We start from the raw sequence: 144,179 nt of genomic DNA, 5'->3' as shown, positions 1-144,179 counted from the left end.
CGCGTTTTTGTTCAGAACAGTGTGGGCTGTTGAAAAGGTAACACGTCTCCCTCTCTCTTTACCCAAATCTGGATCCCATGATGATCTTAAGAAGAATTCTTTAAGAATTTCTTACGATTCCTGAACCTTAGACAAGCTGAATGTTTCTTTTTCGTATTTCGAAGCTATTGATGGATCAAAGAAGATTTCAATGGAATGACTTCATCGTTCTAGGATAGAATATTTTTCGAAATCTCTTCCTACTTTCGTCTACACAGAAATGCTTTTCACGAAAGTTAGGTCCTCTTTTACATTTACTTTTTAAATAGTTGTTCAAAGGGATTTTCGTCCTGCTGATTCAGGTTTCCCGCGCTTCACGCTACCCATCCTCACCCATTTCTAAAGGATCTCAGAGAAAATTAAAAGGGAAAGAAATAGCCTCCAGTGAACGCAACTCCAACAACGACAGTGGATAGTTTTTTTTTGTCCTTCCAGAGATATCACCGGTGACCGATAGGTTGTTAAGCCAAACGGGTGTCGTGAAAAGGCACACCATGCCTGTTTCCCTCCCAAAAATGTTTCTTCGGAAAAGGGAAAGTTTTTTTCCCACCCCTTTGGAGATTCCTTTTCCGCATCGATACCCAAACCCATCGGCCAGAAAAATAAATTTTTTTTAAGAACATGAGGTTTCTGAAATATATTACAAACATACGTATTCATTTTAATATTTTACCTTCATTGGATGAAATAGTCTGTAAACTCTAAATTTCTTAAATGATTCCAACAACATGAGATTTTAGTGTTATTTCATCAATCTTTTAAGTATATTGTGTCTCGTCAAATCCTTTTTATTTGAGATGGATGATTGCTAAACAAAATGGTTGAAATAGCATGATAAGAAGGAAAATATGTTATGTTAGCAAATAATTTACGTGACATAAATATTATCTAACTATTTACACGGATCCAGCTAACTCGAACTGACTGTATATAAATTGTTTTGAGGGGGGAGGAATTAAATTCATCTTGTCACAGGTTTTAGCTAAATTGTATATACAATGTATTAGAAATTCCTTAGAAACTTTAAAGAATATAGTTGTAAGAGGTTAGAAGAAAGGAATAATAATACGGTTCTTCCAAGCTACTTTACGTAAGATTGACGAAGCATTGTAAGAAATAATAGATAAGCTCGTAAAATACATGTATGCGTGATTTATTAAAAATATTAGACTGAATACGTATCTTATATTGAGTTTCAAGAATAAAAATGTTCTTAAAAAATTATATTTTTCTGGCCGATGGGTTTGGGTATCGATGCGGAAAAGGAATCTCCAAAGGGGTGGGAAAAAAACTTTCCCTTTTCCGAAGAAACATTTTTGGGAGGGAAACAGGCATGGTGTGCCTTTTCACGACACCCGTGTGGCTGAACAACCTATCGGTCACCGGTGATATCTCTGGAAGGACAGAAAAAAACTATCCACTGTCGTTGTTGGAGTTGTGTTCACTGGAGGCTATTTCTTTCCCTTTTAATTTTCTCTGAGATCCTTTAGAAATGGGTGAGGATGGGTAGCGTGAAGCGCGGGAAACCTGAATCAGCAGGACGAAAATCCCTTTGAACAACTATTTAAAAAGTAAATGTAAAAGAGGACCTAACTTTCGTGAAAAGCATTTCTGTGTAGACGAAAGTAGGAAGAGATTTCGAAAAATATTCTATCCTAGAACGATGAAGTCATTCCATTGAAATCTTCTTTGATCCATCAATAGCTTCGAAATACGAAAAAGAAACATTCAGCTTGTCTAAGGTTCAGGAATCGTAAGAAATTCTTAAAGAATTCTTCTTAAGATCATCATGGGATCCAGATTTGGGTAAAGAGAGAGGGAGACGTGTTACCTTTTCAACAGCCCACACTGTTCTGAACAAAAACGCGGAATACTTTTATAGAAAAGAGAAGAATTGAAAGTGAAAGTCAAAAAACGAAATGGGATCGGCTGGGAAAAAATTTTTCAGAGCTGAGGAAAAATTATGAAATTGAAAAAAAAAAAAAAAAAAAAAAGAACCTCTTCCTTTTTCTTTATTAATTTCATGTCTTCACTCTTTTGACCTTGTACTTTGAAGTCAAAAAGTGAAGACATCAAATTAAAAAAGAAAAAAGGAAGGGTTATTATTATTATTATTATTATTATTTTTCTGACTCAGAATATTTTCTCGGCTCAGAAATTTTCCCAGCCGATCCGATTTCGTTTTTTTACTTTCGCTTTCAATTCTTCTTTTATCTATAAAAGCATTCTACGTTTCTGTTCAGAACAGTGTGGGCTGTTGGAAAAGCAACACGTCAATGTTTTCCCCCTCGACTCGATGAGTCAAACGAGACCTATCTAAAGGGTTATTAGAACGAATTCATACTTGTGTATTGAAATCACTCCAGTTTCGACTTAACATCAGTCTGTGCTGTGTATTCTGCTTGGATACATACTTTTCCCTCCTAGAAAGAGCTTTTGTGAAGGTAGGCCATCCATTCTTCACAGCTCTTAGACATTTATTTACAGCTGATTTGATCGACGAGACATCACCTTATTTTTAAGCATCCACTCTCTGGGATCTATGAAAGTTTTTATCGTTTTGTTTCTGTTGAGTCTGTGCTGTAGAGCCCCCAAATGTCTACAAGGGTTCTTATTCTAGAACGTGTGCACTGTTTTGACGTTTCATTTCATAGCTGGGGGGATGGGTGGGTCACCTTCCTTTCAAACTGCACCGTGGAGGTAGAGATGTTAGAAAGTTTCGAGCCTACGTGTTTAATTCATGGGTTAACCACGGGTCGTGAACAAAACAAGAACCTTCGTGGATCGTCCCTAGGAAAAAGCACAGAACGGAAATGGCTACTCGTGTTTTGTCTATTCGACATTATTCAAAAGGATCTCTACTCTCTTTTTGGTTCGAAGTATGTCTCTACCTGTTGTCTTAGGTGTCTAAAGAAATTAGCTTTTCAGGAAAAGAGTTGTCTTAGGTTTCTAAAGAAATTAGCTTTTCAGGAAAGGAATGTTACTTGAGAAACAGGACGAGATAGGTTGAAAGAGGTTTCAAAGAGAAAAGAGAGATGTCGTTCATTTTTATCATGTCTGAAGACATGATAAAAATGAACAAAAAGTATTTATAATATATATTATATAATATATATATTATATAATATATATTTTTTTATTTTTAAAAATTTTTTTCAAATCTCTCAGAAAATATTTTCCAGCTCATCTCAAAATGACCCTCCTACTCAGTTTCGAAAAAAGAGACTGTGTCTCTATTTTTTTTTCAAATTTCTAAGAAAGAAAACATTTTACAGCAACATCTCTCACCATGAGCCTGCTTCATCCTTTCCGAAAAAACGACACGTTGCTATTGTCTTCATGGGTGTTTCTCTGAGATCCTTTAAAAATGGTTTCAGAATCCACTCGACAGGATTTGTCAAAGTATTCCGAGCTTCACTTCAGAGGGCTTGTTAAACATACCTGATTTCAGGGAAAAGAGTTCCACGAGTCGTTGGAGGAGATATCCAAAAAAATATAACGTGGTTGTGAGTCAAAATAAACGAACCCTTTTCACTTGAGCCATCACGAGATTTCAGTGACCACGAGAGGGTGGAGAAGATATCCAAAACACATCTCGTGAAGATGACTATCTCGTAAGAAAGAAAGCTAACCGTCCCACCACACCTACACAAACACACATGTTTTTTTAAAAGGATCAAGCTTTTGGAAAATCATTTCAACTTTGAATAGGAAAATCATGTTTTTAAGAGAGGGTCTCATCTAAAACGTAGAGTAAAACATATGAATCATGTTGGGTATAGGTAGCCCTAAAACTAGGCATTGAAATTTTTTAATAGAATAATGATCAACAGAAATGATACAACGTCTTACTTGCAACTATTTAAAAGAATCCTTTGAACCCATACTTGAAAAAGAAATGAAGAAATATCCAGCTAGCTCGTCTAAAGTTCAGAAAGGTTAAGAGATTCTCAAAGAATTCTTCTTTAGAACATCTTGGATTCCCAATTAATGTAGAGAGGGAGACGTGTTGCCTTTTCAACAGCCCACAGTGTTTTGAACAGAAACTCGAAATACTTTTATAGAAAAGAGAAGAGTTGAAAGTGAAAGTCGAAAAACGGAATGAGATCGGCTGGGAAAATATTTTCAGAGCTCAGAAAAAAATTCTGAAATGTAAAAAAGAAAAAAAAAAACTTTTTGTTAATTTTTATCATGCCTTCTAGACATGATAAAGATTAACTCATCCCCCTTTTATCTGGGAATGTTGTCTTACCGTTTCTAAAAATAGACCAGAACCCAATCTTTTCTTGGAATTCTATTCTTTAGAAAGAATAAGTCATGGTCTATTTTTAAAAAGTGGGAGACAACATTCCCAGACAAAAAGAGAAGGGAGTTAATTTTTATCATGTCTAGAAGACATGATAAAAATTAACAAAAAGTTTTTTTTTTTTTTTCACATCTCAAAATTTTTTTTTCTGAGCTCTGAGAAATTTTTCCTAGCCGATCCCATTTCGTTTTTCGACTTTCACTTTCAACTCTTCACTTTTCTATAAAAGCATTCCGCGTTTCTGTTCAGAACAATGCGGGCTGTTGATGAGGCAACATGTCTCTCTCTACCCAAATCTAGAACCCTAGTCACGAGAGAATATGAGACTAGAAAAATAGTTTAGCTTATTGATCTAAAAAATGTCCCATGCTAGAAATCAAAATTATAATCAGAGCGGGACTTTCCAGTATCCAGTTCCAAGATTTTAGATTTGCCATGGTGACATGTTCCCAAATTCATAAATTCTTCAATTATAGTCCCCTTCTTTGACAAATGGCTAAGAAATTCTTAAAGAATATCATGAGATTGGGTAAAGAGAGAGACGTGTTGCCTCTTCCACAGCCCACACGGATCTGAAGTGAAACGCGGAATGCTTTTATAGATAACTGGGGAATTGAAACAAAGTCAAAACCCAATCGAAAGTAAAAGCCCAACAGAATTCCACAAGAATGAGTCATAGTCTATTTTTAGAAAGAGTGAGACAACATTCCCAGACAAAAAGAGAAGGGAGTTAATTTTTATCATGTCTAGAAGACATGATAAAAATTAACCAAAAGTTTTTTTTTTTTTTTTCCCAACTCAAAATTTTTTTCTGAGCTCTGAGAATTTTTTTCCCAGTCGGCTTGATTCACAAAACCAGATATATTCAAATTATTTCTATAGAGGGTTCTCATCTATTTAAACCACTCGCGTTTCAGCTTTAAATCAGTCTGTGCTGTGCACTGGAGCTGAATACACGCTTCTTCCTCCTGGAAAGAGGTTTTGTGAAGGTGTGTGGAGATATTGTTTTCAGATGTCAAACATTTTTTTCCAATAGCCGACTCGATTGATGAGACACCCTTCTATTTTTTCAGACTGAACTTTCGGTTATCTTTGGAAGCATTTCTTGTTTCACTTCGGCTCAGTCTGTGCTGTGGACTCCCCACGTTTCCTTATTCGGGAAAGTGGCCACAGATTTTGTGTGTGTGTGTGTTTCGTTTCATACTGGTCTTGATGGGTTGGTTCAATGGATTTCAAATGACACCGTGGAAGTTGGAGAAAGGTTAAGTCGATTCGGATGACGGCAAAGTATTTGAGGGTTATTTGCCTTGAGAAATGCCTTCGTGGAGGACTTTGGAAGGGAAACTGGCTCGTATTCACGTTACACATGGGGAAAAACCACGAAAAAAAACATCCATGCAGCCAGCTTGAAAGTCAGTCGTTCACGTTTAACAAAATATGAAATGGATTTTATAAAAACATATTGGGATCGTATTCAAAATTGGATCATTCTGTTGTTTTATCAGAATATGCCAGGTATACGATTGAACAATTCTATTGAATCACATGATCTTGCCTTCTTGAAAGTCATTTGTTAACGTTTCACAAAATATATATCAGTATACGATGGAACCATCATGATCCGTTATTCTGACTGATGGAATCAGCTGTGGATCATGGGATCTTTTGCCTTGGTGAAAGCAATTTGTTAAAGTTCCACAAAATATATCAGTATACAATGGAACAATCGTGATCCGTTAATCCTGACTGATTGAGTCAGCTCTGGATCACGAGATCTTGCCGTCTTGAAAGTCATTTGTTAAAGAAGTTCCACAAAATATATCAGTATACAATGGAACAATCGTGATCCGTTAATCCTGACTGATTGAGTCAGCTCTGGATCATGAGATCTTGCCTTCTTGAAAGTCATTTGTTAAAATTTCACAAAATATATCAGTATACGAGGGAACAGTCGTGATCCGATTATACTGACTGCTCTAGCCAGCTGTGGATCACGAGATCTTGCCTTCTTGAAAAGGATTTGTAAAAGAAGTTTCATAAAATATATCAGTATACGATTGATAAAATCGTGATCCGTTAATCCTGACTAGTCTAGCCAGCTTTGGATCACGAGAGCTTGCCTTGTTAAAGTTTCACAAAATATATCAGTATACGATGGAATCATCGTGATCCGTTGATCCTGACTGCTCTAGCCAGCTATGGATCACGAGATCTTGCCCTGTTGAAAGGGATTTGTTAAAGTTTCACAAAATATATCAGTATACGATTGATAAAATCGTGATCCGTTTTTCCTGACTAATGGAGTCAGCTGTGGATCACGAGATCTTGGCTTCTTGAAAGGAATTTGTTAAAGTTTCACAAAATATATCAGTATATGATGGAACAATCGTGATCCGATTACACTGACGGTTCTAGCCAGCTGTGGATCACGAGATCTTGGCTTCTTGAAAGGAATTTGTTAAAGTTTCACAAAAAATATCAGTATATGATGGAACAATCGTGATCCGATTACACTGACGGGTCTAGCCAGCTGTGGATCACGAGATCTTGGCTTCTTGAAAGGAATTTGTTAAAGTTTCACAAAATATATCAGTATATGATGGAACAATCGTGATCCGATTACACTGACGTGTCTAGCCAGCTGTGGCTCACATGATGTTGCCTTGTTGAAAAGGATTTGTTAAAGTTTCACAAAATATATCAGTATACGAAATAATAGCATGTTTTCTATAAAAACAGCTATTGAGTAAAATATTTCTACCCTTGAAAAACAAAAACAGTAGCAGGGGGAAAAATATTACCCTACCTCAAAGTATTGAAAAGAAATAAGAATACATTTCTAGAAAATGGGTGACTCAATAAATATTTGTAGTCTATGAAATACAAAAGAGTAAGAAAAAATGTTCACATACCTTCACAGAAGCTCTTCCCAGGAGAGTGAGAAGCGTGTATCCACGTTGAGTGCACAGCACAGACTGATCTGAAGCCGAAACGCGAGTGGTTTAAATACATTAACGAGTTGCTTCTAGAAACCGACTGGGAAAAATTCTCAGAGCTCTGGAAAAATTTCCACACATTAAAAAAAAAAAAAAAAAAAAAAAAAACCTTCTTTTTTTCTTTCTTAATTTGATGTCTTCACTTTTTTAATTTCGACAAGGTCAAAAGAATGAAGACATCAAATTAAGAAAAAAAAAAGGAAGGATTTTTTTTTTTTTTCAAAATCTTTTTTTAGCTTTGAAAATTTTCTTCCCAGTCGTTAACATTTCGTTTTTGGACTTTCAGTTTCAATTCTTGGACCCATGATGTTCTTTTCTTGATGTTCTTGTAGTATATTTCTATACAAATTCACTCCTTATCCCCAAAAAAGATATCTTTTTTTTATTTTTTTTACCTTCCAATTTGTATAGCTATATACTGAAAACAGGCATTAAAGTCAGTTTATAGTATATTCCTATACAAATTCACTTAATTTCCCAGCAAAAAGATGTCTTTTTTATTTTTTTACCTTCCAATTTGTATAGCTATATACTGAAAACAGGCATTAAAGTCAGTTTATAGTATATTCCTATACAAATTCACTTAATTTCCCAGCAAAAAGATGTCTTTTTTATTTTTTTACCTTCCAATTTGTATAGCTATATACTGAAAACAGGCATTAAAGTCAGTTTATAGTATATTCCTATACAAATTCACTTAATTTCCCAGCAAAAAGATGTCTTTTTTATTTTTTTACCTTCCAATTTGTATAGCTATATGCTGAAAACAGGCTTTAAAGTCCGTTTGTAGTATATTCCTATACAAATTCACTGCCTTCCCCCCCGAAAAAAAAAGATGTCTTTTTTTATTTTTTTTACCTTCCAATTTGTATAGCTATATGCTGAAAACAGGCCTTAAATTCCGTTTGTAGTATATTCCTATACAAATTTACTCCCTTTTCCCGAAAAAGATGTCTTTTTTTTTAATTTTACCTTCAAATTTGTATAGCTACATACTGAGAACAGGCGTTCAAGTCCGTTTGTAGTATATTGGTATACATGGTCTATTTTTAGAAAGGGTGAGACAACATTCCCAGACAAAAGGGGGTAGAGTTAATTTTTATCATGTCTAGAAAACATGATAAAAATTAACAAAAAGATTTTTTTTTTTTTTTTTCATCTCAGAATTTTTTTCTGAGCTCTGAGAATTTTTTTCCCAGTCGACAGCCAACAGAAATGTTTCCAGCCAACGCGATTTACTTTCACTTTCAACTCTTTTCTATATAAGTATTCCACGTTTTCTGTTCAGAACCGTGCGGGCTGTCCAAGGTGCAACTTGCTCTTTCTCTCTCTCTCTCTCTCTACCTCCTCTAGACCTAGGATGTTCTTTCTCAAGAAGAGGAATTCTTTTAGTCAATCGCGAGGGAGGAAGATGGATTTTATCCTGTGCGTCTTTGAGAAACAACACACAGAAATAGAATTCAATACCCACGAGCCTCCTTCACGGAACTCTGTAAGGGAAGCTGGGTGCACTGGATGCTGGAAAGCCACTCCTTTCGTGATTTGTGAGTCGGTAAAAAAGGATTGAATGTGATATCCCTTCCGACAACACCATAGACGAGCGGTCCAATAGTTCCATGAGGAAATATCGCTTTAATCTTTTCAGCAACATTATTAAGGATACTTTTCTTGTAAAAAAGAAAAAAAGTATTGTTTTCTTTCATCTAGGGAAACAATCATACCTTGGATGTTTAGAAGAAGATCCGTTTAAGTAAAAAAGATTAGCCTCATCGCACAACATCATCATGGGTTCTCAATCTTATCCCAACAGCCCTGTGATCATTGTTTTTTTTTCAAACGTCAGGCCAAAGTATTCCTTTTAAAACATTTTCTGTTCTTCCTGGGTGGGGGATTACGTACCGAGAATGTATTTTCCACAAACCCCACGGATTAGAACAGAAATATATTATAATCATCACGCCATCGTGGTTTTCGAAAGCCAAAACAATTCCTCATGAAACAACATCTTTTCTTCCTGGTTGTGGGATGAGGTAGAGATGTTGCATCGTCAACAACCCACACTGATCTGAACAGAAATGTGGAATGTTTTTATAGATATAAGAAATTAACTGAAAGTGAAAGTAAAAATGAAATCGTGTTGGCTGGAAATATTTCTTGGTTGTCGAATGGGAAAAAATTTCCAAAGCTTAAAAAAAAAAAAAAAAAAAAAAAAAAAAAACCTCTTCCTTTTTTTTCTATTAATTTGATGTCTTCACTTTGTTTACTTTGGAATGGAGAAACCCAAAGACCATGACTCATCCTTTCTAAAAAATATAATTCCTAGAATGAGTCATGGTCTATTTCTAGAAACAGCGAGACGACATTCCCACACAAAAGGGGGGTAGGGTTAATTTTTTTTTTTTTTTTTAAATCTACTTTGGAATTTTTTCTGAGCTCTGGCTAGAAAGAACTCTGGCTAGAAAGAACTATTTAAGACGTGCGAAACGAATTTCACTTTAAATCATTCTGTGCCGTGAATTCAACATTATATAGGAACAGACTTTATGAAGGTAAAAGTGCTCAGTTTATCTATTCTTTAGAGGAGCACGTGGAGATTTTATAGGATATTTACTTACAAAGCATTGCTTGTATTTTTTTAAGAAATAATAATCAAGTTAAAGATATATAATCATGTCGCAGAGCCTCCATTATTTAACAAGGATTAATTCGGTTGGAGATGCGCCCAACGATGCTTACATTTTCTACCAGATGTCGAGAGGAATCTTTTACTGTAACCGAAAAGACTACGCACAATTTTCTCGATTTTATACTCGAACGTCTGCCGAAAATCTTTTTTTAACAATGGATCTTTGCTCGACGACCCATCATTCCCTTATCCTAGATATTGATATTAAAACCGAATGCGATGCATCCCTTCCTTCATCTATGCTCTACGATTATGTAGATTCTGTTATTCTCTCAACCTTAAAATTTTACTTTTTATCCCTTAAGCATTTTACTTTTATTGTGGCTGTTCGTCCAGGAGGTGGTATTCATGTCCATTTGCCGGAAATCTCGATCGCTCATGATGATTATATTCAATTCTGCAGCCAACTTCAACCCCGGTTCTATCACGAAACTATAACGTTGCGCGCCTACAACTTGCACGCAACGAAGGGTGACTGTGAAAGCTTGTATAAACCACAGAGTCTTGTAAAGGGTTTAAGTCCCTTTTTATTCAACGTAATGAATTACAATTGCGTTCTCTTGACGCTTACAAACGGTGCCAACTCGGCAGTCAAAATAAAAATAAGAACCTGAAAAGAAAGTAAAGACAATATTCTAACTACGAGGCTCTCTAAAATAACTAACTCACCGCGTTTTACAAAAGCCGCAGCTAATTCAGCAGACTTGAAGCTCACTGGAACAATTGCAACTACTTCCCGCCAAGCACATAGGCCGCAACGCGGGGTTCTTCAATTCTCGATTCTACCACCGCGCTCGCTAAGTAAGAATAACTCTCTCACCGAACTCGTTTCTTTCTATTTAAATCATACTACTTCCGCTGATAATTTGAATGCTTGCGCGTTCTACTCAAATTTACATATTCTGGCATTGGCAGTTCCAGGGGAAAGTAAGGCTTGACAGGAAAGATAGTTTAAACTTAAAATAAATGTTAGTTAAAATAAATATAAACCCTACATTTGCCGCTGCCAGAATTTGGAAAACTTGGAAGCAGGTCCTACAAACGACCTGTTGTAAGTTTATCTAATTCTGAACTAACTGGCGAAAGCCTCGTTTACACAAAAAAAATCTTATGTAACAATTATATACTAAAATTCTTTTGCTCGTTACAAAGCTTTCTTCTTACAGCAACTTTTCCTGGACTTCATCAATCAATCTTGGTCTTTCCTTCCAGCATCTGGAAGGAATAAGTATCAGTATCTTTCTACATACATTATAATTTACACTTTCTTGACACAATAAATTTTTGTTTTTAAGCGATTCGTTTTTCTTAGTTATTGCTTACTTCACATTCATTCAATTTTTCAAGCATTAATTTAACTTTACCCTGGCTCTCCACCGTGTGTGGTGTCAAACGGGAATATTCGTGTTTTAGTCTTACAACACTTCCCCTAACCACCATGATTTGTTAGAATTCAACACCCAAATAGACACACCTTACTCGACATTCTACAACTCAATGAGCTACTTTAATAGTCTTAAAAATTCAAATGTAGGTGGAGAACCCTACAAAACACATTCATTCTAACTTCCCCCTCATTCATCTTTAAACATGCAGGCTTTCGCTCTAAAGCATGACTTTATCTACAATTTACTACTTAAATTTTGACTTCATTGCTTTTAAGCATTCACTTTTAGCATCTACAATTTTATGCTTCTAGACTAAATTCTACTTTTACATAACATGCAAGTATTTACATACATTTACAAAAGTTTAATACATATGATTTTTACAATTTACCATAAAATGAATAAGAGAAAATAAATTTTTACTTTACTCATTCTTCGCCAAGCTGGCGGCACTGAAACTAAAATTCTTATTAGTATAAGAATACGAAGTTATTTTTATCTCCAGCCAAATTTTGGCTTTAACATAACAGAATTAGTCTTTCGACCAACAGAAAATGCTTTTTTTTAGCTTTTACACTTAAAGAAAATAATACTTTTGCCTTAGCTAAATAAAGTAAAACAAAACTAAGTCTCCACCGAGACATATTGACTTTCGTCAAAACATAGAACTTCGTACTTATGCATAACATTTCGGAACAAAAGAGAAAAAAAATTTATAGAAGGTTTTAACTTATCTTTGAGTTTTCGATGCTTGAAACTCCGTCATCCGTTTTTGACAAAATTGATCCCAAGTTAGAGGTGTCATGGATGTCAATCTTCTCCTTATTGATCGCCGAGTGTCGTCCCCGTTGCTCTTTCTTTTGCGTCCTCTACATGCTGGCCTCTTGACGGAGTAATCGTCTGGTTGTTGGCCTTTGCGTTTCTGCCTGGGACGGCTGGTCGTGACGTCCTCCGGTCTGGAGTCCTTCTTGAATTTCTTCTGTTCATCGTATTTTTGTGCCTCCTGTTGGCGTTTCAGTTTCCGGAACGGCGGCCTTGCTGGCACCTGACTCTGTGGCCGTGTGCGCGTTCTCCTTGATGTGTAATTTCTCCTGCCATCTTTTGTAGGTGGTGGTTTCGTCTTTACCACGGTTTCTTTACCCGGTTCATGTGTATTTTTGTTTTTCTTAAACGCCGGAGTTTGAAAATCCTTTTTTCTGTTTGATGCCGACGTCCGGGTTGTAGAAGTGCTAGGTCTCTCTTCAGTTCTCCGTTTCTTGGGTGGTGGAATAGATGTTGCAGTCTCTGGCCCTTCTATTTCGTTTAGACTTGAGTCCTGCAAGAAACTTTTAAGGATTTCGAAATCATTTGGATTATAGTATTTTTTCACCTGGTCGGGACTTGCTTTACAGATTTCCCCTCTCTCGTTTTTAAGATATAAGACTACTCCTTTGATTTCCTGAATTACATAGGGGCCTTCAAACTTTGGAGCTAGTTTTCCCATAAAATTGTCTGGGGCACTTGATAAAGAAAATTTCCGTTTCAATACTTTATCCCCAACTTTAAAATCTGCTTCACGGCGTTTTCTATCATAATAAATTTTCTGCCTATTTCTTGCCGTATCCGAGGTTTTAAGCGCCTGATCAATTAGCTTTTGCACGTCCTTTTGTCTAAATTCCTGCTCTCTTTGTTGCACAAAGAATAATTTATCTAAAGGCGTAATTAACTTTCTGCCTAAAAATAATTCTGCTGGAGTTTTTCCCGTAGTATCATGATGTGCCGTTCTTAAAGCATAAGCTAATTCATTTATGTAGCCATCCCAGCGCTTGTGATGTGTGCTAACGTAACTGCGAATTATTTTTACAATGTTTTTATTAACTCTTTCTGCTATGTTAGCCTGTGGTCTATACGGAACCATTTTGATATGGCGTATATCAAGTCCATTGCATATGTTTTCAAATATTTGACTAATGAATTGTTTTCCGTTATCGCTAATGACTTTTATCGGTGCACCGTATTTTAAAATGTATCTGTGTAAGAATGCATCTGCGACTGTTTTGGCTGACGCGCGTTTAAGTGGAACAATTTCTATCCATTTTGAAAAATGATCTACTATTACTAAAAGAAAACGATTTTTATTTAACTCGCTCTGGGGGAAGGGACCAAGGAGATCTATGCCTAAAATTTCATTCGGAAATGTAGCGCGAATGCTATTTAAGTACCCGGCCGGGCTGTAATTAATATCATTTATTAACTGACATTGATTGCAGGACCTGACATACGCCGTTACTATTTTGTATAATTGCGGGAAATATACCGCCTCGCGTACCCTTTTTAAAGTCTTTCTGACCCCGAGGTGGCCCGCTGTTTTTTTTTTTCGTGCAACTCCTTCAAAATGCTTAATCGAAGCGAGGCTGGGATGACTGGCTTATACTCAAGATTTTCGTTTGTTGTTTTCGTATAGAATAATAAATTATCTATTATTTCATAGTTTTGTGCTCTATTTCTTATCGCATCGATATCTGTGTGCTCAAAGCTTTCGGGGTCTTTCAAATAAGCATAGATATTTCCAAATTCAGGATCAGCTTTCAGTTCAGTAATAACCGTATCTCTAGAATCTAAAATTTTTGAAGTCAACACAGCGCATTTAAGTTCATTACCTTCATCGTCCAGTTTTATATGAGAAAGTGCGTCAGCTACATTGTTTTCCTTACCCGGTTTATATTTTATTGTGATATTATATTCTTGGAGTTTTAAAGCCCATCTTATTAACCTGGGCGTTAGGATTTTTCCCGAGTAAAGTCTACCAACAGCCGCATGATCCGAAAAGACTGTTACTGGCGATTTGTCGAAATAAACTCGAAATTTCTGTACAGCCATGAATACGGCTAATGTTTCTCTTTCTGTAGCTGTATAATTCCTTTGTGTCTGATTCAATGTTTTACTAAAAAATGCCAGCGGATGGTTATTTTGCATAAGAACCGCACCCACCGCATAGTCTGATGCATCTGCCGCAATTTCCAGGTTTTCGTCCCCCTCAAGGAATTTTAAAACAGGGGCATTAATAAGCGCTTCTTTTAATCTTTCAAAAGCTGTGTTAGCTTCAGCTGTCCACGTAAATTTACTCTTTTTTCTTTTGATTACTAAGAGTGGTTCAACAATATTAGCGAAATCTTTTATGAAAGATCGATAGTAAGAACATAGTCCAAGGAAAGACGAAAGTTTCTTGGCGGTGTTGGGCGGTGGGAAATTCTTAATAGCTTTTATTTTTGAATCTTGCGTTTCTATACCCTTTTGCGAAATTTTATAACCGAGATATTTAAGTTCTTTAGTTGCGAACTTGCATTTTGAGGCGTTAATTGTAAGACCGGCCTCTTTTAATAATTTAAAAACTTGTTCGAGGTCATTAATGTGTTGTTCCAACGTATTACTCGTTATAATTATATCATCTAGATAAATTAAAGTTGATTTTCCTAGGACAGGCTTTAGAACAATGTCCATAGCTCTCTGGAATGTTGATGGGGCCACACACAACCCAAAAGGCATGCGTAAAAATGCATATGTGCCCGATTTTGTTATAAACGCGGTTTTATGTATATCTTCGGGTCTCATAGCTATTTGATAGTAGCCAGACGTTAAGTCCAAAGTAGACATATATCTTGTCGATTTGATCTGTCTAATGATCTCGTCTATAACCGGCAAAGGGTAAACTGGGAATTTAGTTATGCTATTTAGTTTTCTATAATCGATAGCAAACCTCCAAGCCCTTTTATCCGAAGGAGGAAACTCGTTCTTTTTCCTACATAGTACGACTGGACTCGCGTATTCACTATTTATGGGCGTTATTATTTTATTCTTTAACATCTCCTGAATATGTTCTTCGATGATTAAGTCTTTTTGTTTATCATAGCGATACGGTTTAGTCCTACAAGGTTTTTCGGCATTTAATTGAATCTTGTGAGTCACGATCTGACAGTTTCCCGGTTTTTCTGAAAACAAATGAGAAAAATTACTCACCACTTGCTGTATTGCTTTACTTTCCTGGTCATTCAAATGGCTAAGGTCCAATTCAGGTGTCTCCGCAGGTTCCACCACCCTCTGGTCCATCTCCAGCACCACGGAACTATCTTGAAAATTTAATTTGGCCCTCGCGGCCCTTAAAAAGTCCATACCTAAAATAAGAGAGTGTTGGAGGTGTTTCACCACAAAAATTAATACTTTGAGATTTTCCTCTTTTATCTGTAAGTTTAATGATACTTTCCCGATGCAGTGACATGTTTTTCCTTGCGCCGCTATAATTTGCGTATTTCTGGTTTTGAATAGTCGTATCCTATAAAAATTCTTTTTGAAGAACTTTTCACTCATGAAATTTCCTTCTGCCCCTGTATCGATGAGGGCTTCTACTGGTACATCACCAACCAGGACTTGTATAATTGGTAGCTGTGAGTTTTTTACGATGACTGTATTTAGATGTCTATTTGAGGGTTTTTCTAAAACTTCCGGGGTCTGGACCCTCCCTTTCACAGGCCCCTCTAGTCGTTTAAAGCTTTCCTTTCAATCTGTGTCTTCTGGGTACGCGGATGCTTATTTTCAAATTTTCTTTTTGGGCCTTGACCTTCGAGTTTCGATGCGTTAGCTTGATAGTTCTTTCCCCCATATGAGCGATTTCCATTTCTGGTTTCCTCCTTCCTTCTGGTACTTTGAGAATATGTTTCCCCTCTCGCTCTTTCCGCTATTCTGCGATTTTGAAATTTCACCGCCAATTCGAAACGTTCCTGCAATGTGGTTGGGTTTCTAATTTCAAAGTAGTCTTGGACAGCGGGTAACAATCTTGGTAATATTATTTCAATAATCTCCGCATCGGGTTTCTTGCCATACAGCATATCCGTTAGCTTGATTTTTCGTAAAATAAAGTCCGTCAATTCTGCTGTATCCCGTTGATAGAAACTATATAGCTCGGCTTCCAGCCGTGCGCGATCTTTCACTATGGGGAAGGCCTTTACTAACGATTTTTTGAAATTTTCAAATGTATACGTCGGGCTTCCAAATTCACCTAGAAGAAATTTGCCTATATTTTTCCACCATAGCGCGGCCTGTCCTCTTAGTGCTGATGTGGCAATAGCAACTTTTTGTCTTTCAGGCACAGGATAGAGCTGAAAGTGGTTTTCTATACCTTCTAAAAATACGGACACCGAATTTTTTCCGTCGAAATAGACGTTTGGCTTGATTGATGCTCTCAAAGTCTGGACCAGGTATCCAAATCCTTCTAACTGAGTTGTCATTTCTTGGTGTTGTCCAGCGGCTTCCATCCAGTTTTCGGCCATTTCAGTTCGATAAGTGTTCGGGCGCCAATATAACGTTGCGCGCCTACAACTTGCACGCAACCAAGGGTGATTGTGAAAGCTTGTATAAACCACAGAGTCTTGTAAAGGGTTTAAGTCCCTTTTTATTCAACGTAATGAATTACAATTGCGTTCTCTTGACGCTTACAAACGGTGCCAACTCGGCAGTCAAAATAAAAATAAGAACCTGAAAAGAAAGTAAAGACAATATTCTAACTACGAGGCTCTCTAAAATAACTAACTCACCGCGTTTTACAAAAGCCGCAGCTAATTCAGCGGACTTGAAGCTCACTGGAACAATTGCAACTACTTCCCGCCAAGCACATAGGCCGCAACGCGGGGTTCTTCAATTCTCGATTCTACCACCGCGCTCGCTAAGTAAGAATAACTCTCTCACCGAACTCGTTTCCTTCTATTTAAATCATACTACTTCCGCTGATAATTTGAATGCTTGCGCGTTCTACTCAAATTTACATATTCTGGCATTGGCAGTTCCAGGGGAAAGTAAGGCTTGACAGGAAAGATAGTTTAAACTTAAAATAAATGTTAGTTAAAATAAATATAAACCCTACAAAACATCTGAATTTATTTTCCAGTTGGACGTTTTAGCGAATGCTACACTTGTGAATTCCTCCAAGCCCTATACGAATAAATACGAACTCATGCTGATTATTTATGTAGACGAACAAACCACCTGGCGTTTAGATTTGACCAATCGTAATGCTTTCAGCATGCGATTGTTAGGCATTCAATCAAAATTTAAACGTCGCAAGGATTTACATCTCAAAATTTTTTTCTGAGCTCTGAAAAATTTTCCCAGTCGGCAACCAAGTGAAAAATTTCCAATCGGCTTTTACTTTCACTTTCAACTCTTTTCTATAAAAGCATTCCACGTTTTCTGTTCAGAACCGTGCGGGCTCTACATAGTGCAACATGCTTTTTCTCTCTCTACCTCATCTGCAGCTAGGATGTTTTTCCTTCTTCAAGAAGTGGAATTCTTTGGGAATACCTTACAATTTCACGAGCTAGCTGTTTCTTATATTTCGAGGAGATTTCAATGAAATTGTTTATAGATGTCACCTATTGCAGATGGGGAAAAAGTCTATACTGGATCGCTGGAGACATCTCATCCAGATAGGTCACGTTATATTTTTTCCCACACCTAAATAAATTGGACATGAGCCATCCTTTTGTTTTCTCATCCAACAAAGATAGACACTGCAGACCGTTTTGGGTTTTCACTCTTCGCGAAACGAGACGAGCCGCAGCGACACTTTGCGTTTTCTATGAGCGCAATAATGGATTACGTGAGCAGCCATTTTGTTTCCCATCTCACCCAGATAGGTCATGTTGTATTTTGTTTCATGCACCTAGCCAATTTTGGACATGAGCCATCCTTTTGTTTTTTTTTCCATCGAACCAAGATGGACTCTGGAGACAATTTTGTTTCTCAACGGAAACGTAAATTTTCTGAATGGGTGCCGGTGTTCGAATACTTTTGTGACCGACTGTCTGATTATACTATTACAACCACGAAATCTCGAAATGGATGGGTTTTACAGTTGACTACGGTAAGACGCAGGGAGACCTGTCATCCCTAGCTCCTCCTAGGAATTCTGAAGATACTATTACAACCCCAAAATCTCAAAAATGATAGGATTTACAATTGACATCGAGTCCCGAAACCAATCGAGCTGACCCTAGAGAGATTGGAAAGGAAGATGGATTCGATGGGAGGGAGATTATTCTTCTTTCGGAATGGAAACAATATTCGTACTACTTTTCTTTCAAGAGGGAAAGGGGCATCCAATCCCACAACCTGTCGAGCGGACCCTAGAGAGGTTGAAAAGGCAGACAGATTCGACTGGGGTCGGTTTCGGGTTAAAAAGAAGAGCCGTTCCGCTTTTCTTCCAACATGGAAAAGGGTATCTAGTCTCACAACTTACAAACGCATCTTCTTTCAAAAAGTTAGAAAGGATTTTAAAATAGGTTGGAAACTATTTTCTTCTTAAAAATTCGGGAAAACAACAACATACGCTTGGGTTCCAAAAATAGTTAAAGAAGGCTAAATGAACAGCCCGTCTAAAGTGAAATTCCGAAGAGAATAAATGGGTAAGGACTCATCCATCGAGTCGGCTGGGTAATGGTTTTCTTAGAAATTAAAACGGTCCACAAATGAACAACGTGGTAAACAATATCAACAAAATGGTAAAGCAAATCTATTGAGCTGGTCTCTCAAATCTCACCCCGCAAAATATTTTAAACGTAAACAAGTCAACATCATAGTAAATACCATCAATAAAATAGGATAATAACATCGGCTAGAAGGGGAAAAACCTGTCAGAGAAGCAAAAACACAAAAGAGTGGAAGAAAAAATGTTAACATACCTTCACAGAAGCTTTTTTCAGGAGAGAGAGAAGCGTGTATCCACGTTGAGTGCCCCGCACAGACTGATTGGAAGCTGAAACACGAGTGGTTTAAATAGCTAAGTGAGAGTTCTTTCTAGAAACAATTTGGAAGTCTTATTTTGATCATCGAGTCGACTGGGAAAAAATTCTCAGAGCTCAGAAAAAAATTCTGAGATGACAAAAAAAAAAAAAAAAAGAACTTTTTGTTAATTTTTATCATGTCTTCTAGACATGATAAAAATTAACTACCCTCTTTTGTCTGGGAATGTTGTCTCCCACTTTCTAAAAATAGACCATGACTCATCCTTTCTTAAGAATACAATTCCAAGAAAAGAATGGGTTGGGATCTATTTTTAGAAACGGTGAGACAACATTCCCAGACAAAAAAGGGGGGTAGTTAATTTTTATCATGTCTAGAAGACATGATAAAAATTAACAAAAAGTGTTTTTTTTTTTTTTTTTTCATCTCAGAATTTTTTTTCTCAGCTCTGAGAATTTTTTCCCAGTCGACTCGATGATTAAAACAAGACTTCAAATTGTTTCTAGAAAGAACTCTCACCTAGCTATTTAAACCACTCCAGTTTCAGTTTCAGATCAGTCTGTGCTGGGCAGTCCACCTGGATATAGGCTTTTGAATAGAAGAATGGTTTTTCTCAACTCGCAGAAATTTGTTTCCAGCCGACTCGTTTTCACTTTCCCATTCAACTCGTCTCTTATCTATAAAAACATTCCGAGTTTCAGTTCAGTTCGGAACGGGCTGTTGGAGATGCAACACAACATCTTTCTCCTCCAAACCTGGAAAATACTTACCTATTAGGAAGATAAAGATACGTAAAAGAATAAGCTGTTACGTTATTATTGATTCCATCTCCTTTTTAGCTTCTTCTCGCATGTGTTTCCGATACTTTGCAATTTTCATAGAACGTTTAATGATGGTATAGGAAGGATTAAAGAGTTGATACGGGAAATACTTTCGGAAGAATCGTTTTAACTTTCTTGAGCAACTATCTAATGATCGAGGGAAAAGTGGGCCGGCAATAACCCAAGCCAAAAATTCATACAAATATCGATTACGTTGATCCCATATATTGGACGATGCCATTTTCTTTTCTGCATAATGTCGTCGAAGATCTGTTTCGTTCAGAAGTTTTAAAATTTCGTTTGCTTTTAAGTCAGTTTCAAGAATGACAAGAATAAATAAAGGCATCTCTTCATATTCATAACGATCTATAACTATTTTTCTAAGTTTTTTTAGGTCATTTAATGTAAGAAGAGGACCTTGACACCTTTTAATATGAATTTGTTTCGGGCGCTCCCTTTTTTCACCGAGCAAACGATATAAAAACACGATTTTATTTTTTATTTTATTATACGATTTCCTCTTTTCCTCAGTCAGATACTTTTCATATTGGTCTAATGCTGTTTTATAATAATACTTTATACCGTCACCATGTTTTCGATACCATTCATAGAATTCATTAAAATAAAATTCATACTTAGCTCGTGTACGTTCCGAAACATTCATACGTTTAATAATGTTTTGACATTCCTCCATTGTCGGACATTGTTTGAATACTGTGTTGTCAGGCTTATGTCTATGTTTAGGAAGACCGTTATCCCAACATTTCCATCGTCTCATTCGTTGGTATTCATTTTCTTTGAATCGGACGTTTGGATCTTTTCGCCTTTCTCGTTTTCTCCATCGATTTGCTTCTTTTACTCGTTCCAGTGACCAATAATGTTTCAAATATGCTTTTCTTTTCCTTTTCCTTTCAGATAATGTTGTAGATTCCTCAGTATTCATCTTAATTCCTACCCTTCATTATTAATAATTATCTATTATTTTTCACTTCGTCTTATATTTTTTAATCTAATCCTATTTTGGTACCTAAAAATTAAATTGATTAAAAAAATATAAGGATTCCATAAAACTTTTAAAATTTCCTTGACCGTAAAATAAAAGAAATCTTAAACTCCTTACCTTTTAAATCTAGTGTGTCTCATAGGACAAACCGGTTTGTCCTATGAGACACACCATATTCAAAAGGTAAGGACTTTAGGATCTTTTTTATTTTACTAAAAATTGATAAAAAGGTTTATACTAGAAGGTTTCAAAATTGTATTAATGATATTAAATTATTATTAATGATTTTTTGAATGGGTGCCAGGATCAGGAGATATTGATAAAGAAATAACTTAATCAATAATATATATGTCTGAAAGATAAATACCATGAAGGGGGGGCATAGTTTTCATAATGGCTAGCTTGCTATGTTTAATAATAAATCATGTAAATGGTCAAGCAAATCACTTATGTAATGACAGATAAATAGTAAAGCTGGACAGTATGAAGGAAAGGCATAAACTTACCCCACTTGTAATCAAAGATTTGAAAAGGATGGAATACGTCATCTTCTTTAAGTCGAAGAGATTCAAACCGTTATGTTCCACCTTGAACAGCACGCATAGATTGGAAATCTGAATATTGTTATCAATAACAAGGATCTTGTGTTGCATCTCCAACTGCCCGTTCCGAACTGAGCTGAAACTCGGAATGTTTTTATAGATAAGAGACGACTTGAATGGGAAAGTGAAAACGAGTCGGCTGGAAACCAATTTCTGCGAGTTGAGAAAAACCATGCTTGTATCCAAAAGCCTGTATCCAGGTGGACTGCCCAGCACAGACTGATCTGAAGCTGAAACTGGAGTGGTTTAAATAGCTAAGTAAGAGTTCTTTCTAGAAACAATTTGAAGTCTTGTTTTAATCATCGAGTCGACTGGGAAAAAATTCTCAGAGCTGAGAAAAAAAATTCTGAGATGAAAAAAAAAAAAAAAAAACACTTTTTGTTAATTTTTATCATGTCTTCTAGACATGATAAAAATTAACTACCCCCCTTTTTTGTCTGGGAATGTTGTCTCACCGTTTCTAAAAATAGATCCCAACCCATTCTTTTCTTGGAATTGTATTCTTAAGAAAGGATGAGTCATGGTCTATTTTTAGAAAGTGGGAGACAACATTCCCAGACAAAAGAGGGTAGTTAATTTTTATCATGTCTAGAAGACATGATAAAAATTAACAAAAAGTTCTTTTTTTTTTTTTTTTTTTTTTTTTTCATCTCAGAATTTTTTTCTGAGCTCTGAGAATTTTTTCCCAGTCGACTCGATGATCAAAATAAGACTTCCAAATTGTTTCTAGAAAGAACTCTCACTTAGCTATTTAAACCACTCGTGTTTCAGCTTCCAATCAGTCTGTGCGGGGCACTCAACGTGGATACACGCTTCTCTCTCTCCTGGAAAAAGCTTCTGTGAAGGTATGTTAACATTTTTTCTTCCACTCTTTTGTGTTTTTGCTTCTCTGACAGGTTTTTTCCCTTCTAGCCGATGTTATTATCCTATTTTATTGATGGTATTTACTATGTTGTTGACTTGTTTACGTTTAAAATATTTTGCGGGGTGAGATTTGAGAGACCAGCTCAATAGATTTGCTTTACCATTTTGTTGATATTGTTTACCACGTTGTTTATTTGTGGACCGTTTTAATTTCTAAGAAAACCATTACCCAGCCGTCTCGATGGATGAGTCCTTACCCATTTATTCTCTTCGGAATTTCACTTTAGACGGGCTGTTCATTTAGCCTTCTTTAACTATTTTTGGAACCCAAGCGTATGTTGTTGTTTTCCCGAATTTTTAAGAAGAAAATAGTTTCCAACCTATTTTAAAATCCTTTCTAACATTTTGAAAGAAGATGCGTTTGTAAGTTGTGAGACTAGATACCCTTTTCCATGTTGGAAGAAAAGCGGAACGGCTCTTCTTTTTAACCCGAAACCGACCCCAGTCGAATCTGTCTGCCTTTTCAACCTCTCTAGGGTCCGCTCGACAGGTTGTGGGATTGGATGCCCCTTTCCCTCTTGAAAGAAAAGTAGTACGAATATTGTTTCCATTCCGAAAGAAGAATAATCTCCCTCCCATCGAATCCATCTTCCTTTCCAATCTCTCTAGGGTCAGCTCGATTGGTTTCGGGACTCGATGTCAATTGTAAATCCTATCATTTTTGAGATTTTGGGGTTGTAATAGTATCTTCAGAATTCCTAGGAGGAGCTAGGGATGACAGGTCTCCCTGCGTCTTACCGTAGTCAACTGTAAAACCCATCCATTTCGAGATTTCGTGGTTGTAATAGTATAATCAGACAGTCGGTCACAAAAGTATTCGAACACCGGCACCCATTCAGAAAATTTACGTTTCCGTTGAGAAACAAAATTGTCTCCAGAGTCCATCTTGGTTCGATGGAAAAGAAAACAAAAGGATGGCTCATGTCCAAAATTGGCTAGGTGCATGAAACAAAATACAACATGACCTATCTGGGTGAGATGGGAAACAAAATGGCTGCTCACGTAATCCATTATTGCGCTCATAGAAAACGCAAAGTGTCGCTGCGGCTCGTCTCGTTTCGCGAAGAGTGAAAACCCAAAACGGTCTGCAGTGTCTATCTTTGTTGGATGAGAAAACAAAAGGATGGCTCATGTCCAATTTATTTAGGTGTGGGAAAAAATATAACGTGACCTATCTGGATGAGATGTCTCCAGCGATCCAGTATAGACTTTTTCCCCATCTGCAATAGGTGACATCTATAAACAATTTCATTGAAATCTCCTCGAAATATAAGAAACAGCTAGCTCGTGAAATTGTAAGGTATTCCCAAAGAATTCCACTTCTTGAAGAAGGAAAAACATCCTAGCTGCAGATGAGGTAGAGAGAGAAAAAGCATGTTGCACTATGGAGAGCCCGCACGGTTCTGAACAGAAAACGTGGAATGCTTTTATAGAAAAGAGTTGAAAGTGAAAGTAAAAGCCGATTAGAAATTTTTCACTTGGTTGCCGACTGGGAAAATTTTTCAGAGCTCAGAAAAAAATTTTGAGATGTAAATCCTTGCGACGTTTAAATTTTGATTGAATGCCTAACAATCGCATGCTGAAAGCATTAGGATTGGTCAAATCTAAACGCCAGGTGGTTTGTTCGTCTACATAAATAATCAGCATGGGTTCGTATTTATTCGTATAGGGCTTGGAGGAATTCACAAGTGTCGCATTCGCTAAAACGTCCAACTGGAAAATAAATTCAGATGTTTCGTGATAGAACCGGGGTTGAAGTTGGCTGCAGAATTGAATATAATCATCATGAGTGATCGAGATTTCCGGCAAATGGACATGAATACCACCTCCTGGACGAACAGCCACAATAAAAGTAAAATGCTTAAGGGATAAAAAGTAAAATTTTAAGGTTGAGAGAATAACAGAATCTACATAATCGTAGAGCATAGATGAAGGAAGGGATGCATCGCATTCGGTTTTAATATCAATTTCTAGGATAAGGGAATGATGGGTCGTCGAGCAAAGATCCATTGTTAAAAAAAGATTTTCGGCAGACGTTCGAGTATAAAATCGAGAAAATTGTGCGTAGTCTTTTCGGTTACAGTAAAAGATTCCTCCCGACATCTTAAACTTGATTATTATTTCTTAAAAAAATACAAGCAATGCTTTGTAAGTAAATATCCTATAAAATCTCCACGTGCTCCTCTAAAGAATAAATAAACTGAGCACTTTTACCTTCATAAAGTCTGTTCCTATATAATGTTGAATTCACGGCACCGAATGATTTAAAGTGAAATTCGTTTCGCACGTCTTAAATAGTTCTTTCTAGCCAGAGCTCAGAAAAAATTCCAAAGTAGATTTAAAAAAAAAAAAAAAAATTTTTGTTAACTTTTATCATGTTTTCTAGACATGATAAAAATTAACCCTACCCCCCTTTTGTGTGGGAATGTTGTCTCACTGTTTCTAGAAATAGACCATGACTCATTCTAGGAATTATATGTTTTAGAAAGGATGAGTCATGGTCTTTGGGTTTCTCCATTCCAAAGTAAACAAAGTGAAGACATCAAATTAATAGAAAAAAAGGAAGATTTTTTTTATTTTATTTTATTTTATTTTATTTTATTTTTTTTTTTTTAAGCTTTGGAAATTTTTTCCCATTCGACAGCCAAGAAATGTTTTCAGCCAACACGATTTCATTTTTACTTTCACTTTCAGTTAATTTCTTATATCTATAAAAACATTCCACATTTCTGTTCAGATCAGTGTGGGTTGTTGACGATGCAACATCTCTACCTCATCCCACAACCAGGAAGAAAAGATGTTGTTTCATGAGGAATTGTTTTGGCTTTCGAAAACCACGATGGCGTGATGATTATAATATATTTCTGTTCTAATCCGTGGGGTTTGTGGAAAATACATTCTCGGTACGTAATCCCCCACCCAGGAAGAACAGAAAATATTTTAAAAGGAATACTTTGGCCTGACGTTTGAAAAAAACAATGATCACAGGGCTGTTGGGATAAGATTGAGAACCCATGATGATGTTGTGCGATGAGGCTAATCTTTTTTACTTAAACGGATCTTCTTCTAAACATCCAAGGTATGATTGTTTCCCTAGATGAAAGAAAACAATACTTTTTTTCTTTTTTACAAGAAAAGTATCCTCAATAATGTTGCTGAAAAGATTAAAGCGATATTTCCTCATGGAACTATTGGACCGCTCGTCTATGGTGTTGTCGGAAGGGATATCACATTCAATCCTTTTTTACCGACTCACAAATCACAAAAGGATTGGCTTTCCAGCATCCAGTGCACCCAGCTTCCCTTACAGAGTTCCGTGAAGGAGGCTCGTGGGTATTGAATTCTATTTCTGTGTGTTGTTTCTCAAAGACGCACAGGATGAAATCCATCTTCCTCCCTCGCGATTGACTAAAAGAATTCCTCTTCTTGAGAAAGAACATCCTATGTCTAGAGGAGGTAGAGAGAGAGAGAGAGAGAAAGAGCATGTTGCACCTTGGACAGCCCGCACGGTTCTGAACAGAAAACGTGGAATACTTATATAGAAAAGAGTTGAAAGTGAAAGTAAATCGCGTTGGCTGGAAACATTTCTGTTGGCTGTCGACTGAGAAAAAAATTCTCAGAGCTCAGAAAAAAATTCTGAGATGAAAAAAAAAAAAAAATCTTTTTGTTAATTTTTATCATGTTTTCTAGACATGATAAAAATTAACTCTACCCCCTTTTGTCTGGGAATGTTGTCTCACCCTTTCTAAAAATAGACCATGTATACCAATATACTACAAACGGACTGGAACGCCTGTTCTCAGTATGTAGCTATACAAATTTGAAGGTAAAATTAAAAAAAAAAAGACATCTTTTTGGGGAAAAGGGAGTAAATTTGTATAGGAATATACTACAAACGGAATTTAAGGCCTGTTTTCAGTATATAGCTATACAAATTGGAAGGTAAAAAAAATAAAAAAAAGACATCTTTTTTTTCGGGGGGGGGGAGGCAGTGAATTTGTATAGGAATATACTACAAACGGACTTTAAAGCCTGTTTTCAGCATATAGCTATACAAATTGGAAGGTAAAAAAAATAAAAAAGACATCTTTTTGCTGGGAAATTAAGTGAATTTGTATAGGAATATACTATAAACTGACTTTAATGCCTGTTTTCAGTATATAGCTATACAAATTGGAAGGTAAAAAAAATAAAAAAAAGATATCTTTTTTGGGGAAAAGGAGTGAATTTGTATAGAAATGTACTACAAGAACATCAAGAAAAGAACATCATGGGTCCAAGAATTGAAACTGAAAGTCCAAAAACGAAATGTTAACGACTGGGAAGAAAATTTTCAAAGCTGAAAAAAGATTTTGAAAAAAAAAAAAAAAAATCCTTCCTTTTTTTTCTTAATTTGATGTCTTCATTCTTTTGACCTTTTCGAAATTAAAAAAGTGAAGACATCAAATTAAGAAAGAAAAAAAGAAGGTTTTTTTTTTTTTTTTTTTTTTTTTTTTTTTTTTTTTTTTTAATGTGTGGAAATTTTTCCAGAGCTCTGAGAATTTTTCCCAGTCGGTTTCTAGAAGCAACTCGTTAATGTATTTAAACCACTCGCGTTTCGGCTTCAGATCAGTCTGTGCTGTGCACTCAACGTGGATACACGCTTCTCACTCTCCTGGGAAGAGCTTCTGTGAAGGTATGTGAACATTTTTTCTTACTCTTTTGTATTTCATAGACTACAAATATTTATTGAGTCACCCATTTTCTAGAAATGTATTCTTATTTCTTTTCAATACTTTGAGGTAGGGTAATATTTTTCCCCCTGCTACTGTTTTTGTTTTTCAAGGGTAGAAATATTTTACTCAATAGCTGTTTTTATAGAAAACATGCTATTATTTCGTATACTGATATATTTTGTGAAACTTTAACAAATCCTTTTCAACAAGGCAACATCATGTGAGCCACAGCTGGCTAGACACGTCAGTGTAATCGGATCACGATTGTTCCATCATATACTGATATATTTTGTGAAACTTTAACAAATTCCTTTCAAGAAGCCAAGATCTCGTGATCCACAGCTGGCTAGACCCGTCAGTGTAATCGGATCACGATTGTTCCATCATATACTGATATTTTTTGTGAAACTTTAACAAATTCCTTTCAAGAAGCCAAGATCTCGTGATCCACAGCTGGCTAGAACCGTCAGTGTAATCGGATCACGATTGTTCCATCATATACTGATATATTTTGTGAAACTTTAACAAATTCCTTTCAAGAAGCCAAGATCTCGTGATCCACAGCTGACTCCATTAGTCAGGAAAAACGGATCACGATTTTATCAATCGTATACTGATATATTTTGTGAAACTTTAACAAATCCCTTTCAACAGGGCAAGATCTCGTGATCCATAGCTGGCTAGAGCAGTCAGGATCAACGGATCACGATGATTCCATCGTATACTGATATATTTTGTGAAACTTTAACAAGGCAAGCTCTCGTGATCCAAAGCTGGCTAGACTAGTCAGGATTAACGGATCACGATTTTATCAATCGTATACTGATATATTTTATGAAACTTCTTTTACAAATCCTTCTCAAGAAGGCAAGATCTCGTGATCCACAGCTGGCTAGAGCAGTCAGTATAATCGGATCACGACTGTTCCCTCGTATACTGATATATTTTGTGAAATTTTAACAAATGACTTTCAAGAAGGCAAGATCTCATGATCCAGAGCTGACTCAATCAGTCAGGATTAACGGATCACGATTGTTCCATTGTATACTGATATATTTTGTGGAACTTCTTTAACAAATGACTTTCAAGACGGCAAGATCTCGTGATCCAGAGCTGACTCAATCAGTCAGGATTAACGGATCACGATTGTTCCATTGTATACTGATATGTTTTGTGAAACTTCTTTAACAAATGACTTTCAAGAAGGCAAGATCTCGTGATCCACAGCTGACTAGACACATCAGAATTAACGGATCACGATAGTTCCATTGTATACTGATATATTTTGTGGAACTTTAACAAATTGCTTTCAACAAGGCAAAAGATCCCATGATCCACAGCTGACTCCATCAGTCAGAATAACGGAATGATGATGGTTCGTATACTGATATATATTTTGTGAAACGTTAACAAATGACTTTCAAGAAGGCAAGATCATGTGATTCAATAGAATTGTTCAATCGTATACCTGGCATATTCTGATAAAACAACAGAATGATCCAATTTTAAATACGATCCCAATATGTTTTTATAAAATCCTTTTCATATTTTGTTAAACGTGAACGACTGACTTTCAAGCTGGCTGCATGGGTGTTCTTTTTCGTGGCTTTTCCCCATGTGTAACGTGAATACGAGCCAGTTTCCCTTCCAAAGTCCTCCACGAAGGCATTTCTCAAGGCAAATAACCCTCAAATACTTTGCCGTCATCCGAATCGACTTAACCTTTCTCCAACTTCCACGGTGTCATTTGAAATCCATTGAACCAACCCATCAAGACCAGTATGAAACGAAACACACACACACACACACACACACACAAAATCTGTGACCACTTTCCCGAATAAGGAAACGTGGGGAGTCCACAGCACAGACTGAGCCGAAGTGAAACAAGAAATGCTTCCAAAGATAACCGAAAGTTCAGTCTGAAAAAATAGAAGGTTGTCTCATCGATCGAGTCGGCTATTGGAAAAAAATTTTTGACATCTGAAAACAATATCTCCACATACCTTCACAAAACCTCTTTCCAGGAGGAAGAAGCGTGTATTCAGCTCCAGTGCACAGCACAGACTGATTTAAAGCTGAAACGCGAGTGGTTTAAATAGATGAGAACCCTCTATAGAAATAATTTGAATATATCTGGTTTTGTGAATCAAGCCGACTGGGAAAAAAATTCTCAGAGCTCAGAAAAAAATTTTGAGTTGGGAAAAAAAAAAAAAAACTTTTGGTTAATTTTTATCATGTCTTCTAGACATGATAAAAATTAACTCCCTTCTCTTTTTGTCTGGGAATGTTGTCTCACTCTTTCTAAAAATAGACTATGACTCATTCTTGTGGAATTCTGTTGGGCTTTTACTTTCGATTGGGTTTTGACTTTGTTTCAATTCCCCAGTTATCTATAAAAGCATTCCGCGTTTCACTTCAGATCCGTGTGGGCTGTGGAAGAGGCAACACGTCTCTCTCTTTACCCAATCTCATGATATTCTTTAAGAATTTCTTAGCCATTTGTCAAAGAAGGGGACTATAATTGAAGAATTTATGAATTTGGGAACATGTCACCATGGCAAATCTAAAATCTTGGAACTGGATACTGGAAAGCCCCGCTCTGATTATAATTTTGAGTTCTAGCATGGGACATTTTTTAGATCAATAAGCTAAACTATTTTTCTAGTCTCATATTCTCTCGTGTCTAGGGTTCTAGATTTGGGTAGAGAGAGACATGTTGCCTCATCAACCGCACTGTTCTGAACAGAAACGCGGAATGCTTTTATAGAAAAGTGAAGAGTTGAAAGTGAAAGTCGAAAAACGAAATGGGATCGGCTAGGAAAAATTTCTCAGAGCTCAGAAAAAAAATTTTGAGATGTAAAAAAAAAAAAAAAAAAAAAAAAAAAAAAAAAAAAATTGTTAATTTTTATCATGTCTTCTAGACATGATAAAAATTAACTCCCTTCTCTTTTTGTCTGGGAATGTTGTCTCCCACTTTCTCAAAATAGACCATGACTTATCCTTTCTAAAGAATAGAATTCCAAGAAAAGATTGGGTTCTGGTCTATTTTTAGAAACGGTAAGACAACATTCCCAGATAAAAGGGGGATTAGATAATTTTTATCATGTCTAGAAGACATGATAAAAATTTACAAAAGGTTTTTTTTTTTTTTTTTTTTACATTTCAGAATTTTTTTCTGAGCTCTGAAAATATTTTCTCAGGCGATCTCATTTCGTTTTTCGACTTTCACTTTCAACTCTTCTCTTTTCTATAAAAGTATTTCGAGTTTCTGTTCAAAACACTGTGGGCTGTTGAAAAGGCAACACGTCTCCCTCTCTACATTAATTGGGAATCCAAGATGTTCTAAAGAAGAATTCTTTGAGAATCTCTTAACCTTTCTGAACTTTAGAGGAGCTAGCTGGATATTTCTTCATTTCTTTTTCAAGTATGGGTTCAAAGGATTCTTTTAAATAGTTGCAAGTAAGACGTTGTATCATTTTCTGTTGATCATTATTCTATTAAAAAATTTCAATGCCTAGTTTTAGGGCTACCTATACCCAACATGATTCATATGTTTTACTCTACGTTTTAGATGAGACCCTCTTTTAAAAACAGGATTTTCCTATTCAAAGTTCAAATGATTTTCCAAAAGCTTGATCCTTTTAAAAAAACATGTGTGTTTGTGTAGGTGTGGTGGGACGGTTAGCTTTCTTTCTTACGAGATAGTCATCTTCACGAGATGTGTTTTGGATATCTTCTCCACCGTCTCGTGGTCACTGAAATCTCGTGATGGCTCAAGTGAAAAGGGTTCGTTTATTTTGACTCACAACCACGTTATATTTTTTTGGATATCTCCTCCAACGACTCGTGGAACTCTTTTCCCTGAAATCAGGTATGTTTAGCAAGCCCTCTGAAGTGAAGCTCGGAATACTTTGACAAATCCTGTCGAGTGGATTCTGAAACCATTTTTAAAGGATCTCAGAGAAACACCCATGAAGACAATAGCAACGTGTCGTTTTTTCGGAAAGGATGAAGCAGGCTCATGGTGAGAGATGTTGCTGTAAAATGTTATTTTTTTCTTAGAAATTTGAAAAAAAAAATAGAGAGTAGTAAGACACAGTCTCTTTTTTCGAAACTGAGTAGGAGGGTCATTTTGAGATGAGCTGGAAAATATTTTCTGAGAGATTTGAAAAAAATTTTAAAAATAAAAAAATATATATTATATAATATATATATTATATAATATATATTATAAATACTTTTTGTTCATTTTTATCATGTCTTCAGACATGATAAAAATGAACGACATCTCTCTTTTCTCTTTGAAACCTCTTTCAACCTATCTCGTCCTGTTTCTCAAGTAACATTCCTTTCCTGAAAAGCTAATTTCTTTAGAAACCTAAGACAACTCTTTTCCTGAAAAGCTAATTTCTTTAGACACCTAAGACAACATGTAGAGACATACTTCGAACCAAAAAGAGAGTAGAGATCCTTTTGAATAATGTCGAATAGACAAAACACGAGTAGCCATTTCCGTTCTGTGCTTTTTCCTAGGGACGATCCACGAAGGTTCCTGTTTTGTTCACGACCCGTGGTTAACCCATGAATTAAACACGTAGGCTCGAAACTTTCTAACATCTCTACCTCCACGGTGCAGTTTGAAAGGAAGGTGACCCACCCATCACCCCAGCTATGAAATGAAACGTCAAAACAGTGCACACGTTCTAGAATAAGAACCCTTGTAGACATTTGGGGGCTCTACAGCACAGACTCAGCAGAAACAAAACGATAAAAACTTTCATAGATCCCAGAGAGTGGATGCTTAAAAATAAGGTGATGTCTCGTCGATCAAATCAGCTGTAAATAAATGTCTAAGAGCTGTGAAGAATGGATGGCCTACCTTCACAAAAGCTCTTTCTAGGAGGGAAAAGTATGTATCCAAGCAGAATACACAGCACAGACTGATGTTAAGTCGAAACTGGAGTGATTTCAATACACAAGTATGAATTCGTTCTAATAACCCTTTAGATAGGTCTCGTTTGACTCATCGAGTCGAGGGGGAAAACATTGACGTGTTGCTTTTCCAACAGCCCACACTGTTCTGAACAGAAACGTAGAATGCTTTTATAGATAAAAGAAGAATTGAAAGTGAAAGTAAAAAAACGAAATCGGATCGGCTGGGAAAATTTCTGAGCCGAGAAAATATTCTGAGTCAGAAAAAAATAATAATAATAATAATAATAACCCTTCCTTTTTTCTTTTTTAATTTGATGTCTTCACTTTTTGACTTCAAGGTACAAGGTCAAAAGAGTGAAGACATGAAATTAATAAAGAAAAAGGAAGAGGTCCTTTTTTTTTTTTTTTTTTTTTTTTCAATTTCATAATTTTTCCTCAGCTCTGAAAAATTTTTTCCCAGCCGATCCCATTTCGTTTTTTGACTTTCACTTTCAATTCTTCTCTTTTCTATAAAAGTATTCCGCGTTTTTGTTCAGAACAGTGTGGGCTGTTGAAAAGGTAACACGTCTCCCTCTCTCTTTACCCAAATCTGGATCCCATGATGATCTTAAGAAGAATTCTTTAAGAATTTCTTACGATTCCTGAACCTTAGACAAGCTGAATGTTTCTTTTTCGTATTTCGAAGCTATTGATGGATCAAAGAAGATTTCAATGGAATGACTTCATCGTTCTAGCACAGAATATTTTTCGAAATCTCTTCCTACTTTCGTCTACACAGAAATGCTTTTCACGAAAGTTAGGTCCTCTTTTACATTTACTTTTTAAATAGTTGTTCAAAGGGATTTTCGTCCTGCTGATTCAGGTTTCCCGCGCTTCACGCTACCCATCCTCACCCATTTCTAAAGGATCTCAGAGAAAATTAAAAGGGAAAGAAATAGCCTCCAGTGAACACAACTCCAACAAAGACAGTGGATAGTTTTTTTTCTGTCCTTCCAGAGATATCACCGGTGACCGATAGGTTGTTAAGCCAAACGGGTGTCGTGAAAAGGCACACCATGCCTGTTTCCCTCCCAAAAATGTTTCTTCGGAAAAGGGAAAGTTTTTTTCCCACCCCTTTGGAGATTCCTTTTCCGCATCGATACCCAAACCCATCGGCCAGAAAAATAAATTTTTTTTAAGAACATTTCCATTCTTGAAACTCAATATAAGATACGTATTCAGTCTAATATTTTTAATAAATCACGCATACATGTATTTTACGAGCTTATCTATTATTTCTTACAATGCTTCGTCAATCTTACGTAAAGTAGCTTGGAAGAACCGTATTATTATTTCTTTCTTCTAACCTCTTACAACTATATTGTTTAAAGTTTCTAAGGAATTTCTAATACATTGTATCAGGTTCAATGTTTCTTCTAACCTTCTTCGGAAACATACAATGACCTGACTAGAACAGAGAGCTTACTAAAGCTATGTTCACTAATTGTAGTAAGTAGACAGGATACAGACGAAGGGTATACAAAACCCTTTATTTTTTTCTTTATATACAATGACTTCCGTACTTCGGAATACAATGACCCTCCACTCGGGGTCTAACTTAAAAGATATCAAAATAAAACTAAACTCTAATTTAACTTTAGAATAAGATTGGCCTTATAATAACAGGAAGCGTATGTAGCACAGAGACTGTGAACACTACAATACGTTTAATTTATCAAGAGGATTAAAACCTCTGGCCTGGAAGGCAAAGTAGCAACTGCGTAACTTCTAAGGTAAGCGGCCTGCTTCGAACTCACGGCTTCCTCTCTTCTGCTTGGCAAAAAGGCCACACTTAAATACTTGGCGTTCGCCAGACAACTTTGCATAAACTCCTTCACGCTTATAATTCTGGCCGGAAGTAGAAAATAAGAAGTGATAGTAAAGATTTAAAATAAAATAAACGTTAGTAAAACTTAAGATCGTTACATACTTCCCGCCAGAGTTAATTAGTTTGAAACTGAGGTCTAAAACGACCTTGTTGAAAACTTTTAGCTCTAGAAACTAACGCGAGGCCAACCTTTTACAATCATAACTTAGCTAGAAACTAGAAAATTTTAAAATAAAGAAATTTGTTACAATAGCAGCTCCCGGAATATACAACAATCTTTTTTCTTTTTCATCTGTACTGCATCAAAACAGGAGCTTTATTCAATTCTGGTTCCTTCCAGAGATCTGGAAGGAAAACTAGTTTAATGAAATGTTACAGAATGACATTGCAAATAACATATAGAATATACTTTTCTTAACATTCTTATTTCATTCATGACTATTTTAATTATCTCTCCCTGTGCTCTCTGACATGTGTTGTAAAAACACCAAACACGAATGTGTTTCTGTCTATGTGTTCAACACTTCCTCCTACAATCAAAACACTAACGTGTTAAAATTCAACATACGAGACCTCTTAACACACCCTAATTTCAACTCTAGACCCTGAGGTACTATTCTGAAAGTGGCTAACTCTAAAGTGTAGCGTCAGAGAGCCTAACTACATCATTCAACCTTTAACACATATTCACCATGATTTAATCTTTACAGTCACACGAATAACAAATTTTTAACATTACTTTCACTTTTACCATATCCCGGTATTTCTAAACATTCAAAATAACAGTTCACATGTATACAAGAACATATCAAGATGCCGTTAATTTTACACATTTGAAAACATACATTAGTAGTACATTGTTAACTTCTATTCTTTTCAAAGCAAGTGCCAATTCTTTCTACATTGAAATAAAACTACATTTCAAAAAGTCTTTCAGACTAAAACTTCTTTCTTGTTAGAATGTTTTAAATAAAATTTATACAATAACTTTTTACAATATTTAAGTCTTTATACAACGCTATTATACATCAACTTTAGTTTTACGCGCGAGTAATTGAAAAACATAATAAGAAAATCGGTCACAACTCATTTCTCGCCCTTTTGGCGATAAAGGTAGACCTCGCATGAGGTAAAACTTCTTGAAATCTGCCACTTGCAGTAAGAATGAAAGATTAACTTAAGTTTGTAAAGTAACATAAAATTTTACTTATCTTTGTAATATTCAGACATCCTTTTCTGGGCCCAGTCTTTAAAGGTGCTGCAGACCGTAGCTTGGTTGATCCTCCTTCTTGTACGGGCTCGCCCTTCAGTGCTTTCCTCTGGAAGCTTCCGTTTTTCACCACTACGGCCACCCTTGAACATCTTCCTTCTGTCCTCTGCTTGTGGTCTTGGCCGTTTGAAGGCAGCTGGTCTTGGTGGAACCGGGAAACTTCTGTCGTGATCCTGCTTGGACCTCGTTGTTGGCCGTTCAAATTTTTCTTGTACTTTTTCCTCCGCCGCTGATGGCCCTTCCGCAGTTCGGCGACTTTTGCTGCGGAGAGTTCTGTCGGATGAGTCAATCTTCCGTTTCACAGCCGGGTTATAGTTGCCGTCCTTTCTCCCGGTCTTTTCCACATACGTCGTCCTTCTCCCTTCTTCATTCTGGGGGTGTTCGTGAACTCTGTTTTTTGGACGGTGGAACGGCTTCTTTTTCTTTGTACCTTCAATTTTTCCGCGGGGCAATTTTCTTTTCACTTGCTTCTGTCTCTCATTGGCTTGCCCTTGTACTTGTCGTTTTCCCACCTCTGGAACTTGTACCTGCGTTTTCTGCCGTACCGGATCCTGCAAAAGATCTGAAAAGATTTGCATTTTATTACGATCGAAGTAGGGCTTGATTTGATCCATATTTGCGGAACAGGTTTCACCATTTCTTGCCTTTAACACTACAACAGCGTGAGTTATTTTTTCTATAACATGTGGTCCTTCAAAGCGTGGAAAAAATTTGGCAGTTTTATCTTCTGGTGCTGAAGAAAGTGAATGCTTAATTTTTAGTACTTCATCCCCTACTTTATAAGTTACTCCCCGTCGTTTCAAGTCATAATACAATTTTTGTTTTCTTTGTGCTACTTCCGTATTCTTTTTTGCTTCTTTTATTAGTTTTTCTATATCACCCATTTTAAATTCTGGGGCTCTTTGTTGCACATAAAATAGTTTATCTAACGGTGTTATAACCTTTCTGCCTAGAAATAACTCAGCAGGAGTTTTGCCCGTTGTATCATGTTTTGCGGTCCTAAGGGCGAAAGCAAATTCATTGACATAGTTATCCCAGCTTTTATGAAAATTTTTAACATAACTACGGATAATTTTCACTATATTTCTGTTGACCCGTTCCGCTATATTTGATTGCGGCCGATACGGGACCATTTTTAAATGACGTATGCCCAGTTTTTGGCACATGTCTTCAAATATATTACTTACAAATTGAGGACCATTATCCGATATAACTTTTAGGGGCGCCCCGTATTTTAAAATATATTTATTTAAAATAGAATCGGTAACTAATTTCGCGGAGGCTCGTTTTAAGGGAACAATTTCGGTCCATTTACTAAAATGATCAACTATAACAAGGAGATAGCAACTTTTGTTTAACTGACTTTTTGGGAAAGGGCCCAATAAATCGATGCCGATTATTTCATTTGGAAATTCGGATTTAATACTATTTAGAAACCCGGCCGGGCGGAAATTAATATAATTAACGGCTTGACATGTTGGGCAGGACTGGACATACGCCCTTGTTAACTTTTGCAGTTCAGGAAAGTAGACTGCCTCGCGTACGCGTTGAGTAGTTTTTCGAATACCAGCATGAGAAGCTAAAGGGCTGTCATGGAGCTCTTGCAGGATATTTAATCTAAGACTAGCTGGGATAACAGGTCGAAATTCGTTGTTGGAATTCGTAGTTTTTGTATAAAATAATAGACCATCTATTAGTTCGTAATGGGCCGCCCTATTTCTTATCGCCACAATATCTTGGTGGCTAAAATTTTCAGGATCCTTCAAATACTCATAAATACTTCCAAACTCAGGATCCTTACCCAGTTCGGTTATTACAGTTTCTCGGGAATTTATTGTACACGCTGTCAGCATTGCAACTTTTACGGTATTACCCTGTTCGTCTAATTTAATTCGTGACAGGGCATCTGCTACGATATTTTCCTTTCCGGGGGTATGCTTGATTACCAGATTATATTCTTGCAGCTTGAGTGCCCATCTTATTAACCTTGGGGATAAATTTTTTCCAGAGTACAATCTAGTTACCGCCGCATGATCAGAATATACTGTTATCGGCGCCTTTCCAAAATAGACTCGGAACTTTTGCACTGCTAACAGAACTGCAAGTGCCTCTCTCTCGGTCGCGGAATAGTTTCTTTGTGTTTGATTTAAAGTTCGGCTAAAAAATGCCACTGGCTGCTGATTTTGCGAAAGTACCGCTCCTACCGCATAATCCGAAGCATCCGCTGAAATTTCTAAATTTTCATCCTTTTCAGGAAATTTCAACACAGGGGCTTGCGTTAATGCTTGTTTTAATTTTTCGAAAGCACTATTGGCTTCGGCCGTCCACGAGAATCTTGCCTTTTTCCTTTTTAATTTTGACAATGGCTCAGCGATAGCCGCAAAATCTTTTATAAAGGACCTATAATATGAACAAAGTCCTAGAAAAGAAGAGAGCTTCTTTGCTGTGTTTGGAGTCGGATACTTTTGTACAGCGATTATTTTTGATTCATCTGTCTCGATCCCTTTTTGCGATATTTTGTAACCTAAATATTTTAATTCAGGGGCTGCAAATTTGCATTTTTCGACATTAACTTTTAGACCGGCCTCATTTAATAAAGAAAACACCTGTCTTAAATCCTGTACATGTTGGTCGAGATTATCACTAGTAATAATGATATCGTCTAAATAGATAAATGTGGACTTTCCGAGAACAGGTCTTAACACAATGTCCATGCATCGCTGAAATGTTGCTGGGGCGCCTGAAAGGCCAAACGGCATTCGCAAAAATGCATAAGTGCCAGACTTGGTTATAAAAGCAGTCTTAGGCACGTCCTCAGGCCTGATCCCTATTTGAAAATAACCATTCGTTAAGTCTAAAGTTGTCATAAATTTGGTTGATTTTATGTTCCTTAAAATTTCTTCTATAATCGGTAACGGATATACCGGATATTTCGTTATGGAATTTAATTTACGGTAATCAATAGCGAATCTCCACCTTTTTGGATGCTCCAAAGGATAATCATTATTTTTCTTACATAAAACCACCGGACTAGCATAACTACTTGAGATAGGCGTTACGATCTTTTTACGTAGCATATCGGTAATATGCCATTCTATAATTTTTTCCTTATTCTTATCATACCGGTATGGTTTTTAACGAACCGGCAATGCATCTCCGGTGTCAATACTATGGTTACTAACCTGGGTAAATCCTGGAATATCACTAAATAAGGAAGCAAATTCACTTACCACTTGTCGGATTCTATCTTGCTCGTCATTAGGCAGGTGGTCAAGATTTAACCTCGGCGGTTCAACCTTTTCTACACGCACTGGTTTCATCGTCAGCTTAAGAGACGCTTCATTAAAATCCAGTGTAGCTTGTGCGTCTGAAAGAAAGTCTATTCCTAGTATTAAGTGTGCTTGCAAATTCTTTACTATAAAAAACATCACCTTTACTTGTTCGTCCTTGATACGGATGTACAAAGGTACTTTACCTACGCACTTACATTGTTCTCCTTGCGCCGCTAATACTGTTGTATTATCCGCATTATATATGCGGTATTTGCGAAAATACTTTCTAAAAAAGACTTCTGCCACACAGGAACACTGCGCGCCGGTATCCAGGAGTGCGGTGGCCGGGATATTATTTACCAAGACTTCAATCTTCGGAAGAGTTAAATTTTTCACCATTACTGTATTTAACTTGTAGGAAGAGGGGTTTTCGTGGCCTTCGGATTTCCGCACCCTCTCGTCAGCAGAAATCCGTTTTAGTTTAAATTATTTTTTCTTTCGGTGCTTTCCTTCTTTCTCCACTGGCCTTGAGACTTTTTTCCTGGGTTGCTATTGAACTGTCGACGTTCGCCGGCTGTTTTTGAATGCTCGGGTTTCCTTGCCCACTGATTCGCTTTTTCTCCGTAGCCATGTGCTTGAGTTTGCTGTAGTCTTGGCGTACCAAATTGGTTTCGCTGTTGATATTGGCGTCTTCTTTCGACGTCCGCCGTTCTTCTACTTTCAAACTGGATTGCTAGCTCAAATAATTTTTCCAGTGTAGTCGGATTTCTCAATTCAAAAAAGTCTTGCACTTGGGGTATTAACCTCGGCAAAATCACTTGAATTATTTCAGGATCCGGACGGTTTCCATACAAGAGCTTGAAAACGTGAATTTTTCTTAAACTAAAACTCGAGAGGTTTTCCATTCTTTGTTGATATATACTGAAAAGTTCTGTTTCTAATTTCGCACGATCCCTTACAACAGGGAAGGCTTTTAGTAGGGCAGTCTTGAAATTTTCGTAGGTATAGGTGGGACTTCCTGCTTGACCCAAGAGACTTCTGCCGATACATTTGAACCAGTTAAGCGCTTGGCCCCTCAAAGCGCTGGTAGCTAAGGTAACTTTTTGAAACTCGTGCACGGGGTAGAGCATGAAGTGGTCATCCAATTTTTCCAAAAAACTGGTTACCTGTGAGTTTCCATTAAACGTTGCTTCTGGTTTCATCGAAGCGCGCATGGTCTGGACAATGTACCCAAATCCTTCCAGGGCGGCAGCTGGCATTTCTGGATTCTGAGCTGTTTCTGCAGGCAGCACAGGTTCTTCTTGAAACTCGGCCATAGTTATTCTTCGTCGGGCGCCACTATCAGGTTCAATGTTTCTTCTAACCTTCTTCGGAAACATACAATGACCTGACTAGAACAGAGAGCTTACTAAAGCTATGTTCACTAATTGTAGTAAGTAGACAGGATACAGACGAAGGGTATACAAAACCCTTTATTTTTTTCTTTATATACAATGACTTCCGTACTTCGGAATACAATGACCCTCCACTCGGGGTCTAACTTAAAAGATATCAAAATAAAACTAAACTCTAATTTAACTTTAGAATAAGATTGGCCTTATAATAACAGGAAGCGTATGTAGCACAGAGACTGTGAACACTACAATACGTTTAATTTATCAAGAGGATTAAAACCTCTGGCCTGGAAGGCAAAGTAGCAACTGTGTAACTTCTAAGGTAAGCGGCCTGCTTCGAACTCACGGCTTCCTCTCTTCTGCTTGGCAAAAAGGCCACACTTAAATACTTGGCGTTCGCCAGACAACTTTGCATAAACTCCTTCACGCTTATAATTCTGGCCGGAAGTAGAAAATAAGAAGTGATAGTAAAGATTTAAAATAAAATAAACGTTAGTAAAGCTTAAGATCCTTACAATTGTATATACAATTTAGCTAAAACCTGTGACAAGATGAATTTAATTCCTCCCCCCTCAAAACAATTTATATACAGTCAGTTTGAGTTAGCTGGATCCGTGTAAATAGTTAGATAATATTTATGTCACGTAAATTATTTGCTAACATAACATATTTTCCTTCTTATCATGCTATTTCAACCATTTTGTTTAGCAATCATCCATCTCAAATAAAAAGGATTTGACGAGACACAATATACTTAAAAGATTGATGAAATAACACTAAAATCTCATGTTGTTGGAATCATTTAAGAAATTTAGAGTTTACAGACTATTTCATCCAATGAAGGTAAAATATTAAAATGAATACGTATGTTTGTAATATATTTCAGAAACCTCATGTTCTTAAAAAAATTTATTTTTCTGGCCGATGGGTTTGGGTATCGATGCGGAAAAGGAATCTCCAAAGGGGTGGGAAAAAAACTTTCCCTTTTCCGAAGAAACATTTTTGGGAGGGAAACAGGCATGGTGTGCCTTTTCACGACACCCGTTTGGCTTAACAACCTATCGGTCACCGGTGATATCTCTGGAAGGACAGAAAAAAAACTATCCACTGTCGTTGTTGGAGTTGTGTTCACTGGAGGCTATTTCTTTCCCTTTTAATTTTCTCTGAGATCCTTTAGAAATGGGTGAGGATGGGTAGCGTGAAGCGCGGGAAACCTGAATCAGCAGGACGAAAATCCCTTTGAACAACTATTTAAAAAGTAAATGTAAAAGAGGACCTAACTTTCGTGAAAAGCATTTCTGTGTAGACGAAAGTAGGAAGAGATTTCGAAAAATATTCTATCCTAGAACGATGAAGTCATTCCATTGAAATCTTCTTTGATCCATCAATAGCTTCGAAATACGAAAAAGAAACATTCAGCTTGTCTAAGGTTCAGGAATCGTAAGAAATTCTTAAAGAATTCTTCTTAAGATCATCATGGGATCCAGATTTGGGTAAAGAGAGAGGGAGACGTGTTACCTTTTCAACAGCCCACACTGTTCTGAACAAAAACGCGGAATACTTTTATAGAAAAGAGAAGAATTGAAAGTGAAAGTCAAAAAACGAAATGGGATCGGCTGGGAAAAAATTTTTCAGAGCTGAGGAAAAATTATGAAATTGAAAAAAAAAAAAAAAAAAAAAGAACCTCTTCCTTTTTCTTTATTAATTTCATGTCTTCACTCTTTTGACCTTGTACTTTGAAGTCAAAAAGTGAAGACATCAAATTAAAAAAGAAAAAAGGAAGGGTTATTATTATTATTATTATTATTATTTTTCTGACTCAGAATATTTTCTCGGCTCAGAAATTTTCCCAGCCGATCCGATTTCGTTTTTTTACTTTCACTTTCAATTCTTCTTTTATCTATAAAAGCATTCTACGTTTCTGTTCAGAACAGTGTGGGCTGTTGGAAAAGCAACACGTCAATGTTTTCCCCCTCGACTCGATGAGTCAAACGAGACCTATCTAAAGGGTTATTAGAACGAATTCATACTTGTGTATTGAAATCACTCCAGTTTCGACTAACATCAGTCTGTGCTGTGTATTCTGCTTGGATACATACTTTTCCCTCCTAGAAAGAGCTTTTGTGAAGGTAGGCCATCCATTCTTCACAGCTCTTAGACATTTATTTACAGCTGATTTGATCGACGAGACATCACCTTATTTTTAAGCATCCACTCTCTGGGATCTATGAAAGTTTTTATCGTTTTGTTTCTGTTGAGTCTGTGCTGTAGAGCCCCCAAATGTCTACAAGGGTTCTTATTCTAGAACGTGTGCACTGTTTTGACGTTTCATTTCATAGCTGGGGGGATGGGTGGGTCACCTTCCTTTCAAACTGCACCGTAGAGGTAGAGATGTTAGAAAGTTTCGAGCCTACGTGTTTAATTCATGGGTTAACCACGGGTCGTGAACAAAACAAGAACCTTCGTGGATCGTCCCTAGGAAAAATCACAGAACGGAAATGGCTACTCGTGTTTTGTCTATTCGACATTATTCAAAAGGATCTCTACTCTCTTTTTGGTTCGAAGTATGTCTCTACCTGTTGTCTTAGGTGTCTAAAGAAATTAGCTTTTCAGGAAAAGAGTTGTCTTAGGTTTCTAAAGAAATTAGCTTTTCAGGAAAGGAATGTTACTTGAGAAACAGGACGAGATAGGTTGAAAGAGGTTTCAAAGAGAAAAGAGAGATGTCGTTCATTTTTATCATGTCTGAAGACATGATAAAAATGAACAAAAAGTATTTATAATATATATTATATAATATATATATTATATAATATATATTTTTTTATTTTTAAAAATTTTTTTCAAATCTCTCAGAAAATATTTTCCAGCTCATCTCAAAATGACCCTCCTACTCAGTTTCGAAAAAAGAGACTGTGTCTCTATTTTTTTTTCAAATTTCTAAGAAAAAAAAACATTTTACAGCAACATCTCTCACCATGAGCCTGCTTCATCCTTTCCGAAAAAACGACACGTTGCTATTGTCTTCATGGGTGTTTCTCTGAGATCCTTTAAAAATGGTTTCAGAATCCACTCGACAGGATTTGTCAAAGTATTCCGAGCTTCACTTCAGAGGGCTTGTTAAACATACCTGATTTCAGGGAAAAGAGTTCCACGAGTCGTTGGAGGAGATATCCAAAAAAATATAACGTGGTTGTGAGTCAAAATAAACGAACCCTTTTCACTTGAGCCATCACGAGATTTCAGTGACCACGAGAGGGTGGAGAAGATATCCAAAACACATCTCGTGGAGATGACTATCTCGTAAGAAAGAAAGCTAACCGTCCCACCACACCTACACAAACACACATGTTTTTTTAAAAGGATCAAGCTTTTGGAAAATCATTTCAACTTTGAATAGGAAAATCATGTTTTTAAGAGAGGGTCTCATCTAAAACGTAGAGTAAAACATATGAACCATGTTGGGTATAGGTAGCCTTAAAACTAGGCATTGAAATTTTTTAATAGAATAATGATCAACAGAAAATGATACAACGTCTTACTTGCAACTATTTAAAAGAATCCTTTGAACCCATACTTGAAAAAGAAATGAAGAAATATCCAGCTAGCTCGTCTAAAGTTCAGAAAAGTTAAGAGATTCTCAAAGAATTCTTCTTTAGAACATCTTGGATTCCCAATTAATGTAGAGAGGGAGACGTGTTGCCTTTTCAACAGCCCACAGTGTTTTGAACAGAAACTCGAAATACTTTTATAGAAAAGAGAAGAGTTGAAAGTGAAAGTCGAAAAACGAAATGAGATCGGCTGAGAAAATATTTTCAGAGCTCAGAAAAAAATTCTGAAATGTAAAAAAAAAAAAAAAAAAAAAAAAAAACCTTTTGTAAATTTTTATCATGTCTTCTAGACATGATAAAAATTATCTAATCCCCCTTTTATCTGGGAATGTTGTCTTACCGTTTCTAAAAATAGACCAGAACCCAATCTTTTCTTGGAATTCTTTTCTTTAGAAAGGATAAGTCATGGTCTATTTTTAAAAAGTGGGAGACAACATTCCCAGACAAAAAGAGAAGGGAGTTAATTAAAAATTAACAAAAAGTTTTTTTTTTTTTTTTTTTTCACATCTCAAAATTTTTTTTTCTGAGCTCTAAGAAATTTTTCCTAGCCAATCCCATTTCCTTTTTCGACTTTCACTTTCAACTCTTCACTTTTCTATAAAAGCATTCCGCGTTTCTGTTCAGAACAGTGCGGGCTGTTGATGAGGCAACATGTCTCTCTCTACCCAAATCTAGAACCCTAGTCACGAGAGAATATGAGACTAGAAAAATAGTTTAGCTTATTGATCTAAAAAATGTCCCATGCTAGAACTCAAAATTATAATCAGAGCGGGGCTTTCCAGTATCCAGTTCCAAGATTTTAGATTTGCCATTGTGACATGTTCCCAAATTCATAAATTCTTCAATTATAGTCCCCTTCTTTGAAAAATGGCTAAGAAATTCTTAAAGAATATCATGAGAGTGGGTAAAGAGAGAGACGTGTTGCCTCTTCCACAGCCCACACGGATCTGAAGTGAAACGCGGAATGCTTTTATAGATAACTGGGGAATTGAAACAAAGTCAAAACCCAATCGAAAGTAAAAGCCCAACAGAATTCCACAAGAATGAGTCATAGTCTATTTTTAGAAAGAGTGAGATAACATTCCCAGACAAAAAGAGAAGGGAGTTAATTTTTATCATGTCTAGAAGACATGATAAAAATTAACCAAAAGTTTTTTTTTTTTCCACAACTCAAAATTTTTTTCTGAGCGCTGAGAATATTTTCCCCAGTCGGCTTGATTCACAAAACCAGATATATTCAAATTATTTCTATAGAGGGTTCTCATCTATTTAAACCACTCGCGTTTCAGCTTTAAATCAGTCTGAGCTGTGCACTGGAGCTGAATACACGCTTCTTCCTCCTGGAAAGAGGTTTTGTGAAGGTGTGTGGAGATATTGTTTTCAGATGTCAAAAATTTTTTTCCAATAGCCGACTCGATCGATGAGACACCCTTCTATTTTTTCAGACTGAACTTTCGGTTATCTTTGGAAGCATTTCTTGTTTCACTTCGGCTCAGTCTGTGCTGTGGACTCCCCACGTTTCCTTATTCGGGAAAGTGGCCACAGATTTTGTGTGTTTGTGTGTGTGTGTGTTTCGTTTCATACTGGTCTTGATGGGTTGGTTCAATGGATTTCAAATGACACCGTGGAAGTTGGAGAAAGGTTAAGTCGATTCGGATGACGGCAAAGTATTTGAGGGTTATTTGCCTTGAGAAATGCCTTCGTGGAGGACTTTGGAAGGGAAACTGGCTCGTATTCACGTTACACATGGGGAAAAACCACGAAAAAAAAACACCCATGCAGCCAGCTTGAAAGTCAGTCGTTCACGTTTAACAAAATATGAAATGGATTTTATAAAAACATATTGGGATCGTATTCAAAATTGGATCATTCTGTTGTTTTATCAGAATATGCCAGGTATACGATTGAACAATTCTATTGAATCACATGATCTTGCCTTCTTGAAAGTCATTTGTTAACATTTCACAAAATATATATCAGTATACGATGGAACCATCATGATCCGTTATTCTGACTGATGGAGTCAGCTGTGGATCATGGGATCTTTTGCCTTGTTGAAAGCAATTTGTTAAAGTTCCACAAAATATATCAGTATACAATGGAACTATCGTGATCCGTTAATTCTGACTGATTGAGTCAGCTCTGGATCACGAGATCTTGCCGTCTTGAAAGTCATTTGTTAAAGAAGTTTCACAAAATATATCAGTATACAATGGAACAATCGGGATCCGTTAATCCTGACTGATTGAGTCAGCTCTGGATCATGAGATCTTGCCTTCTTGAAAGTCATTTGTTAAAATTTCACAAAATATATCAGTATACGAGGGAACAGTCGTGATCCGATTATACTGACTGCTCTAGCCAGCTGTGGATCACGAGATCTTGCCTTCTTGAAAAGGATTTGTTAAAGAAGTTTCACAAAATATATCAGTATACGATTGATAAAATCGTGATCCGTTAATCCTGACTAGTCTAGCCAGCTGTGGATCACGAGATCTTGCCTTGTTAAAGTTTCACAAAATATATCAGTATACGATGGAAACATCGTGATCCGTTGATCCTGACTGTTCTAGCCAGCTATGGATCACGAGATCTTGCCCTGTTGAAAGGGATTTGTTAAAGTTTCACAAAATATATCAGTATACGATTGATAAAATCGTGATCCGTTTTTCCTGACTAATGGAGTCAGCTGTGGATCACGAGATCTTGGCTTCTTGAAAGGAATTTGTTAAAGTTTCACAAAATATATCAGTATATGATGGAACAATCGTGATCCGATTACATTGACGTGTCTAGCCAGCTGTGGCTCACATGATCTTGCCTTGTTGAAAAGGATTTGTTAAAATTTCACAAAATATATCAGTATACGAAATAATAGCATGTTTTCTATAAAAACAGCTATTGAGTAAAATATTTCCATCCTTGAAAAACAAAAACAGTAGCAGGGGGGGAAATATTACCCTACCTCAAAGTATTGAAAAGAAATAAGAATACATTTCTATAAAATGGGTGACTCAATAAATATTTGTAGTCTATGAAATACAAAAGAGTAAGAAAAAAATTTTCACATACCTTCACAGAAGCTCTTCCCAGGAGAGTGAGAAGCGTGTATCCACGTTGAGTGCACAGCACAGACTGATCTGAAGCCGAAACGCGAGTGGTTTAAATACATTAACGAGTTGCTTCTAGAAACCGACTGGGAAAAATTCTCAGAGCTCTGGAAAAATTTCCACAAAAAAAAAAAAAAAAAAAAAAAAAAAAAAAAAAAAACACCTTCCTTTTTTCTTTCTTAATTTGATGTCTTCACTTTTTTAATTTCGACAAGGTCAAAAGAATGAAGACATCAAATTAAGAAAAAAAAAAAGGAAGGATTTTTTTTTTTTTCAAAATCTTTTTTCAGCTTTGAAAATTTTCTTACCAGTTGTTAACATTTCGTTTTTGGACTTTCAGTTTCAATTCTTGGACCCATGATGTTCTTTTCTTGATGTTCTTGTAGTATATTTCTATACAAATTCACTCCTTTTCCCCAAAAAAGATATCTTTTTTTTATTTTTTTTACCTTCCAATTTGTATAGCTATATACTGAAAACAGGCATTAAAGTCAGTTTATAGTATATTCCTATACAAATTCACTTAATTTCCCAGCAAATAGATGTCTTTTTTATATTTTTACCTTCCAATTTGTATAGCTATATGCTGAAAACAGGCTTTAAAGTCCGTTTGTAGTATATTCCTATACAAATTCACTGCCTTCCCCCCCGAAAAAAAAAGATGTCTTTTTTTAATTTTTTTTACCTTCCAATTTGTATAGCTATATACTGAAAACAGGCCTTAAATTCCGTTTCTAGTATATTCCTATACAAATTTACTCCCTTTTCCCCCAAAAGATGTCTTTTTTTTTAATTTTTCCTTCAAATTTGTATAGCTACATACTGAGAACAGGCGTTCAAGTCCGTTTGTAGTATATTGGTATACATGGTCTATTTTTAGAAAGGGTGAGACAACATTTCCAGACAAAAGGGGGTAGAGTTAATTTTTATCATGTCTAGAAGACATGATAAAAATTAACAAAAAGATTTTTTTTTTTTTTTCATCTCAGAATTTTTTTCTGAGCTCTGAGAATTTTTTTCCCAGTCGACAGCCAACAGAAATGTTTCCAGCCAACGCGATTTACTTTCACTTTCAACTCTTTTCTATATAAGTATTCCACGTTTTCTGTTCAGAACCGTGCGGGCTGTCCAAGGTGCAACATGCTCTTTCTCTCTCTCTCTCTCTCTACCTCCTCTAGACCTAGGATGTTCTTTCTCAAGAAGAGGAATTCTTTTAGTCAATCGCGAGGGAGGAAGATGGATTTCATCCTGTGCGTCTTTGAGAAACAACACACAGAAATAGAATTCAATACCCACGAGCCTCCTTCACGGAACTCTGTAAGGGAAGCTGGGTGCACTGGATGCTGGAAAGCCACTCCTTTCGTGATTTGTGAGTCGGTAAAAAAGGATTGAATGTGATATCCCTTCCGACAACAACATAGACGAGCGGTCCAATAGTTCCATGAGGAAATATCGCTTTAATCTTTTCAGCAACATTATTGAGGATACTTTTCTTGTAAAAAAGAAAAAAAGTATTGTTTTCTTTCATCTAGGGAAACAATCATACCTTGGATGTTTAGAAGAAGATCCGTTTAAGTAAAAAAGATTAGCCTCATCGCACAACATCATCATGGGTTCTCAATCTTATCCCAACAGCCCTGTGATCATTGTTTTTTTTCAAACGTCAGGCCAAAGTATTCCTTTTAAAACATTTTCTGTTCTTCCTGGGTGGGGGATTACGTACCGAGAATGTATTTTCCACAAACCCCACGGATTAGAACAGAAATATATTATAATCATCACGCCATCGTGGTTTTCGAAAGCCAAAACAATTCCTCATGAAACAACATCTTTTCTTCCTGGTTGTGGGATGAGGTAGAGATGTTGCATCGTCAACAACCCACACTGATCTGAACAGAAATGTGGATTGTTTTTATAGATATAAGAAATTAACTGAAAGTGAAAGTAAAAATGAAGTCGTGTTGGCTGGAAATATTTCTTGGCTGTCGAATGGGAAAAAATTTCCAAAGCTTAAAAAAAAAAAAAAAAAAACTGTTCCTTTTTTTCTATTAATTTGATGTCTTCACTTTGTTTACTTTGGAATGGAGAAACCCAAAGACCATGACTCATCCTTTCTAAAACATATAATTCCTAGAATGAGTCATGGTCTATTTCTAGAAACAGTGAGACAACATTCCCACACAAAAGGGGGGTAGGGTTAATTTTTATCATGTCTAGAAGACATGATAAAAATTAACAAAAAGTTTTTTTTTTTTTTTTTTAATCTACTTTGGAATTTTTTCTGAGCTCTGGCTAGAAAGAACTCTGGCTAGAAAGAACTATTTAAGACGTGCGAAACGAATTTCACTTTAAATCATTCGGTGCCGTGAATTCAACATTATATAGGAACAGACTTTATGAAGGTAAAAGTGCTCAGTTTATCTATTCTTTAGAGGAGCACGTGGAGATTTTATAGGATATTTACTTACAAAGCATTGCTTGTATTTTTTTAAGAAATAATAATCAAGTTAAAGATATATAATCATGTCGCAGAGCCTCCATTATTTAACAAGGATTAATTCGGTTGCAGATGCGCCCAACGATGCTTACATTTTCTACCAGATGTCGGGAGGATTCTTTTACTGTAACCGAAAAGACTACGCACAATTTTCTCGATTTTATACTCGAACGTCTGCCGAAAATCTTTTTTTAACAATGGATCTTTGCTCGACGACCCATCATTCCCTTATCCTAGATATTGATATTGAAACCGAATGCGATGCATCCCTTCCTTCATCTATGCTCTACGATTATGTAGATTCTGTTATTCTCTCAACCTTAAAATTTTACTTTTTATCCCTTAAGCATTTTACTTTTATTGTGGCTGTTCGTCCAGGAGGTGGTATTCATGTCCATTTGCCGGAAATCTCGATCGCTCATGATGATTATATTCAATTCTGCAGCCAACTTCAACCCCGGTTCTATCACGAAACATCTGAATTTATTTTCCAGTTGGACGTTTTAGCGAATGCGACACTTGTGAATTCCTCCAAGCCCTATACGAATAAATACGAACCCATGCTGATTATTTATGTAGACGAACAAACCACCTGGCGTTTAGATTTGACCAATCCTAATGCTTTCAGCATGCGATTGTTAGGCATTCAATCAAAATTTAAACGTCGCAAGGATTTACATCTCAAAATTTTTTTCTGAGCTCTGAAAAATTTTCCCAGTCGGCAACCAAGTGAAAAATTTCCAATCGGCTTTTACTTTCACTTTCAACTCTTTTCTCTAAAAGCATTCAACGTTTTCTGTTCAGAACCGTGCGGGCTCTCCATAGTGCAACATGCTTTTTCTCTCTCTACCTCATCTGCAGCTAGGATGTTTTTCCTTCTTCAAGAAGTGGAATTCTTTGGGAACACCTTACAATTTCACGAGCTAGCTGTTTCTTATATTTCGAGGAGATTTCAATGAAATTGTTTATAGATGTCACCTATTGCAGATGGGGAAAAAGTCTATACTGGATCGCTGGAGACATCTCATCCAGATAGGTCACGTTATATTTTTTCCCACACCTAAATAAATTGGACATGAACCATCCTTTTGTTTTCTCATCCAACAAAGATAGACACTGCAGACCGTTTTGGGTTTTCACTCTTCGCGAAACGAGACGAGCCGCAGCGACACTTTGCGTTTTCTATGAGCGCAATAATGGATTACGTGAGCAGCCATTTTGTTTCCCATCTCACCCAGATAGGTCATGTTGTATTTTGTTTCATGCACCTAGCCAATTTTGGACATGAGCCATCCTTTTGTTTTCTTTTCCATCGAACCAAGATGGACTCTGGAGACAATTTTGTTTCTCAACGGAAAAGTAAATTTTCTGAATGGTTGCCGGTGTTCGAATACTTTTGTGACCGACTGTACGTGTGTTTAATATTCCTAATGAATTTGAATCAAAAAAATTTTAATTTTTAGCAACCCATGATTATATCAATAATTTTATTTATTCAGAAATTATACCTATCACGTAGCTACAAATATACTATGTATCGTAGATACCAATAAGCAATGAGTAAAAATATAACAAACTTTTAACAAAAGTAACAGGAAGAAAAATAATAAAAATTAAATAACTATAGGTTAAATCATAAGATATATTATCTTGCACACACACACACATATATGTATTTTAACATATGCAGTGAAAGGAAGTTGCAATACATATTCCTTTTTATACCCTTTTTAAATCGATCCCACCAATGACCGTGTGTTAAAATCGCTGAACACTGGTAGTTCGGTCCGAGGTCCAAATACTGTGAACGGGTTTGTTGCATTACCAATATATCTGTCATTACCAACATATTTGTGTAATTTCCAAAAGCATAAAAAATTAAGGCATACAAAACCTGTTTTAAATAAATAACTATATGTATATATAAATGTATTATAAATATATTAATATATGCAGTGAAAGGAAATTGCAGTACATATTCCTATTTATCCCCTTTTCAAGTCGGTCCCACTAGTGGCCCAGCTTAAAATCTCCGAATACTGGTAGTGCGGTCCGAGGTTCGAATCCCGCGAACGGGCTGGACGCATGGGCGTCATTACCAATGTATCTGTCATTACCAATATATCATTGGTAACTTTCAGAAGCATAGAAGTTTAAGGCACAGAAAATCTGTTTTAAATATATATATATATATATATATATATATATATATATATAACTGTATAAATATATTAACAGATGCAGTGAAAGAAATTGCAGTACATATATATTTATACCCTTTTTAAATCGATCCCACCAGCGGCCGGTAAAATCGCTGAACACTAGAAGTTCGGTCCAAGGTTGGAATCCCGCGAACGGGCTGGTTGCATAGACGTTTTCGTGGTTTTCCCCATGTGTTACGAGTATACGAGCTAGTAACCCTTAGAATGTCCTCCACGAAGGCAACTCTCGCTTTAGGCAGATAGCCCTCGAGGCTTTGCCGTAATTACATAAAACCAAAACTAAACACTTTTTGATCTGAATAAATATACACAAAACTGATGTAATATCTAAAAGTAGCCCACATTAAAAAATCTGATAACTAATTATAAATTTTGCATTATAATATTGACAAGAATTTAACCGAAAATTATACAGGAATTTAACTTGTTTTATACAGGAGATTCTAGAAACTATTGGAAATTGACACTGATATCGGTACAGTTAAAACTACTTAAATTTTTTAACTCAAAGCAATTTAATGTAAATGTTGAATTTAGGATGTGCATAGTTTGAATTATATACTGCATATTCTTTAATGCATGTCTAATGTATTACATTTTTATGCACTACAAATTCAAATAAAAGTAGAGGGAAATACATTATAATTTAAAACATAAAATATCAAAATTTATAAATTACTCATCAAAACATGAAATTAAGTACATTGATATATACATTTGTTTAAAAATTACAATTTTAAATTAAAAGTATGCGCCCCTTCTTTATATGTGAAATAGGAAAACACCAAATACATTATTTTCACTAAAATTTAATTAAGGAATTGGTAATGTAGAATAAATAAATAATGTAGAATCGTCAACATCAAATGCGTTATTTCTATAGCGAAATACTCAAGTTTTTCACAAATCTTAAGAAATTAAAATATCTATTACGTACACTTTCAAAAACAATCCGTGACCTTCGCCGTCCTCAGTTTAGCTCTAAAACGACAGTCGGAAACTTAAACGGCAGCTGTCCAGCTGACGGATAAATTTCCGACGCGTCGATCTCTGTAATGATCTGGTCTGGTCTCGACAGAAAGCGAGTCTGGTGATGACACCAGACTCGCTTTCTGTCGAGTAGATCGCAAAAAGCGACCCGTTCTTCTATCTCGACGGTGTCCAGGTTAGGGCCCTTGTTTATGTTGAAAGAATAGGCAGACATTTGTCAACAAACCGCCTGAACGGGCTGACTGTTTGAGCATTTTCGTGGTTTTCCCCATGTCTAAAACACGGATACAAACCAGTGCCTTTAGGGAGTCCTCCACGAAAGCATCCCTTCCCTGGGCAGATAGCCCTTGAATACTTTGCCATAACCAAGTAAATCTATTCTAATTTTATGTTGTAATGGGCGACGCTGTTTAATTCTTTTATTGCGATATTATTTTTTGCCAAGCTGTGGGGGCGCAGTAGTCAGTTCAGCTTACGTTGAGGTTGCGAAGAGTTTCTTTCTTGGAAGTTACTCTGTTTCTATTTGATACAAAAGTCGTTCTAGGAGTCTGAGTGTCGGCTTCTGTTAAAATGGCTGCGACTAGGCGACTGCAGAAGGTAATAGAGATTTATTTGAAAAATTTAATGTAATTAACAGCTTTGATTTGTAAAATACTATTTTTTTAAGTGTATTGTTTTCCTCTTTTTCATAGTGGTTGCATTACAGACAAATCAATATGAAAATTCCATGTGTTTGAATAAGTATATCATTAATTCCTGAAAATAAAATTAATATGAAATAAAACTGTATTATTTGAGTTTTAACCCAAGCCTTCATGAAAGTTATCTGTGTTATTTCATCTTAAATTGTTACTTAACTGTGCTTTAATAAAGTCATATGGGCACGCTGAAATTTATCCCTTTCGTTAACAGTTTTTCATTATCATGTAAAAAGAACTGAACTATTTTCGCCTCCTACTGACTTAGTAAGCATTTTTCTTTTAACGTTTATTCATTTTATTGTACAGCAGAATCGAGCTTCGAAGTTCAAAACGTTTTGAGATCAGTCTGGAAGAGTGTTACTCCAGTGCTTCAAAACCGTGTTCTGAGCATGGAATGAATGTATTGGTTTGGGAATTTGGTTAAATGAAATTTGTTAATGACTTGTCAGGTCTTAACAGCTTTGGGAAAAAGAATATAATGATAGTTTTCTGGATGGTGCCTCAAAATGACTTCTGTAAGTAAGAGCAAATATAATAATCAACTTGTAAAGAGAAGTACAGTTGTATTGCTCAAATTTAAATTATGCTAGGTTAAAAGTCAAGAATCTGGTTTAAGTGAGTTGTAGGCTTGTTATGTATATTGATTTGAGTAATACAAAATCGTAGAGTACATATGAGAAAATTTTTGTTTACTTGGTAACCAAATATAGGTAATTGTGTCTTTGAAGCATTCATAGAAGAATTACTGAAGAAGAAATAGGGAGGGGGGACTTCTTGTCATGTATAAATAATGTGCTTATAACTCGTATATAATCTATAATTTATCATGTGTTGGGAAAAAGATACTTGTGTGTTTTTTTATGAATGGTTGAAGGTTTAAAAAATGTAGCCATAGTGTTTCCTAAATTTCGTTTATAAAATACTGAAACCTTGAAGAATCCATAACTTTGAAAAGAATCACAATAATTAAATTGAAGACATGACTAATAGCTAATTTTTAGAAGTGAGAGTAATGTCTAAATTTTCTTGAATTTGAGTACTTAGAGGCTTTGGAATTCTTCATGTAAAAATAATAAACAAAAAGAAAACACATTTTTGCTTAAACGTATTTTTTTTTTTTTTTTTTTTTTAAATCAAAGGGTAGTATTAATCTGTGCATAATGGAAAAAGAAACTTAAGATTAGTTTTTAAAATATACACCTATATTTATTAATGTAAAAAATAAATTTTATAAATGAAATGTAATATTTAAACTCTGAGATTTACTTCTTGGACATAATTTCACAAAATATATTTGGTTTGTAGTTTTATTTATTTTGACATTTTTTGAGTCCTTTTTTAATCAAAGCAAGAAGGAGGAAGATGATTTTAGATGTTAACGTAGATGAACACTAAATAAGGAACTGCAAATCTAAACTGGAAAGTAAAGAATATTGTGCTGAAAGATGCAACACAGTGATCCAAGTACCAATAAAATAGTAACATTTGTACTTTTTATAATAAATGCCCTTTCTAGATGTTAAAAAGAATATATTTTTTAATCCAGTTAAAACATCTGACATAATTTTAGGTTAGAATTTGGAGGATGGGGAAAAAGCATGAAAATCCATATTTTAAATCTCTTTTAACATTTTATTGATTCATTTATGTTAATTTCATCTTTTTAGAAATATACTATAAACAGGTTATTTATTAATCAAAATAAAAGCTGGCAGCCAGTAGCAATGAATAGTTAGTGTTGAAGTAAATAACTTAATAGAGGGTAGATATCCTCAATTTCTTTTCCTTTGGGTACTGTAAAAGAAAAGTAAGTGAAAATGCACTGTGTTTCAAAGGAAAGATGCTGTTTTACATTGCGGTAGGAAATATATATCAATAGGTGAATAATTTTTATTTTCATGTGATTATAAAGTAACGCTTCAAGTTTCAGTATATGGAGTTTAAGACCAATATTATGATCTCTTAATTTTGAGATTTGTTATCTGAATTCCCTTTATCTTACTTGGGAGAGCATATCTGTTATCTCTTCAGTAATGGTGGCAGTAATTCCTAGAAAGCATTTTGATAAGCATAAGTTGATAAAAGTAGTACAATACTCAATATTTTGCAAAAAAAAAAAAAAAAAAAAGGACAAATAATACCTTCTAAGTTTTTTTATGCAGTAAAAAGTGAATGTGTTTCATCAAGTTATTTCGCTATATTATAACTCTTACTGCATTTTAATTTTTATATATTTAGTAAATCGTTCTGCTTTCCACAGCAATGTTCTCTATACCTTCTAATAAACAGAAGTATACTTTATAATTTTTCTTCCCTCTGAATTGTAATCACTACAATACTGAAAACAATTTTAGCATTATTATATTTCTGCTCTTTATTGTTATGGGGAAAATGCTCTAATTGTTTGGAAAATCTTATATTTTTAATACTTAAGACTTAAATGTATGTGTACAGAAATCCTTGGAAGTATCTTAAATTACTTAGTTTTGGTTTATTTTAACTTGTTTCTGATTAGTGCTATTAACCCGGCATTACATGCGAGAGAAAAACGAGCGGCATTACATGCGCTGGGTGTGTCATGCCCAGGGTGGTTTCTTCCTATTTTCTACTATAAAATTTACACAAAACATAAAACAGAAGAAAAAGATAAAAGTCGAAAAAGTTTTAAACATATATTTAAAATATTACTTACAATTATTCTGTACATTTTGTGCAAATACATGCCATATGTTCCATACATACATGTTTTTGACATTTTTCATAAATATATTTTGTTTTTCTGTCCCTTTTAGATCCACATTCAGCACATCTTTTAATTATTACTTTTGCCTTCTTAGCAGATGGTTGAGAGTCCTCATTCTTTACCAGTTTTACTTTCAAACTTTGCGGGAGCATTGTTTGCTGGCTTCTGATCTTTTTGTAGACTTCGATTAGTTTAAATCCCAAACTTTTCAGAAAAGAACGTTGTGTTCGATTCTGAGTCGGTGGTTCCTTAGTGGATAGCAAAATAATGCGTGCATTTATAGCAGCTACATTCAACATTGCATAAAATATCGTCATAGACCATCAATTTGTTTTTTTTTTTAGTTGTTGAATATGTTGCAGCCATTTCGTCGACAACATCGACAGCTCCTTTCGTTATATTATAGAAAGTTAGGTTGATCTTTGGATTATGGTAACTTGCCGATTTTTTGGCGAAAATTTGGCAACCAACTCTGATACAGCAACCCTCTACTTTTTTTTTCGCCGCCATTTTGTTTTCACGAAGTAAAGACATATTTCTTTTCTTTTTATTTACTCGACACTTTTTTCCAACAATCTACTAGCCGAATTACACTTATGCTAGAAATTTTATGTAACAAAACTGCTTAATCATGACAAATATTAACTGAAAAATTCGGAAATAGTGCACAATCGCAAACTCTTTGCGCGTTTTTCAGAATAGCACATACACATAAACCATTTACACGTCGACTTATTTTTACTTAAAAAAACATCCCAGAATTGCACAAAAATGGCATTGCACACACTCTTAACTTTATCCATCTACACTGCTATTTTCTCATAAATTACAAAACATTGCACGAAAATGCAGGAAAATTTTCTTAATCTTTAAACTTGGTATAAAGCACATATATGAAATTACCTGATCGTGAAAAAGTATATACCCTTTCCAAGGATCAACATTTCCATGTATAAAATAAATAAAATATCCAAAAGCTTTTACCTCTAAATTATCGGTTGATCTTTACAATATGGTAACTGGTAGTTTGGCGATATTTTGGAGGCGATAAAGGTTACTACCTGGGACTTTGGTAATAATGTGAGCAGTACTCAGTTCCGATTACGCATTATTTTGCGTGAGGGAAATGAGAGATCATGGGATATGTCATGTGATATTAATGGACGAATTACGGTTCTTTAATCGGAAAAGGTGGGAAATCGGGAAATTTTGTATTTAGCTTTATTCTGTGTTGTGTGAAACAGTGTTTGTTAATTTTTGGATCCCATGGCCCTAACTAAAATGAATTCGAAATGGGTATTTAGGCATTGTGATAAAGAGAAGTTTGCTTTTTATTTAGCAGAGGAAGTATGGAGGAAAAATTCGCAGAAAAAATCTTTCAATAATTTTATTGAATGAATTAGAAAAGTGTATCCGCCACGTAATCAAGATTCTGAAGAAGATTAGGTAAGTTAGTATTTTTAATTATTTGAGGATATTATTTTTATGCATTGTTCTAAATGTAAGGTGGAAAGGAATTTGGTATTATTGGGAAAATTATTATTAGCAATGATTTAGTTTAAAGTAATTAGGATTGTAAGGTAATTTTTATTAATTTAATGTATGTGCTCATTTATATTTTAAGTAGTGTTTTTGAATTTAATTATATTTTAATGAAATGATAGTTATTTTGTGAATTTTATGTTTGTAGGAATTTGGTATACGTTTTAGTTGAAGTAAACGTGCATGGAAATAATTTAAATATCTGACACTAAGTATTTGTAATGGTTGCGGTATGAATTCGTTGGTGACGTTTATAATATAATAGATGAATTAGAGGTAAAAGTTTTTGGATATTTTATTTATTTTATATGTGGAAATGTTCATATTTGGAAAAGGTAAATACTTTTTCGCGATCAGGTAATTTCATATATGTTCTTTTTACCGGGTTTAAAGATTGAGAAAATTGTCGTGTATTTTCGTGAAATTTTTCTAATTTATGAGAAAAAAGCAGTGTACATGGATATAGTGAAGAGTGTGCGCAATGCTATTTTTGTGCAATTCTGGGATGTTTTTTTAAGTAAAAATAAGTCGACGTGTACATGGTTTAGTGATATTTTAATTAAATGATAGTTATTTTGTGAATTTTATGTTTGTAGGAATTTGGTATATGTTTAAGTTGAAGTAAATGTGCATGGAAATAATTTAAATATTTGATACTAAGTATTTGTAATGCTTGCGGTATGAATTCGTTGGTGACTTGTATAATGTAATAGATGATTTAGAGGTAAAAGTTTTTGGATATTTTATTTATTTTATATGTGGAAATGTTCATATTTGTAAAGGGTAAATACTTTTTCGCGATCAGGTAATTTCATATATGTTCTTTTTACCAGGTTTAAAGATTGAGAAAATTGTCATGTATTTTTGTGAAATTTTTCTAATTTATGAGAAAAAAGCAGTGTACATGGATATAATGAAGAGTGTACACAATGCCATTTTTGTTGTTTTTTTAAGTAAAAATAAGTCGGCGTGTACATGGTTTATGTGTATGTGTTATTTTGAAAAACGCATAAGGAGTATGGTATTGTGCACTTTTTCCCAATTTTGCAGTGAATATTTGTCATGATTAAGCAGTTTTGTTTGATAAAATTTCTGGCATAAGTGTAATTCGGCTAGTAGATTGTTGGAAGAAGTGTTCAGTAGATAAAAAGAAAAGAAACATGTCTTTACTTCGTGAAGACAAAATGGCGGCGGGGGAAAAAAAATAGAGGGTTGCTGTAAGAGAGTTGGTTGCCAAATTTTTGCCAAAAAATCGCCAAGTTACCATAATGTAAAGATCAACCAAATTATCTATTATATTATAAACGTCACCAACGAATTTATATGCAAACATTAAAAATAGTTTACAAATACTTAGTGTTAAATATTTAAATTATTTCCATACACGTTTACTTCAACTGAAACGTATACCAAATTCCTACAAACATAAAATTCACAAAATAACTATCATTTAATTTAAATATCACTAAACCATGTACACGTCGACTTATTTTTACTTAAAAAAAAATCCCAGAATTGCACAAAAATGGCATTGCGCACAGTCTTCACCTTATCCATGTACACTGCTTTTTTCTTATAAATTAGAAAAATTTCACGAAAATGCATGACAATTTTATAAATCTTTAAACCCATTAAAAAGAACATATATGAAATTACCTAATAACGAAAAAGTATATACCCTTTCCAAATATGAACATTTCCACGTATAAAATAAATAAAATATCCAAAAACTTTTACCTCTAAATTATCTATTATATTATAAACATCACCAACGAATTTATACTGCAAACATTACAAATACTTAGTGTCAAATATTTAAATTATTTCCATGCACGTTTACTTCAACTAAAACGTATACCAAATTCCTACAAACATAAAATTCACAAAATAACTATCATTTAATTAAAATATCGCTAATCCATGTACACGTCGAATTATTTTTACTTAAAAAAACATCCCAGAATTGCACAAAAACGGCATTGCGCACACCCTTCACTATATCCATGTACACTGCTTTTTTCTCATAAATTAGAAAAATTTCACGAAAATGCATGAAAATACTCAACGTATACTACTCAAACGTATTCCAAAATACTAAAAACATATCTCACAAAATCACAATCATTAAATTAAAATATAATTAAATTAAAAAACACTACTTAAAATATAAATAAGCACATACATTAAATTAATAAAAATTAAATTACAATCCTAATTACTTTAAACTAAATCATTGTTAATAACAGTTTTCCAATAATACCATTTTAATTTATTTACTCCTTACATTTAGAACAATGCATAAAAATAATATCATCAAATGATTAAAAATACTAACTTACCTAATCTTCTTCAGAATCCTCATTACGTGGCACGCACACTTCCCTACAGAAAGAGTTCCAATCGGCTGCAGTACTACTGCTAATTTCTAAATCCAAAATCCAGTAGTCAACTTATTATTAATTATTACGTATTAAAAATTTAGAATTCACTTTACATAGCGCCATGCAATCCGAAAATTAATCAACACTATTTCACACAACACACAATGAAGCTTAATACAAAATAATTTTTCCAAATTTACCCCCTTTGCCGATTAAAGAACTGTAATTCGTCCATTAATGTCACGTGACATATCTCATGATCTGTCATTTCCCTCACACAAAATAATGCGTAATTGGAACTGAGTGCTTCTCACATTATTACCAAAGTCTTAGGTAGTAACCTTTATCGCCTCCAAAATGTCGCTAAACTACCTGTTACCATATTCCAAAGATCAGCCGAAAGGGTTTATTTCGGGTTTCTTTAATTCTCCAGTAGTGATGTCTATTGCATTATCGTTATGCATTGTTGAGAGCAGAAGAACATTTCTACTCTTCTTTGGTACATACGAAACAATAGTCGTTTCTTTCTGAAATCCAAACATGGAAGAGTAAACGTCCCTTTTTCTTGTACTCAAGAATATTGGAGGAATTTCTTTATTTTTTCTCAATGTTCTAACAATTGTAATAGTTTTTTCAAAAGTTCTTGTGAAAGTGGATAAGAAGTGTACAGTCAAAAGTCGTTAATTCACCTGTAATCTGGAATGATCTATAATCCGGACCTCAAAGGTATAAACTTTCTGTGCATGCGTCTTAGTGACACATGCGCGTAAGACCTTTACGGCTGCGAATATGCGTGTGCACGTGCGCAAAATACGTTTATGAATGCGTGTTTAATGTATAACGGACGGTATAAGCTAAGCTAAAATTATCTAATTCAGTTAATGTTGCAGATTGCGTTGTTCCTTAATCTTCGAATTGGATTCGTCTTATTATTTTTCGCAGACTGTTAGAGCAATTTTATAAAAGTAAGCTTGAACGTTCGATTATGTCAAATAGAATTTCTGATATATATTTACTAATATGGAAAGGATCTACAAAGCGAAAGTATGTTTCGAAGTCCATTAAACAAAAAGTGGAATTGCTGCAAAAAATGGATAAAGGCATATCCTTTGTTTATGTAAACTTTAACGTTTGTTTATCTAAACTTTATCTTTAACACGGTGGCACGCAATGAATTGGAAGTTGATCTGTCAGCACTATCCTTATTTTCAGGGCAGATGTTTTTATTTTATTTGGCTTATAATTCCTTACTAAATGTAGTATTTCATCTCGATGTACTCCGTCTTTGATATGATTTAAATCAAATTCCTCGTCATTATAATTCGCTTCCGATAGCAAAGTGACAGAGGTTACTGAAAACGAAAAAACTTCGATAGACAAATTAGTCGGTATTCTCGACATAGCAATTATAGGACTTGAACAGCGGAACTTTGTAACTGAACAAGAAATTATGTCTTTATAGAATTAAAGAGAATGTATTATCACATAAAAAACGAAGCAACTTAAACAACTTACATTGAAAGAAATGTTTAATAAAGTAAAGAAATAAATATTAAGCTTTTTTTTTTTTGTAATTTTGATACCCTTTAGATCATAATTGTTCTTTATTTCATAAATTACAGTTTCATATTTTTAATTTTATAATTTCTGCATGCCATCTTACCAGATTTAAACTGATGATCTATAATCCGGAATCGCTGAATTCCCGACGAGTCCGGATTAACAACTTTTGACTGTACCAGTTATCCACTGTTAGATTTCTTCCTGAATTATACAGAGGTTCCATGAATATTTTTATGACACTACTGAGAGAATTATCTACTTGAAATGGACCTTTCGGCTGTTTACCAGCATATATTTCCATTTTCCAAGTACAGAACACTCTCAAATCGACGAGCGGAAAAACTTTTATTTTATACTTCGATGGTTTCTTTGGCATGTATTGGCAAAATGGACATCACCCTCTAAAAGATTCTAATTTCTCATCTATGGTTACATATTCTCCAATGTTGTACGATTTTTGGCAGTTTTCTACAAAATTTTCGAAGAATTCACGTATTTGGGCCAGTTTGTCTAATTCTTTTCTGCTCTGGCGAGTTTGTATATCATCGAATTGGATGCATATCAATAAAAAATAAAAACGTGTTGATGACATGGTTGTATGGAATATTTCTATTCCAGTGCCGTCTGTTGCCCAAAGATCTCGTATATACACATGTGATGATTTATGCAAACCAATGAGATAAAGCAATCCAATAAATGCTTTAATTTCAGCCTCATTAGTTTCTTTTGCATCTCTTTTCCGTGAAAAACGCTCTCGAATCAATTCTGTAAAGCTGTTAGTCCAATGCACTAACTTCTTTATCATATCAGAAGATGTAAAGAGATTCCAAGCATCCACAGGAGAAGTTACATTCTTTGAAACGGGTGTATTTCCTGGGAGTTTTGATATTATATTTTTCGCAGAAATTCTAACATTAGCTTTGAATTTCTTTTTATTCCACTTCGTTATGTTATCTATTCCGATAAAATAATTATCTTCACTTGAATCTGAAACATCGTTTTCAGAATCAGATTCAATTTCTGTTGAAGAATCATGATCACTACAATATTCTTAGTCATCTGGCTCTTCATTACCTTAAAAACCACTATCTTCCTCTGTATTTTCTTCATTAGAAGAAACAGTATCCAGTAAATTTTTCAAATACCGCATTTCTTCGTCCGGTAACGTGTCATAACGAAAGAATGATTTAGACGTCTGCCTGTACTGAGAACAGTTACAGAAATGCTCGCTCAGGGTGTGAGATACCCAAGCCCCACAATTTAAGTAGATCTATTTTTAGAATTCTTTCTCCGATTCTCTCCTTCCACGGGTCCCCTGACCTTTGAAGCAGCTACTCGAAGACTTGTCCATTTTTGAAAAAAGGTTGGGAAGAAAAAGTGCGAAAAAGCAGTCACTGGGTTTGAGACACCCAGCGCGATCAAACCCGGGTTAATAATTGTTTTGCATTCAGAGACACATTTATGAGAGTGCAGCTACAATCCGAACGGATCCAATTTAGTAATTTTAAAAAACTCAAAAGTTGAGATGAGCCTCCCTCTTCATAAAATTTGCCTTTGCTTGTATTAATACTGTATATTTTTAAATTAAATGTATAACTTTATACAGACATAATAAATTTTTAAGGGGAAAATATGAGGTGTCATGCTTTCTGCTCATTTGATTTAGCAGCCGAGGCAGAATGTGCATATGTATCGCATACCTCTATCTGTGGAAAGTTGTAGCCTAACTTTGAAATAGGAACTTTAAGGTTATTTTCAAGGAACTTCAAGGTTATTTTCTGTTGCTTGACTGAACAGTGACAACTATAAGATACCCCCCCCCAAAATTTCAATTGCTTAATTTCCCCCCCCCCACTTCATTTACATTTAATGTGTTTTGCTTCATAAAAACCATGGGGATAAAGGCTGACTTAAACCGCAAGTCACTAATAAGGTGGAGAAAACATGTACACTGCTCAAAAAAAAAATGGGACAGTCCTATATCTCCCGATCTACTGGGCCGATTGACAAAATTCAAATTGCGTTCTTCATGTCTCGAAAGCGCGACTTATGATATATATTAGATTTATATATAGCACTATTCTAACATAGGTATTTTGACACAAAATCAGACTTTTTCTGAAATAACATACCAATTTTTTTACATATTTCGATTCTACGACTCAAATTACGCCTAAATATGGAATTTTGTAAAATTTGGAGCGAAATTTACGGAGAAATTCACAAATTTATGTTGGCACTTTTTTGTCAGTTTGCGCCACGAATACTTCACTTGGCGAACTTCTTAATATATGGCAACCTAGTTTCCTTAGGAAAAAAAGTCACCATCGTTCCTTTTTTCCAAATAATATTCTTTATATTATATTTTTAATTATAACTTATTATTTTAAGTAATTTTTCTTTTCGAATTTCATTTTAATTGTTTAAGTTGCACGTTTTTTTTTTTTTTTTTTTTCGAATAACTGTTTTAAAAATTTCAGTTTACCTATTCGAACTGCGTAAATAAAGGTGCAGCGTTTATTTATTTTTTTTTTTTTTGTTCAAATATGTTTCTTTATATATATTTTTCATCATAGCTATTATTTTAGGTCATTTTTAAATTTTTATACTTTTATTTTAATTGTTTGTGTTGCATTGTCTCTTCAGATAATTGTTTTAAAATTTTCTATTTATTCCTTCGAACTGAGCATTTTAAATATATTTATTAATATCAATTTTCCAGAATTTGATTTTATTTATTTGAACTGTGTTTTTTTCGGAAGAATACTTTGTAACCCAGACTACGATGCGTTTGAAAACTGCATACTATATTAAAAGAGAAAATACAGTAAAGCACAGTTTTACACGCCTTTCAATGTTCCGTTCAGAAAAAATATATATAAATAAGAGAGATGTATAACCGATATTTTAACTTAAAATGACTTGCATACACTGTTTTAAGCAGTTTTGTCATTGTGCCCATTGCTTTACACAATTTTATCCTACATTTGGTTTCTTAAAATGTTATTCATATTTTAGTCAAATATTTTATTTTTGAAATCGCAAGAATCAAATATCATAAGATTGAAAAGTTTTAAATTTAAAAAATACGAATATTAAATTTTACGAAAAAATTTATTTTTCTTCTCTGTTTCTTTAAGCATTCTGAAAGTATATTGAAAAGTATCCAACTTTTTGAAACATTTTGGTATTTCTGACAATCATTTTAAATAAAGTTATCGCCTTCCATTTCATAAAGGCCCGCAAACGGCCGAGCGGTAAAGTTGCTGAACACTGGTAGTTCACTCCGGGGTTCGAACCCCGGTAAACAGGCTGGTTGCATGGGCGTTTTCGTGGATTTTCTCATGTGTACCGCGTACGACAGCTGGTTTCCCTTAGAAAGTTCTTCACGAAGTATTTCGTCAGAGCCTTTATCAGTCTTTAGAGGCTAAACATTTTGAAGCTATGAGATGAAAGGAAAGACTGGTTTCATCAAAAGGTTTTGGTTTATTTTATTATGACAAAGCACACTACGGCTATCTGCCTAAGGGGAGGGATGCCTTCCTGGAGGACTTTCTAAGGGAAACTGGCTCGCATACACGTTACACATGGGGAAAACCACAAAAACGCCCATGCAGCCAGCCCGTTCGCGGGATTCGAACCTCGGACCGAACTACCAGTGTTCAGCTACTTTACCGCTCGGCCGCTGTTTCATCAGGAAGGGAAAAAACATCTTTAAGTGACATCCACATATATCACTGGATAAACTCCTGAATCTTCAAATAATTCGACTGAGGAAATCATGGGATTCACCATTTATGATACGATATGATGTTCTATAACGTAATTTACACAACCATATAGTTTAAAACCTGTCGCTCTTCACTTTAATCTGCAATGATATCGTTTTGTCTTTTCTGTTAACACAAGCTCAATTGATGGTATTTGCTGGTGTACTCGTCCAAGTGAGTACACCAGCAAATACCATCAATTCCTTTTGAACACCTAAATTCCTCTTTGAACCTCTTTGAACACCTCTTTGAACACCTCTTTGTCCTCTTTGAACACCTAAATTCTTTGAAGTATCCTGAAAGTATATTCGAAAGCGTCCAACTTTTTGAACATCTTGGTACGTCTGACAGCCAAATTTCCCCGCAAATTTTTGCTTACATTTCTCCCTAATTTTCTTCTTTCCTTCTACAGTTATTTTCAGTGCTCACACAAGAAAATTAAGATTTTTCGACTGCTAGACTTCCATACATTTTACATTCTTGTCAATTTTTTAAAATATCAATTATATAAATTGCGTTTCAGCTAAAGACAGCTTTTCATTTTCTAGTCATTTTAGCTATAAATAAAGTTTAAAGCGAAGTCCAAAGGATAAATATTTTAATTAAAAGATTTTTGCTAAATGACAAAGAAATAAAACAGTCCAGCAGGGTTTATTCTGTACCACAGAATAACCCGATTCTTATATCGGCTGAAACACTCTAAATCATATTAAAGATCATGTTTTTTTATGCAATCTATAACGCGAGAGAAAAATTAGCTTCTTAAAACATGCTTTCTAAGAGAATTAATATAAAAATTTATATTTATATATATATTTTTTAAAGTTGGGACTTGAACCAAACTGTCAGACTTTTAAAGCTTATTTTACATGGTGGTTATTATTAAAGTTCCACTTTGAAATGGTCATAAAAGGAAAACTACCAGACCAAATGTTATCAAACTTGGGAATCGTGTAAAGGAGGTTATGAGAATTTATTTTCGGCGGAAAAAAAAGAGTTCAAAAACTCACCATCAGGGGAAAAATGGCGCTGTATACAATATTGTTAAATGAAATAAGACACGAAAACATCTGTTTAAAATGTGTTTAATATTTTCCGAAACGTGTTACAAAGCATGTTCAATGTAGCGTCCAGCTTTTTCCGAAAGCAAGTTAAATCATGTTACTGCATTCTCAACAGCAGCTCTTAGCATATCAGGTTTGGTTTTGGTTTGGTTTATTAGATTACGGCAAAGCACTCGAGGGCTATCTGCCTTAAGGGAGGGATGCCTTCGTGGAGGACTTTTTAAGGGAAACTGGCTCGTATACACGTTACACATAGCATATCAGGAGGAATGTTATCAGTGTATCACATTTTTCATTTCTGCCAAATTGTTTAGATTATCACCATAAACAGTGCTTTTGAGATAACCTCATAGACAAAAGTCACAGAGGTTGAGGTCTGGTGGGAAGAGGGGAAGTGTTGGCCTATAAGACGTTCATTCGTGAAATGTTGCTTAAGTAACTATGCGACACTCTTGAGATGGTGCCCAGCCCTGCATAAAAATCGTAGTATCTAAAATGCCACGTTACTGCAGTTCATGTATCACGAAACATTTTAATATTGGCTCTAAGTGAGCTGCAATCGCAGTGGTCCAGCTGTCGACTGCTCTTCAGAAAAAAATGGTTCAGTTATAAAACTAGCTGTCATACAACAGTAAACGGTGTGAAATGACTGTTATGCAATCGAACGCAGTAGGAGAATGCAATGGAACTAGATAGATAACATGAGAAATTTCTTTGGGCCAAATCAATTAAAAGCGTTTTGAATCAGTATCTTTATGTTTTAGGGCCGAATTCAGGCTTCAAAAATTACAAATTAGCGATCTGTAAGAAAACGATTTCCAGATTGTACGCACTTGTGAGAGTGATTTGCGATCTTACATTTTCTAATCGCTAATTCGTGGTTTTCACGGACGAAATTCTCACTTACAGGGATGGCGCACTCGACATTTATCGAATTTAACGTCTTTAAATAATAATTTGCCTACTTCAAAGTTTCTTAAGGGTATACAACATATTAAACCCGTTTAACAAAAGGTTAAGTTAGATTCCGACCCATATTTCGTTTAACAATATTGCATACATCGCCATTTCCCCCCCTGGTGGTGAGGTTTCGAACTTCCTTTTTTTCGCGGAAAATAAATTCCCATGACCTCCTTTACACGATTTCCAAGTTTGATAACATTTGATCCAGTAGTTTTCCTTTTATGACCGTTTCAATGTGGAACTTTAATTATAACCACTCTGCATATTATTAAATTTTAATTTGAAGCTATGCGTTATATGTATACCATGCGTAAAATTTTCGCTTTTATGGAAAAATAAAAAATCGAAGCAAATATACTTAGTATAATGGACCAAAATTGAAAACATTTCCCCTCCCTCCGAAAATAAAATATTGAAATTTCGAACTTGAATTTACTGGGTTATCGAAATATTTAATTTGACTTATCTTCTAAGTCCTAGTTCCGACAACAATTCCGTCAAAAATTCCGAATTACTTAAGCTAAAGTAAAAGATTTAGTATATATTCACTGTATGTTAATAAAGTAATCAGAGTGTAATAAAAATAGATTATAGAATTTACGCTGATAACTTTTTGTCTGACTGCACAACATGTAATGGAAGAGAAGGTTTGTAGAGATCTGTTTTTCACATGCCTCTAAAAGTAGATGTCATATCAATTTTGTCTCTTCAATGTCAAAAAACTTTACTTTGAGAGGCAACTTTAGTTTTTGAGAAAGAAAAAAATCACAAGAAGACAAATTTGAAGAACATGCAGGACGATTGAATATACATACTTATTTTCCGAACACAAGCGGTTCTCCGACTGGTTATTGAATAATGAAAAGATGCATTGTCATGCAATACATAACATTTGGAATACGTTTTCTGGCTGAATAACGTAAGATTAAAAGTCATCTGCTTAATTCACATCCATTTACAAGTCAACTACTCGGGCAATTGCAGAATCGTTTTGATCCTGAGCTTGTAAGACAAACCTAATATCACTGGATTTAAACACTTCTTTAATCTTCCGAGAACGTTCCTTCTTTAGCTCATATTCCAAGAATATTAAGTGAATACAATTATTGCCAAAGAAATTGAATATTCATTTGCACTACGGCTTGGTAGTTTACTAACGAGTTAACAAAACTTAAATTCTGCTTTTTGTGTCAAAGAATACAACAATATTTTAAATATTTACAAATAAAATATAAAATTGGAGATTTAATTGGAGCCTCATCAGTTGCCTAGCATTTGAAAAAGAAAAGATTGTTAAATACTAATTGTTTGCTGCTCAGTCTAACCCAGGCTGCATGGTTGGTTTTCGTAGTTTTTTAGGTTCTCTTTACAAAGATTCTCTATGAAAGCATCTGAATCAAATAGCTCCCATGTTCTTTCTATGTTCAAATAACCAACTAACCTAGTTTAAGCGCGATTTCCAAGTGAAGTTACTAGTAAAATCCGAATACTCATTAAAAATCATGTAGCTAGCCAATCGGGAGTAACATGAAAGATACGGAACCAATAATTGAAATGTTGTTACGGTATGCTGTTTCTTGACTTAGATGGTCATTCTTTAATTAAATAGCCCACCAACAGCCGAGCGGTAAAGACGCTGAACACTGGTAGTTCGGTTCGAGTTTCGAATCCCGCGAACGGGCTGGCCGCATGGGCGGTTTCGTAGTTTTCCCCATGTGTAACGTGTATACGAGCCAGTTTCCCTTAGAAAGTCCTCCACGAAGGCATCCCTCCCTTTAGGCAGATAGCCCTCGTGTGCTTTGCCATAATTAAATAATCCAATTCAATCCTTAACTAAATATAATTGATTTGTAAATTCTACTAGAACTGACGGTAAGAATTGAAGTGGAAATAAGTAATATGGTGTGCAATCTTGATTAATATAAAATTAAAAATATTTGCATAGAAAAATGTTTGCATTCAGACAGAAAGTTTTTTGAAATATTTGCAATTACTTTATAAGAAGGATTTATTAATAACAGTAATAATTACTTATTATATTACTGATGATTAGGATTCAGTTCTTGACAATTACATTCTAAATTAGAATTTTAAGGATATAATGAAAATACGCTACGCACAAAAATACATTTTAGGAAAAAAATGAGTTGATTTTTTATGTTTTAAAACTTCTTAAATTCATTTAGTAAACATCGTATCCTCGTTGTTTATTGAATCCAGAATGTTGGTGTCGTTTATATAATTATTCCTACTTGTCCACAGAATCTGCTGACTTATCCAGCCATTAAGTAGATGCAGATCATTTTTACATAACCATTGAACTTCCATTAATTCAGTCTCTAGAGGGTTGTATGTTTATATCATAATTTCACTTTTATAAAAAATGATTATTCTAAATATTATGTTTCTATAAAAATATATTGTGCTTTAAAAATATGGATAATAGTATCAGCCGCTCTTTCAGCCACTTCAAAAGCAACAGTTTGTTTAGAAATAAATTATGCAGTTAATGTCATAAAATTCAAATAAATATCAAACGAAAATTCTCAGTTTTAGACAATTCGTTTTAACGAAGTAAAGTAGCAGACGATAAAACGCCGAAGGTAAAAATTTACTCTTACAAAAACTTACTCTTAAATTTTTTAAAAAAAGAAAAGATACGAGAGAAATTAAAAAAATAGTTAAAAATTTGAATATCATCTATAATTTAAAAAAATAGCCTTTCATATAGTATTAATAAATATTTATTACGCATCATTGAGGGAAAAAATGTCATATAATTAATTCTCTGTAAAATTTTACTTGAAGTTTAAGGTTAAAAATAGCTGTGGCAATTCAGTGTAACAAAAATCCATAGACCACATTTGGCGTTATTATCGCTCAAAAAAAAAGGTGCCAAATTTCAAAACGCGAAATTATGTAAATTCGTGTATATCTTAGAAAATTTTGAGTAAAAAAGTCTAATTTTTTGCAGATATGCTTAAAAATACACCTACTTTAAGATGATGGTAAAAATTTTATAGGTTATAATTCAAAATTTTTTTCGAAAAATCTATAGAAATTATTTAAAAATAAAAATTTAAAAAATAAAACGCAAAAAATGGGTAAATTTTATTTGGAATGAACCAAAATTTCGAAATGTGAGAGAAAAAATCAAAAAAGTTTAATAAAAAAAGAGATATTAATAAATATTTACCAAATTCAATTAACATTGAGGAGCTAAAATTTTGAGAGCTAATATTTTAAAAACTATTCGTACGATTTTTACAAAACTTGGTATTCTGGCATAATTTGAGTCGTAGAATCGAAATATGTAAAAAAATTAGTATGTTATTTCAGAAAAAGTCCGATTTTGTGTCAAAATACCTTTGTTAGAATAGTACTATATATAAATCTAATATATATCCTAAGTCGCGCTTTCGAGACATGAAAACCGTAGTTTGAATTTTGTCAATCGCCCCAGTAGAACGGGAGATATAGCACTGTCCCATTTTTTTTTTTTTTTTGAGCAGTGTACAATGATGATAACATGATTTATGATCATGAATTGTAAGGATAGCAGTGACCTTCATGCATGTACACCCTTATTTCATGATCACATAAAATTACTACGACCATGGGCCACCTTTTTATTGTTAATTTAAAGTTGATTGATGCAGTATGTACCACCTTCTATAATACAGATTTTAAATATATAATTTTAGTTGTAATAAAAGAAATTTGCACATTTTTAATAGGAAAATATTTTGTTGCTCCTTTCTTATGTTCATCTAGAAAATTTTCAGTTTATCAGCTTTTACTTACAGATTTAACAAATAATTTGGTTTGCCTTAACTATTACTCCATTTTTGCCATAATTCTGTTCATCAGTTTTTAACATAAAACGTATGTACAAAACTTAAATAAGTAACAGAAGTTTATATGAATGCTGTTGCTAGTATTTATTCATCATGATTATTACTAATATAACTAAAACTTAGAAAAACTTCCATAAATTAAATAACTAAGATTTGTTATTTTTTTAGGAACTTCAAGATATGCGAAAATCGGGAATGAAATCCTTTCGTGACGTTCATGTAGATGATGCAAATATACTTACATGGCAAGGATTAATTGTTCCTGTAAGTTTTTTCTTTTTAATTTATTTTAATCTGGCATTTGTAATTTGTTTGTTTTGATATATAGGAAATTAATAATTACTCAGCATATAAAAAACATTTACAAACCTTTTGCTAACCTGGACATTAAAAAAAAGGCACATCTTTGGTTAAATTCACCTCAAGCATCCAAACTCAGTAATTGAATGAGGCAAAATCAGAGAAGCATTAGAAATCACCACTAGATTGTATTTCAATAGGCACTTTCTTTTAAATAGACCATGCTGCCAACTTACCCAGTTTCACTGGGAGACTCACGATCTCTCGCATCTCATGGTAGATCATCCGAATCTCCTGGTTTTTAATTTTTAGCCTTCAGTAAGGAAATTATTTTCCAGTAATAAACTAAGTTTATTGAATTAATGAGACTTAAATTATACCAATTTTATTCTTATTCTCCTACTCATAGTGGATTTTCAGCATAATTTTTCTTATGAAATTTTATTTGATCTCAATTGTCTTAATCTACATAGATGTTTATATAATTTTTTATCAAGATTCAAGCAATGTTTAATCGGTTAATGTTTGCCTTTAATTTTGTTTTACATCAATAAATGGTACATTTTATTTTCTTTGTTATTTAAAAGTAGTTTGATAAATTAAAGCTCTACTTCTCTACTCGGGTTTTTCTCAGTATAAGTGTAGAGGAATTATAAAATGAAATTAAGGGTAAAAATATATTTACAGGTGCCCCTTGGCAATATAGGGACACTGAGTTTATACATTTCCTTGACTTGTTATTTTGGCTTTGTGCGTGGCTGCAATTTTTGCACCAAAAATCGCAGCTACTCAAATCCAAAATAACAAGTCAAAGAATTGCACAAACTTGGTATCCGGGTACACATCGATCTATTTTCACTTAAAAAAAAATTGGAGAATTTCACAAAACTAGCTATTGTGCACTCCCCTTGTCATTGTACACCTTGATCTATATTCACTTAAAAAGTCAAAGGAGCAGTTAATAAAAAATATACAAGGTGTTGGGGCAAAAGTCATGGCAACTATTTTTTTCTTGTAGATATGTGAACGGATCACAAAACATATGTTTCGTGTGGAAGTTCAGCAGGCATAGTGTGTATGCAGAACAACAGATGGCTCTGTGATAGTGATGGCTCTGAAATCAGTCAGTTGGTGAGTATCGTGCGAGATGGAAGTAACTAGTGTTGAGCAGAGCGCTTACATCAAAATAGCCATTCTCCGAGGGAGAAATGAGATGGAATGTCACAGTGAATTAGTAGAAGCTCTTGGGAATAAGGCCCTACTATATTATACAGTAGCACAGTGGGTAGGAAAGTTTCAGCAAGGACGTGTGTCAACCAGTGATGAGCAACGTTCGGGACGATCGGTGAATGTGTGGACAGACTTGGCACGTGCCGTCATTGAGCACCTCGTGAATGAAGACAGACAATGGACGTTACTGGAGTTAGAGAGGGCAAGGGACATCGAGAAATGCACCGTCCACAGGATATTGCATAATGAGCTACAGCTACGCAAAATCGCTTTGCAGTGGGTACCGCATGCACTGACGGAAGTTCAAAGGTGGGTGTGCTGTGCAATATTCTCCGACCAATTCTTGTCACGAATAATCCCCATCAATGAATTTTGGGCCAGGGCATACGAACCAGAACTGAAATGTCAGTCTGCGGAGTGGCAACATCCTGGATCACCAAGGCAACAGAAGGTCCGTCAGAATCCTTTTCCAGTCAAATAGATGGTGATTGTCGCGTATGGTGTCAGGTGTGTCATTGTTTGCCACTTTGTTCCTCATGGCAGAACAGTGACTACAGGGACTTCCTGGTGAAACAGGTACGACGTGGCGTTCAGGATAAACGTCCGGATCTTGTGGACAGTGTAATAATTCTGCATGACAGTGCAAGACCACATAAAGCAGAATGTGTATGGCAGCTATTGTGACATTGGGGATGGGAAAAATTAGAGCACCCACCGTACTCTCCTGACCTTTCGCCCTGTGACTTTGATCTCATTCCCAAGATAAAGGAACCAATATGTGGTAGGTGGTTTGCAACACGAGAGGACATTGCTAATGCTGTGTGCAAACAGATGACCCGATTCACACATGGTGTGGCAAATGCTGAGGCTGATGGTATTTAGTGCTTCCCACATCGTTGACAGCATGTGGTGACAGTAGCAGGGGACAACATTGAGGGTCCTTTAGGCCCAGGTTTGTCATGTCCACTTTATGTGCATTGTGTTATTCTTTTGCATGGTGAAGGCCATATTGCCTTGTATACTACAGTAATAATTCGTGTGTTACAATATTTCAGTTCTATTCATTGTCCACACATGTAGTTAAGACCTTGTCCTTTCGTCTGTATATGTCACATTTTCCAACCGGACTGGTATCTCCAAGGAAAAAAAAAAAAAAAAAATAGTTGCCATGACTTTCGCTTCAACCTATATATAATCTCAATAAACTACATTTTAAATCAAACAATGAAATAACATAAAAAAGGAAATTCATCTTGGCACTACACAAAGGAAATATCCACTTACCTTAGCTACAAATTTCCCTGTCTTCAGTCAAACAAAATTCCTTAACAGCATTCAAAATTTCTTAAAATTATCTGGACTAGATTCTGTATACTGGCATTGCCGCATAAATTCACAAAAATAAGACTAAAAAATTAGCCTTCGTAGTGCAGGTATCCTCTGACGTTCAATATGCATTTCCTTCCTACAAACAGGACACTTATAATGGCAACTAAGTAAACCTTAAGTTACACTTCAGTCAATTAATGTTTTTTTCCCTTTCATTGGGAATCGTACAGAAACTTCAAAGTAATCTTACAACATTCAACCATTTTACCATGTAAACCACAAAATAACAGCATACCAAAATCCATCCCATCATTTAAATTCACTGCAATCACACAACCTATTATGTCATAATGGGGTTTCCATAGCATTCAACTACTCAGGTTACCATGAATAAAACAACTTGGTGATAAATGAAGCAGGAACTTAGCGATAATCCAAGGGGTGCCGATTAATCTACTCTAACCAAATTAAGTAAAGAACATAAAATTTAGAGAATTTGGCTAAATGTTAGTATATTTTACACCTGAATTGTATTATAAATTGTTGAGTAACCTAAATTGTTAATTATTAAATGAGTTTATGTCAATTTGGATCTCTTTTGAAATGATACCACCATGTAGCACAAAAGCCTCCCAGAAACTCCCAGTTTTGGTCCAAGAACCTCTTGGTTTTTTATATTTTAAGGTTGGCAGCTGTCTGGACATTGGCTCTGAGAATATAGCAAATAATAAAAGGAAACATTTGGTTGAATTGTTTTTCCAGTTCCAGCTGATGAACATGATCATCTGTGAAAGTTCCTGTATTACAACTCTTTAAACGTGATTTTAGCATGTCAAAAAAATGTTTTAACTTTGTTTTTAAAATGTTTTAATTTTTTTATCTAATTGTAAGAATTTATAAATGTAAAAGTTTATTAAATTCATTTATATATAAAGAGAAATAAAAATTCTATACTGTGTTAAACATAGCTGACTGCTGTTAGTTCACATGAGGTTTTGTATATGTTCGGTGCCTGTTTCACTTTATCCCTTTTAGTAGCATGAGTACAAATCAATTTTCCTTGACACTTCTCTACAAAGGCATTCCTGCTGAGGCAGATGTCCTGCTGTACCTTATTATAGATAGTTCATCAGCTAATGAATGTCAGTATTTGTATGTTGAACTTAAATTTTTTTGTGATTAATTTTTTTTAGAATACTGACAATAAAAGGCTTTTCCCCTGTATTTTTTAATGATCCAGTCATGTTATAAACAACTTTTTGGGAAATACGTTTTTCAATATTCTATCAGCTTATATCCTTTTTCGGCTAATCTTTGGAATATGGTAACAGGTAGTTTGGCGACATTTTGGTAAGGCGATAAAGGTTACTAGCTAGGACTTTAGCAGTATACATGGATAAAGTCAAGAGTGTGCGCAATGCCATTTTTGTGCAATTCTGGGATTTTTTTTAAGTGAAAATAGGTCGACGTGTACGTGGATACCGTGTATGTGCAATTCTTAAAAAAGCGACAAGCAGTTTGCGATTCTGCACTTTCTCCCAATTTCGCACCTAATCTTCGTCATGATTAAGAACTTTTGTTCCATAAAAGTTCTAGCATAAAGTGTAATTCGGCTAGCAGATTGTTGGAAAAAAAATGTTGAGTAAAAAAAAAAAAATGCCTTTACTTTGTGAAAACAAAATGGCGTCCAAACAAAAACTAGCAGGTTGCTGTAGCAGGGTTGGCCGCCAAATTTTTGCCAAAAAATCGTTAAGTCACCATAATCCAAAGATTAACCCATTTTTCTTATTTATAGTAATTTTCTATATTGAAGAACAGTATATTTAATAGTAAATTTTTCTTACCTTTATGAGATTTAGAAGGTATAGTTGTATGTCTGTTCCACATGATTCAAGTAAAATGTTATTACATATGCCAGTGCTGCTGACTTCATTAGGTACCTCAATATTTTGAAATAATTTTTGAATAATGTTGCCTTAAGCAAAAATTCTGCAATATTTCTCAGTAAACTTATCTTTCTTTTTTCTGTAACCTGACAAAATGTGGTACCACTAGAAGAGTTGTTTATTAACTGCTTTGTATAACTTTGTTTCTCTGTTTATTAGGATCAGTTCTTGATTTTTTATCCAAATCTACCAATCCAATTTTTGTGGAATTTTTGTGCATCTAAATTTAGTTGGAGTTGAATTATGTATCATTCTTGAACAGTCAGCTTCATATGTAAATTAAAAAATGATCTTCCAAATAAAAAATATTTTGCTTTTGGTAGCTTTTTTTTTGGTCCGATTTTTATTTATGTTTTTTAGTCTGTGTTTGCGACACTGATTAAGTGACTGCACTCGAAGATGGTGATTTTATTTTTTCATATTTTAGAGGCTGGAAAGTATAAAATACATAGAAGATGTTTCAGAACAAAATTAAAATTTTGTTTGTTTACGTTCAAAGTGAGAACTAAGCAGTCGCAGATTGTTGGAATTCTATTGTATTTGTGCTTATGAAGTCCATCTTGAAATACTGTCAAACTCCAGGGCTGAAGTTATTTTAACCCACATTGTCACACGTATGAACAGCTTCTTCTTATAGCTGGAATAGAAAGCTTTCATAAAACAAATACTAGGTGTAAGTTTTTTTTTATGTATCAAGTAAGATCATATCAAATCTTATATTTCTGTGTGTAAATACATATAATTAGATTTCTTTAAGATAATTAGATCATAAGCAGTTACGGATTCACTAGAGACTGAATGTTCAAGATTAATGAAAAGTGTATTTAGTTCTCACTGGTTGCATAAAGTTTTCGTTGTTTTTCCAGTGTGTCTTATATGAGCCAGTTTTCATCAGAAAGCTATCTTTAAAACCATTCCATTTAAGGCAGATATCCCTCAAGTAGGTTTTGTGTATTACTCACCCACCTGAATTGTATTCGTCATAGATTTTGCAAACACATGAATGTCACCTTATTAATAGAAAAATTCATTGTCCAAGACCTTGCCATACTGTATGAATTTATCAGTGTACACAGCTGGGCTCATTTCAATAAATTCTGAATTTATATTCATTATTCAGTACTTACTGATTAGCTTACAAAAACTTCTCAGGAAGGGTTTAATGTCAAACCTCAGAGCAGCAGTAAATATGGTTATAAATCAAAAAAAGTAAAAACTGGCAAGTGTAGTTTAAAAAAAAATTAGCTGTCGGAACTTGCTGGTCAAACTGTTTTGCACCTTTCTTAGGTGAAGTTGCTGAAAAAGTACCTATTATGCATTAAGGAAAGAAAAATTAATAGTGTAAAAATTGAATGTGCTTTTAAATATTGAAATAGTACCTCAGAATTTTTCTCAGATAAGGTATGGCATGTCTTTCATAATTTCTTAAATTAGATATTTCTAATTTCACATTAATTGGTAAAATGTATTTACGAATAATTTTTAATGCCTTTATAAGAGAGTTTTTCTGAGTTATCTTGTTATTATTAATGCCTGTTTCTGATGCTGTGTGAATTATTCATACAGAATGGTTATTAAATATAGTTTGCTTTTGAAAATCAAATCATGTATAATGTGCCATATACACTTTTGGATCAATATGCATATAGCGATATATGACAAGTTTTGCAGTCTGGTGATAATCAAACATGGATTGATATTTTAATTTTCTTTTTTCAACTTTGTGTAGGATAATGCACCATATAACAAAGGAGCATTCCGTATTGAAATAAACTTTCCTGCAGAGTATCCTTTCAAGCCTCCTAAGATAACTTTTCGGACAAAAATTTATCATCCCAACATTGATGAAAAAGGTCAAGTATGCTTACCAATTATCAGTACTGAAAACTGGAAACCTGCTACTAAGACAGACCAAGGTAAATTTTGTAGTTTTAAAAAGAAATTTCAGTTCCGTCTTTGTTGACATTTATATTATTGCCAAAGATATTTAATACATTTAGTTTCTTCATAACTGAAATGCCCAAACCAAGTCTTAGTATGATATTTTATGATGTAAGCTTGGTAATTGTTTAAGTAGCTTTTTAGGTAACTGTTATATGCTGTTTCAAATCCTAAATAGAACCAATAGTAAAAATATATTTATGAATGCTCCTGGCGATAATTGCAATTTTTGGCGGTACATGGACACCGCGAATTGCACAAACTCTGTATCCATGTACACATCGACCTATTTTCACTTAAAAAAAAAAATCGGAGAATTGCACAAACTAAGCATTGTGCTCCACCTTGACTTTGTTCATGTCCACATGGATCTATATTCACTTAAAAAGTCAAAGGCGCAGCCAACAAAAAATATATAATCTCAATAAACTACATTTTAAATCAAGTAATGAAATAACATAAAAAAGGAAACTCATCGTAGCACTACACAAAGGAAATAGCGTTTTGCCTTATTTATGAATTTACAAGTCTTCAGTCAAACAAAATGCCTTGACAGCATCCAAAATCTTCCTAAAATTATCTGAGCTAGAATCTGTATACTGGCATCACCACATAAATTCACAGAAATAAGAGTAAAAAATATTCTCCGTAGTGCCGATATCGTTCGACCGTATGCATTTCTTTCCTACAAATAGGACACTTAATAATGGCTACTAAGTAAACCTTCATTTACGCACCTAGTCAATTAATGCTTTTTTCTCTTTCGTTGTAAATCATATAGAACTTATAATTAATCTTACCATATTCAGCCATTTTACTGTGTAAACCTTAAAATAACAACGTACTTTTCGAAAATTCGACGCACACTTTCAATGTCTTTTTCCATGATTCAAATTAACCGCAATCATGCAATCAATTACATCATAATATGGTTTCCATAACATTCAACTACTCAAGTTACCATAAATGAAACATTAACTTGACGATAATCCAAGAGGCACCCGTAAATCTATTCTAACCAAACCAACCAGTTACTGAGAAATGCCTGTAATTCATCCCAGATTCAGTTCCTGTTGATGGAACAAACTGTGACCAAGAAGATTTTGTAATTTTCTCTTATTTTTAGAAATATTTAGTTAGAAAGTTAATATGAAATGGATGTTTTCATATGTTTGATATAGAATTCAGTGTAATCTTTGGATTCATTATAATGGCTTGCATGATACATTTGCAGTTGAAAAGGACAACTATGGCCTGTATATTGTTGCAGACAAAGTATTATTGCAAAGAGTGCTTTCAGAAAGTGGAGTAATACTAAATACAAGAAACTTGGTTCCCTTAAGCACCTCAATGGTTTCCAAAAATTGATCTGAAATGATTAGCCAATGAATTGATACTGATAGGAGGAGTGCAATAGCTCTCAGTTGCTTTATTAAACCATTTTTATGTTAATATTTTGAACAATATCCATTATATATTAATTTCAAAGATATTATTGTAATGTAGAATATCTTGACTGTGTGTTAAAGTATGATCCATTTCATCCAGAAAATGTGAAGTTCATATCAGAGCTGTGAACTAGCTCTTAAATTTTTTTATACCTTTATTCTTAGCAATAAAACTGACAGCATTTGGTTTAACCAGAATAACGAATTCTGTAACATTTTCAAAACTTGAACAATTCTTAAACATTTTCTCTTTAGTCATGTACAAGCATGTGGTATGGTGCTATCACCTAACAGCTGATCATGCATGAGTGCATGGTAAGGTCTATATTAACACTTTGTTTCAATTTAGTTGGTTTCTAGAGACTTTACATATATCTGATATGGCAGTGAATGTGCTAAGAAATGTTAGTTTTTTTATGGTTAATCATTTATTGTAGAAATCAATTTTGTTTATTCTAACTACACATTTTAATTTTATTTTCTTGTGGAGAATATAACTATGTTGAACATTTCTCTCAAATAAGTAATATTTCAAATCTATTTTTCATAGACATATTTATTGTACCAATTTTAGTGCAATATGAAATTTTTTAGAATTTACTTATCAGTATTTTAGTTAGAATTATTAGATATGTTGAAGAATTTTACCTTCATGGTTTGAATATTCTTCTTAAAAAATTGAAAGCTGTTTCATTTTTGCATGTGACAGCATTCTTCATTTATTCAAAACTTGAACATTTCTTAAAACACTTTTTATTACTATCCATGCTTATTATGTAGGAAATGAGTTGATTAGAAATTCGTGCAAAATTTCCGTATCATTGTTAAATTTTAAGTTATAATTACATTTCAGAAGTAAAATTTTGGAAAAAGTATTAGATTAGTAAAATTACTTTTCAGTGCTGAAGCAGTCTACTCTCTCTTTTTGTACTCTAAATCCGTACTTTTCTAATTGGTTAATCAGCAAATTTCAGTTTATATTTTCCAAGCCTAAAAAAATAGCTAGGGTTATATATTATTTTTTATGTATTACTGTAATGTAAGGTTTCAAGTCTAAATTGGGCTTCTCCAAATTCCTGAGGCATACTTATTTTTTCCCCTGCAATTTGATTCATTTCAAATTATGCCTGAATACAAATTTTCTAAAAGTCCTACAGGTAATTTTATGGCAATTTTTATTTGAAATACAATGCCAATTTTCAGTTTGGTGTTAAAAGTAATTTTATCTGGTTAACTTTCAATTTATATGTTAACTCTATTTTTTTCGCCTTAATTCTTTCATGTGACTACTAGAACTTAAAAGCTTGAGCTATTAATTGTGTATTTGATCACAATATGTTTAATATTTTAAAAGTACTTTTTGCTTTTTATTTTTTGTACCTCTTGCTAAAATATCACAAACTGGTTGGTTACTTTGGAGAGCATTTCTAAACTGTGATGACTAATTTTTTTGCGAAGCCATTTTCAAAATTGTGGCACACTTCATACAAGAGTATTTAGTCAATAAACTTGGCGGAGGCAAGAAATATTGGTAATAAAACACTCATCTTCTTTTTATATATTCATTATTGATCTTTTGTTGTCACCATGTACACAGCGATCTGTTTTTGCTGAAAAGAAATCAAAGAACGGCAGACTAGGTATCTGCGCAATATGGCATTCTGTACTGGCAAAAACAAATGTGCTACATATTTATGGTGGCTGAAACATGAATACTTTTTGGCAACATTGTGCATTGCCACATAACAGTTTAGGCAACACAGTGCTTTGCATGATGAACACTTCGTAATATTTTGGGGGAGGTGTAGATATTCAGAAAGAACAAATATTTGTAATCCTTACGTTTAATCTGCTTCTGCTGTATTGGAAAATTTACCTTTTACTGCTGTTGTGGAATATTTTATGCAGATGATCTTGTGTTTTATGGAACCGTATACAAAATTATACTTTTTGCAAATACTTTGAACCATGCAAAAAAATTTAAGGAGTGTATAAGGATGCATTATTTTTTGAGTAATTGAGATGTGAGAATACTTTATTTTCTGTGGTGCCTGAATTTAAATAAATTTATAGTAGTTTTAATAAAAGTATTGTGACAAAATTGTTGCAGCATTGTGGTTTATTTGACTGAAACCACAACTGATATTTTTAGTCATGTAGTCTTTTTGTAACATCTTGTATAATGCACAACTTTAAATTCAAGTAGCATTATTCCTGTACAGTGTATGTTTATGGAATATATTGTCTGCATGTATGTCATTAGGGAAGTTTTCTGTGAATTAGTTGTTTCTATTTTTGGTACTTCTTTGTTATAGTGGCATGCCAGTATTAAATCGCCTGTCAACCTAGATCTCACCAAAATTTGTCTGTTTGTTCTTATACCTCACCAGATGATAATATATTAGTTACCGGCTGCATGTTCTTATACATCATAATGTAATTGTATATTATCACCGTGTTGCATTTCTGCTGTCATTGCATGTTCTTATATCATTCATTTTTGACGAGGTTTTCGAATTCGCATTGTTTATTTAAAAATATATTCATTGCTCTTTATTTATTTATTTTATTTTATTTTATTTATTTATTTATTTATTTATTTTTTTTATTTTTTATTTTTTTTTTTTTTTTTTTTTTTTTTTGTGAATATGACATTAACAGTCTTTACCAAGTAATGAGGTGGTTGCTGTATTTTCAAGAAAGAATTTTACCTGACAAACGAGAATGCAGAAATGGTCACAACATGAAATTTTTTGTTAACAACAAAACCATTTGGAGGTGCAGTTATAAAAATTGCAAAAAAAGGTCTTCCATGTTAGAAATTGGTTCAGTGGTTCTAGAATATTTTTTGTGACTGCTATTAGATTTACGTATTCTTGTGCAGAGGAGTTGGCATCCATAAAATTATATAACAAACTAAATATGTCTGAAAGTGCTGCAGTTGGAACAGTTACATGCAATAAACTAATAATAAAGGTGAGGAACACAATTCTTAAAAATATTCTTAGGTAAATATGTGAGTATTATTGTTATTATAAATTGTGTTGTTTATTTTTACATTCGTGCTTCGCAAGCTTGGTGAAATTATAGATGAGATCTGGGCACAAGTCTAAAATCGCCAAACATGTTTAGGGGCTGCTACAAGGAAGAAGTACACTATTTTTTCATATTTAGCATTGCCATTTTCCTTCTGAGGAATTGTGGCATACTAGCCTTCATTATGAGCATCTTATTTCAGATGTTTAATAATTTTAAATAATTGTTAATAAAATCTTGAGGAAACAATGAGTAATTTGCTATGTTTTCTTCTTCAGTTATTAAATATTGAAAAAAAATTACCTTCATGTAATCTGTTAAATTTTTAATCATTTGCATGTTAAAGATTCAGTCACTCAATTATATTTTCTCATAGGCTGTCAGATATGAGCTTTATTGGTAAGGTTACCAGATGTCCGAGATTGACCTGAGCAGTCCTGTATTCCTATTTATATTTGGGGCTGTGTTGTAGTTAAAAGAATGTCTTGGATTTTTAATGAATGAATATTATAATTAAAGGAGAAATCATTAATACAGTACAAAGTCTGTAATCCGGACGTCCATTATCCAGAATGATCTATAATCGGAACCTCAAAGCCACAAATTTTTTTTTTTGTATGCTTTTACGCATGCGCGTAAAAGAATGCGGATACATTACGCGCCCTATACTTCTACAGTTATAACACCTTGGTTCTTTACTTTTGTTAGGTGTAGCGTGTGCTTTATTTTGTGTGTTAGTACTTGAATAACCCTTATTCTTCGTATCTGGAACGCAGATTTTCTTATAAATTTTTAATTTCTCTTTGAATTCAGAAATAGTTTTATACCCGTACAAAATAATTTTGTTACTACAGTACAAAGTCTCTAATCCAGACTCGTTGGGACTTTGGCGATTCCAGATTCGAGGTTTTTCCGGATTATAGATCATCAATTTAAATCTGGTAAGATGGCATGCAGAAATTATAAAATTAAAAATATGAAACCGTAATTTATGAAATAAAGAGCAATTATGATCTAAAGGGTATCAAAACTTGCGAAAAAAAGCTTAATATTTATTTGTTTACTTTATTAAACATTTCTTTCAATGCATGCATGCGTAAAGCATACATTACGCATAGTCGAAATTAGAAAATTGCAACCAAAAAACTATTTGATGTGTATTCGTGATATTTATAATGACGAGGAATTTGATTTAAATCATATCAAAGACGGAGTACATCGAGATGAAATACTACATTAGTAAGGAATTATAAGCCAAATAAAATAAAAAATCTGCCCTGAAGATGAGGATAGTGCTGACAGATCAACTTCCAGTTCATTGCGCGCCGCGACGTCCCCCCCCCTGCAGAGCAGCGTGAAATTAATAAACAGATTTCGGAATGGTTAGAGAAACAAAGGATATGCCTTTATCCATTTTTTGCAGCAATTCCACTTTTTGTTTGATGGACATCGAAACATGCTTTCGCTTTGTAGATCCTTTGGTAACTCCAGAATCGGAAACTTTTTCACATAATCAAAAGTTCAAGCTTACTTTTTATAAAATTGCTCTAACAGTGCAAAAAATAAAAAGCATGATCCTATTAGAAGATTAAGGAACAACATAATCTGCAACATTAACTGAAATAGATAATTAGATAATTTTCGCGTAGCTTATACCATCCGTTATACATTAAACACGCATGCGTAAAGGTATTATGCGCATGCTTAAATACATACACAGAAAGTTTGTAGCTTTGTTATTATGGGCGTCCGGATTAAAGACTTTGTACTGCACTCTGATTGGGTATCCCATTGATTACATAAACAAGAGTTTATGAATCATCAACAGAGCCGCGAGTGGCTATTTCACGCATGGCAATTAAATATTCGGAAAGGGATTCACCAGGTTTTTAAGCATCATTTAAGTCCAGACATAGTCTAAATGAACCACATTTTTTTCTACTTAGCACGATATTACTTGCGTAATCAGAACAGCTTGGCTTAATGATTTGTTTCTCTAACCATTCCAAAATCTGTTTATCAATTTCATGCTGCTCTGCGGGGGGAGGGGGAAACGTCACGACGTGCAATGAACTGGAAGTTGATCTGTCAGCATTATCCTCATGGCAGATGTTTTTATTTTATTTGGCTTATATAATTCCTTACTAAGTGTAGTATTTCATCTCGATGTACTCCGTCTTTGATGTGATTTAAATCAATTTCCTCGTCATTATAAATATCATGAATACACATCAAAGTTTTCTGGTTGCAATTTTCTAATTTCCACTATGTGTAATGTATGCTTTACGCATGTGCGTATTGAAAGAAATGTTTAATAAAGTAAACAAAGCTTTTTTTTGTAAAATTTGACACCCTTTAGATCATAATTGCTCTTTATTTCATAAATTACAGTTTCACATTTTTAATTGTATAATTTCTGCTTGCCATCTTACCAGATTTAAATTGATGATCTATAATTCGGAAAAACCCCTAATCCAGAATCGCCGAAGTCCCAACGAGTTTGCCTACTTGAGAAGAGATTTCATTCAAAGCTTTGGGCAGTAAACTCTTCAAATTTTCTAAGCTTAAGTCACAAGTTATATACTTTTCCCTGATGAGTTTTGAATCAAACATATTGTGTGACATTTAGATCACAGTGGTAATGAGGGGAAGCCACACAACGTGGTGCATATTTTCTTTTATAATGATGTCAATTTTATAGATTAGATTTTTTAGAGTTACTGCATTCTATTAAGTTGAACAATACCGCTTATTCAAATTTGGAGATTGCTGCCTATCCCCTTCCTCATCAGCCAATTTACCATCGCTTGCTTTGTAGTATATTTCATGGGTGACAGATCTTAAGTTTTGTGTGATATCAAGCATTTTACATGCATACCACACTTTGGGGTCATAAGTTTGAAAGAAGCTTTTCCAATACCCATTTTTCAAAATTTTCATAGTTCATTTGCCACTGGCCTTTTTGTTTTTGCCATATGCCAGTGGTCTTTGACCCGATGCTTTGTTTACACGTTGAGCTCCTGGAACAAATTCTGCAGAAGAGTCAGCATGCTCAACAATCAGTCGTTTTCGAATTGACATTCATTTCTGTCCCCAAAACCACGTCATCTTGCCAATATTTCTTGAATGTTAAGTTACTATAGATCCATGTTTCGTCAATATAAATGATGTGGCGTTCACTTTCCTCAACGTTTCTCGCAAGTAATTATTCCTTCAAAATACAATATTGAGTCTTTCAAAGATAATTTTTCTTTTATTAGTGTATTTCTTCTAGCGAAAATTCATTGAATTCATCAAATGCAATTCATGAAACGAAAATTCAGTAATGTATTTTTTCTAGGGAAAATTCATTACACAAAGTGTCTTTTTGCTTAACACAGATAGCAATTTCTATGTGGATGGCATTTTCTTTTCTTTGATATAGAAATCATATTATCTGCAGTGTAAATACATTTATCAAAATTATCACATTCACAGTTTCGATCAGTGTGCCTTTTATGGTTTTTTCATGGTGTGCTTTCTCTTCACCAATTGCCAATACTTCATGTCTAAGTTTTTTAATTGTATTCCGCTATACTCGAGTTGCTTGGGATGTACTCTTCAAAACTAGAGAGAGAGGAAAAAGACTTCACTGAAGCTTCAGAAGCACAAAATACTGCAACATTACACACGATTGTGCCTGAGATTTTACAGGTGACATGTCTTAGACTGAAAGAGTATTTTAAAAAATTGGCGATTATTAAAACACTAGGAAAAATAAAATAAACACAAAATTTTTAATAAATACCAATATAAAAGAAATAACAATGAACAGAAATAATTAAAAGTACTGTAAAGCTGTATAGAGAAGACGAACTCAACTGGGATAAACTAAGAAGACGAATGGTGAACTTCGTCTTTCCCTCAGCCAACATTGGTCAAGAACAAAATAACAAAACATTTACTTGACTTGCGTATACTTGAAATGTACTAGCCTTGTTGCTATAGCGACCACCACTCACCAGACACCGTGGCAAGAGCTTTTCTCCTGATAGATAGTATAATTGCCTCCTCTGCCTGCTTGCTGTTCTCTGATTAGACATGCTTTAAAATTTCCATAAACTCTTGCAATTGTATGTAGAAGGTACCTTCTCAATAATTTTAATGTAACTGATAAAGCATGCTAATTATCTCTCCTTATAATTATTTTATATCAATGCTTTTATTGACTAAGATCTTTTCAACTTAAACATTAAATTGGTTGGTAAAAAATATTATACTGGACATTCAAAAGGAGTAGTGTGAATTAAGAGCTAGCTTTTGGATATCTATAGGTAACTCAAGGGAACAAAATAATGCAAGTTTTTTAAAAATTTTGATTGCTTACTGTAGTTCCTCATGGATTTATCCCTCATGCATAACTTTTTACAACCAAATTCTGAAAAATTCAAAAATATTTGCATGATTTTCTCTTTCTTCAGTGCATTCAGCTAGATACCCTAAATTAAAAAATTGTTTTGCCCACATAGTGATTTATTTTTTGTTTTAGAACAGAGATAAAACCTCATAAACTACCTCTGAAGGTCATGCCAAATCAACTGTTGATGGTGTTGGTGTATTTAATTACGGCAAAGCTCACTGGGGCTATCTGCCTAAGGGGAGGGATGTCTTTGTGGAGGACTTTCTAAGGGAAACTGGCTCGTATACACGTTACACATGGGGAAAACCACGAAAACACCCATGCAGCTAGCCCGTTCGCGGGATTCGAACCTCGGACCGAACTACCAGTGTTCAGCGACGTTACCGCTCGGCCGCTGGTGGGCCTAGATCAACTGTTGAACTTCATGCTAGCCTAATACAAAACCGACCAAACACTGTAGGATGAACACAAACTGACATTCAGTCTACAATTTCACTGAGTTAGCTGCACATTTACCTTCTCTAATTATTTATGGGTAATTTAGGCATAAGGAGTAGTAGCGACAGTGATAAGAATTGGTGAGATGCAAGTTGCAGAGAAGTAGAAATGAAGATACCTCATTAGGTATTGTAATGTTTAATGAGTATTCTTATGGTCCTTTCAAAATTAAATTCTTTGCATCTGTTTCCCCTCTTGGTTTTTGGATAAAGAGGGGGGAATACATGAGGAAATATGGTATTTATTTCATCATCAAATGCGAACTTTTGGACAGTGTTTGGCAAGTTTTCGGCTGTACACTTATGAGGGTTTAAATGTTGTACTGAACATGCTTCCTCATTGTTTTGAAAAATTTGTGATTTATGCTTGAAAGTTAAGGAAATTGGTTATACTTTTGTTATAAATTACAAAGTCTGAAATCCAGACTTGTCAGGACTTCGACGATTCTGAATTTGGGATTTTTCTGGATATTAGATTATCAGTTTAAATCTATTAAGATGGCATGCAGAAATTTTAAAATAAAAAATATGAAATGATGAAGTGCTTATGATCTAGAGGGTAATAAAATTTACAAAAAGGTTAATATTTATTTGTTAAACATTTCTTTCAGTGTAAGTTGTTTTTTTGGGCCAATATTTTCTCTTTAATTCTGTAGCCAGACGTAATTTCTTATTCAGTTACAAAGTTCTGTTGTTCAAGTCCTGTATTGCTATGCCGAGAATTTTGACTAACTTGTCAATCAAAATGTTTTCGTTTTTAATAACCAATCTGTCACCTTCTTCACTATCATTAGCGGTATTTTCTGGATGTAGAACCATGTTACAGATTTCACCATCCGTTGATTGATAATTGGGGCATTATCATCGCAATGAAAAACTTCTGGTACGTCATTTACACTTACTACAGCTTCTCCACATTTCTTTAAAAAATCCATTAATTGGAAAAATTTAACCTTTAGCTTGTGATATCCAAAAACCTTCACATTCGCGGCTATCATATTCATTAATCTCACCATGAAATATAAAAGTTGGCCATAAATTATGCCGAGCATTTTTTAAAGTATCTGGAGACACATCCTCCTACCATATTGCAATGCTCCACAAAGCAGATTTTACTCTAAAATATTTTTTAAATTATTGAATATTCTTGCCATTATTCAAGAAAATTTAACGTGGATCTTAAAAATTCTGTTTTATATTTGCATTTCAGCTTCCACACTATTCTGATATCCATAGGCTGAATGATTGACATACAATTTGGAGGAAAGAATAATATGGATGCATTGTCTTTCACTAAAACTTTAAGTAAAATATGAGCTGAAAAGTTGTCTACAATCAATCTACAATCAGGAAAATTTTTGTGTTGTCAGGTAAACCAACCGAATTCTGCCAAGCTTCAGGCATGAAATGATTTCCAAACCAATCATTCATTAACGCTTGTGTCATCTGTGTTCTTTTATTTGCATGATATATAACAGGAAACTTTTTACTCCTTTAAATGCTCGAGGTGGTTATTTTTTTCGATTATGAAAAATTTACACTTGTGCATACTTGCCGCATTTGTGCGTGCTAAAAATTGCTAGCCTCGCTTTGATACGAGTTGGAGCCTTTTCTATACAGGTTGCTAATTGTTTTGCGGTACATATTGCCAGAAAAGACCAGTTTCATCAGTGCTGTAAATTTTTTCTGGAGATAACTTTTAACTATTAATGAGTTCAATATATTCATATTCAGTGTCAGCTGAAGCTTTTTTTACCTGAAATTCTCAATTGTCTTATACCATGGCAGTATTTAAAATTGGTTAACCAACTTATTGAATATGTGCACCGAGTTTTTAAATTAATTTTTTTAGTGAAATATTTTAGCTTGCGCCATTAGCATTTGACCTGTCAATGGCACGTCCTTGCTGTGATGCTGTCTGATCCATTCGATTATCACTTTGTCATGATCTTCATTATTAACATAATGAATAATTTTTCTGATATTCACTGCAAGTGAGGTGTCGGAATCAAAAAAAAATTCCTTTTTATGTTTTCTTATGTCATATACAGTTGAATTTCCAATGCCATATTCCTTGCATAATTTTGAGACAGATATACTTTATCCATTTTTTGCAGCAATTCCACTTTTTGTTTAATGGACATTGAAACATGCTTTCACTTTGTAGATCCTGTTAGAGCTCCAGAATTAGAAACTCTTTATGACATGATCGAAAGTAGAAACTTTAATTTTCATCAAATTGCTGTAATAAAAGCAGCCTGCAAAAGATAATTAAGCTGGATCAAATCAGAATGATAAGAAACAGTGCAATCTGCTATATTAGCTGAAATTCCTGGGGATCAGTAAAGTACAACTTTAGCCTAGCTTAATAGTGTGCGCTATATTTCATGAGATTGGCGACGAAAGACAACTTGTTCTGCTAAATTTTGTCTGCACTGAGACAAGCCTGATTGTATTTGTTGAGTTATAGATTATACTTACTTGTATTTCTTGCTTAAGGCTTATCTGAATTCTGAATAAATAAATTCTCACGTATACTTGAAGCTTATCGAGAGCCAGCGCTAGATATCTTACTGCCTGATGTATTCTCTGCAGGTCCTAAATTCTTCAACCAAGCGCCTTTGTAAGTTCTAAATTTTTGCTGCCCCTAAGTATTGGATCCCAGTGCTTTCCTAAATTCTAAAATTATTTTCATCCTTTAATTTTGTTGCTTGGAGTTTCTCTAAATTCCCAAAATCTTGTCTTCCCTAAATTCTGCTGTCCTGTGCTCTGGCGGTGGTTCTGGGTTTATGTGAAAAACAAATTACTTATTCTTAATTCAAATAGCATTAAATGTAATGTTTTGGCCTATGAATATCATTAACAAAATCTATTTTTAAACATATAAAAAGAAATTTTTAAATTTTTCCTCGTCAGTATTTCTTAGTGTATTTAACTTAAATCTGTAATCATTGCCAAGTGTAATAATGTCAACATAAAAGGTTACCATACTCTTTGTACTAATATAGAAAATTACTAATACAAAAAAATGTTTCGGCATTGCTGCATGAGTCATTACTCAAGTTGTCATGTGTTGATAAACATGTAGTGATGAAAGCAAAATATAATAAATACTGATTCGCCAGGTTGGCATCAGGGATATAAAATATTAGTAGGTGTAAAATCAACGATGTTTCTATCAAGAATGTATCGGTTTGAGATGTATGCTAAGCAGATACACAACTACAGAGCTAAATTATTGATCACACAAATTTATGCTAAATTATTGTTTCTTCAATAATGAGGTATTTTATTTAATGACAACAGAAATTAAGAATCGGGACTCTCCTTTATCTACGGGGGGGGGGGGGAATCAAATGCACATGTGTAAAACATTTTTTTTAAAGTTGGCAGTTTTGAGGTCTGGATTTTAGATCATTCCAGATATTGGACTTTGTACTGTATTATTTATTGCATATTATTTACATATCTACAGTATAAAGATTTTCATGTTCTAAGTGTAAATCCAAATAAAAAATTTGAGGAAATTTCAGTTTTGAAATTCAAACAAAAAGTAACAAAATCAGCTTGGCACAGGCATAGAGTGGCGTAAAGGTAGTTGAGGCAATCTGAGCTATTTGCAACATCTTTATTAGAAATATATGTTTTCATATAACCAGTTTGAAGGACTGATGTCCATGTGTAACATTTTGGTGTCTAATCCAAATTTTGCTTCTGGAGAGGTGTTTTCTGTAACTCATAATCAGAGGGAAGTTAGATGATGACTAAAATGCTCTTTCATATATGTATTTTCATGCTTTTGTATTTTTTTCAAGCATAAGTTGGTCTAAATTTTTTCTCATGTTATCCATGCTGAAATATAATTTTGCTACTACTACGAGTTTATTAATGTGAAAATTGTTTTTGATCACTAATATTAGTAAAATATTTCATTAGAGCATGGTAGCATTTGTAATTTTCACATGTAATGGAAGGTTGTAAAATTCCTAGTGAAAATGTTAGACTTCTGTGTTTTAAAATTTCATAATTTCAAGTACTTTGCATGCCTCACTTAAACAGTCAAAAGTCGTTAATCCGGACTCGCCGGGACTTCGGCGATTCCGGATTATCGATTTTTCCGGATCATAGATCATCAGTTTAAATCTGGTAAAATGGCATGCAGAAATTATAAAATTAAAAATATGAAACCGTAATTTACGAAATAAAGAACAATTATGATCTAAAGGGTATCAAAATTTACAAAAAGAAAGCTTAATATTTATTTGTTTACTTTATTAAACATTTCTTTCAATGTAAGTTGTTTAAGTTGCTTCGTTTTTTATGTGATAATACATTCTCTTTAATTCTATAAACAGACATAATTTCTTGTTCAGTTACAAAGTTCCGCTGTTCAAGTCCTATAATTGCTGTGTCGAGAATACCGACTAATTTGTCAATCGAAATTTTTTGTTTTCAATAACCTCTGTCACTTTCTTCGCTATCGGAAGTGAATTATAATGACGAGGCATTTGATTTAAATCATATCAAAGACGGAGTACATCGAGATGAAATACTACATGGAGTAAGCAATTATAAGCCAAATAAAATAAAAACATCTGCCCTTAAGATAAGGATAGTGCTGACAGATCAACTTCCAATTCATTGCACGCCGCGGCGTTAAAGATAAACAAAGTTTAGATAAACAAACGTTAAAATTTAGATAAACAAAGGATATGGCTTTATCCATTTTTTGCAGCAATTCCACTTTTTGTTTAATGGACTCCGAAAGATACTTTCGCATTGTATATCCTTTACATATTAGTAAATATATATCGGAAATTCTATTTGACATAATCGAAAGTTCAAGCTTACTTTTATAAAATTGCTCTAACAGTCTGCAAAAAATAATAATTCGGATCCAATTCGAAGATTAAGGAACAACGCAATCTGCAACATTAACTGAAGTAGATAATTAGATAATTTTAGCTTAGCTTATCCCGTCCGTTATACATTAAACGCGCTTTCATAAACGTATTTTGCGCATGCGCACATGCAAATTCACACGGTAAAGGTCTTACGCATGCGCAGAAAGTTTGTAGCTTTGAGGTCCGGATTATAGATCATTCCGGATTATGGGTGTCCGAATTAACGACTTCTGACTGTACTTTGATGCCTATTTACATCTGTTGTGTCATTTATAATACCTATCAAAGTGCTAGCTAGTGAATGACGTGCTTGAAATAAGTCTCCTCCTTATAATAAATTTTTATCTTCACATTCTTTAGAATTGAGATTAACTTTTCATTCACAAAATTCCTAAATTATTTATCAGGCTCAACTTGACAGTAGGACATATTTCAGTATTTTTATCATCATTTTCTGAATTGTTGTAATTATGATAATTTACCACTAGAAAAAATCATTTGAACTTTCTTAAAAATTCAAACACTTTTATATAACTGAGTTATATTTATAAATTGCAGAATATCAGCTAATGAGAATTGGGTTGTTAAAGCAGTGCTAAAAGAAAGAAGCCAATCTTTGGGCTTTTGGTCTATGTTATGTTCACCTCTTTGTGAAATGGGCTGGAAATCAAAACTTCTACACAATAAATATCATAAATATTTTACTCTTGCTCCAACGAACAAAGTGGAAACACAATTCACTTATATCTTTAGAACACAATTACAATAAAAATAATTGCATGTTGCCACATCTCTGAAACACAATCACAGAAAACTTCATTCATTTAAAAGTAGAAATACATTATTTTTAGCTTTATACAAATATCGGAAGTGCGCTCTTTCGGCGAGCAATGGATGGCGTAACACACTGGGCCCCCATGACTCCGTCATCAGCTGAAATTTTCAGTGGTTTAACTCCTCTACCACGTCTAGGGCTGATCAAGAATGGTCCTGAAAAATCAGTTCTGCATTTAAGAAATGGTCTTCCGGGATTCACTCTTGCAGAAGGTGTAAATCAGCCATCATTTGTTTCGAAAACTCGGAGCAAAATCTGTCGCAGATAACGCACTTTCTTATTTCTCTGCGTATTGCAGTTTTTGCTCCTATAATCCAATACTCTTGTTTCATCGCAGAGTTAACTAATTGTACTCCTCCATGCATATAATTAAGGTGATAAAATGTCACTAACAATTTTGTAACAGGATGATTCTTAGGCAATATTATTTAATGTTTCACAGAATCTGGTAAGCTGGCATTTCTTTAAATGTCCTCCTACACATAGTATGCCACTGTTGTCTAAGAACGGATTTAGAGAAAATAAAGAACTTTTCTTTAACACTCTCGCTTTCTCTAAAGTAGCTATTTCCTTTTTATACTCAGTTCTTTGGACTAGTTTGATTAGAATGTGATGCGCTTCTTTTAGTTCACTTGTTTCTAAGAAAGGAGCCAAAATCCTATTCCCCCTCACATTCCTTATAAACCTTATACACCAAGCAACAACTCTCTGCAACTTACTCCAAACTGAAAATTTGTTCCAAAGCTGCTCAAATAATTCCAACTGAACTATAAAACATTTGACAGAATTTTTTTTGCTCTCTTAGTATTTCCATACTGTCTACATTTGGTAACCCTCTAACCCAGAGTTTAGGCCAACTCTCAAAACTTTTTCGAAGCCAAATTGGACCTGACCACCATTTTTCATTAAGTACCAACTTCTCAGCCAAGATTCCTCTAGTATGCAAATCTGCGGTATTATCGTCAGACGGACAATAATAACAATCACTTAGACTCGGATCTTTCCTGAATTTCCACAACCCGGTTGGCAACAAACTGTTTCCATCTCTTCGCACTTCCCTTCACCCAGTGCAATGCAATACAAGAATCACTCCAAAACACTATTCTTCCAATTTTATCCTTAAAAACACTCTTAAGGTAATTTCCCACTCTAGCACCTATTACTATGGCCATTAGCTTCAACCTTGGCAGCGTTAGTTTCTTTAACGGTGACACTCTACTCTTCGACATTATAAAAGATACTCTGTAATTTCCATTATTCTCACAATATCTAAAATAAACAACAGTTCCATAAGCACTTGGTGAATCATCGCAAAATACATGTACTTCGGATTGCTCATTCTCACAATCCAGAAAACAATATCTCGGAATAATAACATCTATCAATTTTTCAATTTCTTTACACCACGTTATTCACTTTTGCTGCAAGTCCTCCGGCAATTCTTCGTCCCAATCACACGCTCTCTCCCAAATTTCCTGTAACGATAACTTTATACGTATCAGAAACGGCACAATCAAACCAATAGGATCAAAGATTCTTGCAGTTGTCTGTAAAACACATCTTTTAGTGCATCGCATAGTTTTCCACAAATCCACCAAACCCTTCACCTCCAACAACAACTCATCTCTATCAGGATTCCAATTCAACCCTAGGACTTTCAGTTGTTGAACTCCCACTATCTCACTGTCGTTAAGTTCATTTTCTATCAACAATTTTTCTAATTCTCTACTGTTCGACCTCAGTTTCCTTAAATTAAATCCACCACTCTTTAATATTGATACAGCATCCGACGACAACTCAAATGATTCTCTCACACTGTCTCCACCATAATATAAATCGTCTACGTAAAGTGACGAATTTAACATTTCAAATGACTTCGGTTTACTTTCCTTATATTGTTTTATATGATGCTTTATCGTAGCACTCAAAATGAAAGGGGAACTTTTACATCCAAAGGGTAGTCTTTTCATTCTCATAATTTTATATTCTTCACTAGGGTTATCTGAATACCAAAGAAATTTTAAGAATTTTCTATCTCTTTCAGAAATTTTTATCATTAAGAAAGCTTTCTCTATATCACCATTAAACGCTATTTTGTAATTACGAAATTTTAGAATCACATCAAGAAAATTTGGATTTAAATTTGGGCCAATTTCCAAACAATCGTTCAAAGAAAGATTACCTTTAGATTTTGAACTGCAGTTAAAGACTATACGAACTTTAGTTGTTTCTTTATCTTCTCTAATAACTGCTCTATGAGGCATAAAATACTCATGCTCATCTCTACCACATTCCTCAATAACTCCATTTTGCTTTTGGTCATTTATTATATCCCTATACTCATTAGCAACCCAATCATTTTTAGAAAAATCCTTTACTAACTCATCAAACCTCTTTTTAGCTAAAAAATAATTATTTCCTAATTCATCGTAACTAAACTTCCATAATAAATCGGTTTCATATCTCTCATTCACGAATTTTAAATTTTTCTCAAATTCATCTATCAGCGCTTTATCAATTACATTTAACTCTTCTTTTTCTTTAATTCCTAATGGAAGCCTAAAGCATCAAGCTCCCATAATATCTGAACATCTGAAGTGGTTACACAAAAATTTGCTGAAACTGCAGTCTTAACATTTGGCTTGTAAACATCTTGACTTCATGTAAAGCAAATCCGAAAATCGTTGGCACGCAAGTAATTTCCTGGTTTATTTTTCCGAAAGCTGAAGCTTCAATAATCTGCCAAAACACATCTGCCCCAATTAATATCTCAATGGTTATATCACTGTCACAGCAGTCGGCTAAGACTAATCCGCGGGACTGCATAATATTTTGTACTTCTTCATTTTGAACAGAAACAGATGCCGCTGTAATAGCCACTAGCACTTCAATTTCAATACACTGATTAGGGTTGTATCTACTAAATAATTTTAATTCTACTACTTCGTATAATTTCTCAGTAGGCTTTGCTGAGCCAAAGGAAAAATCTGACAACTTTCCTTTCTAATTGATTTTAATTTTAAGCAATTGGCAAGGGACTTCGTACACCAGCTTCTTTCAGAGCCATTATCGCATAATATGCGCGTCATTTTATTCAATTTTGTTTTATCAACAGAGCTAACGTATACACTGCACGTGAGTAACAGCACAGATGATTTATGTATTAGGCTTGACCTTGATACTGAAGCATTGCACTGAGTTTGTTCAGCTCCACCGTTCTCTAATTTGGAAAGAGGTTTATTTTGTTTATAAAAATGAATCATAGAATGATGAGCTTTCCCACAGAAACAATTTCTGGCTCTACATGTTTTCGCATTACACTGCGAAGAAAAACATTTGGAACACAGGTTATTTTGCTTAGTAATTTCAACACGCTCATTTACTGAAAGGCCTTTTAAAATTAGGACAATTTTGTAACGGGTGGTTTTGATTAGTTTTACACAAAATACATGTTTGATCTTTTGCACCAGATACATATACATTGGAAATATTTTTGTAATTATAATTACGAAGTTTATTAACATTATTTCCATCGCCTCTTTTATTATCGTTACCTGTAAATGATTTTGCAAAAAGGGATTCTGGTTTTTGTTTACCTTTTGATGACAAATAAATATCGCATTCACGACCTAAGGTTTGGGGTTCGAACCATGTTTCTCCCTCTTTAACTGCTATATGGGTCTTTAATTCACGATCAAGTTCACTGAATATTTTATCCGAAATCATAAGATCACATAACGATTTAAAATCTTTTAGATTTCTCAACTGACAATAATATTCAAAATTTGCACATAACTTTGATGCAAACTGTACAAAGTTCTCAGAGACAATTTTTGCATAGAACGAAAATGATTTAAGCACTCTTGAGGGGTTGGTTGAAATTCCTTTAAAATCATGGACTTTAGTTTATCGTAATTATTAATATCTTCTTCCTTCACATATACCATTAAATTAGTGACCTTCTCTCCCAAAATATTTAATAGGATCTCTGCTTTTAAATCTTCAGGTACTTGTTTTGTCCTAAAAGCCCTTTCAATTGATTGAAAAAAGAGATTAAAGGATTCTGCTTTAGTAGGTACAGCATTTTGCACAAATTCAGCATCATTTGCACAAACTTCTGAACTTTCTATTAAAGTTTTCAAAGTAACAATTTTCGCCCTGCTCGGAATTACTAATCCTAATTCCTCCGCGCCGAGGGGGCCCACCAGCGGCCGAGCGGTAAAGTCGCTGAACACTGGTAGTTCGGTCCGAGGTTCGAATCCCGCGAACGGGCTGGCTGCATGGGTGTTTTCGTGGTTTTCCCCATGTGTAACGTGTATACGAGCCAGTTTCCCTTAGAAAGTCCTCCACGAAGGCATCCCTTCCCTTAGGCAGATAGCCCTCGAGGCTTTGCCAGAATCACACATACATACATCCGCGCCGAGCGTCAACTCGTCTTTTTTTAATGACTTAAGTGACTTCAGACTCATCTTAATTCAAAGAAAAATACAACCTTGAATTAACAACTAGAACACAATGAGTACAAAAACGAACACAATCAAACTCAACACAGACTCTATCAGCTCAAATTATCAAGTAGGAACACCTCAATACACAACACTAATAAACGGAATTTAACACTAAATGTTATTACAACAAACCAAATAATTACTCGCCATAATCAAGGAAACCATCATCTTCACTGTTAATTTCCCTGCAACACATATTCCCATATCAACATACTATTTTTTCACAAAATTTAGAGATACACATTATTACTATCACATTTCCACTTTATTCCACTTCCTGACACCAAAAATGTTATGTTCACCTCTTTGTGGAATGGGCTGGAAATCAAAACTCTACACAACAAATATCATAAATATTTTACTCTTGCTCCAACGTATTTCAGTATGGAAACACAATTCTGGAAACTGGAAACACAATTCACTTATATCTTTAGAACACAATTACAATAAAAATAATCGCGTGTTGCCACATCTCTGAAACACAATCACAGAAAACTTCATTCATTTAAAAGTAGAAATACATTATTTTTAGCTTTACACGAATATCGGAAGCGCGCTCTTTCGGCGAGCATTGGATGGCTTAACAGTCTATAAGCATTGATATTAGAAGCTAGTAAGTTTCCCTTAAGCAAGCATTGATAAGAAGTAAATTAATATGCTTTGAATAGGTAAAATATTAAATTATCTCAAAGTAATAAATATCGGCTGATCCAGTTGCTACTATACATCATCTCTTCAATAATTTTGATCTAAATAAAATAGTGCAATGGATTTTGAAGTGGCTTACATAATTTTGTCAGAAATATGAGGGCAATGTTTTGCACTGGGAGGAATCAAGTACTTAGTATTTTCATACATCTTTACCATTATATCTGCTGGTACTTCCTGAATTGCTTCATTTATGTTTGCTTCCAAAGCATTTACTGTTCATGATTTGCAGTCTCCTTTTCAAATATCCACATAAAAAATAGTTTAGCAGTAAAATTATAGTGGGTAGGCCTTTGAAATAATTCACTCACTGAAGGAGCTCAAATTTTGTGCATGCTGTTGTGCAGTGTGTTGCTTCATCATACTTCTCATATCTGATAGTTTTTATAGCACAGTTGATTTATAAAGGTGTTGGATATTCCATATATGCAGCTGTTGTGATAATTGTGTTGAAGATTGATGGGATGAATTATGCACTCTCAGGACATCATATGCAAATGACTTCTTGGTATGAAGGGGTATTATGATACATACTTAGTTTTTAGCATGCAATTTTAATTATTCAATTTTGCATTGATACTACTAATTACAGTTACATCCTCTAGTATGTAACTTTGTTTTAATCCAGTTAATATTGTTACGTTATTTTCTTCCTTCACGTTCGTACGGGGTTCGTAGATTTGGAGTGAATAACGGCGAAACTTGATGAAGTATCGAAACACACTTTATTTAGCCAATATTAATCAGGACAGCTCCAATAACACTTTTTACAGTCGTCGAAAAACTACTATAAACACGCTGGAACTATCAGCGGTACAGCACCGTCAGGCAATAATGGTGGAGACAGCTTCCTGCAAAGCACCTGACTCTGCTTTCCGGAGTACAGCTCCCGACTCTGCTTGGAACTCCACGTATTCTCGAGACCCTCCACGCTAGAACTCGTGATACACAAGGGTATAGCTTTCGACTCAGCACAGTCTAAGACAAAACTCGATGAAGCACTAAAAGACTCTGCACTCGACCAACTCGGCGCTAGACTTTGAGACACTCGCTCAATGACTGACTATCAGCTTGGTAGACGAGGCATACACACACGATGAGAGACGCACACACTGACTGCGGACCAGCAGGGTTTATATAGCTTTCGGCTTGTGTTCGGGAACATTCTGGGCTAAACCGGTAAGAATTCGTTCCAGAAGGTTTTCCAACTGTCCATGGTATGTCGCCAAGTGGGCGATTTCTTGCCAAATGTGGCAACCCTGCCTTCCTTTGCCATTTTATGGCAGCCCTAAAACTACTTTGCGGGGAAGCCATCTTACCGCGCCTGTGCATTTCGTAACACATTCAATTGTAGCAGTATACAACAAAATATTTCAATAGTAAAATAATGATCAAAATCGTAAAAACAACCTTGTATTTAGCGTAGGTATAATGAAACACTTGATCGATTTCGAGGGCAGCTAAAGGTCCCTTCTCATCAGGAGAAAGAAATACATAGAAAGAAGAAAATAAAGGAGTCACAGAAACACGTGGTCCTTATCAGCACTGCACGTGGTTATAACTAGATTTTTAATCAGAGTTGCACTGGCCGCCTACTTTTACTGAGCTAGGCTATCTGATCAAGCATAAAGGACAAGAAAAAATTAGCGAAGTTAAAATAGGGAGCGAGGGGCAAATGTACCTTATGCTCAAAATCTGAACTTCAAATAATGGAAAGCAACCACTGAACGGATTTTTATACTCTCTGGTATTACCAAACGCGAGGAGGTAACGCCATCTATCGGCAAAAATAACTGAATTAAGATAGTAGAATTTTAAAGGCATTAGGAAGGACTGGATTGGACTTCAAATCATTAACTAAACCTGCTAAATCTTTGTGAATGTGAAAAGCCTCAAGAAAATCCAACTCGCCTGTGGAAGAAGCCTTTTGGATAATTTTTGCAGACCCAAAATCAAAATTATGTTTAAAAGTCTAACTATGATACGCTATTGAAGACTTGTTAATTTTGCCTTTTCTGACATAAGATTCATGTTCCTTGATACGAAACTTCAACGCTTTTTTTGTTTGGCCAATATATCTTAAACCACATATATTATAAATTCCCCAAGAATTCAAGACAGAAACGCAATCTTTTAGAATCGAAAGGTGAATTTTATTAATAGGGGAGAAACCGACTTGAAAATTGAATTTCTGGAGAATCCGTGCAATTTTATAGCTAACAAAAGGATAAAATGGAAGCATGACAAGGTCATTAATAATGGAAGTACGACAAGGTCATTAATATTATTAATGGAAGCACAACAAGGTCATTAATATTATTAATATTAGTAGCCATTTTTGTAAAAGTTGGCATACTGAAAATTACATAAAAATTAATGAAATTAAAAATATAAGAAGAATCCATAATAAAATACTGAAAATTAAATAAAACAACAAAAAATTAACTAAATTAAAAGTGCTAGAAACATCCATAATAAAACAGGTAACCTTCTTTTTCCTTGGCTCTTTTTAAATGTTTGCATTAACCCGTTGTAACTTAAAAAAAGTCTGAGAAGTGCACAGATTTGGAAAAAGTTACTATCACAATCACGTTAGAACAGTTGACAAGCAGCAGTCATAAAGATAACTATTGAATTTTAAAAGCAGACTTCAGTACTGGTATAATGCACGTGCACTAATTTATGGAATACCAGATAAATATATTTTCATAAAATTCTGGATTGCTTACTTTGGTGACATAGTGCATTTCCTGGTTATTCTTCTCAAGGTTTGATGATCGGTTAATCAGAGAGTACCAAAGAGAGTATTATGGCAGTTTTCTGCTATAAATTTTTAGTAATGTGCAGAATGTGTAAAAATAAGAATTTTTTTTCCCTGTTTAAAACTAAAGCAGCCAGCGTTCTAAGAAATATTGTTTGTTAAATAACAGGCTGAAGTAGAGATGAAGTTTAATACTTTTGCAAGATCTTGATAGAAACTTTTAAATAAATTCTTGCTTTGAGAATGTGATGAAATTTTTTGTACACTCTTAGACAAAAAAAAATGACGCACCAAGACGGAGTTATCCGAATGGGACAAAAATCGGTATAAGTGCTGTGCGTGTACAGAAAAACAAATGATTACAGTTTGAAAAAATTAGATGATTTATTGAAGTGATAGAGCTTCTCAAAGTGAAAAAGTCAGTAATGTGTTGTCCACCTCTGGCCCTTATGCAAGCAGTTATTCGGCTTGGCATCGATTGATAGAGGTTGCAGATGTCCTCCTGACGGATATTGCGCCAAATTCTGTCCAAATGGCGCGTTAGATCGTCAACATCCTGAGCGCATTGGAGTGCCCTGCCGATAATGCTCCAAACGTGCTCAATAGGAGAGAGATCCAGTGACCTTGCTGGCCAAGGTAATGTTCGGCAAGCAGTAGAAACGTGCAGTGTGGGGGTGGGCATTATCTTGCTGAAATGTGAGCCCAGGGTGGTGTGACATGAAGGGCAACACAACAGTCCTTAGATCTTCGTTGACGTACTGCTGTGCTGTAAGGTTGCGACGGATGACAACGAAATGGGTCCTACTATGAAATGAAATGGCACCCCAGACCATCACTCCTGGTTGTCGGCCTGTCTGCCGGAAGACAGTCAGGTTGGTATCACCCTGCTTTCTGGGGTGTCTCCAGACTCGCCTTCGCTGGTCATCAGGGATCGGTTCAACAATCACTGAAGACTATTCTACTCCAGTCAGTGACAATCCAGTGCGAATGAGCCTGACACCACTGCAAATGGGCTTGATGTTGTACACAGATCAATGGCCGTGACCTCAGCTTCCTTTCTGTGAACCGTCTATGAATGGTCCTTGCGGTCACTGAAGCACTAGTTGCACGTACAATTGATGATAATGGTGCGCCTGGGGCTGTGAGTGCCGCTCTGATGATTGCTCGGTCTTCACGGTCTGCCGTTTTTCTAGGCCTACCGCTTTCTTCTTGACGCTGTACACGGCCATGGTTCACCCATTTCTGCCAACATCGTCTAATAGTGGCATCGCTCCTGTTCAAATGTCGAGCTATTTGCCGATAAGACCAACTGGCTTCTTTGAGCCCAACTACACGACCTCTCTCAAATTCTGACATCTGCATATTTCATTCGTGCACCTGTATGCGAGGCATAGTTAATGTCTACCAGAGTACACAGAATGAAATTCGTAAAGAATTTATGACCTGGAATCTTAATTTCTCCTTTTAAATATCCTGTCAGTTGCGCAGATCAGATGTGCTCTAGTGACAACTGTTCATTCGTTGGCAGCCAAAATGTAAAATTTTGCATTTTCTGTCGAAACCTGTATGCATATCAATTTATGTCCAATTTGCTTTATATCTTACTCGGGGCATCTTTTTTTTTTTTTTTTTTTTTTTTTTGGTTGTTATTGTTGTTTAAGAGTGTATATACACATCCTATGCAAGTCCCAATGTAGCCATTATTTGTGTAACTATTGGTCCTAATGCAGAACTTTATCCCTACAAGTCCTAATGCAGCTTTTATTTGTGTAACTATTGGTCACAGTCTATTCTCTCAGTTATACCAAAAATATTTTAAATAATGCAAAAGTTCATTTCTTGATATTTTTAAATTAAAAAAAGAAATTAATTGTATACAAATTAAATTTAACTTTTTATATGGTCTCTTTTTCCTATAGTTTTATTTAATAAATGTCTATGCTCATTATAGGAAAGAACTCGAACCGCATGATAAAAATTAACTGAGATATTTAATTTCAAAATTTGGGATTTTTGCCTTTTATCTTTCATTTGCCTGTGTCAGCATTGGGATTCATCTGTTTTTTTAAGGAGTCGGTTAAAAAAATTTTAATAATTCAAGGTGAATTCCCCTTAATTAATGTCATTCGGTGATAGTTTTTTGTGATTTTATTTGTGTTTAATAGTCATTAATTTATAATTTTGTTACATCTGGCAATATGAAAGAATTAATCAATCTAGTAGTTTACAAGTTTTCAAATGCTAAAAACATCTTAATGTTCTCATGCAGTTTTTTCCTTTAGCATTAAACTAATAATTAACTAGAAATATTTTTCATTTTTAATTTATGCTAATAATGTTGCAGTTTTTTTTTTTTTTTTTTTTTTTTTTTTTTTGTACCAATGCCACTATTTTCTACAGTGCGAATTGTAGAAATAAATACATTAAAAAAGTTGATTAGTGCTTTTCATGACTGCTCAACAATGCTCATCACTTAATCTGTTATCCCCAGAGACTTTTTTCTAAGTTGCAGTATCGTTTTTAGATACATACAAATGCAAAACATTTCATTCTTCAATTTGTGTATAACCTCTGAACACGATCTAAAACTTTTGGTTGATTTTTTCATGCAGGAGTTCAGTTTTTTATGTTTTATTGATTAGAAGGAATATTAAATTCCTAATAAAGATAACTCTAGAGACTGGGAAGAGTCAGAATTAGATTTTGTAAATATTTTCCTTATTTTAAACATTTCTGCTATTGAAAGTATATGTTTGAGACCAGTGGTTGCAAACATGAAAACCTCGTAAAGACACTGTATTTATGTATATGTTGCTGTTTAAGTGTATAAGGCTCACCAACGGCCGAGCGGTAAAGTCGCTGAACGCTGGTAGTTCGGTCCGAGGTTCGAATCCCGCGAACGGGCTGGCTGTGTGGGTGTTTTCGTGGTTTTCCCCTTGTGTAACATGTATGAGCCAGTTTCCCTTAGAAAGTCCTCCAGGAAGGCATCCCTCCCCTTAGGCAGATAGCCCTAGTATGCTTTGCCATAGTTAAATACACCATCTTTAAGTGTATAATTCATTTATTTCAAAAAATGGTACATGGTAATTTAATGATAATACATGGTAATTAACAAAATTATACATGGTAATTTAATGAAGTAATTGGTGAATCAGTTAAAGTGTGTAATAAATCAATATTTCCATACATTAGCAAGTTTTTTCACAGAACAACTAGTTATTCTTTAAATTAACTACTAGATAGTTATTCTGTAAATAACTACTAGGCTACTAGTGATACACAGTTAAAGTGTAAAAGAAACAGTTTAACTGAATTAACAATGTAATGTTATTTATATGCTAAAAACCATTTGTAATGACACAGATTATTAAAATGACACTTGGAATTGCATATAATTTCCAAAATATAGTATTGTATAACATCTTATTGCTGGGTTAAAAATTATGGATTGTTTCTGACCAGGGTTTGCTTTCTACAGCCTTTTGAATTCAGAACTTTAATTAAAATTGCCACAGTAGAGTAGCTAATACTAACAAACTAGATGAATTGTGTTGGCTATTTTTCATTTTAATAGAGTGTAAATTGTTATTCTGTGAAATAACTAGTTGAAATGTAGAATTATTAATTTTTTACCCACTTGATCAGATTTTTCATGAGATAACTAGGTATTATATGAAATAGTAGATTTTATATTTATATTTTATGTATTTACTATTATATATTTATGTATACTTACTACACACACTGTATTTTTTTCAATTTTAAGATGGCATTCCATAATGCCAGTCCTGCCAACAGAGAAAGACTTATGAAGACAAAAAAAGCATGAAATAGAGCATTAAAACACATCTAGCAATTATTTTGTCTAGTAGTTATTGACTTTGATTTATTAAGAATATTAGATTCATTTAAATTATTAAGTTGGAGAAATTAATTATTTCTGAATAATTAGTAGTTAGGACAGATCTGTTTTTAAAATGCCATAGATTATAATGTGCACCCCATTATATGCTAAAAATGATGCATCCTAAATTTGAAGAAATACAGTGCATTGTTTGCTCATTCAGGGATCCAGATTTTTTTTTAATAGATTTGACTAGTTGCAAAGTTACAAATATATATTCTTTATTGTCATAAAAACCATCAATTAAAAGTGTATTTTAAAGTTTTGTCATTTATGTTTCAGTTATACAAGCCCTAGTAGCTCTAGTTAATGATCCTGAGCCTGAGCACCCTTTGCGAGCTGATTTAGCTGAAGAGTACAGTAAAGATAGGAAGAAGTTTTTTAAAAATGCTGAAGAATTTACTAAGAAATTTTCAGAAAAGCGGCCTCCAGATTAGGTGATTAAGCAATGATATTTCTCACAAATACCCACCTACTTTCTTATTAGATGCACAGCCAGTCTTTGAATTGCTATGCAAAAATGTCTGGAGTTTTTTTATTGGAAGTATCTACGTAGTCACATTATCATTAGATGCATTGTATTTTATGTTGTATTTCATCCAGTATAGTATTGTTTAGGCTACTTTTCTTTTTCATTTCACTTCTAGGCATGTTATATCTGGATATATAAGTAAACAAAAAATTGCAGGCTATTCAGAATTGTACAGTCTTACATTTTCAGTTTGTGAAACATAATTGAAGCAGTTCATAAAGTATATTTGTTATCGACATGTTCTTTTAACAAGGAGAAATATGAATTTTTACATAATTTTATATTATTTATATAGCAGAGTAATTATTTCCTATAGCATTTTATAGTGAAGCCTTCTCTAATATTGAATTATTCTGTTCAAGAAGCAATATAGTACCCCTATTTTTAATAGGTGCTATTTTTTAAATAGCTTCTTTGCACTGTAATTTATTAAACAGTATCTGTGTTCCTTAGCCATTAATATGTTTATTTATAAACGGAATTTTAAAACAACATCTCATGTTCCATGTTATTTGTAACTTAATCATTCTAAATATTTTCTTTTTGTATTTTGTTGCTCGGATTTAAGTGCAAGTTAAACCTGAAAAGCTGAGCTGAGGTGAGGTCTGAGTGATCCATTCTTTACTGGGATTTCAGTTTTACTAAAAACCTGTGGAAAATAGCATTTCTGTGATAAAAGTGGCTTGACCACGTATAAGGTAGTAATTTTATTGTGGGGGAAAAGGGAAAAAATTTGTGGAGAAGTGAAGATAAATAGTAAAAATTTGTAAAAAGTTTACCACTTGACATAGCACTGACCTTTTTTATTAAAAATTTCTACAGCCAAGAATTTTACATTAATATTTTCGATATTCTGTAAAAAGTTTACAGCTTCACACAGCACTGATAATTTCATTAAAAATTTCTACAGCCAAGAATTTATTCTAATATTGTCGATATTCCTTCCAAAATACATTTAGGATGCAAAGCAGTATTAAAATAACTAATATGTTACTAAATGAGCATTATGCTGTGTGTGTTTTTTTAATTGAAACTGTAAATCAAATTTTGAGAATGCAGTCAGTATAAGGTCATGTTTTCCTTATTAATTCATAGAATATTTTTATTTTACATATTATAGAATTTCTTTTGGTAGTTTTTTTTTAACTATAAAAAGGATTGTTTGTCTTCAGAACTGTTTTCCAGTACTGACAGATAGCAGATTATTACTGAACATAGCCTTGAAAAATTGCATTTCTTTGTAATTCAAAAGTCTAGCTAAAATTAAGTTAAAATAGTTCAAAGTTCTGATTTAAATGTTGGATCAGGACTAATTTACTGTGCATATTTTCAATAAATTCTTACAAAATGTTGTCTTAAAGTACCTCTAAGTTCATAAAAAGTAATCATAGGAATTCTTGCTGCTATAAAGTTACTATCATATCATGAATATATATATGTATGTTCACACACAACATAGTGTAGCATTTTAATGCTAAGTTGCATGAAGGTTTCATATTTTACCACTGGATAGATTTTAAACCCACCCAGTTTATTTGATAATTAAGTGGGAGTGTGTTGAAAATTATTTTAAAAGTTCTTACATTGTCTCTTTAAAAATGCAAATAAAATATTAGTAATAAAAATTCAATGGACAGTAGTGCTCAGCTGAAACCTTTACTTTTATATATATTATGTGTGTGCAGGATTCTTGTGAATATTACATAGATTTTACATAATGATATCCCTTGCTCTGTGTAGACAAAAAGGATCTGGAGTTATAATATATATATTTCTATGACCCATAAGTTTCAAGGAAAGACATAAAGGAGAAATTGTGGCACATTGCCTTGTTTGCAGAAAATTAACTTATATTATGAACACCAAAGCTGTTAAAATATTATTTTGCCAATAGTAATACGTGTGAGAATGTTGATGTAGGGTATTGTGTTTATTGAGACTAAGTTTTAAAATATGAGCAAGGTTATTTGCATTTTTGTATTGCAATACATGCAGCTGCTTTGTATCTTACTAGAAAAAAATAGTCTTCGATTTTAATAATTGCATTTTAATGATTAAGTTATATTTCCAAATTACATTTGCTGCTAGAAAAACATCAGTCTTTTTCTGATTTTAATAATTGCATCCTAATGATTAAGTTTTGTTGACAAATTACATTGGCAAATGATTATATTAAAATACTATTGAATATTTACATTAGTGTTTAAAATAATATTTGATGTGTAGCAGGTGTAATATGCACTTAATAATGGGTGCATTTGTTGCAAGTATATTATGAATGATATTTTACCTGTTATAAAAATGAAGGTACCTGAAACCTGCTAGTTATCAATAGGTGTTGTTTCTAGGTCACTTTTTTGATTCTGTAAAGTAACATTTATTTTCATTGCAACAAATATTGTATCATGATTTTTCTATAATTTTGTTCTCAGACTTTGGGTCACTGTAATATAGTTTTTTTGAACTCCTTCATTCAGAATCCTCATTCATTTAGCTTTCTGTCTTTGTTATTGCTTGTCGCCATATATTAATACAAATAGGAAATGCAGTGTACGTGGTCCCAGTGTCTGTGAAAGTGGTAAATGACCTTGGGGTTTGAACCTGGGATGTAAAAGTCAAATGCCGTTCTGCTGCTGCAAAAGGGCCTTGAAATTGCTTCCAGTATTTGGATTTGTTTCCTGGTGCAAGTGTCTGATGGTCCTCAGGCCGATACACTCGCTTCTCCCAGCACTTTTAATGTTATATGAAGGGATGGGACTGATCATCAGTATTAAGCCCATGCTGTGGGCATGTTTTGTGAACTCCATGCATTGTGGTTTGTTGTGCTGGTGGGCTGTGGCCTCAGTGCATGGGCATACCTGGTTGAGTCCTTTTGTTTCTCTTTTTGACATGGTACTGTATGTGTCTTATCATTCATCATTTGCTCTCAGGTGGGAGGAAATCTGTGTTGTTTTTACATTCATAGTCATAAATGTAACTTGCTTTCTTTGCTATTGTACATGTCACCGTCAGGTTAGCAGAGATAAGAAATGCAGCTCTGTGTGGCCCCATTGCTCTTGAAGGTGGTAAACATGCTTGGAGCTAAACTTGGCTCTGTTACCTAAAGTTCAAATATCATACTAGCATTGCAAAAGTGCAGATGTGCAATCACACCCATTTCCTGGTATGGGTATCTGACTGGTTCTTGGGAGTGCTGCAAGAGCAAGAAATATCACTATTTGGTTTCCACAATACTAGCAAGATACCCTATATATCTATATGTATGCATATGAATAATGTAGGAATTAAATGTGTCAGTGTTAGACAAATGCTAAAAATTCTTTTTCTTTTAAGAATATTTAATGTAAATTTTTTTTTAATGTGCTGTTTGTGTTGTACAGGTCTCTACATGTGTCTTGAAGTTGAGGAATTAAACTACTACATAATGACTGTAGTTACAAATGAAGCATATATGTATAACTTATGGTTAGCCAAAGAAGCTTACCTTTTACCTGTGCCTTTAGCTCAGGGATTGAGCTTTGTTCTCAGTTTATATATTGTACCTTGCCAACATAAAGACCTATTACTCTGTATATATACATAGCGCACATAAATACTCCAAGTTATTAGAAATCTTGTGACAATTGTAATTAATTGAATCACCTGTCTGAGGAAGAGGACAAACTTATTTCATTTTATTTATTTTTATGTGTAAATGTAACTCAAGTGTTATCTACTAGTTTACTTGAACAGAAAATAAATTAGTTTTTGTCTCTATAATTCACCTTTGTATTGAAATTGGAAAATATTTCTGAAATAAAAATTTATTTTTAAACTTGTAGTACACTTTTTAACATTTTTAGCTCTTTTCAGACTGGTGATTAAGTTAATCCATATTATATTTTGTGTAATTTTTAGAATGTTTTTGTTATGAATTTTAGTTTCAACACCTTAATTGAAGTTTTAAAAGTATATCTGATTTTGATATTAGCCAGTAATCGGTGCAAATTTAGGTTAATTGTGCACAAGTTATCAAGATTAGGCTGTCTGTATGGTTTTATGTAATTTAAATCTGCTTCTGTTAAGTTTTATGAAAGAATTGTGACATAAAAATACTGCTCTTAAACCTGGTAGATGATTTAACTGATTTGTGGGTATGTATGGTGAATGTAAACTTATTGTGCGATGTTCATACTAGTATGGTGTTCAAGTTATGTATACTGCTTGATGTCATGTTGATTTAAAAATGTTAGATTACCTAGGACAGCATTTCTTAAACTATGTTCCACAGAACTCCAAGTCTCTGTGGAGATCATTTAAGAATTCCGTGGACCCTTAGTGAATTTTTGGGTGAACTTCACAGAATTTGAGTGATCTGCATGGATGTCCTCGGAACAGTGTGCATTTTTCTCATAACATTCAAGAAAATAACTTAAAAAGAGAATTAAAAATTAGCCTGCATATTGAATTAAAAAAAAGATAAGTACTAACCCTTTCTTCCATTTAACTAATCTAGATATTGGATGCAAATGCAAGGCCATATCGTAAGTTTTGACAATGGCACCAAGAGTTTTTGGTATTTTATTGGGAAATCACCAGAATGCTGTATTCGTTATTCCCCAGCTCTTTTCTTTATGAATCATTGTACATGGGCTATTCCACAGATCTAGGAATAGAGGAGAATTCCCCGGTTTTGTGAGAGAATATCTTATGCTTAAATATAAAGGGATGCTACAGGTAGCTGGGCATAACAGTCACTTCTCAGTATTTGTTTTCTAAAATACAGATTTATCGAAATTTTTAAGTTTTTGTTGATAACTTTATTGATTTTTATAACATTACATCAGATCATACATACTTCTTTATAAGGTTAGAAGTAAAAACGCATCATCTTGGCATCCATAATGTAAATTATAAGGAACTCCAACCAAAATAACAGACAAGCATTTAATTCTGGCAATCACACGCACAAATAAAAGAAGAATCAAAATTGTGGCTGTAATCTGTCATTCATACCTTCAAATTGAAATATAAACCTATCGTGTAATCTGCAGTAGATGTTTGGTGAATCACCATTATTCAGTAAATATCACATTATCCAGAGCAGATGGAGACAGGCTGTAATATTCTGCTTTTAAAGTTTTAAAACCTGGAAATTGTATTAGTAATTTGCGTTTTATATTCCACTGTTAACAGTAAAATCAACGTAAGTAACCATTTAAATTTTATTTGGTCCTAAAAGATGGCTTCTGCTGTATTTTTTGTCTTAAAATTATTTTCTTTATTTTATTACAGGATGGAGAAGTGTCTTAAAAAAAATCTTCATAGTGAGTTTAAAGCTAAAATTATTTTCTCTATTTTATTGCAGGATGGAGAGGTGTTTTAAAAAAGATCTGTTCATAGTGATTTTAAAACGAGAAACAATAAATTCTTCATTCAGAAATGTGACAAACTCAAAATTTAAAATGTTTAGGTTCGTACCACAAAAACAGTGAATGAAAAAGCAATTGAGGCTTCTTACTTCGCTATCACATGCAAAGTAGCCTACTTATTTGTTATTTGGAGTTGGTAAAATGTACAATAGATGAAAAAAAAAAAAAAAAAAAAAAAGCTAAACTCACACTTTCAAATGACAGTTCAGCATATCAGATTTAGCAACAAATGAATATTATTTGAAATATGTCATTTTTGTTGCAAGTAATCCATTTGCAGAATGTTCCGTTAAACCCATATTAATGAAGCAAACATGGAGTTCCATGATAAAAGTGGGCATTAAAAAGGGTTCCAGTTATAAAAAATTAAGAAATGCTGATCTAGGACTTATTTATTTTGAAATAATGATTTAGAATGAAATATTGCCATTGTTATGAAAGAAGGCATACTTGCAACATACTGAAATCTTTATTTTGCTATCATACAAACATAACTTCCAAGACATTTTCAAACATTTTTTTAATATACATATAGAAATACGGAACACATAAAACAGCTGGTATACCAGAGCATGATATTTTAAAAAACTTTTTTAATAAAGTTGAGTCTTGTTAAGGGTTGTGTATTTGCTTCATATATCAGTCATTTCAGCAGGCAGAAAAGTATTAAAAGCAACATAATATTCAAAGTTGATGCAAAGTGATACATTTTTAAAAGACATTGTTTAGAGTATAAAAAGTGTTTTTTCATTTTTAAAATGTAATAATAAATTCTATCATCATCTTTATTTTTATTTATTTATTTTTTGGTACAGATGCATTAGAAAAAGCAATGTTTTATTTACATTCTATTGCTGAACTGATGTTGCTTGTGTCATCCAAGGTGTCTTCAAAAGAATAGATGTGTATGAAATGCTTGCATTATAACAAACTTTTCAGAGCAACTTGAACAAAAAGGTATATTAGATGCGTTTCTGTAATGCAGTATGGTTATATGTATGAAACAAAAAAGGAAAAGTCCTACATCTACATAATATGTAGTATAGTTGTGTAAGGAAATACAGTACTATGATCAGTAATTTATTGAGATTGATATTGTAGAGACCTTAACATTATTCAAAGCTGAGTATATTTCGTGCAAGTATAAAAGTGATGAATATTTGCATGAAATTGAATTTTTAGTACTGATAAGTGCATCTTAAATAATTTCCATTTGAATGTGGAGTTGTATATATGAAATTAGTAAAAAGTAAGAGGGCAGATATAAATCTTTGCAGAAGGAAAAAGGCAATGCTCTCGTTTTGAAAGTATTAAGTAATATTTTGTTAAAATTTACTTTAGTTTTTGGTAATTGCCAATGATTTTAATAAAGTTATTATTTACTGATGCAACCTTTTAATAAAAACATAAGAACTGTTAAAAGTGTAGAATTTTTTTTTGTGTGTGTGTTCCCAGTATTACAGCTAATTTACAAATTATGAAGAAATATTTTTTAAAGCGTTTCCATATGCAAGATGATAAATGCCATTTTAATAATCACTATTGATGGTATTTTTAAATACTTTACATAGAAACTAATATTTTTACTGCAAATAAGGAATCATTTGTTTTGAAATGAAAATACTTTTAATATGTCAGTTGCATTTCTTGATGAATTAATGCTGACTTCCACTTTTAAATGAAATAATGCTCAGTTGCATGTATTGATGAACTTATGCTCATTACCTTTCTTGATGAATTAATGCTCATTTGCATTTCTTAATTATTGCTTGAAATGTCACTAAGTTGTACTTTTCTGTGATTATGTTTAATTATGGTGATTCTGAGAAGATATTGTGATATATCTGGCAGTGCATCTATGTATGTAATTGTAATATATATGTATTGTTGCGAAGGTGGTGGGAACTGTTGAATTTTTATTAGCTGCTTGAAGTGTTATTAAACGTTATATTAAAAATACAGCTTTGTATAGTTTATTTCTTTTAAAATTTCATGTTTTTATTGATATTTTATTTAGAATTATAACTATTATTACATTCAGTGTGTTTCCTGGAAACAGTGTTTCGATAACAAATTATTTCCAATTCGTTTATATATTGCATGATAAAAATCATAGTAATATCAAAAGCGGAGAATGTTGACAGTTTGTTTTTAAATGTGGTTTATAAAACTGTTCTAGCCTAGAGTCATTTTACAGTGAGAAGTCATCTTTCAGGAACTCGGATGTTGAGACATTATCAACTTTCCTGACTTCTTCAAGTAACGGCTTAGAAGTTAGATTATTTTGAACCTGAGGGCCAGTCTTCATGCTGGTTCTTGAAGACATTAAAATGCTTCACCCACAGCATCACCTTTACTTTGTTTACCAAGGAGTTACTTTTAAGGGCAACCTCTTGAAAAACTCGTATGGTTCCAGACACATTCCATCACATATCGAGACTTTAAGAAATCAATCAACAAAAAGATATTTCTCGAGCAGTTCATCTGTTTTAATTCTTGTAAGACCAACGACCGCCACACATTATTGAATATGCTTTTCACATTCAAAGATACAATAGTAGCATCTTTCTTATTACGTTAAGTCTCTGAAATAATATTATATATAGCATGGTTAGTACAGTAGAGTTTCGCAAACTCGACATAATGTGGACTGAGAGACTGTCGAGTTTTACGTAATAAGGGATGGGTTTTTCAGACCTCTTTTAATGTATAACTCTTTTTATATTTAACTATAAAAAATTACTCTAGACATTTCTTGCACAATATTGGGCAGGGCAAAGTGCAGCATACAATTAAACTAATATTTATTTTTTATGTCAAGTTCTAGCACAATAAGAGTTATAAAAAAAAAAAACAAATACCCTAAGATAATGGAGTAAGAAGCTTACCTACAAAAATTAAGAAAAATATCTTGTGATGGTAGTTTGTCTCTCGCACTCATTCCGTCGTCGTGCAGCTTCATCCCGTAGGCGACGGAGGAACAAAATGTCCATACCAGATGCATCTTGCTTCTCCATGTAATGGAGCATTTCTTCTGCGGCCTTCAGTCCTTCACTATGGCTCATCATTTTAGTTTTTCCATTGTCTTCAGTCTGTTCATTTTCTGATTTGTCATTTTTATCCACATTGTCTTTCACCAGTGCAACTATTTTTGCATGTCCTAAATCAGAATTTTTGTCTTGTCCCATCCATTCTTTAACATCACCATCAGTAACTTCTGCGCAGCATGGAATTTTCTGTAGTAAGTTAACTGTTTCACAATTTTCTGTCTCTTCTTTGCTTTCGGGAAATTTGATTCATGAATGGTCCAGCAACTTTCTCGAGGAACAAACAGGCTTAGCTGCTCAATTTCACTCCCAGAATGAGCTATCCATCCAACATATCTATTTTCTTCTGTTTCTCTATCATATCACATCCTTCTTCCATGGCTAGGACAAGAGATGAAAGAAGCTTACATCTATATTTTTTCTTCAATGCCTTCCAAACGCCCTGGTTCATCGGCTGACACACTGAAATTACGTTAAGAGGGAGAAATATAGCACTTGTATCTTTGTCTCTTAACTGTTCTGCATCAGGAGGGGATGAGGTCTTGCCTAGAATGAGAATTGCCTTCCTTGGTAGATTTTTATTATTTTAAAAACATTTCCACCGAGGGAACGAACTGCTGATGAAACCAATCATTAGATATTGCCCCATTCATCCATGCGATTGACAGATTCCAATACCAAAAAGGAAGATCATAGTTGTTTCAGTCCCATTAATGTACTTTTTTGCGTTTTTAGATGCCCAAGGATATTTTGATTAGCCTATAAGCACTAAAGTGAGCTTATGGCTGCCTGTTGCATTGCTCATACCAAGATCGTCACTTTCTCCTTCCTTCTTTTGTAGCCAGGTGCCAATTTTTCTTTCCTGTATGCCAGCGTTTTGAAGGGCGCATTAGAAATTTCGGACCGTCTCCATCACAGTTATAAATTTAATCTCCAGATATCCCTTCTTTTCAGTTCATTTGTGGAAATTATCCTTGAATACTGCAGCATTTTTCAAGTCGGCAGATAGCTTTTCACGTACAAACGTTTAACTGAAGGCCCACCAGCGGTCGAGTGGTAAAAGCACTGAACACTGGTAGTTCGAGTCCCGTCGAACGGGCTGCATATTTCACAAGTGCACATCAGCGTAGCCACTGAGGGAGGGGCTTCAAAAATGGGCCAGTGAGCCTCTCTTGCTCTTGTGACACTAAATCTTCGTGCATGTGAGCGTATGTTGTTTATGTTTTAATTTGCATTTGTTTCGCAGTTATAAATGTATGTCGTAATAGTAGAAAATATCGTAGTGCTTTCGTTTTATGAGTTTCATTAATCGCTGACATTTCACTTTCGCGATTTTTATCACGCATTAATATTTGGATTAATGCTCACAGCGTATTATCGCTCTTTACATCGAGAAATTTACTCAAGCTACAGTTAGCCTCCAATATTATGCATTTACTTCGAGAAAATGACTCAAGCTACAGTTAGCCTCGAATATTATGCGTTTACTAACACCATTGGATTAAGAGAATTCAAATGTATAGTTTTTTTACTAAGCTGAGGTAGGTTATAATGGTTTTAGGGTAAAATTTTTTTTACCTATTACTCGGGACTTAGCCACGTGACTAAAGGAACAGCATTAATCGGAGCAGTAAAGATACCTGTAATACAACTTTGCCGATCCTGCACTGTGGCTCACCATGTGCGAATCAACATTTGAACTGGGAACACCAAAAGCGATATCGGAGTCTCGCACGAAGTATAATTATATTGTTTCGCACCTGCCCGCCGAAGCCGCATTAATCGTGAGAGATGTGATCAAGGCCCCCAACTCCACAGATCCTTACAATCACATTAAAACTGAGCTAATCAAGCGGTGCGGAGAATCGACGCATCAAGAAATCAAAAAACTCCTCGGCGGCGAACAGTTGGGAGATCGCCGGGCAGTTGAACTCCTACGCATAATGCGACGACGCGCTGAGTCATACAGCGTTTCCAATGAACTAATGCTCAAAACTGTTTTTACAGCATCTTCCAAGTTTCGTATAGTAGATACTCGCGGCGATCACGCCCTTAACCTTGGATAAAGCTGCGGAAGTAGCGGATTGTGTCATCGATGTATCACCATCTCCTGTAGCGGTAAGTGCCACAAATATTTGTTCTGCTAACACCTCGGACTCGATTGAAGAACGTTTACTCGCAGAAATAAAAAAATTGCATGTACGAATCGATAATATATCGCGTGATTATAGCCGCACTCGTAGTCAGAATAAACATCGCGGCCAAAGAGAACGAAACCCATCTCAAAATGAAAAAAAAATTGATACCTGTTGGTCACTTTAAATTTAGCGAAAGAGCTAAAAAGTGTACCCCACCCTGTAAATTTTCAAAAAACGGCCCAGGCGAGGCATAGCGGCGACTGCAGCCTTGCCCTTCAATTCTCGTCGCCTTTTTGTTAAGAGATGCGCGCACAAATGTCAACTTTCTCATAGACACGGGTTCTGATGTATCTATAATTCCAGCAACAGCATTGCAGAGGCGGAACCGTATCCATATGATCCTTTCAGCAGCAAACACTACACCAGTTTCAGTCTACACTAGCCAAAATCTCTCTTTAGACTTAGGTTTAAGACGCATCTTCAAATGGACCTTTCTTATCGGCAGTGTTTCAATCTCTATTATTGGTGCAGTTCTTAATGCCTAACCTTCACACAAAAAGATGAATCGACGCTAACACTAATCTTGACTCTAAATGCAGTTAGCATACGAGTTAGTGCAATACATTCAATAAAGACAGTAACTGCCGACAGTATGTACCATAAATTATTAGAATTTTCAGAAATCACAAAACCACCGTGTGCTGACCAAGAAATTAAGCACACAGTAGTGCATCATATCCAAACCGCAGGACCTCCCGTCACTGCTAAAGCACAACGTCTTGCCCCAGAACCGCCTACGAATCGCCAAAGAATTCCAAAATATAGAATTAGGCCACATTCGTCCCTCAAAAATGCATAGTTACACGATGCAAAGGTAATGCGTGTGCATATGATCCCCAAAAAGACAGCACGGAATGGCGTCCTGTAGGAGATTACAGAGCCCTTAATGCACAAACGATAAAAGATAATTATAACATTCCTAATATTTTAGATTTCACTTCTGAACTGTATGGCTGCAAATTTTTGATTTAATTATCATCAAATAAAGATGATAATCAAGCTTATCATCAAATCCCTCTACATCCTGATGATATTCACAAAAGTGCTATAATTACTCCCTTTGGCTTATTTGAAAGCTGCTGCATGCAATTTGGCCTATGTAATACCGCAGCCACATTCCATAGATTTATCGATGAAGTTACTCGAGATTTAACATTTGTTTATGCATTTGTAAACGATATATTGGTAGCATTTAAATTTAAGGAAGAGCATATCTGGCATTTAAGAATTCTTTTTGAAAGGTTGCAAAATTATGGCCTTAGCCTTAAACCTAAGTGTGTTTTCGGTATTTCCTCATTAAATTTCTTAGGTGTCAAAGTATCCGAAGAGGGAACTGAACCATTGAAAGATAGAGTAAACTGTATTTTGAACTTTCCTAAACTTAATACCATAACTCAATTAAGACGCTTCTTAGGTCTATTTAATTTCTATCGACATTTCGTTCCTAGAGCAGCACACATATTAGCGCTCTTAAATAAATTTCTGGAGGGTATCAGAAATGATAAAAAGAGCAGAAAACTTAAACGAAATGACTCAAAAGAAACATTTCAATGGTCTTGAGGTTGGCGAACAGGCATTTACAAATGCCAATAATGCACTAGCTATCGCAGCTCTCCTTCGTCATCCAATTCCAAGAGCCAAACTTAGTTTTTGGGTTGATGCCAGTGACCTTGCAGTTGATAGTTCCTTGATGCAGCTCAACCAACTGAGAACCAGTTGCCTTCTTTGTCAAGCTCACCAACAGTGAACAAAAATTCTCCACCCATGATCGAGAACTATTGGCCATTTACACTGCTGTGAAGAGATTCCGGCACTTGCTGGAAGGTCAAGACTGTCATTTTCACTGATCCCAAAAGCAAAAGCCAGAGAAATGCAGCCCACTCCAGTGGCGTCAATTTGATTTCATTTCTCAGCTCAGCACAGACGTTCGTCATACCAATGGTGTAAATAGTACACTTGCAGGTGCATTATCCAGAATCGAGATAAACAACATCCTAAATTCCTCATTTCTTGATTTTGAAGCATTTAGTCATGCTCAAAAAGCTGATAATTTACAAAATCTGCAAAACACCAATCATTCACTGGAAATAAAGTCCATGCCCAGCCCAGTGTCAGCAACAGAACTCGTTTGTGATGTATCAACCGGAATTCCAAGATCTCTTGTGCCAGCATCCTTTCGTAAATAGTGTTCGACCATTTTCACAACCTCTCGCATCCAGGAACATGACAGGATCCTGCAAGTTAATTTCTGCTCGCTATGTATGGCTCAATATGAAAAAGAATATTAAAGATTGGGTAAAAAGTTGTGATGCATGCCAGCGGTCCAAAGTTCACAGGCATACAAAAACACCTCTGGGTACATTTGCTGCGCCAGATGCAAGGTTTTCCCATTTGCATGCGGATTTAATAGGACCATTGCCTCCTTCTGAGGGCAAAATGTACTGCCTCACCATCATCGACAGGTTTACCAGATGGCCAGAAGTGAAACCCATCGCTGATATGACAGCAGCAACACTATGCAGAGCCTTGTTCGAAGGATGGATATCCCGCTTCGGATGCCCTTCTACCATTATCACAGATTAAGGTCGCAATTTGAGTCCCCTCTGTTCAGTAAGCTCACACAAATTATAGGAACAACAAGAATTCGCACTACAGCCTTTCATCCCTAAGCAAATGGCTTGGTGAAACCTCTTCAGAGAGTCTTGAAAAATTTTTTAAAAGCCCGTGAAAACCCAAGATGGACTGAATCATTACCAACGGTTCTCCTTGGCATTCGAGCTGCTGTTAAAACTGACATACAAGCATCAAGTGCTGATCTTGTGTATGGAACTTCACTAAGACTTCCGGCTGATTTATTTTTCCAAAGTGTCCAAAATACAACTCCATCATATGAGTATGTGCAGAAACTCCAGGCACAAATGCAGCAGTTAAAGCCATTTCCCAGCCAAAATCACCAAACAAAAATGTTTGTGCACCCAGAATTGAAAAAGTGTACAGATGTTTTCCTTCGTGTGGACAAAATAACGCCACCCCTCACTCAACCATATACAGGTTCTCACAGTGTCATAAGTCGAAGCGACAAAGTAATAAAAATATCCATAAATGCAGTGTTTAAATGCACATAAAGCAGTGTTTTCATAGATAGAACGAAACCTGCATTCATCTATAATGAGGAAATACAACAAATTCCTCATGAGCATGAATCTAAAATCCCAGAAAACACTAATGGAAACTCTGTCAACCATTCCAAAACCACAAAATCTAGATGAATTGTGAAATTTTGCAAGAGACTCATCACAGAAATTGGTTAACTTGCTGATAATTACTCATGAATTATTTCCTTTTCAATGTTCATCACATCACGTTTATCCTCTACAAAATTTCAGAACTGAAAAACTCTTATTTTCATTTATTTATGCCAATTATATTCAACCTGCATTACTTTATTTATTTTTTTATTTATTTTTATTTAATTTCATGTATGTAAACGATTTCAGCAACTGACAAGCCAGCATTCAAATTCCCTCCGGCCCACCAGCGGCCGAGCGGTAAAGTCGCTGAACACTGGTAGTTCGGTCCGAGGTTCGAATCCCGCGAACGGGCTGGCTGCATGGGCGTTTTCGTGGTTTTCCCCATGTGTAACGTGTATACGAGCCAGTTTCCCTTAGAAAGTCCTCCACGAAAGGCATCCCTCCCCTTAGGCAGATAGCCCTAGTGTGCTTTGCCATAATTAAATACACCAACACCAAATTCCTGTAAATACTGTCGTTCTCTCACTTTACTGGGGGGGGGATACTCTTGTGGTTTATTCTATTTGAAAAAGCCTTTAAAAAAACTTCCTACCAATTTAACTCCAGAACAGCCGAGAGACGGCAGCACGTGATTACAGAGTACACATTTCTCTTCTTACAGAGTTCTAAGATTCTCATAAAGCAAGGGCAGTCAGTTGTCAAACACTCGGTGGATACGCACGTGTGTAGCTTGGAAGTACAGATGAAATAAATGTCAAGTTTGAATTTTTGCATCTAATTTTAAACACTGCGCTCTTGTAGGTCTTTGAGAACATTTAATTTCTCGTGGATAGCAAATAAAATTACGCCTAAGCATCATACTGATGCCGCTTTTTCCATCTGTCCAGCCAGCACTAGCAGTAAATCCAGGCTGTCCTTGAAATTCATACAATTTTAGGGCTTTTTCTTGTAAAAAAAACTGGTCTTGTAATGGGTGTTTCGTGTTCCCTTTCCTGCCTGAACCACATATAAAGCGCCTTGCTCACTTTTTCATACTGACAACCTTTCATACTTGTTCGTGCCTTTAAATTATCCGTACATGCTCTTTTTACACACCAAGACCGCTTATTTTCCCACCCTATCAAAATAGTCCATCGAACACCTAAATTCATGGTAATTTTTGTGTACATTTTTCCCTTTGTCCATCTTTTTAAGGCATCTAGTTTCATTTCACTGTCACGTTAGTCTGTTTATTTTTCTTTTCGAACGATATATTCACTTCACAAAATGTCAAAAGCTTCCAAAAATATGTTAACACTTATACGTCTGAATGTGAACTGAGGAACGATACCCGCAATGAACTGGAGCGAGTTTAGTTTGCAAAAAGATGCAGTGACAAAACTTCAGACAAGTCTAACGTTTGGCAGCAGTAGAAAGGAATGCGAGCCAGCGGCCAGCTGTTGCCTGACTTTCTTCTTATCCTCGAAAGAAGTAAACAATGTTGCCAAGCAGTACAACATATGGTGAAATTTGTTTGGCAGTTCCTAGAAGGGAAAAATTATAGAAAAATAATACTCGAATCTTGTAACAGAACGGGAAAGACATGCGCATAAATAACAATTATGTGTACTGTATATAATATTTGCTCTGCTTGGCTTAAAGCTAGCTTAAAAAGTTCCTAAAAAGTTATCAAGTTATACGGAATGTTGGGTCTACGAGACTGTACTATCTACTATACCTGTACTCGCATGAAGCCCTGTTGATTCTTAAATAGTAAGTCATGAGAGGACAAGTAAAACTGCAATCGTTGAAATATAACTTTAACCACCAACTTTGCTCCTGTAATGCAATAAACAAAAAAGACAGATAAGGATCATCATCTTTTTTTCGATTAATTCCTTTTACGTCTCTTACCAGAGCCGGATTAAGAATTTTATAGGCCCTTAGCGCTTACAAGGTTATGATGTCCTTACACACTGTTACGAAATGTACAGGCGCGGTAAGATGGCTTCCACGCAAAGCAGTTTTAGGGTTGCCATAAAATGACAAATGAAGGCAGGGTTGCCATATTTGGCGAGAAATCGCCCATTTGGCTACAAAATTGACGATATGCCATAGAGTGATGGAGAACCTTCTGGAACGAATTCTTACCGGTTTAGCCCAGAATGTTCTCGAACACAAGCCGAAAGCTATATAAACCCTGCTGGTCCGCAGTCAAAGTATGTGCGTCTCGTCTAGCGAGTCAATCCCTGCGGAATCGATCGAGTTGAAAGCCGGGCAGCGAGTGCCGAGTGGGACGTCGAGTGCACCGAAAGAGTCTTGTAGTGTATAGCGGTTATTGCATCGTCGAGAGAGCGTGCTGAGCTCCGGGAACGACTGAGCCGAAGAGTCGGGAGCCGTGCTCGTGTGTCGTCGAGTGCATCGCGAGTTGTAGCGTGGAGAGTCTCGAGAGTACGTGGAGTTCCGAGAACGACCAAGTAGAGCAGGGAGCTGTACTCCGGAAAGCAGAGTCGGGTGCTTTGCAGGAAGCTGTCTCCACCGTTATTGCCTGATATTGTGAAGGCTGCGTCGCTGATTGTTCCAGCGTGTTTATAGTAGATCTTCGACGACTGTAAAAAGTGTTATTGGAACTGTCCTGAATAATATTGGCTAATAAAAGTGTGTTTCGATACTTCATCAAGTAGTGTCGTCATTATTCACTCCAAATCCATACGAACCCCGTACGAACGAGAAGGAAAAGAGAATAACGTAACAAGTGGTGTCAGAAGAATAAAAAAAACGTAACAATACATTTACGTCTCTGTTCCTCCATTTCTTCTCACTCAATCTTGGTTTACCTGAAGTTTTTCACCCCCAATAATATTTGAGGGAATTTCAATATAGCGATAATTAGTATAGGAAATGTCCAAAAAGACAGACCATCTTAATGGAAATATCGATTTCACGATCGTCAAATCAATCTAGCATTCCACCTCTAGCTCCGGAAGATGCCAGTTTATCTGGATTTTTAAGAAAATTATTAATACTGAAAAATCAATAATAGCGTCTTCCTTAGGATCAGCTAAATCTTGATATGGACCTCTTGAGAGGTTTTTAGCAAGTCACCACAGGTAAATATTTTAGTTCCATCAACGAAGCTGATAATACCATTAATTTCATTCTATTAGTCCTATAACATCATTAGGATAACAATAGATCGAAATGAAAACGATGTCTTTATCGTTGATAGTGATTTTTATTACCACGACAAAAGGAGAGGTAGAAAAGAGAACTGCAGGTGGTGGATTTATTGGCGAATAACCTGGTGGTGGATTTCTTGGCGAACAATATGCGCCAAACATATGTTGGATACGTCTAAACAACTCGCATACTATTGCAAGTTATCGCCAAATACAAATTTAAAACTCAGTAGGCATAAAATGATGAATGCTGACGTAAACACGTGTATGAAACTCGGATAATCATTTCAGATACAAACGATCAAATAAAAATCAAAAACATGAGACACATCAAAATATAACGACGCATGTTAAAGTAAGGATGTTCTATTAAAAATGACGTTTAGGCAGAAACACATTCATAGTTATGACACATTCGTTCACTCTGCTATTATAAAAGGTAACTGGGAGTGATTCGGAAGTGGCCAATTCTTGGACGACTTAACTTAAATTCTTCCTTCCGGTGCAGCATTAGAGGAATTTTATCAAAGTGTCGGTAGTATGGTGCGTCACCATAGTTTTCTTTTTATAATCCCAAAAATATTGCATGAGAAATGTTAAACATTTATTAAATGAATTAACTCATATTTAACGAGGAACATAAATAGTTTGATGTTTACGATTTTTAATAGAAAGTTTAAGCAGTCATTATGTGAGAGAACTTTGTGCACTGTCTTGGCGCTTCCTCATCAGCATGAAGAAGTGAATTATTGTGAGCAGTGCAGAATTTATATATAAGCTACAGAAGCTATAGCTTGGCTCCCGTTTTCTTGGGGAACCCCAAAAATTAAAATTTAATATAAATATAGTATAACAAACTTATAAAGGGCCTTATGTCTTGAAATAGCTAAGGGCCTTATCAAATCTAAATCCGGCTCTGATTGTGAGTCCCTCACTTTCTATACTAAAGCAAACCAGGACAGAACATTTGTCACCTTGTTGGTGATTAATGATGTCCATCACCGTATACAAACCCCATACTTGATGAGCAGGGTCATTATCTGCAGCGATTCTCGAAGTTTCTCAAACAGATGTTTTCCCAGCTGTTTGGTAAACAGGTCTACGATCACGTAGGAACTTTTGCAGCCGTAGGATCAGGTTGTTGAAGTTCATGTAAGTAATGGTATTTGATAACTGTATATTTTTTTATGGAATTATTTTTCTCACATTGTAAAAGTCATGCATAATTTATAATCTTCATAGAAGATAACTGGTAGATTTTTGTTGTAGTCCTAAATCCTCAAGTAAATTTAACAGGCACTGAGTTTCTTGAGCTGTTATAGCTGCTGTAATATACTCTGCTTTAGTTGAAGATAATGCACAGCAGTTATGCCCTTTGCTGCTTCATGAAATGCAGCTGTTTTTTAGTTATGTATCTATTAAGAGGTTTTCTGGTTGTTTCCGAATATGCGCATGAATATTCAGTTAGTATAGGTTTTTGAACTTTGCTAAAGACCAGCTTCAAGTCTTAGTTGTATTAAAATCGAATGACTTTCTTGACAGCATTCCAAACTGTTTTTCATACTCAGTAGCTTGAGAGCACATGCTATATCAGGCCGACTGATTTTTGCAATGTATAGTAATGCTTCTATTCCTTGCCAACATTCTGTATTGTCTTCTGGAAGATTATCTTCTTTTTCCAGTTTGCAACCATTGAAGTTTATGTTGGGTTTTCATCTTAAAGTCCGATTTTTTAAACTATATTTTTGCTTTTATTCCTTTGGCTTATGACAGAGTTTCCATCTTTAGATATTTTGATGTTTATGCTAAGGTAGTAGATGGCTTCTCCTAAGTTTTATATTTCTAACTTCTCTTTAAGCCGTCGGATTGTTTTTGTTGCATCATTTCCGCGTTCACTTCCTATATCGTCTGCATCAGAGCTGTCCAGTCTTATAGCTTCTCTGGACCATACTGGAAGAAGGCGAGGCATATTGGGCCATATAAATTGTTGCTAACACCAGTGGCAGCTCTAACTACCATTGCGTAGGTTTCACTGAAAATTTTCGTGTTTGCTTAGGTCTGACAGCTTAACGTTCTAAGCGGCCTGGGTTTTAGATCTGTCATGAAGACCTGTATCTAAAGAGCCTTTATTAGTCAAATTTATATATTTACCTATTTTAGACTCTATTTTCATAAATAAGATAACATTTATTAATGGATTTATTTATATTATTAATGGAAGTAAGAAAGCAAAATAGCTTAAATTATAAGCTAATATACACACCAAGTAGCTTAAACTATAAGCTAATATACAAAAAATCTCATGACCGGATAAAGCCGGCCATGGTGCTGAGAGCATGGCCGGCTAAAGCTGTTTTGAAATCAATATATCTGACACATATGTTTTTTGTAAGAAAATGGACATAAGAAAACTTGCCGTGGAGCTCTGCATTTTACCTCGGTAGCAAAGGCTTCATCAAAGTCAGATCTAAACTGGGTAAATCCTTTTTAAACTAATCTAGCTTTACATCTTTCACTTTTTCTTTCTGCTTTAAATTTTATTTTGAAAACGTCCGCTGGTTTATGGTCCATTGGCCTATCGATTTTCGTTCTTTTGGTAAGTCAACCAGCTCCCAGGTGCTGTTTTTCTCTAATGAATTATTTTCTACTCTAACAACATTTTCCCATTTTCTTCTAAAGTTTGACCAAGTTTTAGGTTCGCAATATCCGACATGAATGATATCCGTAGTGATCAAGAGGTTTACTTTTTATGGTTCTGTTTGATCTCCTAAGGTCTAAAAATTTTTCATTTGATTCCGATATTTCTTTCTTTTCAGGAATTTCATTTTTTGTTTCTTCTTGTTTCAAGCTTTCTTGCTTAGGATTTTCTTTATTTTTGGTCAAGAGAGATGTTAACAAGCATTAGTTACAATGTTAAATGAAGCAGACAGATCGACTTCTTATGATTTTATTTTCAGGAAGTAAAATTCTGTAGACTTTACTTCTGCAGTCATGAGCTGACGATTATTCCTTCTGTAACAGTATCATCCAGCTTACCTCTTTTCTATTTATCGATGTAAGCAATAGCCTTGCACCAAATATCAGTGGTGAGCTCGGAGTTAAACTCAAGATGTCAAGTCGATCTCAAAGACGTGCAGTTACACAGGGATCGCGAATATAAGTTCATAATGGTGTATCAGGATCATTTGACAAAGTTTGTGCAGTTACGACCTTTGAAAAGTAAGACAGCTGAAGAAATAGCGTATTACCTTCTAACTTTTTTAACATTTGGTGCTACAGCTATATTGCACTAAGATAATGGCAGTGAATTCAGTATTCAAGTCATATCCGAACTACATTCTGTGTAGAAAGATGTAAGATAGAGAAAACCTCGTCACAGTTAAACACAAGGTCACCTCGTCAGAGTGATTTCGACTTCTAATAATTTTGGAATGTTAATGCCGGACTTTTCCTATTTGTGAAAATCACGTGCCTGTACAAAGGGAAATTCTTCTTGTCGAAAAGACTGCCGAAAGCAAAGACAAGAAGGATTACCTCCGATCATCAGCCCCAGACCGAAGGTGACCTGGAAAGATAACAGATGTTTTTTTTCTAGCCATAAGATCCAAGACTTTACGAGACAACTGTCCAAAGAAAAGATCTCTATTTATTTCGACTCTAATGCCATGCGAGATAAGGCCGTAACCTGCCTTATGAAAGAAGAAATACAGTTTAGCACTTTCAGAAGTAAAGTACAATCCCCCATCAAAGCAGTCATCAGAGGTCTCCCTGCTGACACCATGGAAGGAGGGTATCCTGCTGGAGCTTAAAGAACAGGGCTTTCCAGTGTTAAAATTTAAGCAATTCACCAAGCAAACTAATGTGAAAGAAAAAACTCATTTTTTTTCTGTCGCACGGATGAAGGCAGGAAAATCTACTCTTTCAAATGTTCCGAATACATTTGAAACTGCAAGAATTTGAATTTGAATACATTTGAATTTGAATTTGAATACATTTGACTGCAAGTGAAGATAAGATGCCAGATAGATAAATAATAGGTGTCCTATTGTCCCCTTAACGTTGACATCTGAAACACACAATAGGACAATTACCCTGCTAGGGTAATCGTCCTATTGTGTGTTTCAGATGTCAACGTTAAGGACATGGTCAAATGTTTTGTAACAACAAACTTAGGTGCCTCAAATGTGGTGAAGATCACCTAACCTATATTTGTCAGCTACCTAAAGACGCGAAGCCGACTTGTGTGAGATGCAGATCACAACACATTGCTTCTAAAAACTGTGTATTTTTTTCCAAAATGCGAAAATCTTCATCTTCGAAGAAACCAGGTCTGACAGAGACTGAAGAAACCTCCTGTGCTGTTCCAAATAATAGGAAAGCGCATCCTGCTGTTATCGCACCGCCGTAGAAGGTACCTTCTTCGTTCCGTACAAACAACGCTTTTGCTGATAAAAATTTAGGAGACTTTCATGCAAAAATTTGCTGAATTGGCTTCTAAATTTGGGACTTTGAAATCCCTTTTGCAGAAGCTGAAATTAGTTCTCTCACTATTGGAGATATTTGATACAGAGGAAAATTTATTTTCCCCTCTACACGAATGATGAAGCAATGTGCACACTACACGTGATGCAGCCCAACCACCCACTGACGCCTTCTTGGATCCTCTTTCTTTGCAGCTCAGAATTTATCAACTTGCCTACGCTAACGCAAGGAATTTTATTGCGATACGTGGTATTTCCTCCTTGAATTCAGTTTTTCGGATGCATGCACGTAACGAAGTGAACTGAAAAGTAAAGATTAAACGAGTTTTCCCCGCGCGCTTGAATAGTTATTATGCTATATATGTTCTTGTTGTTGGCTTAAGAAAAGAAAATATCCAGTTTTGACATTTGTTACAACGTTTCTGTAAAACTTGTCTGCAGATTAAATGTTACGAATGTTACGAATCTTAAAAGGTAAATTTCGCCCTGTTCAAATTGGTGATACCGTGCGAGCACAAGTCCCGATATCGACCGTGGTCGTACCGATGCCCGGGATATGTTAGCGGTTGTTGTTAGAATAGAAGATTCCGACTTTTATAAATTAGCAAACAAAAATGGTATCCTCGAGCAGCTTTATACTCGTAAGCAGTTCCGTATTTGTAAAGACAAGTTGCTTTCCATAGATGAGATTTTTTCTCAAGAAATGTCGCTGACAGAAGCAGCTGCGACTAATTCGAGAAATGCAGGGCAAATCTGTACACACTGCCATTGCAAAAAGAAGTGTTCCACGACTAATGCAGTTGCAAAATCAAGGAACTCTTGTGCATTTCGAAGTGTCATAACAGTTTAAGTTGTTGCAATAAATAAATTGTATAAAGTCAATCGCGTAATATTATCATTATTGTTGTTATTTTCTTTCTCATTTAGAATATACTTAGTTTTAAGTTAAACAGTTTATTTACATGTGCTGTTACTTAAGCTTTCTCCTGTTTTGACATATATCATAATATGTTTGAACAATAAAGAATGACTTGAAAACATAAAATATTTTTATTCAACAATCATCATCAGTGAATGGTGAATGTCGTCATTTGCCGGTGTAAGTGGGAAATAAGGATATTTAGGAAGTATTTCGGACATACACAAGTGACTATGGGAATGTTGACATTCACCAGAGAATGTCGACATGCTTTAGATTTCGGTCTTTCACAGAAACAAATGTACCAATTTGTAGATAATTTGCACTCAGCACTGCTTTTGCCCAGTATTTGTGGGGTTGATCTGAAGCGGCTAAAAGACATTCCTATTAGAGATCTAACTCCGTTCAGCGCAAACTGCAGTTAGTGAACGTCCATTTTGAGCTGAATAATACAGCACAATCAACTGATGACTTATGCCACGTTTCATAAGATATTCTTCAAGTTCTGTACTGGTGTATTCCCAACTGTTAGCATTTCTTAGCGTTTTTACTTTTCCTTCGAATTTATTGTTTGTAAGGTCAATAAATTGTTTTAGTTTTTAAATTACCTTATTTTTTTCTCTCATTACGTAACTCGTCATAAATCTATTGTAATCATCAACAAAAGTTGCGAAATATAGGTAACGACTAACGGAAGGTGTTTGGATTGGTGTTCAGTGAAACACGAGTGCAAGCGAGTTCGAGCGGACGGGTTGCTCTAAATTTCGATTCTTTAGAATATGGAAAATCAGTTAGTTTACATTTTATGCATTAATTGCACATGTTATCACGTTTACAATTATTTAGTGTGATTCCTTCGGCAAGTTCTTTGTTTACAAGTTGCTTAATCGGGTTCAAAGTTTAATGCAGTTTACATTTTTGTATTGAAATGCTTCGTGAGCGAATGACTTATCATTTTTCTCAATTATTTAATTTGATATTGATTGTTATTTGCCCTGCATTCTAGAATAATTTGGTCGTCTTTCGCGATCACACATTTAAATGGAGCTGAGAGTCCTTTTTATGTTATTTTCTTAATTGAGATTATGTTCCTGAATCACTTCCTGATCTTCTGATAAAAGTATTTCAGTTATTTTTTGTTAGGACATAGTGTTTTGAAATGAACAGTTCCTATATATATATTGTTATTATTATTATTTTTGCTTATACGCTGTATGTTGTTGCTCATCCCTCGGTCTATAATGTGCAATCAAATGTTCTGGTTAATCTACGTTTAAATATCGAAGATCTTTTATAGCTGGGCTCACCAGCGGCCGAGCGGAAAAGTCGCTGAACACTGGTAGTTCGATCCGAGGTTTGAATCCCGCGAACGGGCTAGCTGCATGGGGGTTTTCGTGGTTTTTCCCATGTGTAAACGTGTATACGAGCCAGTTTCCGTTACAAAGTCAGCCCACCAGCGGCCGAGCGGTAAAGTCGCTGAACACTGGTAGTTCGGGCCGAGGTTCGAATCCCGCGAACGGGCTGGTTGCATGGGTGTTTTCGTGGTTTTCCCCATGAGTAACGTGTATGTGAGCCAGTTCCCCTTAGAAAGTCTTCCACGAAGGCATCCCTCCCCTTAGGCAGATAGCCCTCGAGGCTTTGCCGTAATTAAATAACCTAACCTAACCTTTTATAGCTGGGAAAAGGATATAACAACAAATATTAAACGAATCTAAGACGAGTTACACTACTTTTTACTGCAAATTTTTTAAGCAAAATCTGGCTCATAAATGCATCATTCCTCCATTGTTGCCTCTGGCATCTCCTTCGCAATTTATGCCGTAATCATCGTCAATATCTTTGCAATCTCCATCATTTCATACGAAAGATCATTGAAGCCATTAAAAACATTAGATATTATACTTTTTGAAGCTATTTAATATTATTGCTTTATCAAAGAGGGCCCATGTACCTAAATTTCATAAGCAAATAATTTCAGTAGGATGTTGGATAGCTGTATTTATGCTATCTAGTGAATGTACTGCTTCAAAATATTTATTTACTTTGCACTGACGAAGATAGCTTTTAAGTGATTTTGTTCGTCTAAACATCCGGTAGTTGAAAATGTTAATCTTTTTGGATTTATGGCAGGAACAGTGCTTTTTTGCTTTACATTTTTTATCCCATGAAAGCTATTTAAAACGAGCAATGACTTTTTTACTTGTTTGCTCTGCAGAGCTCTTGACCAATGATTCCTAACAAATTATAGCACTTCTTCGCCAATTCAAATGACATATTTCGTTTTCTAGGACATTATTTACAACATCTGGGAGTATTTTTTTTTAAACGGTGTGTGTGTGGGGGAGCATTTCTCTCTCTCTCTCTCTCTCTTTTTTTTTTTTTTTTTTATAAATTATGAAGTGGTGCAACTTTGTCGAATTGAGAGAGGAAATTGAAAATTATGCAAATAAACGAAATGTTTCTGAATCATGTGATAATAAAGTTAGTGGCAAAAATATGCGAGAAAAAATACGCAACTAAATAGGTATATAACGAAAAAAAAAAAGGGGGGGGGAAAGTCTAATTCGCCAGACTAGTGTTTCAGACAGTTCTAAGACCAATCAATTTAACCCAGAACTAGCTGTACATTCTAAAACAATATAATAACAAAATCCAAATACTTCAGAAATCATTACCCTTATGTTAAGTACAACGTACCCTTCTTACACAGCTTATCACTGAGTGTCTGTTCATTTGCACGCTGTTATGCGCATTTTAATTAGCTAAAAAGGAGAAAGTTACAATTATTACGCAGATCACACTTCCCTCTTCAATTTTTTGTATTTCTCCTCGGAAACAAATCTTGCCTTTCGTTGTCGTTATAAAAGGAAACATTCTTGTTGCAGTGTTTAAATATGCATGATATGAAAATGTGAACGAAATTTGCTATGCAAAATGAAATTTTTTGTCAGACATTTCATGCTGTACAATTTAATCTCATTAATTTCTGATTTGCTGAAAATGCCATAATTAATTTTTTTTTAAGGAATTATTCACCGGCTTTCGTGAGCGTTACTTAGAAATTCAGTCACGTAAAACTCAAGGCAATGACTGTTTCCTTCATTAAAATTCATTATAATAAATTTTACCGAGCAATCTAAAGCAAGGTACACTTTTTCTCTTTGCCTTTTCAATAAATTTTTAAACGGTAGAAAGAAATAATAGACAACATTAAAATCTGATATTTTAAATCTGAGATCTTATACAGTCGAATATTTGGAATTATTAAAGACAATTTATTACAAATTCAGGAAAGTGTCTTTTATAATGAAGGGATTTTAAAGAATGAGAAAAAGTCAAAATTGCATTTTCTATTCTTCTCATACCTTTTTACATGAATAAAATTATTACCAAATTTTCGTTGAATATTTTTTCGGTGTAAAACTTTTAAAATGTAAAATAAAATATATTTCTTTATTTTATGTGAAAAATAAACTTTCATTTGTTAATTTTCTTAATTATGTTTATTTTTAGCATCAGTTACTAAATGAAATTTATTGACTTCTTCAGTTACAGTCATGAATTTCGAGTACAGACATCAGTTTGATTAATTACAATTAAAGAACACTTAGGCAGTTTCCTTCTGTAAATTTACATTTCAGACCTTTAAGATATGATTGAATTATATGATTACAGAAAAACAAAAAAACCAAAAAAAAAAAAAAAAAAAAACTCTGGGATTGTTAGTGGGAAGAGATGCCTTCGTTGAGGACTTTCTAAGGCAAACTCATCTGTATATATATTTCGTTAGAATTTTAGCTTTCTCGATTTACTTAACTTCCAAGCTGTCAAATACTTTGTATTATACTTCGAAAACTATATTTTTACAAAAATTACAGCGTTATAGCGGGGGGAAGGGATGATTTTTTTCTTGTAATGCAGAAGTTCAAATGCAAATTTTCCAGTTGAAAGCGACTTAGAAAATGAAGTCAGTAAATGTAGTTGATCCGTTTTCTATCAAAATACATTGTTCATTTTTATGATTAGAGTCCACGTAAAAAAAAAAAAAAAAAAAAAAAAAAAAACCTTTTCAGACATTTGAGTTCTTTTATATTGATAATAAACATCTTGAAAGATATCTTGAAAGGATTTCATATTTTGTGACTATATACTATTGCAGGGCTTCTTAAACTTTTTTCAGTCGTGACCCCTTTTTATCACTGAGATTTTTTCACGACCAACATTACCCCATAATATTTACAAAAATTTTGTGGGATCCCCATAAGTATTGCGCAAATTCGACCCACGCGTGAGAGAAACTGTCAATTTTTTTACTTGTACTGTAATATACTACTGCAGTTTTAGGTCATTAACTTTAATTTCTAATTTTAAGACATAGAACAATGTGAAAAAGTTTAAATAAGTAACAGGCGAAATGACAGCGTCACGTGCAAAGCAAGGAAAATGAACGTTTGTATTATAAAAAGGATGCGTCGAAACGTTTTTGTCTTTTTCTTTGTCTGTATTGTCTTGTCTTTATCTATTTTCAGAAACATTGTATTAAAATATTTTGTAATGGTAAAATTATTATAATAAGTTAAATATCAAAATGCTAAAATTTTTGCAACCCCCTGCTGCAGGTCCTGCGACCCACAGTTTAAGAAACCCTGTAGTATTGGATGTACTGGAGTTTCCTTCTAAATAGTGTCATCAGTAGCCGCTTTGCAGTATTATTTTTAATCAAAAGTATTTCATGAGGCAAAACCAAACCCATTGACGCGTTTGAAAATTTATATGAGTGCGTGAGAGTGTTTAGACACAGAGTACTGATGAAAAAAATTAGAAGGGGAGAGAATTCTCTATTTGGAAAAGTATGAAATACTTTATTAAAGGTTCCACAACTAGTTTACACGAAAAGCAACAGATGGCGCCACACGCCACTGCACTCGGAGTACTGAAACCACAAATCTAATTCGGTGTTGAGGGTCGTTCATTTTCAAGAAGTTCGTAAGCCGAAACCATTTTTCCTGTAGGAGTATAGGAATCAACTGTAAAATGGATTAATTCGTTTTTGGTTTATAGATGATTACTTATTTAAACTTTACTGCAGTGCTTTGCTCACAAATTCAGCAGTGTTTCCACTGCATACACAAACCAGTTGAAATCGTTAAATCTATGATAAAAAAAATGAAGATGATTACTCATTTCAGCTTTATGGACACAAGTTCAATACAAAAAGCAGTGGAAATCGTTAAATCTATGGTAAAAAAAAAATAAAGACTGTGTTAAAGAGGTAGAATAAATGAAAACTTAATTTCATTGTACATGTACGAAGGGTACTGAAGAGCCATAAGTGGAAAGTGATGAAGAGGAAGGGATTGTTTGGTAGAGGTGTCTTTTCCTATAAAAATTTCAAGTAACTGTCTTCTTTGAGGCATTCTTTTCTTCATCTTTTCTTTGTCTCTTAGCACCACTGAACTCTGTTTGAAACTCGCTATGTTTAAAAATTTATCCCATGTGAAATAGTTTTGTTTACGTTTTAAAAAGTTTTTTAAGTGAGACATGACATTGTCATTGAAAATTATTAGTCTCTATACATTTACAGTTTTATCTTTTATGAATTTTGTAAGAACAGTAATTATATTTAGGGTCAGTTGTTTTGTTTCATTAGGTAAAACGTTTTACATGTCCAGCATTGGATGTACTTTAATTTTATTATCATCGTTATGTAGCTATAAAGTTGCATTTATATTAAAATATTATACAACTATAATATCAGTTACCCTGAATGTAAATAAAATACAGAAACATTTGCATTATTACTTTGTATTTTAATGTACTATGATTATATTATTTTAATGAAAAGGTTAAATAACTCATAACTAGATACTAGGTCTAGAATAATGCTTTAATTTTCGAACTAGTTGCATTTATATTAAATATAATTATGATCTTAATTCTGCTTTAAATTCCCTTGATAGAAAATTATGATCTTTAAAACTTTTATATTAATGTACGACGTTCAATTATTTGCAGAATCCTTCCGTGAATATTATACAAAGTGTCCACATGGGATGTTTACGGTTTGAGGCTGCTTGTTAAGAGAAAAAACTACATGATAGAGCAAAGAACGTTTGTGCATCAAAGAAACTGTCACAGTTTTGTACAACTTGATCAGTATGTCTCCATGCGTGCATGTCTAATTTTACGGAAGGAAAGAAACGATATTTCGATTCCTGTCATTTGCATTGCAGAATGTCATTGAGACGTGTTCGAAAGATACAGTAATGCGTGTTCGGAGGTCATCAATAGACACAGCTTTTGTCTTGTAAACCAGTGGTCTCAAACTCACACTGCATGCGAGCTGAATGCACAAAATTTTATAACAAAATAAAAAATTATCCTAAATTTTAAATTTTACATACGAAATATGGTATTTGCGTATAAACGCAGCCACTTTGGCGCAGTTTGGCGATTTTTTATATATGAAAAGGTGAAAGTCCGTTGGAATATGATACCCGAAATTTTTCGCGTTTACAATACTTCCTCGTACGAAGTAAAGAAAAGGTTGGGAAAATTAAAAAAAATTTTTTTTTCATATTTGTCAAACATACATTTAAATTAGGAATTATACATTATTGAGGTCTTTTATGATAATACTACAGCGAAATGCTCTAAACAGAGTGAAACATAAGTGAACAAAAATTTAATGCCTTTTTTTAATCAGGTACCTTTTTCTTACGCAAGTTAATACGAAATAGTTTTGGTGGATATTTCACTCTGCCACTTCTCCGGTCGTACTCCGGCTTTTTATAATGTATTGCATTAAATTAGATTATTCGATTAGGCTAGGTTAGATTAGTTTAATGTGGCAAAGCTCACGAAGGCTATCTGCCTAAGGAAAGAGAAGCCTTTGTTGAGGACTCTCTACGGGAAACTGGCTAGTATTCACGTTTTTACGGGGAAAACTACAAAAAACGAACTATACAGCCTGTGATAGAATCCTGGTCAAACTCCCAGTATTTAGCGGTCTTATTTACTCAGCCATTCAAAAGGCAGTGGGATGCATTAAAATTTAATCACGCTGGTATCTGCTCATTACTGTCATGTGGATGGATTTTCAACACTGTGCAGCCAGAACATCGTGGTAAAATGCATTAGTGTATTTTTTGATCGATAATTTAAAGCACGTCAGGGTTATACTCCTACGAGACAGATGGCTTTTTAAGGGAAACTGATTTGTAATCACGTTCCACATGGGTTAACAAAATGCATTAGTATATTACTCGTATGTTTAATAGATTATAGTAAAGCCTGTCGAGCTTATGTTCTTAAGCGACGGGCGGTTTTCTATGGGAAATTGACTTGAATGCACGTTCCATATGGGTAAACAGCATTAATGTCTTATATAAGAGATTATAGGAAAGCATATAAGGGTTATATTCCTAAGGGACAGATGGCTTTATAAGGAATGACTTGCATTCACGTTTCACATGGGTGAAAATAACGCAAGCCTCATGCTGGTGTTGGTGTATTTAATTATGCCAAAGCACACTAGAGCTATCAGCCTAAGGGGAGGGATGCCTTCGTGGAGGACTTTCTAAGGGAACTGGCTCGTATACACGTTACACATGGGGAAAACCACGAAAACGTCCATGCAGCCAGCCCGTTCGCGGGATTCGAACCTCGGACCGAACTACCAGTGTTCAGCGACTTTAACGCTGGGCCGCTGGTGGGCCCCAAGCCTCATGCTATCTGACCCTATTTGCTGAGAATTGAATTAAGGTCGAACTACCAGTACTCAGCGATCCTTTGCGGGCCGCTGGTGGTCAATTTTTGTATGCAAGAAGAGATGCGATTTAGAGTGGACACGAACAATGAAAAGTAAGAGGTTAGCGTAAATTTAAAAATGTAAGTTACAACAATTAGATAATTGGTCTAAGTGCTTTATGCAAACAAGTAAATCAAGTACTCTCTAACTTTCAGTGTTAACATGCAAGATTTAACACTTAATGCAAAAGCATAGGATCCAGGATGCACTTAAAATGAAAACGGCCGTATCAGAAAAATTTTTAGCACGTTAAAAAAATATGTATCTTGAACCGCTTCGTATCTTCACCAGCATAGTTTTAGCTTATCAACAATTTCAGCTTACCACCTTCGTAATATCAAGGCACGCAGAGGTACTGTGCAGCATAAAGCTGTACAGTACCTCTGCGAGCCTTAATACTACGATAAAAGTTCCCTGGTTAGGCGTAGCAAACATAAAACCTGAAAAATATCCCGAAATATTTAGTAAAATTATGCATCTGTATCTTCGACTTTATTCTCGAACTTTTAATGGAAGCATTTAAGTGCGTTTTCTGTTCCTTTTAGCAAATCAAAAATAAAATACTTTAAAATTTTATTTTCCATAGGTATTAAAAATTCCATAATATGCATGTTTAAATTACAAACAAGAAATTAATGAAATTTTCGCTAATTTTCTTTAAGAGTGTGTTGTCGGTATTTTCGATTAACCTGATGTGATTAATTTCTTTACAATTCGTTAGGTTCGTTGTTAGGAGTATGAACAGTATATTATATTACAACTCCATTTGAGCTGCTGCGACATCCGATGCCAATTTAATCAATTACTGAAATGAAATCTAGAAAGAATTTATTGATGTGAAGCGATTGTAACCACTTATTGATTGATCAGCCATAATGCTATATATCGTACCGATGAAGGCATTTCAGAAAAAGTTATTTTATATTAGAACTAATAATCATGGAACAAAAGTATTTCAAGGTTAATAGTTTCACTCACTATAAAAAGGCTTGAAGAGCAAAAGATTAACTTGGTAAGTTTCATCCTGGTGCAAAACTTGATACCTAAACGGATATGTTCAGTTGCTTTAAGCAGCATACTTTTTTAACTTTGCTGTATGCTCTAAAGTTGTCAGCTATCTTTAAGGATAAGCTTCGCAACAAGTTGAGAAATGTAAAGCCTAGAATTGAGCATTGGGAATTTTGCTGGAAATCGTAAGGAGGAAGTTCTTTTGACTCGCCTCAGAATTGGTCACACTAGAGTGACACCTTTTGAAAGCTGAGAATGAGCCTGTTTGTTCAAATTGTAAAGTTTGTTTATCTGTTTGTCTTATTTTAATTGAATGTCCTTGTTTTAATAGTCTTCGTCAGAAATATTTTAACAGCTGTGACTTACCTCTCGACCGTGTAATCGGAAGAGAGGCTAATTGTAATTTATTTTATTATTTAAAAGAGACTGGCTTTTACTACATAATGCAATTTGTCTTGGATTTTAATGTGTGCTTTTATCTTTTTTTTTTATATGACTTCATCCTCTGGATTTGGTACATTTGTCCACCTGTTTTTATTTATTGTATTTTAATTTCATCAATTTTGATCATCCCACCTTGTGTTTGGCGCATTATAATCATCTTTGGTTTTGCGCCATAAACCTCACTCTCACATCTTTAAGGGTAACAAACGTATTTTAAAACCCGTGCATGCGCTTTTTTCTCTGCTTATAAAATACGCGAGTTTAGCATTATTCACTTACTGTTCGAAGGACAAACACATGAAATAAAACAGACTAACAGAAGCCAAAAATAAAATTCAGAAAGTGTCATATTACATTCCTGCTTAATAATTTGCCATTCGGCATAAATAGCCATAAAAACTAGTTCTACAGTTATGTTGCAGCATACAAAATTGCATACTTGTTATGTTTTCCAAACTATTTCGACTCGAAAAACTACTTGTTGCACAGTTTCAGAACTACCCATTTGTGGTATAAAAACAGAATTTCTCGTCTGCTGAGCGAAAAAAAAAATGTCAGTGAAGTTCAGAAAGGAACTTAAAAAACGGACTCATTACTTCTTTCCGTAAACTGAGACAGGTCCCTCATGTTTCTGATTTTGCCAACAAGAGAGCGTTCCGAAAGAAAACACCATCTTTCACTTGCAAGTAAACATTGACTGAAAATAAATAACATTTTCATGTGTTTTTTTTTTTTTTTTTTTCAAGATAAGAGCCGAACGAAAAAGAAGAAATTAACAAGGAGATCACAAAATGCTTAAGAAGTTCTTATAATCTAACAGTTTCTCTGCGTTAATTTTTGGCTTGCTGATTCTTAACTCTCTAACTAAGCATGTAGAGTCGCGCATGGAGGAAGGAGAAAATTACTTATATTCTCCTCCATTTAAATCGAGACTGGGGAAGAAGGAACCATTTGTCAAATCCAGGTGGTGAAGAATTATCATCCGCCACATTTTTAGTTCGGGCGCTGCTTGTGGAGTCTATCATATTTTTCGGAGCAGCAGACATGTGAAATCGGAAATGCTCTGGCCGGGATTCGAATTCCAGACTTTCTGATTACTAGCCAGACTTGCTTTCAGTTACACCGCGAAGGCATGCAAGAAGGAAGGAGGAAATTACTTGTAAGCTTAACATTAAAATTTTAATTTTTCTCTTTCAGTTGAGGGAACAAGACGATCTTTAGATCAGAAGTTATTAGACGATCTTTGAGCAGAAGTTGCTAATATTGCAGAAATAAAAGTAAAATTATTAAATATAAATATAATAAAAAAGCTTTCCAATTGAAAGTACTGTATATTCTTCACTTTTATTGCTTTGAGAAATCACTACTAGTCACGAAATGTTCAGTATAAGTCATTAACATCAGGACCTACAGACAATGTACCAAGCGCAAATTAAATTCCGTCTGACAACCTTCTCTTACAACATGACATTGAACGTGATCAATTGAAAATTACGGATCACTGCAGCTGTCACTACCATGGGACGTTGTATGTCTCCACACGTAACATGCTCCACGTTTTGTTTTCTTTTTCTTCTGAAGGATACGAAGGAAAGTATCTAAACAGAAACAGCTTTCATATATGGTAGCCAATTGCGAAACTATTTTATTTAAAATTGCCATGGCTTCAAATCAGGGTTTATACCATAACGATTGCGTCACAACAAAATTGAACTTGTATTATTTCGTTCTATTAATCACACTCATCATCGCCGAGGCATTAACAATTATGGAATCCCACTGAGAAACCTTACATTATTTCCTTTTTATTTTCTCATCAGAGAGACACGAAGTTTTTCCCCATTTTTTGGGGGGGGGGCTAATTGCTTTCCGTAATGGATCCACACCTTGTAAAAGTAAAAGAAAGAAATGAAATAAAAAACAAAAATAAACCACCGTATGAAGTCAGAAAGTCTCAAGTGGAGTCGCAGGATTAAAATGGGGACCACCACTGCAGTACTCAGAAGTAGAGAGCGATGGAATTCACTGCAGCTACTCTTTGAATCCAATCCATGCTTCGAATCGCGTTGACAGGTTGTTATCACTGTAAATTACTTAACAGCTCAGCCAATAAATTTCAACTGTGCCTAAGTTATTCTTCCGATTAAACGCCAGTTTTCTGTGCTCTGCTGCATCAGCTTTTCATCTTTGTCAATATATCTGTCTATGCTCAGTGAAAAAGAAAGATGTTTTTAACAGCATAGTCAGCATTTACTTTGTAGCATAATAATTTTGATATTTTTAAACGGAATAATTTTCTTACGACAAAATATCGATCGGCTTCCCAGAACTAACAAAAGCCTAAAAGACGGTACGGTGATTATAATGAAAAATGAGGAAACTGGCTTCAAATAATAGGAGTTTCAACCTTAGTGATATGAATTTGTAAGGAATAATCGCATTCCTTCGCGCATGCTGTCGTGGAGTCGTAAGCATTTCCAGCTAGCAAGTGAAAGTTTGTGGTTCGAATACTGGCCAAGGCACAGCTATTTCCTGCTTCGAAAAACCTAATGAGTCTCTGCAACCTAACTAATGCTAATACTCCAGGTACATAACACTTCTGTCTGGAGTAAAGCGGATCTCGACGAAGTGCAACTTTGGTGAAAGGGTTTCTACACTAGAAGAATTTTAGATTAGTTGGGAGCTAGTGTACACACCTGGGATCTGTGTTGAATTTCAAGCGAAGACGTCCAGCTTCACGGGACAAGAGATTGTTACCTGCTAAGCTACCAAAAGCGCAACCAGCTTCAGTTTTTCTACTTAAGAATTAGATTCGGAGTGCAGTCTTCTCGGATTTAGACATGGAACTATCAGAATTCAGTGAATTAACATTTAGAAAAATACTGCAAATTAGAAAAGAAGAGAAAAAAAAAAAAAAAAAAAAAACAAAGATTTATCGGTATACCAGGAGAGTAGATGTCTGACCTCCAAGGTATCAATAAAATGCGAAAAAGAAAGGGAATTGCATTATAATAATTATTTCCTCTTTTAAAATAAATTCTAAATATGCAATCCCGATTATGAATCAGTATTATTTAACCAAAGAAAAATTATTTATTGAATCGGCGAATAAAATAAAATTATTACTACGAATAAGAAGCCTTTTAGAAAAAAAAATAGTTCAGTATTTGCGATTTTATAACGCATTATCTATTATAATTATACATTCACATAACAACTCGTATGACAAACAAATACAAAGTTGATTTTTGCTTAAATACCCAGTAAAATGTAAGATTCTTACAAAATTTCAAGATACACAATAAAAATTGTAAGATGTGTAATTCTAAGAACACAATAATGCTATCATTGACTTCATGCTATTGAATTTTGGAACTAAAATTGTGAAACTGTAGAACAAATTAATAAATCGAGTACTACACATCATAGTAACGCTACTGAAAGTAAATGAAAATCTTTATTTAAAAGGGAAAGAAAGCTTCCAGTTGCCGTGGATATATAGAAAGGCAGTTTGAAGAAGGAAACAAAAACAAAACTGAGATTTTGGGAAAAGGCAAAAAAACCTTAGCTTTCTTACACCGAATGCGTACTTTTCTCTTGCTAATGAAGCTCGCTTAAACCATAAAATGAACTGGTTTTTCTCCTTTCTTTCAAGCGTCGCATATACCAGACACAGATGTTAATAAAAACAAAAGCCATTTTTTTAAATTTCTGGCACTTTTTCCTTTCTTCAAACCGATTGCTCGAATGGTTGTTTTAAAACTCGAATGTCGAGTTTTAAAATTTTACAGTCATGCAGTTTAAAGAAGTGAAGCTTTCTAAACAATTTAAGATATTTTATGGAAACAAAAATATTCAGCAGTCGTTTGTTAATTGCCAGTTAATATGATATAATTAATTTGTTAAATGATAGGTAACATAATATCATTAACTATTCTTTTAAAAATGTGATAATTACTGTATACTGAAGAAAGTGAAGGTTATCTTAGTTTATTTTAAAATACAAAAATTCAGTACCAAATGTTAATTTATAAATATAGACAATGAGCTCTGAAGATAATAACTGGACTATCAAAGATTTAGTAACTGCCTGTACGTAGTTGCTCTTGAGTTTTAGATACATAATAATGCTTAATTTTCTTTTTCTAATTAGCTCTAGAATAGAACTGCTTTTTACGGATTAAGTTAATACCTTATCTCCGAAATTAGTGAAGTAGGGAAACGCTTTAAGCTATAACGTAAATTATTCGTTACTGATATCAAATTCAACAAAGAGCTGGCATTTTCCATAGCTTTTATTAGATGACACTGATTATCTTTGTAAATAGTTTATAATTTCTGTTTTACGTGTTTTGCATTTTAAGAAGCATTTTATAATTTTTACGGCATTATCAATAGTTTGGGAAATGCATAATTGCTTAAGAAAATATAAGAATAAAATCATAAAGATAATACCTAAGTACATTTATTTCGCATCTTAATTTTATGAGACAGTAATAATATGTGTAACGTGCTTGCTATACATCTATAGCTACTTTTTTATCATTTTTATTTAATTTTACTTTTTTCTTGTCCAATGGCTGAATGCTTGCTCATTAAACGGTCGTCGGGAACGGCCAAATCAATTGTTTGTATAAGTCATCGTTTCACCGAGACCGTTGCTCAAAGTGCACTACAGACATTATACTAATTATTATAGGCAATAAGAAAGAGAATAGAGAACTGCTGTAAACATCCACGCTTTCTCTGCGATTCGAATCCAGGTCGAATGATGTGGCAAGTTCGATTAACTACCATATTTAAGGACGGCCTACTTTTTTACATAAAAATATGTTTATATTCCATGTTTATATTTTATGCCATATGTTTACAGATGGTGGTCTGTTACGATATTTACATATATACGTGTGTATGCGAAGCCAAATATAAGGAATTATATATAATATAAGGAAATATAAGGAATATAAGGAATACAGCTATCATTAAAATGTTTAAGATTTTGATTCCTTTTTACTTTCTTTTTACTACGCATCGTTTCTGTTTAAAATTTTTACCTTCCCCCGACGTGCTTTATTTGCTGCATAATTTGTTATGAATACATAGCGTTTATATCTTAAGAAAAAATTATGTGGTGAGGTGAGTGTAAATCTTTTGACTAGGTCTTATTGGATCCATAACTAAAATTATACATCTTTCGAGCATTTTTCAAATAAGTTATTCACATGAATGATTAATAATTTTATTTTAAAAATAACATGTAATTGAATGATGGTATTCCGAAATACACTCTGTGCTCTCCAGGTCGATGTTTGGGGAGCAATAAGTAATTAGATTTAAAGAGATGTTCGAGTCCTGTGACTCGTATCATGCTAGATGACTGTTTATAACTTCTGCCTGTAAAAGTTTTGTACATAAGCTCAAGCTGTTCAAAGTACGCATTTTCTCTAAAACCCCCTGCGTTTCGAAATTTGCGCTACATTTGATACTTGGAACGTTATTCCACGATGAGCGCAATAAGACCTCTTAGCCACCTTTAAAAATGACTACCATTTTTGAGAACATAAATAAACAATGATAATTGGGTGCTATCTTTCTAAGACAACTTCACCTCCAGAGGATAAAATCATCCAAAATTCAAGTTTTAGTCTTAAAAAGGGATCACGGCAGTTACCACATTTGTGAAAAAAAAAAAAAAAAGAGATGGAAAAGAAGAGATCATAATTTAAAAGGATTGTTTTCCTTAAACACGGTTAAAATTTACTTACATGTTAGGATAATGTTCCGCTTTAATTTTCTTAATATTCCCCTGTCTTTTAGTTTTCTCGGTATCACAGTAAAAACTGCAAAATGGTATTTATGAGCTCATTTTGTCATCTGCAGTTTCGGTTATTTTTACTACTGAAGTTTTAGCCCAAAGGGCGTTAGCCGAGAAGGGCTATTAATTTAGTTTTGGTATTTTGCGTTGAAAACTCTAAATGTCGGTTCACTTTTCAAACTCTTGTCGTTAAATATTACAGCCCTGTATTATATTTTAAGAAATTAAATAATGGAAGAATCTTTATAAATGTATGTATGTGTCTTGCATTGTGATAAAACGACGGTACCTAGAGCCATCAAATATTGAATAACGAACGTTTCCACTCGAATATATGCACCTTGAAGCCCAAATTTGGAATTTGGAATTTTTTTATTATCTTTTTTATATTTTGTGAAACTTTAACGAATTTTTTATTAATAAACTCAAGGATTTCGAAGCGAGCAATGGAAACACTGCACGCGAAAAAAAATTATCTCCAGCGCGCATGACTGTCTCATAAAATTAAGATGCGAAATAAATGTACTCAGGTATTATCTTGATGATTTTATTCTTATACTTTCTTAAGCAATTATGCAATTCCCAAACTATTGATAATGCGGTAAAAAATTATAAAATGCTTCTTAAAATGCAAAACAGGTAAAACAGAAATTATAAACTAAAGTTCTAAAGATATGCTCATTTTAAAATTATTTTGCGATGTTGCTGTTGAACTGAATTTTATGGTTTAAGTGCGAAGAGTATGATATCTAATGAATAAAGGTAACCCACAAAACGTTATAAAACGCCCCTTTGGGAGTAATGTAAAATCTGAAAGCTTTCACAATTTTTATTCATCTAGTTTATTTTCCAGGCTTGAGTAATTTTGAAATTACCAGCATGTGCATTCCTATTTTTACAAATTTTCAACCCGCTTTTTAACAATAAATAATTAAGTAAATAATAAATTAAGAACGATCCGGTACATTCAAGTTCCCTTATATCTTTAAGAAGTTTTATCTTCGTCGATATAATTTAATGGATTATATTAGTTTTGCTAATTGTTATTTTAATTCGTAAGCCTTTTCTGTCACTTCTTGTTTCCCTTGCTAGGATGCCCTTGCTTCTTGTTTATTCGCTAGGATGTAAATGAGTTAGGGTGAACTAGAGTGTATTTAAACTGAAGTAGCGAAAGGATCAGTCAAAGCGTGTTTTCGCTACTGAGTGCGCACATTGTCATTTCTTCTATACGAATTCTGAATCTCGGCTTCGCACTGTTGCCGAAGAAGTTTAATGTCACGCCGGTGTAGGTTTCTGACTCAACTTGCTAGTTTAAATTAATTTACGTAGTCTTAAACTATTAGCTTAAATTTAAATT

The 144,179-nt window shown here is 34.5% G+C and overlaps 1 protein-coding gene across 2 annotated transcripts; it reads left to right on the top strand.

The window, feature by feature from the left end:
* Window positions 1–52,870: 52,870 nt before the first annotated feature.
* Window positions 52,871–112,652, top strand: LOC118197770 (ubiquitin-conjugating enzyme E2 L3). Of its 2 annotated transcripts, none has more exons than XM_085809768.1 (5): window positions 52,871–53,015; window positions 71,171–71,266; window positions 77,537–77,723; window positions 105,031–105,185; window positions 111,507–112,652. In XM_085809768.1, the coding sequence occupies exons 1-4, from the start codon at window positions 52,989–52,991 to the stop codon at window positions 105,183–105,185; spliced, it is 465 nt and encodes a 154-aa protein (XP_085665894.1). In that variant the 5' UTR covers window positions 52,871–52,988; the 3' UTR covers window positions 111,507–112,652. The 2 variants fall into 2 exon arrangements, with proteins under 2 accessions (XP_085665894.1, XP_035225203.1); XM_035369312.2 differs by having other exon boundaries at window positions 108,661–112,652.
* The last annotated feature ends 31,527 nt before the right edge of the window (window positions 112,653–144,179 follow it).

Source organism: Stegodyphus dumicola, chromosome X2 (assembly GCF_044657685.1).
Source record: "Stegodyphus dumicola isolate Sdum_Otavi_A_Nest chromosome X2, ASM4465768v1".
NCBI classification, from domain to species: Eukaryota; Metazoa; Arthropoda; class Arachnida; order Araneae; family Eresidae; genus Stegodyphus; species Stegodyphus dumicola.
Note: the sequence above shows the minus strand (reverse complement) of the source record. Positions and strands in the feature narration are given on the sequence as shown.

What these genes read in the sequence shown, in the direction of transcription:
- LOC118197770 (XM_085809768.1), top strand. Translation starts at nt 52,989, where the DNA reads ATGGCTGCGACTAGGCGACTGCAGAAG. An exon ending in CGACTAGGCGACTGCAGAAG is followed by an intron (nt 53,016 to 71,170) that starts GTAATAGAGATT and finishes TTATTTTTTTAG; the next exon opens with GAACTTCAAGATATGCGAAA. An exon ending in GGCAAGGATTAATTGTTCCT is followed by an intron (nt 71,267 to 77,536) that starts GTAAGTTTTTTC and finishes AACTTTGTGTAG; the next exon opens with GATAATGCACCATATAACAA.